We start from the raw sequence: 101,808 nt of genomic DNA on the forward strand, positions 1-101,808 counted from the left end.
AGAAAGTTACCTTTCATTTTGAAGTAATATTAAAGTATTCGGAACAAAAAAAAAAAAAAAGCAAAATCATGCACTTGCTTGCACAATTTTCCCTCCGTTACTTTTCCCTCCATTACTATGACCTTTCTTAATAAAAAATCTCATTACTCAAAAAGTAAGAGGTTTTTCAACCTAATCTTGTACCACATGGTAGAAAACTATATTAAGCAAATATTCAAACCAGTTTGTTAAGGATATGTAAGTGAGAACCGCTAGTTATCGCTGTTTGTATTTATTGCCCAAAAAGTGCTGCATATTTCATTCCCTCTGTGACCGACATGAGTTTTTAAATTTTTTGTCAACAACTTGAAAGAATATTGCAGGTTTAACTTTACCCTGTTGGAGTGTTAACTCTTTCCTACATTCTAATACCTTACTTATTTCAATAGTCCCTATAGTTTCTGAATAAGAGCTATTTGAATGTAAAAAATCTGCCCGTTTCCCTCTGTTACTGCTTGACTGGACCCACATGTGTGAATGAAACAAAACACAACTCCATGCGTGTTTTGATGACAAAAACCAGAGTAAAATGAACCCTTTAAGAGTAAAATAGACTAATTTATGCCACTGAAACAATAACCTAAGGGCAGATTTATATCACAAAAACTATTCTAGATATACATAAAGTTAAATAAAAGGTGAGCTGCAATAAATAAACTGTAGAATGAAATGCTTTGGTACTTAGTTTGCATTTGTAATGAGTCATAGAAGTTATTAATTCAGCCTTTTACAGCTCAAATCTTATCATATAGTCAATGAGCAAAGAAAATGTACACACGATAAATACTGACCCCAAAAATATAGATTTCAAATATTGAACAATAAGTCAATAAAGTCATTATCATGACAGGCCTATTTGCTGCATATGCTGCTAAAAAAAAAGTACTCTGTTTTTCAGAATGATAAGATGTTAGGACCATTGTCATAGCAACTAAACAAAATATTATATCTTATGAAAGGTCAATCGTCCCCCCTAATTCAGGTTCAGTGACAACACATTTAATAGCTACCTGGCTATAAACGGTACAAATAGTACATTGTGCGCTAGGAACTCTCCAACCAGGCATAATCCAACTGTTATAAACATTCAGTATTTTATTAGGTCTTGAACTGGGAGCCTTCTGATTCAGGGGCAAGTACTCTATAAGCAAAAATAACACTTCATCACAGTGTTTGATGTAAAAGTACGCAATAAACATGATGTCACTGAATACTTGAGCATGAAAGCCTTAAGTTAGACAAAACACAGAGTACAGAAGCACTCCAGAATACAATAATACATATTTCATGGTTTGGAACAGTGACTTTTAAGTGTCCAGGCCATTTTTCACCTTAATGTTGTTTACCACCATTCCCCTGATGTGGCTCTAAACAGGTTAGTTTGCCAGCACACTGACGCTAGAAGCTATGGCACAGCTAACACAAGACAACTTGCAACACTTCTCTTCAGATCCAACATGGAGGCTTGCCATGGTGTCCTTGGGAGCCAATCAAAACAAACACTATAAGACATCAGTCATATTAGGGCTCTGCGATTCTGGAAAAAAAAAAAGTATTATGATTTGATTTGTAATATGTTTAGAAAATAAGATTCTGTTCAGAGTGCACACAGTAAACAGCATTAATACATGAGAGAAGACTGAAATATGAGCTAATTCAAGATTCTAATTAATTTTAGAACCTAAACTCTGGGTACAACAAATGTTTCTATGATATTTTGGTTTTTGTAAACATAGATTGTATATATAAATGGAGACCCGCTAGCCACCATGTTCCAAATAGGAAGTGTTCATGGGGGTGCTTCTGGTTTCTTCGAATTTCTTCTTTCTTCTCTCTCGCTTTAACTGCTGCTGTGAGCCTTGTAATTCTGGCCTTAAAATGTTTGTATTAACCCGCTCTACATGATCCTGGTGTTTTGATTTCACAATTTTTTCCATCAATAAATTCCTATTCCTAATATGGACCTGGCTCCAAATTCGCTCCTCTAACGGCATTGTGAGCTTCATTTGAGTGGAGCCGAGCATCGTGGGTGACGTCACTCTCTCTTAGTCCACTTCTTTATACAGTCTATGTTTGTAAAGGACATTTTATAACTCAAAATAATTACACTGCAACTCATGTAACACAAAAGTACTTAGGCTACATGAAAAAAAACAATATAGCAAATACTGTCATGATTCAAACACATGACCTATTGATATGTGACAATCAATGAAGAGTCCATTTAGTTAAAAATGGTGAAACTGAATAAGTGCATACATATTTGAGTGTATATCCGGTGATCATATGTACAAAGCTCCGGTCGGGGTGACACAGAGCTGTGGTCCTCTTCCTGTGTGGTCCTAGGCTCTTTCTGCTGTCACTGCAGAAATACGGCACCTTCATTACCTCCCTGCGCTGTGATAAATTTAGAAAATGAGATCTTATTTCATGCTGGTCGATTATCCACACACATACACGGGGATGGGAGGAGCGGCTACAGGTTCATGTACTGTAATAATGGCCATGGTGACAGTTGTCGGTCAGGACAAGGGAGGACTATGTGAACAATGAGGTCAGGAATGGATGTTCAGGAATGTGTGTCTGGAAAACAACAAGTCATATCTAACAGTTAAGAGTGGGAACAGATAAGGAGGATTTTACTGTACAACAAAATGGTAATTTCTCATACACTGGAAATGCTAATTTCTACTCTCTACTGAACTAAAGATAAAAGGTAGCTGTTAACTTGAAAACACATCATGACATCACAAGGTGGATCAGCGCATTTTAAGCTTTGGAAATGTACACAGACTAATAATAAAGGATTACTAAAAATGTGTGAATGAAACAAAACACAACTCTGAGTGTTTTTGATTAGGTAACAACACTGCAGTATAACATGGTTCAAAACTCAGTAAATTTTGTGTAATACAGGACCTTTAAAGTGTCTTCCCAATGATGATGCAGGCTGTTTTATGTTATGCATATGTTTAAATATGATCTACAAATTGCTTTGTTTATTTACATGTAACATATGTTTATCTGGAAACCAAAAACTGGGTTATTATCTGATTCTGGAGTTATCAAATTACTGAAATACAATGTAAACAGTTCCATCTGATGTGTGTAATCTGATTTCTTTCTTATTGTTCACACCCACACCTGTTCACACCAAACAAAAAGAGTTATTACTAAATCCATTTTACTGTCTTACAAATACAACAGCTACTCTAAAAATCCATTATTGAACTGATATGTTACCAGAGAGGCATGTAAACACAATAAAAATCAGATCTAATTGTTGTGTAATCTGATTATTGTAGTTATTTGATTCTGAAGTAAATGACATGTACTCATCAAGAACAGAACACACATAAGACCACAGAACATGTCTCATAAATACAAAGAGCTGACAACACCATGAATATTCCAGTCTGACGTGACGTTATGGTTGGGGTCAAGATCAAAGTTCAGGCTCAGTTCAGAAGCAGTTTGCTGACACTACTGCAAGTGGAAGATGTCTAACTTCTGTCCAGGGTGTAAAGAGATAAACAGTGATCAATACTGGTAGAACAAGTGGTTTACTTATGATGTATTAAGAATAATTCAGGCTTAGTAACTACTTAATTTAGGAGTTAGGGTTGGATTGTACTTAATAAACTTGAATCATTCTTAATTCATAATGAACAAATTGTTTATTAAGTCATTAAATATCATGTTATATTTTATTTGTATTCAAAGTTTTAGCCACTTTCAAAAAATGTTTGTGCATGTGGCTAACAGAGGGATTTAATTTCAAGTTCTTCATCTCCGCTACTACTGCACCACTTCTTCACGTGTGAGAGGCAGTGGCACTAGAAAAAAAGTGTCCTAAACATTATAATTGTTTTTTTGTTACTCCCACCAAGAGCTGCAACTAAATCCATGCTCATTAAACCCCTAATCAATGATCATGTTTATTGATCTTGGGCCCTAAGGAACGTCAGGTCAGGAGGGACAGTCAATGTAACGCAGTGAGATCAATACACTCACACTAATTGGCATGCTGCTCTGGAAACCAACCAGCGAGACACGGAGTGGCCAGAGGTGACTATGGGGGCATCGAGATCAGGGATGAGAACCCAAGTCTTTACCTGTCCCCTTCACCTTTGACCCCTGCTGGATTTGCTGACTTCACACTGCACATATTTATGATGGAAAACAGCAATGTGCCAAATATGGACGTTGCTTCCTCTTCGTTCCACACTGGACAAAGTCCTGAGGCAAAAGCTGTGGCCATGTAAAAAGTGTGCATGTATAAATCAATGCGCTGACCAATCGCTTCACAGTTTATGGGCGGTGCATTCATGGGCAAAAGGAAAAGACATATGAATCACAGGACTAAAAGAGAGGCAGCTGTCAGTGAAGAGGAGAATGTGTGGTTATGAAAAATGATTGTAATAAAAATGTCAAGTCCGGCAACAAGCACATCAAAATGTCCGCCAGCACCAACAGCAGCAGCAGTCGTCTCCCTAACACAATCACTGTGCTGCACACGCTGTTGACACGGCGATAACAGAAGATTCATAATAGACGCTAATTGTTCAGAAATCTTGTCAAAGAAAGAACAGTCAGTTGATTCCCGAAGTTAGTTCCAGTTGGATTTGAAAATTGTTATTGCTTTACTGACACAAAAGAACTTGATAAGACATGGCATGTAGGACAGACAATGGAAGTTAAAATGCAGTTTGTTTTAAAAAGTGTACCATGTAACTTTTTCCTAATGCCGATCTGACAAATGTCTGGATGGAAATGTTATTGCTTTGTCTTGAATGTTCCACAGTATGGCATTAAACTTGAACAAGAAGGCCCCAATTACAGGTCAGATCTGTGGCTATGCAAAAACATCTCCATGGAGACAAGCAGGTAAAGGAAATCCAACACAAAAAGTTGCAGTGTGCCTTTAAAAGTAGCAGTTATAATGAATAAAACACTGGTCTCATTTACTGAGCGTGAACAGTATGGCTGTAATCACTGAAGAAATTTTTGGCTGACTAAAATCCTGCCAATCAGGATTAGTTGACTTAAAAGGTGGTGTGGTAAAAGGCCTCAAAACTAAAACATATCTCTATGTCTCTGAGCACTCACAAGACTACATCTGCACAGGACATGCAAAAAACACCTTTTTATGCAGAAAAAAAGTACTAGGAAACTATAATTTATATAAAGAAAAACTTGTCCCATATAAATCCTTATAATCTGAATGTAATAATTAATCAACTAATACAAAGTAAGACTACATCAACCGATTAATCAATTAAACGACTACATGACTACAACCTTATTGAACACTGTGCAGAATTATAATTGTTGGTGAACAACAATTACTGAAGCATCTTTAAATTTTAAGCAGCACTGTTTGCATCTTTATGGGGGCCATGACGGGAGCAAGTTGGTTCCAGATTATCCTAAAAGTTATAAAAGGTATTTTTAAAAAGATAACAGATGCTGTTAATAAGCCTTTCAAAATATGAGCCATCATATCTCCAGATTATGTGTATGTAGTGTCAGAAATGAAAGGTTTGTTTTCGCTCTCACAACAACATTGAACCAAAATTGCAATGCGGAGTGTGCTCTCCCCTCAGTCACACTTGGGAGGATTTGTCTTCCAACATGTTTCTGTCACACTGCAATGAACACTAAGTGATATAAAAGAGCCCAACAGACTGATATGAGGGCGTTCACCATTATTCACCATTATTCACTATTACTGTACACACTGCAGGCTTCTGACGGCTTCTGGAGGCCAAGGTACTGTAACAAAGACTAGTGACAACAATACTGACAGGTGGGTCTTCATTTCTTAGCCTGACGTGCTACAGATCAGTGGCTGCCTACAAAAACAAATACAAATCAAATCTCTTCATTTCATTCAAATAATAGCAGCTTTAGCAGAGATGATAAAATCGTGCATTTGTGTGTGCACGCCCGTACTGGCTCTAATCCTCTTATACCTGACTGGGGTTTGCATCGTGGATTACCTGCTTTTTGCTGTCTGCCGGCATGTTAAGTGATCAACAGCTTAGGAGTCAAATTAACCAGACAACCGAATTGCACTCAAATTAAAATATTCAAGTGATGTACAACAAATAGATTACATACACAGTATTCAAAGGCTTCTTGAACAGCTTGGATACCTCATTTAATATATTGTATTGCTATGAAATAATGTGCAACTTCTGATGGTATGATAAATGTATATAAAAATGACACTTTTTTTTTTACACATTCTTAAAATAAAAGGGTAAAGATACAATTTTACTCAAGTTATTGTACAGTTAATTCAAAATAATTCTTATCAAGTATAATTTAAACAGTAAGATGAAACAACCATCAAAAATATAGATTATTTTAATGGTCAAATTTTTATATAGCACTTTTCCACCTTCCAGGCACTCAAGGCACTTTATATCACTCACCCATTCACACACACTCATACACCAGTGTACACAGACACTGGGACACACAATGACATCATTCACCTGTGGGAGCTGGAATTGCACTGCTCAACCAATGGTGCTTATGTCGAGAGGGGGATTTGAACCGCCAACCTTTGGATCAGTAGACAAATGCTCGATCAACTGAGCTAGTGTTGCCTGTACGTTTAAAAAGTAGAAAATAGTGTATCTGACTAAATATAGCTCCTATCCATGTCTCAGATTAGTATGAGTGAAACAAACTTTAAAAGTGTATTACTAAAAAGATGAGTAGACAGATCTGAAGGATTTTGCGTAAAGCTGGTTGCTCTTGTGAGTTGAAGTGAGTGACAGAGTGACAGAATGATGCTTGAACATATCTCAGTGGACTCCAGATTGGTCAGTGATAGAACAGACGGTGTGTGGCGGACTGCGAGGAGTCAAGTAAGGAACCATTCAGCTGTTCATTCATGGTGTGTCAAAAACAGTACCTGATCACCACATGGCTCAGGTCTCTCTATACTGCTCCAACACACACACAGACAAGCTGCTTTAATAAGTTACACTTTTGTCTTATTTTTACTTTCATTTTCAGTCTTACAGATAAGTCCACCCATTGTTTTTTCTTTTCAGAGGCTGATGCCTATACTGATTATATAGCTCTGACAATATTCTTGGGCCAATATGTAGGGCAAATTTTGGTAATTTTACCCAATTTATCACATTTGAATTCAGAACAAACTACCATCTTGTTTTGCTACAAACTAGATAAGGGAGCAGTGTAGTCACATTTTTGCAGTACCCTCTTTGAACAAAAGTGTTCAAATAAAGCTTTATACATATATTCTTTATACTGGTTGGGCGATGCAAAAAGCAATTTTTTACTTAATCAAACATCTTTGTAAGTCCCTGTGATGGTTGAATATGCATTTTCATGGTGTTTGAAGCATTCGTCGTCTCTGTTGTCTGCTTGCGGAAAACCAGTCTAGCAATATGGCAGACATGACCTGAAGAGAGTTCTCCTGTGAAATCCTGGCTCTTTTTTGATACTTGACAACATTCTCATTCATTTTTTATATGAGTATACTGCCTTATTTAAAGAAAAGAGAAGAAAAGGAAAAAAAAAAGTTGATATGGTAAAAAGTGAAAAATGTTTTATCTCAAAGGGTGTTTTTTTTTGTCTAGAATGTGGTGTGGCAAAATATATAGATACATTGAATAGCACAAATTCTTACACTGGGCACGCTTGTCTCTTCACAGACCTGATCTCAAACTTTGCCAGGTGGTCATCTGTGTTTCTCCATGGGGTGTATACCATGTGGAACATTCCAGGTAAAGCAATAACATCTCCTTTGAAGTAATCAGGTGATGGGCCCTCCACCTGAAAAATAATATGTAGTGCACCTTTAGGGTTTGTACCATTCTGAAATTGCTTTAAATTAACTTTTATTCAAAGTTGTTGGTAAACATTTGATTTAAAGGACATTTCTACATGCTCAAAGATGCTTTTTATAGAATCACCCCGATAACAGGCTACTACTTTTGCCCAAGCTGCACAGGGATAGACTAGCTCCATTTTCCCCTCCAATCACCCACACTGACTCACTCAGTCAAAGACATCACATTCATATATAAGCAAGAAAGGTGAAGTGTCTGTCCAAGAACACAATAGTATGTACAGATTGGAGCTGGGATTGAACCACTGACTTCTGGGTTGGGTTGAGTATTTAATTTCTCAAAATATATATAACAAAGTTTCAGTTATATATTAGGTTTGATTTGAATGCAGACTAGTAATTATATTGACTTCTATGATTTTGTTTATTTATTAACACAACTTACATCACCAAAGGAAAGAAACATTTTGGTAAAGAGCTGTGCCTGGATGTGTAGGCTGTGCATTCAGCTCTTGTCAGGAAGAATCAGACCTTGGTGCTGTGCTTTGAAAAGCTTTTGTGTTGTAGTTCACAAAGAAAGGTTACAAAGGGGACAGAGGCACGAACAAAGGTTATGTATTTATAATCCCAGCTGCCGACTTTTCAGACTTTTGCTTCTTGTCTACCTCCAGCTCAACATAAAACCATTTTTAGCCACTTTTCTCCCTGTAAGCTCCAGATGTGTGGGGCAGTAACCTTATAGGCTTGAGCAAAAATGGGAGCACTAACCCGTATCTGTCTCTACAAGGCACCGCAAGCCTAGGTGAGAAAAGACTGTAACACTTCATTTTCACCTCACAGCAAGCGGTCAGCTCAGCCAATCGGAGCAGGTCTCTCTAGGAGTGTGCGGCATTCAATGTGAGACTTCATACGTGATCAAACATGTTGGAGATGAGGTCCCTCTGCTGATCCACCATTTTAGAATGACCATCAAATCCAGTCACTTAGTACACTGCACTGTCAGCCATTCTCTTCAAATGATTAAAGGTGCATTGTATAACTTTTCTGATTGCCAAATACTTTTCTCCATGGAGATGTTATCGCTTTGTCTGGAATGTTTCACAGTGTGGCATTCTACCTTTTAGAGACCAAACCAAACCAAGATACAGGCAAAATCTATATAGAGGCAATCTCGCTCACAGTCAAATTGCCTGTTTTTCTAGGTATATTTGTATAAAACCAAATGCAATTTAATAAATGTAAATTAAAACGATTTAAAGTCATACTGTGGAACATTCCAGGCAGAGCAATGACATATTCATAGAAACAAGCAGGTGACAGACCACCAACTGAACTCAATATTGCAGACCAAAGATGAAAATGTACATACAAAATAATAAAAAATGCTTGTTCATAAGTCCCTGTGCATATTGAATAATGAAAACATGACGCTTTGCACTTGACTCCAAGCAAAATGTGTGACCAGCTTTCTAGTGCAGTAAGTGAAGTGTGGAATACAATTAAAATTTGAACAAATCTAAAGCATGCTAAAAACTGAAAAATGGCTGAAAATGTCCACACACAGCCCCAAATCATCCTGGGTGTACAACTACATATTTTGTAATTTGTAGCCATTTTGGACCAAATAGCTTTGCAGGTTTGGTTGTGTTTAACTTTGGGTATGTGCTGTGGAGGTATACCTTTCCTTTTTCCTTGAATGGTCCTTTTCAGTAAATGTCCCTGATGTGTTCCAACATTTGTCTGATCTCCCCTGACTCTGTGCCTTTAACATTTGTGGAGCGGAGCCGTGTGCAGAGATACAGAGAAAGGCCATGTCACAGAGGACAGGCGGCTGCTGTTGTGCCTGTATTTAGAGACTGTCAGTGCATAGATCAGTACATCCCCATAGGCTTTCAAGTGCGCACCCGGACTACAGCTTTTGTACTTAACTTTGTGTATGTGACAAAGATAATCCACTTTGGTCATTTTTCTTGTTCTTTTTCTTCTTGGACTCTGTCTTGTATTCTATTACTAACTAACCAATGTAACTAAACATTTTTAATTGTCTCACTTATTAAGTCACAAAGGACAGGTGTAAGTCAGAGCAGACATAACCAAAACAGAGGTAAAGAAAGAGGAGAGATATTCATTAAACTGCCAGAGCTGAGAATGCTGTGTCTGCCTCAGAGTTGGGCCAAAAGTGCTACATGACTATGTACTACACTATGAACAGAAATTGCTTTACATATCATCAACTAATATACTCTGTTTGAAATTGTGACAAATTCTGAATCATCTGTTGTAATATCATCATCAATATCATGACCTTTAATGAGGTCTGCTGTCAGCTCCCACTCCTCCTGTCTGAAGACTCTCAGTGGCTCTTATGTGGCAAGTTCACAGAAGCCACAATTACAGGGTGAAATGCATTTGAAATAAATAAACAAAAACTATCTACTCAAAACCCTGCTGCAATCTGATCAGACAAGCCACAGAGACAACCCAGTTGAACATAGAAAATTGTCTTTGAAGGGCCAATTACAAGACAATTTATTGGTGCTTGAGAGAAAGAGGATTCATTTGCTCAAGCCTTGTACAGTATGAGCAGCACTTGAGCTGTCAGTGCATCCACACATGAGCAGACACCAAAACTCTCCTAATGAGGAAGTGAAGCGGCACTCACTTCGCCCACTAATCAAATAAGTATGCAAATATGGACAGCACAACAGTTCACAACAAACAGAGGCTGACATTTAGTCCAAGCTCTGCCCCAGAGGCTCCACTGTGAGGCACTTTTTACCTGTACTGGATCATTATACTGTTGACTGCCAGAAAATGTATGAGAGAATTATAGAGTTAGTTTTTGAAAAGTGTTGAAAACTGACTTCACGGGCAACTATGGACTTTTAGTAGAAGAGGTGGCCAATAAAAGCTTATAGATTATATAATAATTAGAAAAAATAAAAAATGCAATGCCATATTTGAAAATATACTTTTTAAAACTTTTATGTTTAATTTCATAGACCATTCATACCCACACACATACACGCACGTTTATTTCTTTTTAATTTGTATATACATATATGTGTGTCTAACTTTTAACAGTAAGTCTTAAGTTAGATACATCCTTAAAAACGCTAAGTAGAACAATTCATTTCTACAAGTAATACTGAAAGCTTATCTTGTTCACACAGACAACTGTCTTCTGCTGCAGGAGACAGCGAGAATGTCAGCAAACCTCCATTCTAAGAATCTGAAATCCTAATCAACAATGATCTTGCCATTTTTAACCAGATCTTATACATACTCAAAACCAACCATTATGACAAAAAGTTACAAATCTGGGGCATGTCATGAATAAAAATCAATTTACGAGCGGCTAGTCTGTAGTTACTCAACACAGCATCATCGTCAATAAGTTCTGTCCTCTCCCTGTTGTCAGGATGACAGCTAACCGCCACGCTTCATGATTCAACCCTGACCTTTTCCACATGCTAATAACTGCTACAGCCATAAGCTGTTTTACATATTCTAATAACACCAATTATAAAATGTCATAGAACACACTCATTGTCATAATCCACACTCTAATGTTCATCCAAACCAACTTTCGTGGATTCTTCTATTCAAGGGCAAAACTACAGCTACATATGGCATGGTGGCTGAGTGGCTGGTGCCCTTCACAGCAAGAAGGTACCGGATTTGATTATCAGGTCGCCTGGTCCTGTGGAGTTTGCATGTTTCTCCTTGTGTCTGGGTGGTTTCCTCTGGGCACTCTGGTTTCTTCCATCAACCCAAAACATGCACAACAGGTAAAATCCTCCAGTGAACGTAGCCCTAACCAAGTCTAGCAATAAGGTCATGGAGGTGGCTCAGCAAGCACTGCACTGCTCTTGAGGAGATGCCCATCAGCAGTAAAGCCTGCAAACCCCTGCAAAGGACAGACTTCCCTATGGGAACAATAAATTAATCCTAACCTTAAAAACCAATTGATGAGTGCATTTGGTACTGAGACAATCCACTTTTTCACAACATTTCTTAGATTTGTTGTGAAATACATTACAAAATGACTAAAATGTTGGATAGTTTCTTTGTTAATGGAAAAAACTGTAATCATGTGGCCAGGAAGTATACAGGAGCAGTAATGGCTGAAATTGCAGAAATATAACGATATAGCCAACACACTGATTAATGAGCAATTCCATCTACTTCATGATTGCATGCAAATTTATGCATACCCCCAACACATGGATTACTATGCATCCCCACATACATGGGGACAAGTTCCATTTATAAGAACAGTATCTACGTCATGTGTCACATACAATCTAATTAAAATACCATTCGAGAACATTATCCTAAATAGATGCAAATACTAAGATGGAGTGGCATATTTAGCTAGCGTTAGATCTTATTTTTCATTTTTTGTACAAGGGAATGATTTTGCCGCAAATGGGGACTCTGTCTTTCTATCAATAGTGGCTCCTCATCTAAACTCCCACCTCTTATTAGATTTCACCCATAAATAATTGATGACTTTGCATCATCCACCCCCCTCCCGTGTCTCTTCCTCTCCGTCACACCCTCTCAGTCAGCTGCATAGAGGACACTCAAGGTTGAACTATGTGCTTTTCCATATGGATTTCACATATGAATCAGATGCAGAATCAAGATCTAAAACAAGGGACAGATGTGAAGGATAAAAGGACAATCAAAAGACTATTCAGTAAAAAACAACTAACAGGTGAAGTTGAATGCTTATCTCTTCATCTTGTTCATAGGACATTTAGTGATTTTAATATGTTTTTAGTAATGATAGAAAATAATGCTTTGGATTTAGTGCTTTACAGTACATTATTCCCTCACTGCACTGCTGCCCTGGGCTTAGCTAACTGAAATAAGGCTGCCAATTTGTTCCATCAGCCCCATCAACCACAACCAATCACTCACACTCACCACATTCATACTAGACAATGTGGGTGAAGTGTCTTGCTTAAGGATACTACAACAGACACCACTGTTTCCGGTGGTTTCCAGTCCAAGTACAAACAAGATCAGGTACTGACAATTATGTACAGTCATGCAAAAATAGACTATTGTAAATTTTGAGTCTGACAAGGGGCAAATAGTTTTGATTTATTTCACAATACAATGTAGAAAGATTTTATAACACAAGCAAAATGCTAAGAGATTTAATGAAATAATTATACTATCAATAAAATATATACTTTTTAGTGTATTTAATATGTAAATATAAAATACCAAAAAAAATCTTTGGTTTAATTTAAATGCTATTAAGAGGCCATTATATTCTTTGTAAGTTCTAGTAAGAATTCATTACACAAAAACATCAAAATACCAACCCAAATACCACAGTGCCTTTCTATTACCAGTCCGCGCACTGTTGTTGTCTTGTTTGCCTTGATAGAGCTCCATTATTTCAGCGAAATGCTCTTTAGTATGGCAGTTGCACAAGCAGTGGGTCAAGGTCTGTGCCAGCTCTGTGCGTGTTGGGAGAATAAGAAAAGATTATTACTAAGCTGCCACTAGTACGCACATGAAATATAGAAGCACAGTGTGCTCTCTGAAGCATAGTGGAAAGCATAGTGGGATATTTAGAACAAAAGTTGTTTCTCATGTGGATAATTAGGCCTAAGTGTAACCTCTAAGGCTGCTTTTATCTGAAACTTTGTGAATATTTCCTTTAATAAGAACCGAGTGCTCAGATGTTGGAAAATGTGGAAAATGATAATGGCTTTAGCTTTGACCATGATCTGGACCCATGTGGGGTTTGGATTAAATGCCATCTTTTTCGTCCAATTATCTGTAGAATGTCAATTAAAGAGGCATGCTTTTTGCAGTAAGTGCAGTAATCTAATGATCAGTGTTGTTGTTGTTTTTCTGGTAAGGGGTTCGTCAGCTGCATGTTTCCATGGAGATGTTATAGCTTACACAGGAATGTTCCACAGTATGAAAGTAAACTTCATATATCTATCTGTCTATCATTTATTTTATCTGCTCAAAATTTGCTCAAAATTGCCTTAAAACACATGCATTGTTAGTGTGATCTGACCTGTAACAAGATACTAATACTTCTTGCTTATCTCCATGGAGATAGACGCGCTTAAAGCCATATGGCTGAACATTTCAGGCAAAACATTTCCATGGTCGTGGCATACCCGCAGCCAGAAAAAGTTACATAGTACACCTTAATCGATCTTGTCTGATTGATGCATGACTAATGTCGCCCCCTAGTGGCAACAAGTCACATCACAAAGTACTAGAACAGTGCTTGGGGAATATTTCCACACATTCTAAAAATATTTTTTCTTTGATGAAAATGTATTTTTTATAGAGCCTTAAGGCCAGAAGAGAATGAGTCAGCATAAATGAATGTCTATTTTGAGCCCAGAGTATATTTCCATAAACAATGAAAAAAAGAAAAGATTTATATAGAGTTCATAAGCCTATCCCAGCTGTGTATTTTGGATAATCTCGATTCAATCACAGTCTATTGCTCTGAGATATTTAGGCGAAGAAATCCTATTCACTGTGCACTTTGGGAAATTTGGTGGTCTCATTACATCAATGTAAGTTTGGCTGATGGGAAAAACAGAATATACATATCCCTCAGGGAAAACTCCACCTACTTACATTGAAACTTCAGCACTAACCACTCTGCCACTGGTGCATATACTGTATATGTTATTAAAGTAAACGCACATATAAATGCACGTACGTATGTATGATTATGAGCGCTCATTCCAGCTCCGTGCAGTCCCCTAGAGGCTAGCGTCTGAAATTACATGTTGGTAAAGCCTAATTTTGCAGCATACTGGTCCTGAATGATGATTGGATACTCCATTATATTCAGCGAGCATCCTATGCAGTAAGTTAGCTGCTGGATTCTAAAGTGCTGTGTTGGATTTCCTCAGGGGTTGGGATAAAGGCAAGGTGACTTATACCAAAATGAGAGTGTGTCTATAATAATCATGTGTGACCTGCAGCACTGTTTGCCACCGTTTCTCTAAATAGAGCGAGGTGCAGTCTACTGGCTGTGGCTGAGAAATCCATCTAACAGGATGCTGTAGAGGGAAAATATTTTACTTCAGACTCGTAGGCAACCCTAGTTTCAAGACAACAGTTCTTCCCTTCACACTAGGCTAAGCACTGACTTTAACACTTTACACTCTTAAACTCTTGTCAACTGACTTGGCAGGTAATGCTATGTTATCCCAAATAAAATGTTGTTTAAAGTATGAAGAGGTGTGAAGAGGAGTTACCTGTTCCATATAATAATGCATTTGTAAATAATACGCTAATAATAATAAACAAGTATCAACTTCTTAGATTTATAAATGTTGTAATTTAATGTAATGTAAAATAATGTAATGTTGTATCTTTGTATTTTTTAAACTTTGGAGATAGTGACTTTCATTTAAAGATAAGGGAACTTTTCTATGTCCTACAAAAGGGAAATTTCAACCACTAAGTACAAGAACAGCAGCAGAAGACTAAGAAATGTTGTGACATATACAAAATCATATGGGCCTATTAAACTCATGTACATGTAATTTACTTTCTTATAGGTACATTAGTTATGTCTGTGTAATCTAGTTAACGATTAGCAATTATTCTGGTATCAATCCAGCCCTAAATTTCAGGGGTGAACATTCTCTCCCATGTAATACAACCGTACATAAACCATGGATTCACTAGTGACTTTTTGTACTTTCTTTATGCCCTGCCCTGTCCTCTTTTCATCCTCTCCTTGCTCCATTTACCAGACTAACACCTCAGTACTTTTCCACCTTGTTTAACTTTGCTGTCCGATACACACCTGTTAGGGAGACCTGCACTGCCTTGTTCTTTTATGCACCTGCCTCCAAGCTGTTACCACCTTTCATCAATTCCTTAAACTAATGGACCCTGCCTCTCTGAGCCTGTATTTGGGCTGCATTTTCCCATTTGGCTGCTGTGGCTGTAATGGATCATGTAGTAAAAATATATTTATGTTACATTTAGACTTGTATTTTACTGCTCATTATTTTGAGGTGTTACTCTGAGATGCACAGGGATGAGATGAGTCACCTACACAGTATACAGGCACACAAGACTATCACATATGCTATTAATGTGCTTGACCTTCAGTAAAAGACACAGATAGAAAAACATTGCAGTGTGACTGACTGTGTGTAATGACTAAAGAAGGCCTTGAGCTGTATCTGTTGTTCATCATCAAAGAATGCTAATATTTATGGTAATATTTCTCAGCTATATAGGTCAATGATGCAAAAGTCAACACATTTCATAGCTATGTGAAGCTCTTCTATAAATCTGCACTATTGGCCCCTCCAACCCTCAGTGACTCACCCACAAACCACATTCATAGTAGACAACGTGGGTGAAGTCTCTCTCCTAACAATACAATACAGACAGTATCCCCATCCTAGTACTAACCAGGCCCATCACTGCTTAGCTTCTGAGATCAGACAAGATTGGCCATTCTCAAAGTATGACCAATGAATGAGAAATGAATACCGTATGAACCTATAATTTGCAGGTGTGGAAAAATGTCTCATTTTTACAGCTTGATAAGTTTTTGCCTGTGGAGAAGGTTAAATCATTTACATCAATCACTAATACTAACTACTTTATTGTAGTTCAAGTTTTATTTACAAAACAACATTATCATTCTAATCATATTTTCTGTCACAAAATAGCACACATCAACATTTGTTACTGTGACAAGCCAAGTCAATCATTTGTTAAATAATTTATGTGATTGTTAGAGTATAACCTGATTTAATGTAAAATGCAATCCACGTTCATACACATCTAAAAAGATATACTTCAACATAACTTATAGCTCCTACAACGTTTAAATCAAGGCTTTCTGCTGTACGTGTTGAAATTTAAAACAACATTTGTCTTTTTTATTGCTCTCTTATGAGTTTTTTTTTTTTTTTATCACAATGACTTTATCACTTTTGAGTTATACCTGGGCACTCCATAGCTTTGGGGAGTACACAATATAGATGCTAGCTCACCACACACACACAGATGAGGGCAGCAGCTCCACAGAGAGTAGACGGAGCACACATGTTTGGGCTAATGACCCATACATAAGTCCTTGCTCTGATAATGAGACTCCAATTAATTGAATTGAATGGCTTCTCTGATCCTTTAATAAACTTGTCTTATAAATACAGACTGTCAGATGAGTCGTGCATGATGAGTCTATGGCGCCCTCTACTGTAAGCCCCAGAAGAGGATGCTTTTGTACTGTTTGGTAGTGGATATTTTCCAGTTGCATTATAGAAGCCCAGAAGTTTGTAATTGTTATAGTAAGGAACACATTAATGGCTAGACGCTGAAAAAAAGACAACTGACTTGGCTTGAAAAAGAGCGAGATTGGCATGGGTACAGAGACAGGGCTCAGCCAAACCTGTATGTAATGTGTTTAATTGTAATTTTCACATTTACCAAAACATCACAAAAAAACAAAACAAAAAAACACACACTCACCTTTACAATCACACTGACAACCAGCATGGCTTTAATAAATCAGCATTTTACCTCCTACTTGTTATGACAGATAGAGGCCACATCACTACAAAATGACAGGGCTAGATGACAAGACAATCTGATCTCAGTCACAGTGACCTTTCTCTCAGCTCTCACAATTTACAATCACCACTGTTTGTGTTCTCAGCCTTATTGGACACCACACAACAAATGAAAAAGGAAAAAAGATGTAGGCTGCTTAAAGGACAGAGGGACCACTATAAGGGTACACATCATAAAATAGTAGCTATAAATAAAGCAGGCCAAAGCATCAGGGAGGAAACATATAGGAGGTAAATGTTACAGTAGCAGTGCCCCGTCCTACACATGACCCTGTCTCTAGAGGAGAAACACATGAAGTATGAGGCCAATTGAATTTGCCAACTTTCTGGGTATAGAGTTTTAGCTCTTTTGTCCTATAGAGATGTATACATACATCACATACATTTGGCAGAAATTGGATATATTACCATATGAAAGCTTTATTGTGGACTTGTAGGTTGTACAGTATATTGAAAGGTAAACTCTTCGTCCTAAAGTGCATTATGCTGTATGTATGACGCTAGTTTGTCACTGTCTTCAATACATGATGTTCTGTTTTTATTAAGTAAAAAATAATAATTCATCCAAATGATTTATTTTAGATCAATGTAATATAACTCAAGAAACAAAGGTGACATAATATATTTTTGTAAATAGGTTTAACATTTTATTTTTAGTGAAGTTCAAAGGTCCTTTTCTATTATTGCAATGATAATAGTTGGGTTACCAAGCTATAACAGTTACTAGTTGTCCTCATGTATAAATAGTCCATATGGTTTGATGTAAAAGCTCTGAAGAATGCAAAAGAAAGCTCATTACGTTGTTAGAAGATGGTGAGATTTTTTTTGGTAAGAGTTTTGTTCTTTGCACTCCTTTTTGGGCAAAAGTCATACCTATGACATACGCATTTATGTCAACATGGATGTTCTATTATGTTCCATTATAAAAGAAAGTCAAATGTTTTTTTTTTTAATAATTAAAAGTTTAACTTTTCACATTTTAGAACTGTTTCTTTTCTATGTGGACTCAGGTGTGCTCTATCCTGTACAATGGCAAATAAAGCAAACCTAAAACTGACAGATAAATATTCATCACTGCAGTTATAAAGATAGAAACACACCACTTGCTCCAGTTATGCTCTCAAGAGATCTACTACAGCATTCTACAAGTCTACAAGGACATATACACAGGCTTACATGGGTACATCAGTACCGTGAATTGGTCATAGTGGATCAACGAGCATGAAAGGTAACAAAAACATCCCATTAATCATTAGTCTGTTCACTTTTGGGGCTAGAGGGTTGGGAATAAATTCAGACTAATCAAAAGATTACAATAACAATACGAGCCAACCTCACACCCATACATAAAAAATGTAGTTGGATAGACTAAATGCAATCCAAAGTACACAAAAGTATGCAAAGTAATCAAAACTTTAATCCACAATGTCAGTCAAAACATGTACTTTCTACTAGTATTTAGTATGGTGTGAAAATTTCCTTCTCCCACAGCCAATGGCCTCGGGTCAAAGCCACCAATATTTGTCATTGTGTGAAGCTGGCACACCGCTGAATTATTAAAAGGCTTGTTTTTCATCAAGGTGAAATAACACACACAGCATCCCAGTGGCTATGGCAACTAATAACATGATGAAAACCTGGACAGAGGAAACACAGAATCCAGATAAGAAAGCATGTATTTCGTCCACATTTTTGATTGCCCTGTAATTACAGTCAATACAGAAGTGGTCCACTGATTGGTGTGGTGGTAATATGCTATTGTGAGAACCAATGAGCCTGCATGCTGCTGCTAATAGGGCCACAATTGTAAAGTAACTGTGGAATGTCAATATTAGTAATGGCTATTTAATGGGAAAGGGCTCGAGCAATTTATCAACAATTCAGTAGATAAAGCAGGCTTGAAAAGAACAGCCATGTACAGGGAATAATGGGAATGAGATAAGAGGGTGGGGAATCACTATGTAGAACTAAAGCTCAGTCCATCAAATACAAACACTAAGGGAAGAATGCTTTATGGTAGTTAAATAGTTAATATTTAATTGTTGCATGCAAGTTGTAGTTGTAGTAGTAGTGGCATCTTGCAGAGTAGTGGTAGCATTAGTACTGTATTTTTACTTCTAAATGTTCTGAAGGTAAGGTTTACTTAGATATGCCCTAAGCTACTTCTTTCTGGCGGAGTATCAGCCATTATAGCTTCTCCTTGAATGACTCACAGTATGGGATTAAACTATATCTATGTAGACAAGCAGGTGGTGCCTCCAGGCCAAGTCACAGGCCAGATCCGTTGAGAGGCGACCCTGCTCACGGTGAGAATTTACGTTTCTATATTTTTCTTTTCTATATTTTTTTTAAACACCTATAAAAGAAAGATTAGAAAGATAGGTTTAATGCCATACTGTGGAACATTCCAAAGCCATAATATGTTAATGGAGACATACAGAGAAGTTACACAGTGAACCTTTAATTTAAGTGGCATATCTGAACGTCACTGCATTTTAAAGGATTAAGCTAAAGTAAGTATGTCATCTCTTTTTAGTACTTCACCTTATGCGGGTGTTAATTTCAGAAGTCGTGTAAGTGGTGTGTGAACAGGAAGGAACTAGTCATCTTCGCAAAAGCACACCCAAAACTCTGTAGGAAGTGAAAACCTGTGAAAAACATCTATCTAGTGTTGAAAACTCCTCTATTTTAAGCATTGTTATGATATGAAGGTGAACCTGTGTAATGTTCACCAACAGAGGTAAATGGACATCAGCAGTACATGATACAAGAGTGACTCACACAGATCAGCTACAGTATATGGAAATGATTGGTGGGTATTGTCAAAACACACATTTGTGCACATTAGTATTCTGTGTCACTGTGACAGATACAGCTCTTTCTAGCTAATCTCATTTACATGGACAGTTAACTGCACATCTAGCAAACATCTGACCCTAAACACAAAGCTGCATCATTCAGACTAACATTTACATGCATTATCATTATTTCAACATGCATGCTCGCATACCATTAAAAAGTGGACAGAAATAAATCTGGGTTTTGATTAGTCAATAACTTGCAAATAATACATGGAAATAAGTACAGTATAATGGGAAAGGGGAACTGAATATGTAACTTAGATTAGATAGATGCTAAAAATCTCTTTCTCATGCAGACTGCTTTGGAAATAAATGGTGGACAAAACAGTGTCATCTACTGATTTATTACTATTGCCATAATTAAAGACAAACTAAAAGACATTTTCAATAATAACTCAGAGTTGAAAAACACTGGCTTTGAAAAACTGAATAGGCAACTTGAATCAGTGACATCTTATAAAATGTGACTGACTATGTTTTCTACAGTATAATAGCATCATTGGAATAAACAATCACAGGGCAAAAAAGTAACCTGCCCTATATATTAACATAATTTCAAACATTTAGAGGTACACTGTGTAACTTTTCTGTGTGTCTCCATGGAAATGTGGTTTTGCCTGGACTGCTCCACAGTATAGCCCTCAACTTATCTATCTCCATGGAAACAAGTCAAATCTGTGGAGAGTACAGTAAAAATGCAAGAAATGCAAGTTAGACTGTGTAACACTTCTGTCAAAGCAATAAAATCACTATGGAGACAAACGTGACAGTCCCTCCACCAAAAAGTTTACATACTGCACTGTCAAAAATAGAAGTATTAACATTGATGGGAAACACAGCCATATTAAGCCTGCGCTCCTCTTGGTGTTTGTGTTAACCTAAACATGGCACCCTGACTTCCTCTATAGTGAGAATTTGTTGAACACTGACAGCTCTTGTCGTCTCATCTTTTCATTTCCTGTTAGCGACGCTCATCTCATCAGTGACAGGAAGTGGCGTGGCCCAGCTGTAGCCCCTCTCCATCTCTCACTTCTGTCAAACTTCAGTGTACTAACTAGTGTGTGTCACTGCACCTCATGCTTTGTTTGCTACAGACAAAACATCTTCTCTGGTCTTATTTTAGCTCACACTGAAGTTACAACATGAGTCTGCGCAAGTTCAGTGAGTATTTATTGTGATTATGTTTGTATTATGTGTATGAAGTACCAGGGCAAACATGAGCTAGGATTTATTGCAGTGCTACCACCTCCGTTTACTGCTAATTTCAATGACTGTCAAAGACTAATGCTACTACTGCTAATTCACAACCATCTGCCACTCTTAAAGAGAATTAAGCATGGAAATACAAGTTTGCCAACAAATTTAAAAAGGACATATATTCTCTCCATGTTTTCAACAAGGCAGTAACAATGTGGTATTTTTTTCTTCAGTAAATTTTCCAAAAAATAAGGTACTACCTGCAGGAGCAAAAATGTTTTTCAATATTATTCAACAATTTCAAAGTGAAAAGTTACACATTTTTAGGTTCTTTAATATTAACGTGTTGGGAAAATACTTTGGAAATTTTAGTATTTCAGAGTTACTAAAGAGTTTAAGTTACATAGTACTAACATTATTAACATTATTAACAGCATTAGAATGTATTTTGTAACATATTTGTTTCGTGGTAAAATGTATTTATTTTGAATACTTAAACACATTGAGCTGCATCCTAATATAGAGTAAAAATACAAAAGAATTAAAAGAACATCATGTTTGTTTCACTGTTTGTTATGCATTTATTTATCACTATTTAACACTGTCCTTTGTCTTAAGCATTAAAATGGTTCGGGAGCCTCACCAACCTGTCATTCCGCCGCTCCACTGACAAGTCTGAGCCAGAGTCTGGAGGAGGCAGTGTGTCCTTTGATGGAGACAAAGCAGGACTGGACACAGTGCGGGAGTCCACGGCGGACGACCTGGAGGCCATGCGTCCTCGAACAGCCAGCTATGTGAGGTCCAGTGAGGGCTACAGTCATGTAGGCACACTGCCGCGACTGCTCAGGAAGAAGAGGGTCAAGAGCAATAAAGGTCAGAAAACACAGGCACCCAAACCCATTTAAACTTGTATGCAAGAACAATATATCCTATGAAAAAACTTTTCAACCATATTACATTTGCTTTTTATATTGCAAATACATGTACATTTCAGCAATAGAGATTTAGTCATGTCTAATTGTCCATGATATGGTTGGGGTTTTGGAATTGAGAGGTCTACAGCCAGTCCTCTGTCAGGATAAGCATGTGTTTTTGATCGGACTTCAAACTCTGGAGGGATTCTTTTATTATTTTTTGGGTTACACTACGCTAAAACTATGTATGGTTTATGTTCATGAGATCAGTACTAAAAGCCATTATAATGCTTGTTTTGGAGAAGATCAAATCGAAAATCAAGATAAAATATATATCCTGATATTTTTTTCCCCATATCATCCAATCCTACTTAAAATTTTTACCCTTGTCTAATCCCCAGAGTGCCCCAGCAGCAGTAAGAAGGCTAAAGACAAGTACAGCCTTGGCAGAAGTCAAAGCCAGCGCCATGATCAAGAGCACTGCCACGAAAAGATAAGGGACAGTCCCACCACAGAGACCACACCAGAGGAGGGGACACCTGGAGCTGACCCTGGAGCCAATTCTCCACCAGATCCAAGTCCAACCACTCCAAATGAAGATACAGGACAAAATAGTGCCACAGACCTCCAACAAGACTCCCCTGAATCTGTATCTGAGAAGTTGTCTCCCCCTAGTGGCTCCAGCGCTGACGTACAAACAGACACCTGCAAAACAACAAATCATGAAAAGCGAGAAGAAATAGATTTTGAAGAGAAAACATCACCTGGATCGTGTAGCTTAGTTGTATCTGTCATCAGTGAAGAAGACAAGGAGCACAAGCCCGACATCGTATGTGACCAAACGAAACAATCACCAGAAAGGGAAAAGGACGCGAGGTAGGCTATTCATAAAACGCTTAAAAGTTAATATTTAGGACAAAAGATATAAAGTAACTTAACACACGCGGTCACTCGGCATATGAAGCAATAGAACTAAACCACGCCACATCCTGTAGTCAAACCAGAAGCTGTACGCACTAGCCAGTCAAATGAAAGTGTTAGCCTACAGTGCAAATAGTTGGCTATAAAAATGCTTGTGGCACTTACATTTAAAAGTCATTCAAAACTCAATTTAACTTATTTCTGGACATCCTTGGATGACATGTGCAACTCAAATTCTCCGGAAGTGATCAAACCAGGGACAAAAGGTTAATGGGTCAATACCTTTAAGTACAAACAGGGGGGGCTCTTATGCGGCTTGTCGCGCTCAAAGGTTTTGAGTGTACCTAGTTTGTGCGGACTTCGGTCATCGTTTGGTTTTCTTTCGTAGGGACGCAAGGTGAGATGGTTTATTTAAATGATTTTCCATTATTTAGTGTTATTTATTAAGTGCTTTAGAGGATTTAAATTTCTTGAACAGTTTTTGTTGTCTTTTTAATGTTTTATATCGATTAGTGTGGTCGTGGGCATCTTACAGTCTTGGACGTATTTTATCCTTTTTTTTTAAGTGCCTTCAATTTCTGTTCTTTGTTGAATTTTTTTGTCATTTCCCACGACATGCCCAGCCTCATCACAGCGTAGCCATATCGCGTTACATTGGGATTTTCACCATGTGCGTAAAGCGCAGTTGAAAGCTGTAGAAAAGCTGGCACCAGGGGCGTGCGTGTTGGAGCGTGCATCCGCGCATTAGTTCAGCATAGGGACCGTGGGAATAGTGCTCTGTGGTGTACAGTCAGCCCGGTATGGGACATCAAAGAGACCCTTTCTTCCGTCTGTGCTGCCCTAAATCATGGACTCTGTCTAGGCATCTCTGTGACCAACTGTCCTTATCTAGCTCTGCTTTGTCCCAGCCAGAAGTGGAGCTTTTTGAGGAAAAAGTGTTAATGTATCCGTCCCCTGCTTGTCTCCATGAAGGTGTTATTGCTTTGCCTGGAGTGTTCAACAGTATGGCATTTAACTGGCGAGGTGACTCCTCTCATGTTACAATTAAAACAAGCTAGAAGTATCATACAGTTGAAATTTACAGGCAAGGTAACATTATCTTCATAGAGAAAGTAGGCACTGGAACCCCACTCCCACTAAGGCTACATTAGTGTCCCTTTATTAAAATAACCATGATTTAAACTGAAACATGCATGTAGAAATGTTTCTTTGTTCGTTCAAAAGTTGCCACAGATCATCATGATTCTTATCTTCAATCAGCTCAATCTTTTTACTAGTATGAAAAGAGCGATGTATGTCTTCTGTTTGATGTATGTCTTCTGTTTGCAATGTACAAAATGTGGGGCAAGATTCCAGTATTGTGGTCTGAGTTTGTGGTTTTAGGGAGTGCCACTGGTCTTACAGAATAATTGTTTATGTGGATCACACTCTGTCATTTGAAGATACCAGCGGCAGACCCTTGGGGCCTGTCAGTGCCACAATGCAACAACAGACATGTTGGACTTGGACAGAAACAAAGTAGCACAAATAACATTAAAACTATAATTTCTTATGTAGAGGCTTTATTTGCTTTTCACACTATCAGTTAGACTTTATCTTAACAATATGAATCATTTGAATATTTGCACCGCTGATATGATATGGTTACATTTTCTTGAAAATATGTTGCTTTGTCTGACAGATTACTAGGAATGAACATGATATTACTTGATATAATCTATAAACCAAAATTGTGATTTCTTTACTAGTAGTTCTTGATTTCAGTAAAACATGTGATCATAACATGAATCTTAATTCATTGATACATGAAGTATGCCAACAAAATACCATACTTTTCTTGTTATAGTAGTAGTAACTGTTTCAGTCCTGTGGGTTGAGCACTTGTTGGCACTTTGATCTGCCCTCTCTGTGCTCATGTGGGACACAGCTTTGCCCCTGGGCCACTGGGGCCTTCATACATTAGGGAGCTGTACGAAAGATGTTAAAACATTCTGCATAATTGCATGCGTCTTTCAGATGGTTCTCACTCTAGTCTGTAGTACAAAGTGAGCCCAGTAGTTGAGCCTGTTCACCTCCTAGGCTGGCCACAAGGGGGCTTTTTGACATGTGATTTGTATCCATCATGTGTGGAGTTATGGTACCCAGGAGATCTGAACTTAATGCTCAGTAGAGTATATCATATCAGGGGTGGAAAGAAGGCTGCTGGGAAGTGGGCCATGGGAAAACAAGCTCAAAGTAGTGGTGTAACATGCACTGCACCTGTTACAATAGGTTTCTGTTTGTGTTTTAGAATTTTATGATGTCATAATTTCAGATGGAGACTCTCTATGGAAGACATGTCCAAATTTATGATGCACAAACATTGAACTTTATCATTATTTGTTAGGGACTGGCTCCACAAACATGCCGTATTACTCATAGCACCATTTTCTGAAGCTATTGTTAAAAAGTATTTTACTTAGTTTATTTATGAGGATGTTGAACTGTGTCAGGCCTGTTTGTTTTATGTAGATGGGCTCAGTAATTACAGCGATCTTAACCATTCTGCGGGAGAATTTGGACCTGGCCTCCTGCTCAACTGGAGAGAAACTAGAGATTCTGTTGTTGATCATGTTGTGAACATGTGATGTCACATGAATGCAACCCATTTTTGATCTTGATGTTGCAATGTTAGACTACTATTGTGTCTGAATCCATTCATGTTTTTCTTTGTCTGTCTTTTAGCCACATGGAGTCCACTGAGTGTCAGCCTGAATATGTCCTGGTGAGTAGCATCCCGCTTTTTTACTTTTGTTTTATTTTGAACACTTTTCAAAAGTCACCACATAGATATGTGTAACAACAATTTGTTTTAGTGGTATAATTATTTTATTATCAGTCTGAATAGAGATTAATGAGTATGGGAGTTTTCATGACTGATTCCAATATTTTAGAAGCCATGTTGTTCTGATGTGACTGACTTTTATTTATCCTCTATAGGGGATAAATAACCAGAGAATGAAATTAGTGAAATGAGTTGAATTATGAGTTATAAATAAAATAGAATAGTAAAATGACAATAAATATACATTTTAAATTGGCTTCCTTTTAACTAAACTACCTAGTAAAAAAATTTAATTAAAAATGCAATAAAATTATTGTAAAGAAGAACATCTCTGAATGAATTATTTATGTTTTATATACTGTATCTTCCTGTTTCTACTTGTTTAGTCTTCCATGGTATAAAATTTATTTATTAGGCTGGATTTGCACCCATCTTTTCAGTTTTCTTCCATAATTATAGCCAGTTACCTTTTACATTCTGGGGACAATACACAGAGGCCATCTCTTCCATTACTCCTCCTGTATGTATATAAGGGATCCATTTTCTGCTTGAGATACCATTAAGTATGAGTTACAGCAGTCTGACCCTCCCTGATCTCCCTCTGAATGAGATGTTTAATGTGAGCTCTCAGAAATAATTGAGTTTGATTATCAGCCCTTGTCCACAACAGTTACCCTCTTTTCAGCAGGCTCATTCTGCATTTACTCTAATATGCTCTGCCATTTAGTTAATTGAATTTGAACTTAAGCAGCTCTCGAGGCAGCAGTGACCGTGAGGTGTTTCTGCATGTTCATCCCAGTAGGTGGCGCCACTGTCTCAAATTAGAATGTCGCTTGTGATCATCCAACTGCACTGTATTTCATTATCATAGAAGAGCTATGTAAACATTGTAATTTTATTATATTTTAATAGCTGTGATTGATATTGATATAAATAAATACATGTTTTGTATCCCAGTAACAACATTTAGACAATGTTATGCCAATCCAATATAAGCATGTCTTTAAAAGTATGTGGAGGTTAAGTATCAGACAAATGTAAAATTACTCATAAAGGTGCAGCAATATCACTTGCATTTTGAAACAGCCCTTTTTGCATTTTTTTTTTCATCAATGATGTATTCAGATATCTCATAAGTTCAAAACAAGATTCACAATATTTTATTTTTTGTAAATAGTTGACAGTCTCAAGTCAGGAACTGAGACAGTAGATCGTAAAGCTGGAAGTGAGTGGAGTGGACAGGAAGACCTCAAGTTCATCTGCTCTTAGGAACTGTTGAGCTATTGATTAGACATCAGAGGCAGGCAGTAAAAGGCTTCTCCTATGACCCTGACCCGCTATTCTTTTGTAAAACAAATACAACCATTTCCCATGGCCATAACAAATTGACTATAGTCAAATCCCTGTACGCCTCCCTTCACAACAGATTTACTAAGCCGCTGTGTGTAAACGCTCTCAACCTTTTCTGACATATGAAGTCCAATACAGCAGCTCTGCATGTATTAAAAGGAAATTCAGACTTGTACCAGACAATACTGCTTGTGAAATGAAATGTGCGTATATACCTTTCTTCTTTTGATATGGAGATCCGGTTGGTGTCACATCTTGTACAACTGTATCATATTATTAAACCAATGGAGATTGATGCTAACTGATGCGAACTTCTGGAATTAGTCTGGTAACTGTATTGACCAGTAGGCCTTGTGATCCAATAGTCAATGGGGTTGTCCCATGACTGTTTTGTTAATTTTTTTTAGTTTGTTTTCGCTATTCCATCAATATGATGCAATTCTCTTGCTTACACAAGATGGCAGATTTTGGTAATGATGTTTAATTTCTGACTTTGTTTAATTTCTGTAGCCAGTAAGTTGCAGAGGAAAAAACACCCAGCATACAACCTGACACTAAGAGAGAAAATCATCATCATTTTGTCTTTATATACCTAATAGAAGGAAGAATATATAGAGTTATATATTTAAAATCAATAAATCCTAATATCTTTATTTTTTTCAGTCTAATCTCAAAGCTATCTTTTTTTAGTTGTACATTTCTTTCCCACCCTGTTCTCTTCTTCTCCCTCAGTTGCAGCCAGCATTCTCTCCATCTCCCTCCATCTTTCTGAAACATTTATGACAGCTGATGTTTAAATCAGGAGTTGGCCTCAGTGTAGCGTTTCATAATGGGACAGACCACATCGCTGACCCCCTTCACCTTGTATCACTTGGCTTATGACATGTGCATGCAAACACACAAGCCCATTATTTTAAAGGTGCATTGTGTAACTTTTCTGGTGAAGGGTAGGCCATTTGCTTGTCTCGCTGGAGATGTTATTGCTTTGTCTGGAATTTTGCACAGTATGGCATTTAACTGATCTATCTTGCATTCATCTAATTACAAATATTTTAAGGCTAAAATGCCTTCGGTGAACAAGGTTGCCTCTCCACAGATCTGACCTGTAACTTGGTCTGGTGCCATTAGCTCCTTGTCTCCATGGTGATAGGTTTAATGCTGCACTGTGAAGCATGCTAATCAGTGCCCTCTCCATATAGACAAGCAGGAAATGGACCCTGTGTTACACAGTGCATCTTTAAATCTGAACAGACCAACAGATTAGACAAAAAATGCCACGAAGCAACTGCCTGTTTTGTGTCACATTATACTAATTTATTTTTAAAAGAAAAATTTTAGTTCAGGCTTATTTAAAAGTGGTATGTTTGGCTGTGCCTCTCTTCCATGATTGTACCTTTGATTTTTGCCTGCAGCTCAGCCTGGCTTTGTCTCCTGTCCTATTTAGTGTTAGATTAAGAGGAGGGGTCTTGGGGGGAGGTGAACCAGGTCTCAGACGCTCACAAAAAAAGACAAATCATCAGAGGGAAATCTCAGCTGTGGATCTATATGCATAACTGAGTTTTTGATTATATGCGAGGTTTTGAATTTCCAAAATCCAAAATTAAAGTGTCTTTGTTAGTGCCGCCTGATTAAATCTGGGCAGTGCCCTGTGGGAGCGTGCATGTGTGTGACTATTACAGTGCTCTGAATAATGTGGTGCCACAGTAGATGGGAGGGGAGGGGGCTGTTAACTGTCATGGCCGGGCCTCAAAAGCACCCCTGGAAGTCATCTTAACACTGCATGCAATGTTCAGTGTGCAGGGGGCAGGTTTCAGCCATAACAAAGGGAAATTTTATTACAGATGTCCTATTTACTGTTGGTGCACTGTCAGCAAAAGTAATATTTGTGTCTCAAGAATGTAATTGTATTGCAGTGTTAAGGTCACCAGATAAAAATATATGGAGCTTTAAAACATATTTCATGTAAAAAACAAAATGCACATATTTGTAAGTATGGGAAACCCATGATTACCCAGTACCTTTTCTATCCCACATCATAACATTTGTCTGTGTACTATAGCTCTTTTGACATTTTTCTGATTTCTAAGATGGTGATTATTGTCAGACCAAACATTTTTTCTAGAACTTTTAAGCAGCCTGAGCTGCATAACTTGCAGTTTTTATGGCTTAGGAAAAGTTGAAAAATAGACATTCAAATAATTGGCATTCTCAAATATAACCTTTATTCTCATATTACATTTGTCGGTGGCCTCTGTTGAATAAGAGTACCAGTAATTAGAGTTTTTAAATATAGGTGATACTTAGCTGCTGGTACGTGGTGCCTCAGCAGTTGGAGCAGCTGCTTTCTTGTCTCCTTATATCTGGGCCTCACTCTCATTTGTACTTAAATCATAATGCTGACTGTCAGCACAGTCATAATGCTTATGTAAATGGCATAGTTGCCCTTGTAATTAAGATGTGTAAAAGTCATACCCACGAGTGAGAGTATTTCTGCTATGGTAAAGTAAAATAGAATGTATGTGGGGCCAACTGTAAAGACTGAGTATAGTTTGATAACATTAGATTTTAGTGGGAGCTTGGTTCACATAGTGAAATGTTAAAATTAGAATAAAACAGAAATCTTGTACATACTTCCAGCAACATGTATGAGCTAATTATTACTTTGCTGGATATATAATGAATGCCTAAGCCCTAAGCCCTTTAACCAAATGGACATTGTCATTAGTATAACTGGGAAAGGAGCAGAGAATGAAGAAATACCATATCTTTGTACCAAGCAAGCTGTGAAGTTTTAAGTAATAAGCACCTTGAAGTAGAATTTGAAAATAGGCATTAACAAACTCCATTTTGCTGGCCTTAAGTCTTGCAGATATAGATGATTTGTGCTGTCATTCTTCTCAAGATGCCATTTGATGTTATACAGAAGCATCATTTGAACATCCAATATGCAGAGTCTCTTCTGCTCTCTGGCATCTCCATCTGTGTTTTATTGTGTTTTCACTGTGCAGAATTGCACTTGTTACCTGCCCATCGCTTTCCAAGGTCAGCCTCTGTTATCTGTGCACTGCCACGGAGAAGCACACCCAGGAGGTCCACAATAATGAGCAACACATTGATCTGCTACAATGGTCCTACGCTCCACTTTATTTGCACTAAAAATCAGTTTAGTTTCCACAGCAACAGTTTCATAAGCTTTAGTCATTTTAATAACAGTAAAGCAGGGCTGTCGATTTGTTATTTCACAAGGGCAGATGGTATAGGTGAAGAGAAATGATAACTTGTAGACATAATTGGTAATATTGAATTAAAGGTAGATGCTATAGAGCATTCAGATTCTGTAGAGCATTCAGTAAGTTCTTGGTTTGAACCTCCCTTGCCCACACCATATACTAATAATATTGTGTGATATTGTTTGTTGCATGAAGTTGTTCCTATTTTGTTGGGCCAGTTGTAGTTTCTATGTAATAAAAGGTGTACTATGGAACTTTTCTGGGGGGGAGTTGGATCTGTGGTGAGGTGACTTCACTCTCAATAAGAATGTAAGTTTTGACTGTATTTGGAGCATGTGTTATTGTATAACTGAAAAGTACCTAGCCAAGGAACAATCCAGGAAAAACATTAAATATCCCCATGGAGCCAAAGAGGTGGTGGAGCCCAATACAAGAAACATAATAATACCTGGTGCACCTTTCAGCTTTAAAAAGACAATAATGAGTTTTACATCATGATGAACGTGAACAAACTCCTCTGTAATGAAAAGACTTGGAAAGGAGCTTTCCTTTCCAAGGTTTAAAAAATGTTATGAAATAAAGTTCTAAAACATCAATTTTCATTACACTGTGCACTGCCCTCTCAAAATTTTAAAGTCCTTTTTTTGATTCAATCCTTTCTATTCAGTCTTTGTATCAAACAGCCTTTGAAACATATCTTTTGGTTTGATACGGATTAACCAGTTGTTGAAAGGGCCTCTTCTCTGCGATGGCAATCAGTCAGATCATTAGCTAGCTCCACCTAAACCTCCAGTGGAGGTCCTAGTCTTTGTTTTAGCCCCCATCATGTGCATATAACATTTGGACCAGCCCACAGCCTCTATCTATCTCCCTCTTATCCCTCGTCCTTCACACGCGCCTTTCATTAACTGCGATGCTCCCAGGCACATGCAGCGATCCTCCATTGTGTGCCCCTATCAGCCTACGGGATGGGGCTGGCTAATTAATATTTAACTAAAGACCGCCTCCCAGCCAGCAGGAGATGGGCAGATAGAAAGGAGGGGAAAGTGGACGGATGGTCATAGGAGAGAGGAGAGGAGAGAGAGAGGGGGGGCGTTTGAAAAAGGATGAAAGGTACAGCCATGAGAGCTGCTTGCTATGACGAAGGAGTGAGAGGAGCAGGTGATATGGGTCGCAGAAAGGTTGTGTTTGATGGAGCAAGGAGGAGAAGAAATTCAATACAGGAGAGATACAGGATGGAGAGAATACAGGTGAACTTATAGAAAGGACTGGAAGGAATGGTATAGTTGATACAAGGAAAGACACAAGAGACATGAAACAATGACAGGAAATCAAAGTACAGGAGGGTTTGGGAGGACTATGAGAGTGCTGACATTTTGTATTGAACTGCATGCCTATCTTGCAGTGATAAAAATGTAGAGATCAGACCAAGAGTTACACTGTTGAAGTGTTTGTTTGTGGTAGGAGGTGGTATGCTTGGGCCAGTGGTACTGTTGCCACCAAACTTGCCCTGTGCAAGGTCTGCTATGGCAGCCGTATGTGTGGGGCCTCAGACACATGTCTTTCACAAGAAGAGAAGAGAGAATACTACTAGTATATTGGCATACTTTTGACCATCCACAAATAGACACAGCAAATCCAGCATTAGACCACAGTAAAAGACTGTACATCTTCACATACCTGTTATTGGTATTGCCTCCCCTTCTATATGGGAGCTAATGGCAAGATAAGAGACATGTGGCACCACACAGTAGCAGTAGGAATAGTTTAAAACACATGACCAGAATGGCTCTATACCTCTGCACATTACATTTAGAACATGTTGGCCTGAATCATAAAAACTTGAGGACAATATTGTTTGTATAAATACAGCATATTTACTGTATAAATTTTCCTTTCATTCCAGACCCACAACCTAAGTAAGTGAAATTACATGTTCTGACCCCAGCCATCTTTGTCACCCTGCTGTATCTATGTCTTTATTTGGGAATCCATCATGTTGTCACATGTGTTTTCCAGAGCATAAGATTTGGGGGTGTAAACATGGGGGGCAGCTCCAGATGTAGCCCATGCTGTGCGGTGATAGTTTTGTCTTAAATTTAGCAAGGGTTAATGCTGGAGAAGCACAGAGCCCCTTTTATGAGATTATGTGTCTCAACTGTATAATCTGTCTAATCCCACAAAGGATGCTCCAAGATTAGACAAAGAAGAGATGCTGGGCCTAATGAGTCCCTCCTCGGTCTTGTTCCACCTTAGCAAACCACTTTCCTTCTGCTCTTGACCCAATAGCATACATTGGAGACAGCAAATTGAAGATGTAAAAATGGCATGGAAAATACAGTCAAAAGGATTTACTGATTGTTCTCTGGGCTAGTCCCAAAATCGAACAAAATGTTTTTGCCGTAAAAGCTAAACCACCAATAAGCATATATATTTGCACTTGAATGCAATTATGGAAACTGAAACAAAAGAATAATACACAATAGACTGTGTATTGTAAAATATGTGCCTTCATGTTTCATCTTGATATCATTTTAATCTCTACAAGTCAACCACAAATTACATTTACATTGTGCATGAGAGCATTTTTCAGTGCAGTGCCTAAAACAAGCTTTTTGTGTTTCCATAAAACAAATCAAATTGACCATGAGTCCATTTCCACAAACAGAGATGACATATTAGAAAGCAAGATATATATTGTTATTTTCTGGCATTTTCTAAAAGCACCCCATTGTGAATCAGTCTGTCTATCCAAACATAACATGGTATAATTCTGTCTGAACAGAACTTTTAAAAACAAGTACATTATCTTTTGTTTATTACATAATGGGACTGCAGTTAACCTCTCGGTAAAGGTTTGCTGCTGAGGTTTTGCTTAGTTGGCCTTTTTGTTAGTTATAATTATATATATGTTGTGTGCGTGTCTTTTTTTTTTAATTCACAGTATCCCTTAAACCGCAATTTCTTGTTTTAATCCATATTTTGCTCTTTTTATTATTATTTTTTAACCCACCAAATTGGTCTGACACATTGAAGCTACAACACAAACCATTTTTTTCATTTCTTGCCCTATTTTTCCTTTCTCTGCTGCAGTGGTGCGGACCCTCGCTATATGCCGTGTCAGATTTTTTTGGATACTATGTGTGCGGGGGGCTTAGCTGTGGTGTTGCCATGGTGAAGCGTCCTCTGTGATGTCACTGTCAGGCCCCTCTGGAGATAGCCCCCCTCTTTCTACACACACGCGCACACACACACACACACACACACACACACACACCCTTTCTCTCTCCTCCCCTCTCTCCCCTGTGCTGCCGGTCCCTGCTGGCATGTGTGTGTGTTTTGTGTGTGTGTGTGTCCGTATGGGAATGGCCACACAAATCCGGAGTGCGTTAGCTGTGAAGCACCTGCCTCTATAATGAGCTGTCTCGCTGCAGACCGCATGGCTTTTTCCGAAACGCATCATTATTTCTACTACACAAAAACACACACACAATAAAGAGCATGACTTCCCTGGAAATGCTTTATGAAATTTGTACCACCCCCAGCATTTCAACATTATAGTCATTGGAACGAAAGGTTGCAAGGTTGTAGGGGTGGCCCTTTTAAAAGTCCAAGCAATACCTCCCCCTTCCTCCTGCTCCCCTTTAATTATTTCATTTTTCAAAATCACATCCCCTTATTCCACTACATGCTTCACCCCCCCAGCCCAATATGTCAGCATTGTCTCAGCACAGAGTTGGCGTAGCGGGGGATTTTGGTGGGTGGGGTCTTCTTTTGGCTCCGCTCCCTCTCTCTCTCCCTCTCTGAATCTTTCTAGCATTCCCACCCCCCCTCCTCTCCTCTCATCCTCCACCCTCTCCCTCTCTCTCCCCTTTGGACCGCCCCCTCCCCCCACCCACCCACTCACTCTCCTCCTTTCATCAGCAGCAAGCAATGAGGTAATCCCTATAGCGGCCGCGTGAAGTGCAGCAAGTGCGGGCGGCGGTGAGAGAGAGCTCCACAGAAGCCGGTTGCGGGCTGAGGGAAGCAGGAGAGGAGATGTCAAGAGCCGGAAGATCACCACCAGCCCTTATCGGAAAGCACTGTTAGCACGCCAGGAGCTACGAGCTAATAGATGTTAGCGGCACAGCTTTAAGACTAGGTTGTGGTGCGCTGGTGGCAGTATGCGAGAGGGGTAGCCAGCCACACACGGAGTCAGGCAGGCACGGAAGGTAGGGCTGGGTCAAGCTTAGTCAAGGCAGAGAAGTGACTGGAGGAGTGAAGAGGATCATTAAAGAGGATATATTTGGCAGAAAGGTGCACCATGACGGAGAGGTGTAGTCTGTGGAGTGCCCTGTCGGCTGCGGCGTGCTGTTTTTACCGGGGGTCCTTCATGCAGGTGCAGGTGAGTGGAGATCATGGCTTGTTTGCATTACCGGATGCTGATTGATTGACATATGCTTGAGCTGTGGTAAATGAGTGATGTTTTGTACGTGGACAACTTGATGAGAGCTGTTAATGTAGAGACTGAAGTGAATTGCATCTTGTTCTTGAATATTACGGTGCGAATGAGGAAATTTCTCAAAGTTAGAAATATGTTAGTAACATTAAAAGTTTGTCATATTTTGTTTTATTTTGCTTTCAATTCAAATCATGATTGTATTTGATAACATTCTGGGCTGGATGTAAGTGATATGACATTATTCCTATGTGTCACATATTACAACCTGTAATATTGACAGTAATACTCTAACATCCACATCATAGTTTGACTTAATATTGTGTTCACTGTAGCATTTGCAACTCACAACATGAACATTTTCTCATATTGAATTTTTTTTTTTTTTTGTAAATGTAGTCTCTACTTATTAAAGTTACCCCAAATCTTTCACTAATGGGCTATTACCAGCAAATGCCTCCATGGATCTCACTATGTGCCCTTACTATCCTTACACTGGCCAATTTTAGATGCACCTTGTTCAACTTTTGCACTTTGAGAGTGACATTTTCACTATTGACTTTGCTCTTGTCCCCTTTGCTGTAATGTCAACTCATTTGCTCCACTTGTTCTTGGAGACTGATGATCTCATAGATGCAGTACAATACTTCAGATTCAGTGATCGCAGTGTATTGACAATATCTGGTGCATGCCTGAATCTAAAAGTGCGTATACTCTGACTACAGCGGTGCTTACAGTATCTTAGTATATCAGTTAACATGTCTAATTCTAGCCTGGCACTCGTAACCTAATATCTGACCTTATTCTATGAACGGCTTATTTTCTATGTATCAGATATGCCTTGTCGCACTCGATACTTGATGCTTGTTGTGTTGTGGGACTTTTCAGGAACCACATGAGGGGCAGGGGGTGGTATTTTAAAACTTCCATGCTGAAGGATTGCACATGCCTAAACTGTCAAGTGAGTGACAGGCGAGACAATGTGAAACAGAATACCCCAGGGAACAGAGGGATGGTACTGCTCGGGGTGGTGATACTGAGAAAGGGAGTTTGAGGTGTACAAAATCTTGTCTTGCTCCTGCCACATTGCCATAATTAGGGCTTAACTTTGTAAGATGTTGTGTTTCTTTGAGGTTTCAACAGAGCTTAAGGCTGGTAATCCTGATGTTAGCTGCTCCCATGTTTGGAGTACTTTTAAAGCAGGTATATTATTACGAAAGATAGGAAATCCCCACTCATCCATGCTGATTCTTTTTTTAAACTGGCAAAGAAGTAAAGCGAGTATTTTATTTTCAATTTCAAGCCTGTATTTAACAAGATTGTCCATCCATTGCTACTCAAAGTGCATACTGCCTTTGTGTCCTTAAGCAAGACATTTGACTATCGTGACAGGATAAGCATCTGGAAAAAAAAAAGATTTCCTATTGCAGTCTAACCTGAAGAAATAAACCATTACTATATTTTTTACTCCAAATGTACAAACTGTGTTGTTGCTTTGCTAATCCTGATCCTAGCTGCTCCCCCGACATCTTCACCTTTTTGAGGACTTTTTTCAAAACAGCTTCATTATTCTGTCCCATAATCTGCAAGTGAAATTCCCACTTTGTATTTTTGACATCTGCATTTGTTTAGCGTGAAGTACTTCTTAGCTCGGGGTAATCAAGTTATTTTAATGAAATCAGATTTGGGGTTGACGCTTTGCTGCAGGGGCGGTGGGTGTGTGACTGAGACCTTAATTAATTAGCCGATGCATGGCTTTCGTTAAGTGGGAGAATTTTTACTGTGAAAGAAAAATGGATCACCTAATTTTTAGCAACTTGGCTTTGTTTACAAACAGTCAGTTTTGATTGTAGACAATATTGATTTCCTAATCCATTCCAATTAAAGATAGACTGTCAGGCACTACTGCTCCACACACAACCCAAACACTATAGTCTGCCAGGACATAATTGTTCAAATATATCTTCATATTCGGCTATGCTCCTGTTGCCACAAGGGGGGAGTGATTTATTGAATGTGTGGTACTCAACGTAATAACTCCAAATTAACTAAAAAGTTGCACTTCACTGATCAATGTTCATACAGGACGGAGGGGGGACTTTTATTATCTGGGCTGCGTTCTAAGAACTAACAAGCCAAGTGTATTGAAAAAATGTTTAGGCTTTTGAAAGATGTATTGCAGTTCAGCTTTCAATAATTTTTAAAGCAACACAGCATAACTTCCTGGAGGTGGCACGTCACATGATTCCATGAAAATAGAAATGTTGTAGGACACTCTCTTGGATATAGATAAGTTTTAGGCCATACTCTGTCAAAATATAGTCAAAAGTACAATATTTCTATAGAGGCAAGGCCCCTTTCTACACTTTCAATGTGGTTAAAGTATCAAAAATGTATATTAATAAAAAAGGAAATTTAAAGTTATATAGTTTTATTTTAGTTTATTTTTTGGTGGTGTTTTATCAAATATTTATTTTAGTAATCTTTTTGATCAGTTTTCAGTAATGGCTTTGATCAAACTTTAAAAAATACCGTAAATACCTTTCCCATCATTGCATATTGTGTGTGTTTGTGTTGGTATGTTAAAGTCCATATGTTGGTATGTTAAAGTACTTACATGTAACCAGTACACAGGTCATATACAGTATCAGCCCTGTAGTATTTACAATGGCGGCCGTTGTTGCAGTGACAGTGGGGTGTGACCTCCTCTCATGAGCTGTATCAGTGAAGAGATTACACTTGATCCTCTGGTCTAGACTGTGCTAAGCTAACTACGAACACACACATCTGTTCATCTCAACATTGTGTAGGACAGTGGTATGTATTAAACTAGGACATTGTGGAGACCCCCATCCCCCTCTACACCCTCTGCATCACCCCTGCAGACAGACACAAATGCAGATCTCCTGTAGCTGTAGTTAGATTCAAATAAGCACATTCAGGGCATGGTCTTCTCTTGTGTCTTGGTCTCCTCCCGCTCAGGCCTCCCTGCTGACCTGAGCAGCATGGAGCAGGCCGGTGTGTCCCCCAGCAGCTGGTGCCTCTGTGCTGTAGTGTCCAGATAGAAGATCCCTGTACTGTAGTATGTGGAGCCCCCTGACCTCACAGTATGGTACGACAGCATGAGACTGTTTACCATGAGCTGCCCGTATCCATACACACATAACCCACGTGTTTAGGTTATACAGGATATTAATAGGTATAAGAAACAATGGAGGGCAGTGTCTGTGGTCAGGACTACAAGAGGAAGCGATGGCCTGTGGAGTTACTTGGGTTTACGGATGAAAAGTAAAATATAATATAGTAACACTATGCTTCTTTAATATACCCATTCCAAATGGTCAGAAACAGTGAGTAACTGTAGTGTCACTCTTAATTTCTTTACTTGTCCAGATCTTAATTCAGTCTTGGTCAAGAGGACCTTGATGGAGAAGTTGCCGTTTGTTCATATATAAATCTGATTGGGGAAATTGGTTCCTCCCTATCCAGGTGGGATTTCTTTAGGTGACGCTAACTCCATACAGAGCAGTTCCTCTATTGAGCCTGGGACTTACTTTTTGTGAGACAGGAGTTCTAACAAAAATGCCATCCACCACAGCATTAGTGCCTTTTTTCATTTTGAAGTGTCTGTGAAAGTGATCTAAGAAAAGTGTTTCATGCTTCTGAACTCTAAAAACCTTTCAAGGTTACTGAATGCCCCCAAAATAAAAGAGCTTCACTCACTCTTTCAGTGTCCATATCTTTGCCAAGTTGATAGCATCTCATTATAAAACATTAAAAGAGGAAAACAAGAAGCCTGTGCTAATCAGTTGCTGGTTCTGCTTCATAGATCATAAACAAGATGTGCACAGACCACCGGGTGTCTGCATTTCAATAAGTATTGTTCCAATTAAACTCAAAAGTAAAGCTGGGATTTCATCAAATGTTGCCTTTGCATTTTCACTGAAGAAAATAGCACTTTTAATAGACTTCTTGTGGAGATGTTAAGGCCCATGGTGCGAACACTGTATCTTCAAAGGACCACTCTTATTACAAGCTGCGCTTTATTTAAAGCCTCTCCACTAACAATGCACCATACATATTAAACTACAGCTTTATTGCTTTCGCTCAAGTCTGTGGCGTTCATAATGTCTTTGGTGTATGTCTACAATTGCCTTATTATTAACTTTACAGGCAGACAAGCCAGCCAATATAAGTGTTATTCTGTAGACTTTACTTTGTGCTTGCTTTTCCAGAACGACACTCCGATCCGCAACTAATAAGAAGCGCTTTGGTGTCTTTTAGCCCATTCAGTCAGTCACAGTAGGTTAACCAGCAATCAGCTTGTCAGTCTTCTCCCCAGGGGTCCCCCGACCAGCGCTCCAGTATTATAGCCCTAGCCATCACCCCTGACCATGTCTAGTCAGTGCTTAGCTAGCTGTGGAAGATACGACCACACTAATGCCATTATGTGTGCCGGAAAAAAGCAGAGTCCAGGCCAATGGCTGTATGTTTTTAAGCATTGAAATATTCACCATGTAATCCCCTCTTCTTCACTCTGGCTATCTCACGCACTCGGCTCCTCCGCCCCAGAGCTTTTGCTGCAAATCCTCTTTTGGCATGCCCGCCTGTCACACCCCGCGGGCTGGTGTAGTATGAAGGGCAGCTGGGCGTGTGTGGAAGATTGTAAATGTGTGTGGTTAAATTGCCTTGTTCCAGAGACCATATCCTCATTAGAGCGCTCTGATGTTTTTGGCAGTAACAAGGGAAGAGCCAGTGAGTAAGCAGGACAGTGGACCAATATGTGTGTGTGTGTGTGTGTGTCTGTGTGTGTGTGTGTCTGTGCGCATGTGCATGTGTGTGTATGTGTGTGTGTGTGTTTCTTCCATTGCAACTAATTGTGCTCCATTCACATTTGGTCCCTGCACACACTGCTGTCTCGGCAGAATGTGAATGCATAAATCAACATAACTTTATCAGGAGAGTTTGTTAAATGTCAGTGTACATACTTGCTTAAATACAGATCTGATTTTTTGTTTCAAACTTGAAGTGAATGTACATTCGGTACTGGTGTCTCTGCTCCACCTTGCGCTGAGAGATTGACATGTTGTTTTGCGTTTCTTTCACAACCTTTTCAAAGCTCAAATATTATTACCATATTTCCTCTGCCTCAGCAAAAGTAGCAACAACACTGCAGGGTATTCTGCCTATTATATGGAAGTTAATCTGTGTGATGGGGCAAGCAGTTTGTGAAAAATTGTTAATATTGACACAGGTATTTTGAAGATAGTTGCATTTACTTTGTGTGTCAACCTCCTCTACCATACTGTTTGTTTTAAGGTACACTTTATTATCCACATTGGGAAATCTGTTGTCTGCATTTGACCCATGCTTTAATGCTGCTAGAGCAACCTGTCAGGAGCAGCGGGTACCACAGTGCAGGGCCCAGGACCCATCTTTAGATGTTGATCTTCGATTGGTCAGGAATCAGGACCAACAGAGGATTTTACTTCACATGCATGTTTTGGGTTGATGGGGGAAACCGTAGTACCCAAAACCTTGATGTGAGGAAAGGGAGCTAACCACAAAATAATAGTGAATGATAGTGTGTGCAAAATCTCAGTAGCTGTTCACTGTATCCTGCTTAAGACCCATAGTTACTTGAATAAACTTAAACTACAAGCCACTGGAAAAGGAAAATGAAGAAAGCAATGGATGTTATGCCTTGATGGGGCATGGCAAGAAAGTTTTAAAGTTTGAAGCCTATATTTTCTGGTACCATACAGTCACACAAAACGTACAATTTCTCTTGACGATTTACCTATTTCTACCTCAGTGAAAATAGTTGGAAAATGGAATAAGCTTTCTGACAGAGACCTCAAGGTGAAATCATGAACTGAATTTGCACCGCTCTGCTCTTCTTTGATGAAAACTTTATTGAGCCAGCAACTAATCTTAAAGGCTAAGCAGGTACATTTCATCCTTCCACACAAAACGATCTGCACTTTTTCTATTAGCATAAACTAAAAAACAACTCCACTATCTCTGTCTGACATTAGCCAAAGAAGTACTCCACTAATTGAGCACTTTAACACTATAGGCTTGGTCGTGGAAACCATGGAGATCAGCATTTTACACAGCAGAATTTCTATTGCTTGGCTGAGAGCTGGTTGGCATGGGCCCAACTTGTGCTGTCTTCATCCTAACTTCCACAAAACTGAACTATTAAGAAATCGTGGGACCATGCTGCCTACGAATGCAACTTTGAACCTATAAAACATGAAGTGGCGGAAAGCATTAGGGGTTGCCGGTATAGGAAGTCGTTTTGTAGCTTTAACTGCGTCCTCCAGAGTCCACTACCCTCTCTATTCTCTGGCAGGCCTTTGTCTCCGTGATAGATTGTGCTCACTTGCATCTTGGCTCCTAAAAGTTGGAGAGAACAGCAGCGAAGTGGAGTGGTCCTTGAGCAGCAGGTCACTGTTAGGCAGCTCATTTTGGAGGAACAAATGGGGCTTGTCTTAGTAATGAGATATTAACAGATGTGTTGACATATGGCTGACTGAGTGCCTTTATAAAAATATGACATGTTTGCAAAATTAATTGTGTACAGGCTGCATGCGATGCAACTCAGAATTGGAGAGTTTCTAGCAGTTTTTGGGATGTTTGAATTAGTCCTTCAAGACTCAATTCACAAAGCTTTACTAGATATAAACACTTCAATTGTTTGATCCTCCCCCCCAAACATATTTTGGATAACTACTCGAAAGCACAAAAACAGTTTAAATTACATTGTACATTTAAAGGACCCATATTACGCTATTTTCTGATCTATAATGATTCCTCATCAAGAACATAGCCGGAGTTGTGTTTTGTTTCATTTACATGTGTTTAACATACAAATCTTATATATTATTATTTTCTCAAACAGAAAAAAACTCCACCTTGTGTCATGTCATGTGGTAATATAGGAAGTGCTCAACTGTGTTTTTAAACTCCATACACCTTCACGAGTTTAATTTTAATAATTTCAGCCCTGGAATTGCCCACCTCCACTGAACAAAAGATAAAAAGTAGCTATAAACTTGAAAACTATTGGTTCATGCCATTACATGGTGGAACAGAGCATTCTGGGCTTTGTAGACAGACGAACAATAAAAGATTGCTCAAACATGTGTGAATGAAACAAAAACAGGTATGTTTTTTGACAAGGTGCCAACATTCTAACATAGCTAGAAGCTCACAAGAATATGTGTATAATATAGGTCCTTTAAGTACAAAATTTGCTTTAAAGAGCTACATATGCTACTCATTCACAACTGTGTTGAAGTAAATTTTCTTGTGATTACATTAATGGGAATGTACCGTAAAGGACCACACTGAAATCTGCACTGCAGTTTTCAAACGGAAGTTGTTTCTTTTCTATGTTGTTTGAGATCAATATTGCAGTTTAAAATGCCATTCTATAGGAGATAAAAGCATAACATGTCTTCTTTAACAGGGATAAATATTTGATACATTCTTGTTGTGTATTGAAAGCACTGATTCAAGTGCACATAATTTCAGTATTGATAAAATCATGAATGGGTCCAGTTTAGCTTGGACACACCAAAAGCCATTTGGGTGGCAGCACTCACATACAAATGAACATTTAACATAATGCTGTTTGAGATAGATGAAAATACATTTGACAATTAAGAAGTGACAGTTGGTGCTGTCAGACTCCAGACTCTAAAACCATGTCTGGTGCCGACTGGTGTGTTTGACAGATCCATTTGGGCGCTGTTACAGAGTTGTGAATCTGCTGCATTAGTCACTCAGGCTGAACACTGAGAACACTTTGTTGTTTTGACACTTTTATGCCTGCCTTTATTTTAACCCCCCTGTTAGTAAATACTTATCTTACTTACCTTACACTATATCATATATTTTTGGCATATCTTAAAGGAGGGCCCTAGAAATGACGAGACCCCAACACAGATCATTAGGGCTGCACAGTATATTGACATTGCAATCCTGGTGGATGCAATATCAATACCATTTTAAATACATTGCAGTCTAACAGAAATGTACAGGATTTTTTTTTTTTTTTTTTATGAAAAAATCTCCTTTCAAATAAAAAAGGCAGATTTTACTATTTATGATTACTAAGTCCCAACCTTGATCTTTTTGTCTATGTGAAGTTTTTTTTTTCTTTTTCTGAAGAATAAATTAAATCATGCACATTTTAGTGTCAATATAACTGAAATGATTGTGTCATATTGCAGTACCTATCGCATACAGTCTGTTCCAATATAGTGCAGCTCTTCAGATCATATACAGTGCTTTCACAAGCACATTATCTCAGTCTTAATTTTAATATACTATAGTAGTATAATAGTATTTTTATTCTGTGAGCTTGAAAAATCATAAGTACATGATGTAAGTGAATGCAACCACCAGAGCCATATATTTGCACTGGTTCATTCTAAAGGTGAAAAGGCCAGTGAAGTCTGGAGGCGGTGCACGGCTGAGTGAACTGCAGCTCTTAACATGATCACCATTTAAACAAGTGAGGATGCACAGTCGCCTTGTGTCCATAGGTTTAGCTGCAAGTCAGGATCACAGGGCTTTCCAGATGAGTGCTCCGTGCAATCATCTGCTCTGTCTCCTGACGTAGACACATGCTTTCAGGAGCACACTAACCTATGGCTGCTGTGCTTTTACTCACAGTCTAGAGGAGATGGGGGAGACCCTGCCCCGAGGTCATGGAGAAAAAAAAAATCAAATTATGTTTAAATATGCAGAATTGAATAATTGTTTTAGTAATTATGATTTGCAGTCTTTTCCAAACGTATTATTGCAGTATTCATTAACACGATTTTTCTGATTTGTACAAAGTAGTAAAATAGACTAGCAAAAATAATGTGCTCGTCTAAATTTACAATTGTGCAGATTTGAGTGTAATTGTATTTCTGGCTGCATATGAAAATTAAACAACATAATTAAACTCAGAAACTAAAAAGGCCATGGGTTGGTACTTGGATGGGAGACTGCTGGGAATACCAAGTGTCACAATGGATCAGCAGTGGCTCGAGTGGAAACTGTTGTTGTATCCTAGGGCAAGACACTTCACCCACATTGTATAATGTGAATGTGAGTGTTGCTGGTGGTTGGAGGGGCTGATGGATTATTATTACTTATTAAAATCTTGTTCTCCTAACTTAGTCCCAAATGTGTCTAGTCTAACCTTAAACGATGAATAAGCAAACAGTATTAACTTCCTCACTTGAATTTTGATAGATTTCTAATCGGAGGATCCCCAAAGAACTCATGTTTTGGTGCTGTGTGCTCTTGTCTCTTGCCTTCTCCTTAAATCATTAACCACTTTTGCTGCTTTAAACACTTCAATTTTTATGACAGAATATTCACTTGTTTCTTAACCCATACACATTTGTCATTATGAAATGACCTGACTTTAATTTCTCAAGGCTGCACACGGTTCATATCATTACATAGGCCTATTACTCGCTTTATTCTAGGGTCTATTCTTAATATTTCAATGTCTCTTTTTGTCAGATTCACATAGTATTCGGTGCAACTTTTTACAGATAGATAAAAATTGCCGTTTTCAGCAGCTTCTCTGGTCTATTGCATTTATTCATAACTTCTTCAGATGAAAGTGTGCTTCGTGTCACCGTCTGTTAGTTTTATCGACAAACTTTGAGAATGGATCTAACTTTACATTTTGGGTGTGCTTGGTGTGTTCTCTGAATTCCTGCAGAATAAAGGGCTCATAAACATAGCTGGGATTTTCACAGCTGAGACCCAGTGTGGCATAGCGATGGGATTTAGAGCAGGAGGTACCCAATTGTTTCTCTGCTCATCTTTGACCCCTGTGATTTTAGAAAAGGCTGGCTTTAAAGGCTAAGTTCTGCTAAATGAAAGTCCAGGCTCGTCCAGCACGGAGAGAGAGGTGTGTTCTCATGGCTCAAATGCCTTTTGTCTCATACAAAAACACAGGCCTTCTGGCTAACACTCCACAATAGTACCAACAACAAAGTGGTGACACGGTGCGTTTAGGGACACTTACGGCCGTCCAGATGCTCATTACTCAGTCAGTCCACTCAAAATAATATGGTGCTATTTACTACAATCAGACTACATTCTGACTGAGATACAATTTATTTTTCCACAAAATTGACAGATAAATTAGTAGATATACTTAATAGAGTTGCATAATCATAGTAACAGAATAGTACTTACGGTGATAGTGCTTACAGTTGCATTAACACAAGTACTTGTAAAATATGGTAGTAATAAAGAACTGATCAAGTTGTTATAAAAGTTTGGGGTTGTTAATCTCTTGGCTATATTGTTTTCAAGAAACAATCCTCTCTTCTCTACTTTTTCCAAGTCATTGTAGACAATCTAAGAGTGCATGTTAAAATATATATTTGAGAAAAAGCAATTGCAATGTGCGTCAAAGCCGTTTTTTCATCCAGTGGAAATTAATGAAACAAGTGTAACAGCCTTTCCACTTCTGGTATGCTTCGTTAAATTGTAGAACAACTTACAAAGTGCTGAATGTCTGGGAGATGGAATACCGTAATCAAGCTGCCAGCAATATACATATAGCACATGTTGATATATGACCATGAATCTTTGATATGTATTTCATACATGTATGATAAATGCATAACCATTAAAGTACCATGGCTGTACTCGAAGACAGAAAGCTGGATCAAGTACGTAGTAAGTTCCCCATCTTGTAAGATTTGTATTTTTCTAATTTCGTACAAATCCCAGAGGGCATCGTCTTGTATTTGAGTTACAAAAGGCCCAGTACCTCTGCGCCGATCTAAATGCATCATCTTCCTTTATGAAAAGACCTAGGGCTGTTAAAGTGTCTCTGGGTGATAGAGCAGCTGAGAATTGCACATGCACTTTCTCTCTCCCTCTCTCTCATTCCTATAGCCTTCCTCTCACACATATGTTCATTCCACTGCAATGCTACACACGCTGCTTGATTAGCCACGACTTATAGAGGATTGTCTGTATGGTTCTGTATTAGCGTCATGCAATGGTACCGTGGAGTCTTGTGTTATTAAAATCCAAAGCCAAGTGGAACCTTAATTGGATATAGGCTTATTTACGTGTTTATTTTTCGAGTGGTAAATTGTTCGTGTCATATCATAGCTGCCTTTACCGTCACCATCTGTGCAGGTCTACCGCACACTGGCATATGGGGATACAGCAAGTGTTGTTGTGGAATTAATAGGAATAAGATAAGAGACACTTTCTTCTCCCCACAGCAGGGAAATTATTCAACTGCAATTGGTATAATTAAAATGGAAGTGAACAAGCAACACAGAAATAAAACAATAACAGCCAGGGTAGTCATTTTTAGAGCTGCAAAAATAAATAATATTGGCCACTGGAGTGTTATGCAGACATGAGAAAATGGTCAATTTGGGATATTGAAATAAATACTTGTTCGCATAGCCCTGAACCTCTTAGGGAAATTCCTCAAACAATTGTACCGTCTTGTGTCATGTTAGTGCCTCTTTGTCATTGTAGTTTAGCGATTAGAGTTCAAAGGTTGTTTCCCGCTTGTTCATCACCCTAGTATGGTTGAGGTGTGTGTGTGAGTGGTGGTTCAGATGGCACAGATTTGCTGCCCCTCTTCCATCAGTTTACACCAGAGCAGCTGGCAGCTCCAATAGTATCTTACCCACCACAGAGTTCAAAGTTTCCTCTATTAGCATAACCAAGATCGGATTATATTTTGTCAAAAGATGTGATAGTTGTTGTTGAAAGGAGATTTAGATGACAAGTTTGTGAAACCAATCCCAAACAAATTAATTCTACTCTTAACAATTTTGTTTGGATAGTTCAAAAACGTCAAATCTAAATCTAAATATTGAGCCAAAAATAGAGCCATCTGGCAGTTACACTTTCTCATTACCAGTAGTTACGCTTTCATTACCTATATCCATTAAGATTCATCATAGTAATGGTTACAAATCCAGCATTTTTTCTTCTTCCTTTGAATCATATCTTATAATCCCTAAGAATCCCTGTCTTCTCCTACACCTTGGCTCTTGGGACATATTACTGAAAGATGCCTTCAAAAAGTAACCCTAATTAATCCCTCTCCTTAGATTTGGCACATCAACATCAACCTAATGGGAACTATGATTCTAAAAAGAGTTGCTATGTGCTTTTAGTCAACAAACAACAGCACAATAGATTAGATAATTTGCATCATTGTAATCCTTATAGGAAATCTTAAGACGTTAATAACATTGACGCATTTAAATCAACCGTTTTGTCAACAGGGACAATAGATACTGAAGATTTACGCAACTCAAATTGGATATCTCTGTTCAACATAATTCATTTGTGTAGATTAATATTGTGCTAATGAGAGAGATTTCATGCAGCGTGGGCACACATATCATGCCTAACACATATACGTCATGAATATACATTATTGCCATGTTTTCTTTTAGCTAAGACACAGAGACAGAAGGAGATGGATGGGCAGCCTGTCTTCTGTGTAATATGCAGCCAATAGAAATGTCCACGTGAGGAAGACTAATGGACAGGGCGCACGCAATAAACATCATCTAGACAGTCAATAATTTGCTTATTGGGAAATCAAAGTACGCTACTGTGCTATGACAAAATGCCTTGTGTTGTTCGCTTCTACTTATAAACATGCAGCCACTGTCAGGATCAGAGCATGTTTTGCATCTTCTACAATTGGAATCTCAGGAGAAAGACCCAGCGCTATACAGGCAGGAAAATAAAGTGATGATGTGAGTCAAAATAAAAGAGAGGTGAGGAGAAAGAGAGAAGAGAGAGAGGTGCAGGTGGTAAAATCATGCAAGAGACAAGAGGGAGGGGAGTGAAGGTAGACTTTGTAACAGCCGATCAGTGGGTAATTTCCCCGGAGCATCACTGGAAGCTCAGGGGGTCTCATGGGAGTGTTTATGCTGACACCTTCAAACACTCATTCTAATACTCTCTTTGCTTTTTTTTTTGGTGAGGCAAGGGCAAAAATCTGGAAAATATGCACGTGTCTACTTCAATCCAAGGTTAAATTCAACTGGTTCAAAAGGCTAGTGGCTTTGTTTATAAGTGTCAGATCTGGTTTGGTTTTGGGGCCAGGGGGATTTTCAAGACGTTTTAAATGAAGCTGTTTGAAAGTGTAATGGTTTGAGAAGATACAGGTCTCAGGTTGAACTATTTCTCCCCTTGAAATAAGGTTTTATCTGAGATCTTATAGTCAAAATTGATTCTTGTTGTGTGCACTCCGTATCAGGATGTTTTACAGTTTGGCATATTGTACTATTTCATTTTTAAAGTGCACTGCGCAACTTTTGTGGTGGAGGGTCTTCTTGTTATACCATGGAACATTCTATTGCAAATCAATAACTCCTCCATGGTGACATTAAACATATCCATCTAGCATTTATTAATGAGGGGTGTTTCTGTTGCTCAAAAATACCGTAATTCCTTCTGTGAATAGGGGCGACTCTCCACAGATCTGAATTGTAATGTAGCATAGTGCTGTAACCTGCCTGTCTCCCTGGTGATAGATAGGTTTAATCTACTCAAATCTACATTTTTACTCTGGAACATTCTAGACAAAGCAACATTTCCATGGAGACAAGCAGGTGGCAGACCCTGAAATGTTATGCAGTACACTTTTAATATAGATGATAAGTGGTCAAAAAACCTGACTCAGAACATATGAAATTGGAAAATTCTGTTATATTCTGTTATATTTTGGCCCAAACATAGATAACAGCGCTTTTCATAATTTATGTGGAGCATGCCTCTGTTATAGGAGGTTAAATAGTAATGTATGGCTCCAAACACAAAGCCATTCATCCATGTTTGTGATCTATATATAGAGGGAAAATGCAAGGAATTATTTATGATATCAGATTTTTTCAATAGTTTTTATATAATAAACTGCAGATATGGATGAATAAATAACACAGAATCCAATGATACAGTATGTCCATCTTCTCATGAGTCTCAAACCATGAAACACAAAATCCAACAACTTCAACTCTTCAAGGGCTGCACTTGTTGCTGTTTCTCTGTACATGGATATCAAAAGAAAAATACTAGCTTTGCACTTACTCCATGTAAAACTTTTATATGATGTGAGGGAGTGTTACAGGCCATAATACTCCGAGCATATATTGCACCACAAACAGACCATTTCGCCTTGCAGTGTGAACATAAACGCTAATGGTAAAACTCCATCACCATGACAACAGGCCGGTAACAACATGGAAGGCACCACCCATCTCAGGCCTACCAACCCCCACCAGCAGTTAGCATTGGGATTCATGCTTGATTACTTGCATATTTGATAGTGTTCTTTTGTGCAGGCGTGAGTGAAATTCTAAAACGTGTGGATGTCCATTAGGGATGGTCCCAGCAGGTAGTGTCTGCCCTGAATGATGGGCATAACTGTAACAGCCCCTGGTCCTAAGGGGAGTGATCGCACGTGCACGCTCCCCCCCGCTGTGTGTGTATGAATGGAAGTCATACCTCAGCGCTGCTCTCTTACTGTCTGCTCATGCCAGCCAATAGCATTGTTCGGTTCTCAGCCTCCAGGAAGCGATGACATCATTTTTGGCCAATGGCGGTATAGCTGTAGGGTGTGCTTTTTTTCTACCAGTGTGCTGAACTGGGGTGATAGGGAAAAAAAACAGGCGGGTGAGGAGTGTGTATGCTTGTTAATAGGGCGATAAAACTGATTGATATGCAGCTGTGGTCCACTTAAAGCTCAGAATGGCTTTGGATTTCCATTTAATCATGACTGATCGCTCATTTTTCTCATCTTTCTCCTCCGAAAGCTAGTATTATTTGTTATGTATCATATTTTCCATATTTTCTCTGTCATCCTCAATATATTAATTATGGCTGAGCAGGCTTTGTGATAGTAATGAAAACAAAAAAAATTGCTTCAGATATCAATTCCCTGAACATAAACGATATTACTGACTTTTTTTTAAATCAGTACCCACACAAATAAAAATCAAATTTCTTTCTCCGTAGTCTAAATACACCTTCAAACCACAAGCTTTTTACTGGCAGAGTATGGGCTGTAGACCTCAACACCCAAGCATACCAAGGATGATAATTAGAATTAGAAATTTGATCAAAATGTTCTTAATTGCACAACCCTTTCATAAATTGAAGTTATTCAAATTTGTCCAAAAAAACCCCAAAACTATTTACTGCTTTACTAGATGTGAGATAAAACAGCTCAACTTCACATTTATGATCTCAAGTGAATCTTCTTTACAAAGTACCCCATATCCCAACTGATAAATATATTCATAATGCAAAGCCCACCTGAGGGTCATAGGTCCAATCCATCACCCCAGCACACATCCTGTCTACTGTATGTATGTATTGAGACAAAACCTATAAATATTACCCTTTGTATTCATGGTGTCCAGTCTTGATGCATTGTTGTCCAAGCCCACTACAGTGGCCTCTTCAGCAGCATCGTCATCATCATCATCATCATCACCACCACCATCTCCTCCTGTGTGAGTGTATGTGTGTCATGTTCCAAGGCCACTCGATAGGTCACTGTTTGTGCTGTGGTGACTGGGCAAAACTGTGGTGTGCATCGCGGTACAGTAGAGAGGATGATGTCAGCAGCAAGGACATAGCAAGGCCTGTTAAAATGATGATACAATGACTTGATAGAAAATGTGCTAACTTTTACTTTCTATGGGCTGCACAATATATTGTGTTATCGGGTATGTATCAGGTTGTGACAATTGTCAAATCGCAAAGGAAAAAAAAAACATTTAGATGATAGAATGTCATCTGCAAAGAACTATATATTTTGTCTTTTTATGAAAAATCTGTAGATCTGGATCTGTAGTTTAGACTTCTACAAACATGTTCTGAAATGTTTTGGGATACTTGTAGATGTTCATATTCCAATCCTCTTTCAAATGTTAATGATTCAGGAGTTGTTTACTATGTGCACTCCAACAGAATCATACTTTTCAAACATAAACTGCAAATCACAATCTCAATACTTGTCAAAATTGCAAATATATATTGTAAATACAGTAGATGCAGCCAGCTTTCAGATGGTATATATGCCTTATTCTGGTGCTCTCCAACCTAACTCAGATGCTATTGAGTTGTTATACCTCACATCCCCACCTAAACCATAGCTCCTCCTTTGTGTCAATTTTAAATTCTAATCAATCTGATGATATTGGTTGGTATTGATGGTTTGCTCAATTAAATTCCCAGTGGGTCTCATTGCTGTTCTTCCTGCCTTAGGCGATTCCTTCATGCATTTGACAGGAAGGTGCATTTATTTTACAAGGCTGTGGTGTGATCTTCTTTAAATAGAGTATATACAGTCCATTTAAACAGAACCTAAAGCACTACATACAAGGGCTACACAATATATTGCAATCAAATCAAAATTGGAGTAGGAGTTGACCCTATTATTAAACTGCAAAAAGCTGCATTTATTTAGATATGCAAGGAACAAAATATCTTGACTTTTTATAGAAAAATATTGCACCTGTAGTTTCTTCTACTAGCTTATCAGTTCACCTTTCAGTCTCTGTGCATTTGAACAGAATTCTAATTGCAATCACGGTACTTTTTCCTCAAATTGTGCTGCCTTATTACTTATACAACACATATTTTGTTTTTATTCACAAAAACTCTGATATCTCAACATCCAATTAAAGAACCCCCAGAACAAAGCGGGCATAACACAAGTTGAAAACTCATTAGAACCATAACTTTCCATCTTTTGTGCTTTTATCCTCTTTTTGTAGTGCGCAAAGCTGATTAATCCTCCTCTGTCACTTACTGATGAATTAATTACATGCTGTGTCACCATATGCCTGTCTCCATGGCAACTGACCCGGCCGCTTTCGAGTTAATTACTATTATGAAAGTAACATCGCTAATTGATAAAACATCTTAGGTGGCATTATTTGTGTTTACTCCCACACTTTCTTTTAATTTAAAACAAAGGATTTTGGTGGAGATTAATTGGTTACCTCATTAAAATCTCAGCATTATTTCACCTAATGCTATAGATTTTGTGTCTTTGCATCCCCTGGCCCAATGTAGCTCTTTACTGTCCTTCAGGCTTCCTTTTTTGTGGCTCCCTTCCTGTTTAACCGCTGAAGAAATGCATTGTGGGATTGTGGTTTCTCTCCCTCACACCTGTCACTGTAAAGATAGATGGCACTATATGGATGGTAATGGCACTGGGCTGGCGGTTATATGGCACTCCTGTAATGGATGTCCACATGTGCCCGCGTGTCTGATTGGTCTCTTTTAACTGTTAAAATTCATGAACGCTAGACTGCTTCAATGTGTCTATAATTGTGTATATGTGTGTTAAAAAGAGGGTTAGTATTGACAAGTCCTCAGACCTCCTATCCGTCAGCCCAATGACCTTTTACCCCAAAAAGCCAGCAAATTAGCCATTAACGTTCCAGGCAGGGGAAGGCAGGGTGACAGAGAATGGCAGGGCCCTTGGGGGAATTGGGTAATTTTGTGCGTGTGGCTGTTTTTGCCTTGTGTAAGGAAAAAAACTCCAAAAGGTGTTGCGTATTTTGAGGTGGCAGGGCTTAAACGTACCTTGATTAACATATTCGTCAAGTTGAGGTCATATACTAAAGCAGGTCTTTTCAAATGTGCTGACAGCAGTGCTACTCCCAGCCTCAGTCGCGCTAATCACATGGGCTCCGCTGGGCTGCCAGAATGAAGGGTTAGATTTGTGTTCCCAATGAAAAAAAAAAAAAAAAATACGTCATGCAGCGTTATTTAACTGTCCCACCTGAACCTAGTTGTAAATTATTAGTGCAAGACAAGGTAAAGAATTATGAAGGTGTATATATATTTTAAAAGCTGCTACCATAAACTGACAGGCATCTTTATTCATACTGATTTATAGTTAAGACTGTCGCTAAGGGATGCACAGTGGCAGAGTGGTTAGCTTCGGATCACTAGGGTTTGAGTTGGACTGGCCAATGATATATTTGTCCTTGTGTCCTTGTCCAAAATTTAGTTTGATTGTGTCAAGCTGAATTGAATTTGGGATCAATAAGTGTATAATTCAATCTCCCCTATAGCAAATAAAACCAATAACACCAGTGGTCTTTCATTGTACTTTTGTAAGGGTCACACAGGTGGGTCAACATGGGCTTTAGGCAGTGTACACCTTGAAGAATTACAGGTTTGTTGAGACATGTATTCGTTTACTTTGAGTATGGATCCACCAGTATTCTTGAGTTCTGTTTCCAACAACAAACCAAAATTTGTTCTTTCAGATTATGTACAGTCAGCATTTTCTGTTTGGTGCAACTCAGATAGATTCAAGCTGTTAGTTGAATTTATTTACACCATCAACTGTATGTAAAATGATACCTATATTAACATTACAAATTCACATAGAATCTTAGTTTACTTTAACGTTTGTTTTGAAGCCTCCCCATCTTATGTTTTATTCACAGTCTATTTTGATTGATATTTCAAAGCATTTTGCCCCATCCATTTCCCCTGCTGTTTTGCCTACCTTGCAGAGTATACTGTTGTCTATCTCCCATGTTAGCAGACACTGACATGCTCCTATACACACACGGACACAGCCAGCGCGCTACCCAGCTGATGGAAGAGATACCATCTGTGGTCCACGTACAGCGGCAGGAGGGAGATACGAGCCTGCAATGGGAAGATGGAAATAGCAATTTGGACGACTACTTAGGGAGCAGATAATAGCTGAGCGTGCTGAGTATGGGTATAAGGGAACAGGAGAGGAGAAAGGAGGGAGTGAGCGAGGGAGAAGGGCACATTAGGAGCAAAGTAAGTGGAGATGGACGCAGTCAAATGATGCTCAAGTAGCACTGTTGGCCTTCGATGTTTTCTCAGCACTGAATAGGGGATACAACAATGGAAGTGTGTGTGTTCAAATGGCGGTGATTTGCTGTTACTTATATATACTATGAAAGTATCTTAGAATAAAACAGAAAACAAATCTCAAAAAGTCAAAAACAACATCAGTTTTTATAGTGTCAGGAAAGCAAATGTATAGTTTCATTTCAGAAGTTTTATATGAGGAATGTGTGTTTTACAGTGTCCAGTGCACTATTGTGAACTGAGTTTGAAATCATGTAAAGTCATGAGAAAGTTGTCTATATTTTTATTTATCTCCCACAATATATGTAATGTATGTAAAGTTTATATACAGTGTTTAATGGTAAACAAGTTTATTGTTGTTAATATTTTGTAGTACTTTTTATGTTACAGATTTCTTTCAGGTATGACTTTAAATCTTTACATTTGTCGTAACTGGCAACACATTCACTTTCTATTTTAAACTATAAAAGTCATTATTGGAAACCGACAATGACTCGTTTATATAATCCATAACCACACTGCATTACGGTTTCTGTACAAAGGCAGAGTTGTAAAGTCCCTCCCCTCACCCTAACTTATTCATAAGACCATCCTGAGCTCATCTCCTATATAAAGCCTATGACAGAACACCATTTAATCCTCTGGGCTCTGAGGTGCTCTGTCACTGCTGTGCCTAAGTCCTTTTGTTATGGACTGCCTTCATGTTCCTGGTCCTGTTCCTGTGAAATGTGAAGTCAAAGTGAAAGAAGAAACCCCAGGGGCATGCTGACCACAGACACAGTACTTAGCCGTGCTGTAGTATGAGTCAGTGTGCAGAGACTGAGTGGGCTAAAGTGTTTGTTTACACCGCTACAGCTGTGACTAGCCTCCAATACGAGCATCAGGCGCCACTGTTGTTTGGTGTCATTCGCCAAAAACACCCTATTAACCTTTTAGCATATTGTTGTTCAGATTGAGAAAAGAATAGGGATAAAGAGAGCTGAAATGTTCCTGAACTTGAAAATCATGGCCAGCTTGCGAGGCTAACAGGTTTTTCACACTTAACGCTGTGTAGTGGTTGAAGGGTGCACTGGCTAATGCTGCTATACTGGTGCCAAGATATTACAGAGTGGTATAAGAGTTGTTTTCAATAAATTAACAAAAACTTAAAATGGTTATTGTGCTATGTGAATGCCAAATATCTTTTAATTTAATTAGGGTGGTAGCAGGGCTGTATTCAAATATTGACAGCAATGTATCTTGTCAGGCTTCTTGGCAATACGAGTAGGCTATTGTATATTAAGGCCATTGTGGACATGAAATTCCAATGCATTTTTATTCAATGTAAGGAAAACACCAATATAGTAAAAAATAAGTTTATTTTAGACAAATAGCAGAAGTCACCTTCCATCTCCAAAGAGCATGTGACCGTTTCATCTTTCACTGTACCTTCGCATAGCATAGCATAGCATAGCATAGCATAGATTCTTTTTAATCAATACACTAAACTTTTCAGATACTTTTTAGGGGCTAGCGTTAAGTTTTTGCCAATATTCAGCTCAAGATGGTATAACTGATAAATGCTAAAAACTTACAGAAAAAAAAAAAAACACTTGAAATTGCTTGTACACCATTTAATTTGAAACCCCTATTTTACAATATCCATGAGCATTGTCATTGTCAGACTACTGTAAGTTAGAGCTCCCTATCGGCTGTTATATTTCATTTGATTTGTTTTAGCAATTTTTCAGAACCAATCTAAGCAGCTAATTTATTTAACAACATTTAGTCTACTGTCTCAGGTGAGCTGTGCATTATCTCCCAAAACAACTCTATCTTTACTCCATCTTCTGTCCAAAGGATAAACCGCTGCTCTGTGGAAGAAGAAAACTGACAACTTGCAATATAAATCAGCTTACAAAGATAACACACAATCATATCAGGCAGACAATGGCGTTCTGATAACTGCCTGCGACCAGCCATGTTTTCCTCCTCAGTCCACTCGGTTGCACATGATGGAGCAGAGCACACATGGGGCACATTAACCTCCCTCACAGAGACGTACGCCCATACACTTCTCCTGAGGGACAAACCAGCTGGGGCAAGCCGACTATGTGGTTACCATGGAAACACCATCCATAGGTGTGGCATTGCTGAGTCGACATAAAAAGAGTGCCATGACATGATGCCCTTGTTATGTGGAGAAAGGTTAGATAGATGTGTACAATAGGTCTTCTGTGTGGGCTTATGTTTTAGGTGTGTGTGCAGAATGGGGCACAGAATGGTCCAGTTTCAGTTTATTTTTGTAAAGCCCAAAATCATACTAGGGCAGGGCTTAACAAAACTGGTGATTTAACCAACAGAAAGATAGAAAATCAAACTGTGAAACGTCATTGATCAAGAAAAGACAAACAAACTAACTAACATCAGGAAACAAGCAGATGGAGATGTCCCAGAGCATCTCCTGTCCTTGGACCCTCTTTCTCAACAAGGAAATTAAAATAAAAAAACTGACCAACCAGTTTATTAAAGTGTGACTTCAAAAAATGAATAATTTGCTGTCTCAAATCCACTCAGTTAGGCTGTTTCCTAGCTTGTGATTCAGAAAGTCATCAGAAAAATCTTTCATTTATATTTGTATTTGTTCTATCTTAACTAAAATGTTCATGGTTACAACTGGTTTATTCTATATTGACTTGGCACAGGTTGTAGTTAAACAAAGAAATAATTTTCAAAGAAATAATATTGTGATAATGTCATATTGTGAGCCATGTATCAAGTATCAAATCGTGAGGGACCCTACAATTCCCAGCCCTACTCTCATCAACAGTCGGAATCAGGCACTTTGCATAGGCCTGTATTTTTGTTCAGGTTTGAGTCAGTGAATTCGGTTTCATACCATATCAAATAGTTCCTGCTAGCAGGCTAATGCATCCATTAATTGAGGCCTCATTAGCTGAACAATAAGATTCCAACCTCACTGCAGAGCATAAACAAATAATTCAAAAACAGGAAGCGATTACTGTATTCGTAAAGAGGCGTTGTATGCCTGGTCACAAAGTCAGATTAAGCACCTGCAGTTTTAGCAGTGCATCTCAAGCCATTGGTGATCATAATGATTTATTGAACTATAAAAAGTCAATGTGTATCTCCGAAGACACAAGCACTTAGCGCAGCATTGTAACTAACATTTATGCTTACATATTTGTAATTTAAGCAGGCTTTCTCCATAGATTCATGACTGTGACTGCAGCGGTTGTGTGGTTAGTGCCAGCCTGAAACTGTTTTCTACAGCGTTGTTTGTCAGATGTCTCTTCCTGCAGAAGCTGTCAGCTCAGGCAGGCTCAGTCCCTGTCTCCTCCGCGTGTGAACAGATGTCGAGGAGGGAACTGTCACCAAAAAGCAACTTTATTACAGTGGAAAACGCAGTCAAAAGGAGGCACTGAGGAGAAAATCACCATATCTGCTAATTCTGAGCCTTGTCTTGACATATGGTATGATGTTATTGGGAAGAAATAAAACCAGTTATGGAGCATTACATCATTATAACTAAGGTGTACAAAATGCTTCTTTATAGTTCCTTGCAGTTTGTTTTGTCACCCATTGTTGCTGCTCCGATTTTATGCATGCGTATACAACTGTACTGAAATTATTTCTCCTTATTTTTTATATTTGGGATGTCCTCATGTTACCTGCAACAACCCATGTTTGATTCCTGGCTTAGTCTTGGTCTAGTGGTTTCCAATTTTTTCTTATTCACTTCTGGATAGTTGTAAAGCCAACAAAATATCTGGAAAATCCTGGATCCCTGGTAAATACTTGAAAGTATTAAAACAATGCTTTACTATTGCGAGACAGGGTCAAATCCTAAAATGCAAACCAGTATTAGTTACTAGAGGTCCATTAGCCATTAAAACACCTATTTTCATACTATCATTCACCACAAGCACCAAAATCACTAAATATAAATGGACAACAGTCAACCAGGCTGTTTGCACTGACCTCCATGCATCATTCTAACCAAACTTAATAACCACCATAATGACTGTGTTTCCCAGCATGCTCCAGGCGTAGCACCATCTGGTAAGCACCGGACAGGGGTGAAGGAACTGTCACATGGAGGTGTCCTATGGTAAAAATAACTTGACATTGTTTTTGACACATTTTTGCTCCTTCCCACCACTATTTTCTAATGCACCCTGCAAGTACCAACCCACAAATTACCACTTTTCAAAGAGCGCTGTCGGTGTGCGCAATTACTCCTAGCTCTGCAATTACATCTTAATGTGAGGGGCAACATTCCTCCCATTAGCACAATTATTAAAGTAATTTGATTTGAGTAGGTTCAACCAAGCTATCTGATTCCATCTCGAGGAAGGCCTAATTGAATGTGTGTAATCGGTAATCAGTGTCTGTATCGCGCCAGCTAGCATCAACACTCAATCTTGTTACATTAATTACTGGAATAGTTATCAGTAGCGTTCAGATCTCCTCCTTGCGTGGGTGTAAGGCTTGTTTTCAGGAGTCTAGTGTTGTGTGTTTGTTAAAGGGAATAAGAGGTTGTTTGCCTTCGTAAGCTGTGGGGAAAGCGTATTTGCTCCTATCCGAGAATGTGTGTGCTGAAGATAGGGACTGTGTGTAAACTATGGTGCATTTAGGAGAGCTTTTTGTCAACCATCACACTTGACATCTACTAAAATGTTTCATGCTTCATAGTACAAATTTGAATGAGAGAGAGCTCTGCTTTGTGCTTGTACTTTTAAATGAGTGGTATGACAACATGAGAACAGGATTATGGCCTCCAGCATTGATTAGCTTTTCCGTTTCCTTAATTGGAGACGCTATTAAATATGTAAGCCTCTCTCAAAGCATTAAATTGCAGTCATTGTTCATTCATTCCATACTCCAGCTTCTTCTGTAGCCACAACTTTCTGGGGTAGACTAATAGAAGTGAGGCTGCTAATCTACGCCATTGGCCCCTCTGACCATCATCTATCACACTTGCACACCACATTCATACTGGCAAAGTAGGTGAAATGTCTTGCTTAACGACACAATCACTGAATTAGGTAGAAGAGAGAATCAAACTTTCAACTTTTGCGTTAATGGATGAGTGTTATATATATTTAAGTAAATTTATTTCAGATAATTTTTGCAGTATAAATGTCAGTTATTGCCTCTGTTGATCAAAAGAATTAATACAGTAACTTTATTATGTTTCTAACAATACATAAACAAGACATAAAGTGTTCCTCTTTTAATGGGAAACACTGCCATTGTGAGCTAGCCAGGCTGGTGCCACCTAGTGCCTCTGCTCAATTTCATTTCTCTCCAGCAGCTAGGTCAGGAACTGGAAGACACGAGACTGTTTGCAAGAACCCCGGAAGTTGTAGACCACGCACCGGCCAATCAGCGAAGAGCTGTGAAGCCATGACGTCCAACTCAAGCGCCTGTTAGGGTCCCTTTTGTGGTACAGCACAACAGTAAACAAAGCGGTCGAGATGGATGTAGACGAAGACAGACATTCTGTGTTGGCAGCGATTCCCCAGATCGAGAATTTAAAGTCGGAAAAAAGAGAAAGTTTGGTGAATTTTATCAAGGGGAAAGCCGTTATTGTTCTTCCTACGAGATTTGGCCAAATAGCAGCAATTGGTTAAATAAAAAAGTACCCTCCTACTGTTGAGCGAATAAATCCTAATGCAAACGGTTTCCACAAAGTGAAACTGACTGATGAATCAGGCTAATTGTGAATCCCCACACTTGAGCAAGAAATTAAATAACTAGTCCATTGTAAAATTGACTTATATTACAATGTTAACTTGTCTCCATGCACCGAAATTGAACATCTCCCACCCTATTTGAACTTTTTGAACCTTTGTTTTTCTTTGCTGTGATGTTTAGTACACCAAATAAACGTTGGTAAATAAGCTCTTCTTTCACGACTCCTTCAATAACACACACGCGGAGAGGACCTTCAAGTCCATATATCTCCGTAATGTGCACCTCATCAAAGCGCTGATAGATGCTGTTCGCCAGGTTGATTAGAGAGAGCCAGACACAGGGAGGAAATGGATTCACTGGTGTTTGAGCCAGAGACAAAAGACATTTAAAAGAGGCTAGATCAGAGTGAATAGGACCATTAAAATATGAATGGTGCGCCAGTCACAGCAGGTTAATACCGGTCTATTGAGGAAGTATACCCAAGACTTTGAATCACTTTGTCATTGTCGCTATGAACAGAATCTCAATGTGTTTTAAGTGATATTGCAGGATTTATAGTGATGACAAGTGGAATGTCGTAAATGAGGCACAGTCTGGGTTCCAACAGCTAACATCTGAGGAACAATACAGTGACAGTTGGTGAAGTGTTTGCCGATTGAAAATGAAACCTGATTAAACAGAGCCCCTGCTGTGATAGTGATGTGCTGGGACAGTTTGGTGGTTTTGATTAAGCTTGATGAGGCTGTAATAAGTGACTGGGTAGAAATAGAATGAAAGGATTGTTTTGAATGAGTTTTTCTTTCATTCATAAAGTAACATGGAAGACCATTTGGGGTTTTGGGACTGTTCAAGATGCACTTTGTAGCTTTTCTGCTGTGGGGTCCACCATATGCTTGTCTCTGTCAAGATGTTATTTGCCTGGAATGTCCCACAGTATGTCTTCAACATTTCTTGCATTTATTGAAGTGTTTTATTGCTTAAAAAACCTTGAAAATCTTGCATTCTTCCTGAGATATTGGTTGCCTCTCCACAAATCTGACCTGCAACTTAGACTAGTCACCTTCTTGTCTTCATAAAAATTTGTTTTAATTCCAGCCAATGCACAAATATCTCCATGGAGACAAACAAGGTGACAGACACCTCTTTAAGAAAATGTACATCGTGGCCCTTTTAATTTCACATTTTTCTTTCCTATTTAAAATGGAGAAAAAACTGCCAATATGCCTACTGTATTTATAATAACTTTTCTATATCGAACTATCTTCTCTTATTTGGCTTCTACCCACAGGGAAAAGATAATCTGCCTCCTGGTGTGAAATGATTTGCATATTGATTTAGCATAGACTGGTGACCCCCTATGGCTGTATATAGGCCAATGCATAATTTATTGTGCTAAAATACACAAACTTCTCCTCTATCCATGAAGTTAGCAGCCAATTGGAGATTCCCTTATTGGATTAATCTCTCCAAGTTTGGCCTTTTCAAACTTAATAAACAACCTTTATAAAGTGAAATTAATTTTAGAATTTGACAGTTTTCATGAAAATTAAATATTTGTTTAAATATTTGTTACTTAAAGGTGCACTGTGTAACTTTTGGTAGAGGGTCCGTCACCAGCTTCTCTCCAGGAAGATGTTGCGTGTTCCACAGTATGGCATTATTATATGGCACATTCATGTACATATTTATACATATATCTCTACAGAGCCAGCAGGTTACGCCATAGGGCCAAGTTACATGTCAGATCTGTGGACAGGCGAGCCCACTCACAGTAAAAATCATTAAAAACCCATATTTTTTAGGAAATGCAAAATGGACAAGTTTAATGCCACACCAGGAATTCCAGACAAAAGCAACTTTCAGACAAGCAGATGGCGAATCCTTCACCAGAAAAGTTACACAGTGTACCCTTAATGATATAAGACTAAGCACTCAAGTTTACTCTAAGTCCTATATTGCAGTCTGTTCTTCGGGGAGGCCAGTACAGTGTCACATCCTGTCCACCTCCTGTCACGCAGTATGTGGTCTTATCTATGACTGACAGCTCATACCACATAGTGTACATTTACTATGACTACTACCACTACTGCTACTACTGCTGTTGGGAGCATGCACGCTGCAGTTAGATATATAGCCTCAGCGCAGGGTCGACCTCCAGGGATGGATGGATGCCCTGTTTGTATTTGTGTGTTTGGATGAGACAGTGATTTCTAATGACAGGAGAAGGTCACCACTATCAGTCTCACAGCTCTCTCTCTCTCTCCCTCTCTGTCTTCTACCTCTTTTCTCTGGTTCTGTCGGAGGAGACCTGTCTAAGATGTGCTTTGATCATGTAGGAAAACAGTGCTAGTGTTTTTACGGTTGCTCTTTTGAGTTTTCAACCAAGGGTATATCCCATCATCCCCTAACACAGTGTATAAATAATGAAGTGAAGGAGGTTTATTAAACATGTTTTGAGGCTCTTTATTTTTTCTGTGTTTTTTATATATATATATATATATATATATATATATATATATATATATATATATATATATATATATATATATATATATATATATATATAGTGATAATGAGGGATGTTTTCATGTATTTGGGAAGATCCAATATAGAAACTTCCCCAAACATTTAAAACTGATATTTTTATAAGTAGTCTCCTGTGCGCTTTGTGTATTATTCTCATTTAGTCCAGAGATGTTAAACAGACATTAAAATGGAAATGGAAGCAGAAGAGCTATGATAACAGCAAATATTGGTGTTGACTATAATAACAAAAGAGTTTGGACCATACTTGTAAATGCTGTTTGCAACCTCGAGCCAAAACACTTTTCTATTCATAGGTCCAGAACGATCAAAACAAAATATGATATCTTTTGAATGGTCAACTGTCTTCAAAACAGTACCATATAAAGAAGCTGAAACCTATGAATATGTCATCTAAAACTGTCTACCACCTTCTATTTTCATTTCGTACCAGCCCTCCTCTATTTTGCATAGATCATTTTTCAGTTATTAATATTGCACTTCTTATCAAGTCAAGATTCTCACATGAGGCTCATTAAAGTGCTCATCAATGCATTCTTTACACTATGCGCACGTTTTACTAAATGCCCTGATGCTGGAAGACTTTCAAATGAAGAAAAGCTGTGCAGATTCCACGCATAGATCCATGCTTAACAAGATACGGTCATTTCAAAGGGTTTTAATTGGCTCAGTCCTCATTAGATACTACAGCTTCGTGGGCTTATGCTGGGTCAGATTTAGCTCTGTGTAGGTCAAGTCTGCATAGGATTTAAAAGTAATTTGCCTTAAAGTTGGGAGAGTAACTTTAATTTATTTCTTTTAATGAATGTTATCATTTGGATGCAGGGGATCATTTCAAAAAGTTACACTGAAAGCCAATGTATCGTCTCAGCATTTCTTTGATTAAAGGTTTTGACTAATAATGTGTAGTTATTTGAAAAGCTAATCAGTATGCAGACTTGAAGATGTATAAATAGCAGATAAGCAGATAAGATATGTATACCAAGCTATAATCATTCTTGGTGCATATTATCCTATTGTTAGCCTAAATGAGAAGATGGATGGTATGTACATAATGGATCCTATTTAAGTTCACACAGTTATGAGCTTTTGTTGTGTCATTTAGAATTTCTAGTTTCAAATAATGTCTTTTTCAATACAAGATATACTGAGACTGTATTATTGTACATGATAAACAAAGTAAAGTAAAATAAACAATATGTTCTGATATGGATGTTATGAAGGTCCCTACACTGATATTGGACAGAGTAGCATCTAGGGCTGTTGCGGTTAAGGAATTTCTCCTGTGGTGCAGTATAGTGGCTCAACAGCGCGGTATGCGGTGATATTGCACTCCCTCCTCCAACCCCCATCCCCCGGAATTACAATATTTCCAGTGGCACTGAAAACTCTCCGATGATGCCCTTGTTGCGTAGATGCAGATGCAGATGTACCTTGGTTGTTGTGTGGATATAACATGTGTAGCGTGGGAGAAGTAACATTTGGCTTTGGAGCAAGTGCAGCTGCATCTCTCCAGCTCTCACTGTGGCAGCTCAGGTCAGAGTCCTGCACCAGGTCAGGTACCCACAAACTTAAGAGAGAGAGAACCCAGAGCCCACGGAGCAGGTGTCCACAAAGCACGATCGGGTGATGGCTGCGTTTATCTCCGTGCAGCGTGGAGCTGCTGCAGTGCTTTCGCCTGCGGTCACCCGACGGTCTTCACGGGTCCACCTTAGTCCTGGGTTAGTCTTGGGTTATCATGAGTGTTATCATATCTGGCGGGTGTGGGTCTCTAAAAATGGACCCCTTGCAGGACTCTGGGTCGGGTCATGTTGGTCACGTGGGGTGATCGCGGTGGCCCACCATGCACCATGATGGACTTGTTAGTACCGTGGTCTTTCATTTTTGCATTTATTGCGACAGCCCTAGTAGCCTCTTAAAAAGAGTCTTAAAAGTAGAATGAACAAGTCATTGTAAATTGAATATATCGAGGTATGTCAAACAATGTATCGGATTTAATACTACTTTTTACACTTTTTTTTTTTTTACAGAAATTTTGTTATGATAATGTGGATTATTTTCTATAGGTAAAAGGAGAAATGATCAATAGGGTGTAATACATGCACAATTCTAGTCTCAGATATTCATACAAATATAGCATTTATTTAGCTTATTTATTTATTTATTAAGTGCTGATGCCATCACAACCTAATCCACCAAAAATAAAAATAGTATATCATAGTAAAAACTATATAACCAACAAAAACAATGATATTTGACAATTCTTTGGCTACTTTATTGCCTTTCCACTTAGAGGACATAAGACATAAGAGGTGTAACATTACTGTCACTCCTAATGCGCCTATCACTTTACGTGTGTGTAAAAGGCACTCAGACTCGTGTGAACCTGCGAGGCTCCATGACAATGAGAATCACACGCTGGAGGGCAGGCAGGGATTACCTCAGCCTGAAGAGGACTGATACGGGCCCCCGCTTCCGCCATCGGCCCCTAGTACCCCCATGTCCGTGTGTGGGGTGTGTAATAAGAGATAGCAGGATCCACTCACCCGTATGCTATAATCCTGCTCTCTATCTGTCCAAAAGGAGAGGACATGGAGTCAGAGGGTAGTGAGAAAAAGAGACACCAGATCAATGGATAGGAGTCTTCTTTAAGGATTCGACCTTTGTCCTTTGAGTGTGTGTGTATGTGAGTAGAAGGTGAGAGAAATGAGATACACACTCACATACACACATACACACACAAACTTGGCCCCTCCCTCTTTCTGCTGCCACCACTTAGGACGTTACCATGGTGATGAGGTTAGAGGCTAGCCCCGCAGCTGGAGAAGAAAGAAGGTGCATTCTGACACAAGCTCAAAGTGCTGCTCAAATGCATTCCTCTCTTTTGTGGACTCTCTTTCACAACTGGGAATGGACTACTTTTTTCTCAAAGTTGCATCTGTGCTGCAAAAATGTCCTGCCTGTAGTTTTTGAACTCATCCACAGTTAGGGCTGCACAAGTAATCACAATGAAATCAAAATGGCAGTTTTAATTATTTTTATTTTTATTTTTTTTCACCAGGAAATTCCAATGGAGATTACAAATTTCTTTTTCAAGTCCTATCAAGTAAAGTTTTCGAGCTCTAAGCAGCACAGATCAAACAGTAGATCAACATACTCAAGAATCTTTTACTTTATCAGTTATAAATACAAACATTTTATAATTAATTTAAACTGATTTATTGTATTATTATTTTTTTTCTTTCTTTTCTTATTCTTTCTTCTTATTATTATTCTTAGTTAGTTTGTAAATTGCAAATTATGTAAATTATTCCAGGAGTTCTGGAAAAGCTGGCTAAGGCTCCCATGGTTTAGATAAGAACAAAATATTCTGTCATATCCTTTCAGTTTATAGAAGAATCTTGTTGTACCAGTAGTTTAGACCCCTGCAAACATGAAATTCTCAGTATTCTTGTTGTTTATTTGTTCATATTTCAGTCTTCTCTCAGAAACACTCCTGGAGTTGTTTACAATGTTCACTCTGAAGAGAATCCTGTTTATTTATTTATTTTTTACTTATAACAAATCAAATAGCAATTCTTGTCAGAAAAATTGCAATTTGATTTTTTTCCCCCCAAAATCTTACTGCCCTATCTTCATTTTCCAATCCACTTCACATTCCTCCCTTGTTTCCTCGCCTCTTGGATATGTTTGTTTGTATGTACTAACGTGGCTTAAGGTGCAGATAGGCAGAGCTGTAGCCGAAACAACAACATGCTGATTCATGCCAGAGTTAAGGCTCTCCCGGCTGTTCCACTTGGACTGTGTGGTGTTTCTGGTTAAGAGCTCAGTACGCAGTGTGCTACAATAAATAAACTATTAGTTGCTCCATAGATGTGCTGTGCGGTAACTGTAAAAACGGGAGCTGGTTTTGTGTCATGCCAACTCTTTTTCGAATTTGATTATACAAAATGCCTTGGGCCATTTCTGAAGCACACAAGTTTTGTCCTGTCTCACAGTAATTGCATTTTGAGCTCTTTGTTTGGCAGTGCAATAGACTTATAAATATGATTAGAAAACTTGGATACCTGATGTCCATTGTCCAAAGTGACTTCAGGGCTTGGGTCAAGTTTAATTTAATAGCAAAATCATATCACATACACATTGAGTCTCTAAAGGCTTGCATCAGAAGAAATATAGGTGCAGTAATTGTAAGCAGTTTTTTGACACTTACTTCAGGTTCACTAATACAGTCTATTTCAACTCCATCACACAACAGCCTGTGTGACCAGCCACACTTATGTCATTAGTATTCAGTGAGGTCTGTTAAAAGCCCAATTTGATTTAGCTTTGTTTCACAGTCACATTAACAATTCATTTATCATTATCATTAGTCAGTGTGAATGGTGAAGCAAAGTAAGTAATGGCATTTTCAGACAGACACTGAACACAATGCACCATAATTTTAAGAGAATTAAAACATACACATTTTGAGACATCCAAACAATTCAGGCAATGGCATGAAAAATGTGTATGCTCAGCAGTCAGTCACTCAATGTGGTGCTTACTTATTGAGTTGTGAATGTGTTCTTTATAACATATTTTAGATTTAAAGGTCCTGCATTACGCAAAATGGATTCTTGTGACCTTTCAGCCGTGTTATGATGTTACCTAACCAAAAACATACCTGGGACTGTGTTTTGTTTAATTCGCACATGTTTGAGTAATTCTTTATTATTAATCTGTCTGCATCTCCAAAGCTCAGAATGCTCTGTTCCACTTTGTGATGCCATGAAGCGGAAGTTTTCAAGTGACAATTTACCTTTAGTTTAGTAGAGACTGGCAAATGATTCTAGTGAACATATGAAAACACACTGGAGAACTGCCTGTTCATCACCACTTGCCGTCACAAGGTGGAAGAGTGTTTTCTGTTTGAGAGAAGAACTCAGCCTCAATACCCAAACAAACACAACTCCAGGTATGTTTTTGATGAGGGAACAACATTATAACATACATCACAAAATAGTGTCATATGGGCCCTTTAATAATTGGATGCCTCGCAGATGCATAACACTGAAACACTGGTTAAGGATATTGTGGAATATGTAAGAAAAGAAAAAACAAAACATTTCTATTTCACAAACACTTTAAATACTGTATTAATTTATTTGCAGAATTTTATGGTTGTCAGCTATGGGCACTGTGTTTCAATTAGAATTTCGTTTCTTGAAATAACAGTACATTTCCAATATTCAAATTGATGTTGTACTATCTATCAGAACAAAGGAACCAGCATCAAAGTCGGACTACAAACACTTTCTTTCGATGTGTGCCTAACCCAGATATGTGCATACATTTGCTTTCTTCATCCTTTTCATATATTTTTATACTTCATATACTTTTTCTGATGTCCGCTCTGTTCTGTGGGGACCGCTGATGTCACAGTATGGGAGTGTCTAATTGGTTTTGTGCAAGCTAACAGGATCAGATGCATGTTAGTGTGAATTAGGTGAGGAATCATGCTGAGGTGGTATCTATAACAGGTTTTCTCACATGCTATCCCCACCATCATTCTCCATATCTCTCCTATGCCCATATTTTGACCCCTCTCTTCAGTCTGTCTGGCTTTGCTATCATCAAAATAGAACCCAATCCAATTACAAGTCCAACATACGCTCACAGGGATGCATACAGCTCGCCTCTCCTAACCTCCCTGGGGAACCAAGTCCGGCCTCAGCTGCTAAATTGCCTAAACTCCCTCATCGGCTAATGGGCTACCTGTCTTCCAGCATGGCGGCTTCACTCTTGACTTTAACGAGTTCCTGTTGTTTGCCTGTGATGTCAGCTGTCCACTGTTAGATATATGTTTGGCTCAAACTACTCCGAGGCTGCTTTTTCATGTCTGTCCATCTGGCCGGAGTGCTCTGTGATTCCCAAATTGCTTGCACGCTCTTTATTCATGAGCAGTTTTCAGTGAATTTATGGAATATTGCATCATAAAATATTAACAGTGACTTTGCACGACCATATTGTGGAGTCTGCTTGCCCTTGTGTTTGTTATTGTGGCTTGCCTCCAGGTCCTTGGTTGCATTGCATATTAAGGTGAATTGGGAAAAAAGTTAAAATCTCACAGCTATTGGGCGGCCTGCACAATATTGCAATCTAATCTAATAAAATCACTATTATTAAATTCCAAAGGCTGTAATTATTTAAATAATAGAATAGCCACTGAAAAATCTTGTACCTATAGTTTGGACTTTTATTAACATGTTCTGAAATTTTAAGATAAGATGCTGTATTAGTTTCGTTCTTAAGACTTCTCTCATATCGAATTTCCTGGAGTTGTTTACAATGTACTCTCTGAACAAATTCCTATTTTATTTCTTTTTTTTTTTTTTTTTTTTTACAAAATCATGTTGCTCTACACAGCTAAACCTCTACGTCCTTGCTTACTGTATTTGGCATAGGCTATTGGCAGATGCCCTACCTTATTCAGCTGTTAGGTCATTCATGATTGGAGTATCCTTGATTTGAAACGTCTAGTGGATGATTATGTGTACCATTGCCTATAATTGTTTCCACTGACCTCATAGCCTACTGCTATTGTCCAGAAGTGGCCCCTATTCCAACTGAAGAATAGCAAGGTTAACCTCTCACCTTAACTGACCCAGAAATGACAACTGGTAATGAATGAATATAATTAATTCTGTTTTTGTTTTTTTGTTTTTTAAATATATATAACCGCAGTTCATACACTGATAAGCTTGAAAAATACCCACGAGAAGCCCAAGACCTAAAACATCCCCCTATATTGATGTTAAAGTTACTGATGCACAAATAGCATATTAAGATTAACCGTGCAGCCCTTTTTCCAGTTGAGTTGATTCTCTTCACCAAATGCCCATTTCGATGATAAATACAACCAATTACAGAAAACCTCCAAGTAGTTAGTCAAACCAGCTGGGGCCAATACCAAGATATCAGTAGGAGGTATAGATATAGTTAATGTATGGCTAGAGGAAATGCTATTGCTGTATTGATATTTTTTGCTCTGATCCTTAATAGCCCTATGGTATATTGTGGATAAAAGGGAAGTCATTATTTAGCTTACAGACACATGCAATTGCTCTTCGACCCTTTGTATTAATATGTTTGTATATGCCTCCTCATTGCTCATGGTTTTATGTTATAGACACTAAAATGTTGTCATAGCAACCAAGACCTTGACACTAACAATACAGCTATTTTTCCATCTATCCTAGGTTAGTGTGTTATGAAGGAATCCCCTTTATAACCATTTCTATTGTAAGATTCTGCCTTTGTATTACTCTGAATAGGCCTAGGTGCTGTTTAATCCACTTCTTATTTCACACAATGTCTGCCTTTGCATTGACTTTTGAATTATATCAAGAAGCGCAGATATATCGTATTGGTTTTGATGTGGTTTGTTGTGCTCTGTTTGACAAATGATATAATTATCCCCCCCTTTTTTTCCTTTCCTTTTCATTATTTCTGTATTGTCTGTCAGTGTCAGCCCATTCTGTGCAGTGTATCATAAATAGAGACCCTGCTGACATTTCAATTTGCCCTGTAACCCTTCATATATATATAAAAATACACACACGCGCCAAGTTCATTGTTGGGGATCAGGGATAGGTCTTTGCTTGGTTTCCATAGCGACAGGGTAGAAAGCAATAACGGCACACTTGACCCCGGTGCTCTTTTGGCGGCCTCTTCGCACACTCGCACCTCAAATCTAATCTGGGAGAGTAGGCCGCCAAGTGATATCTACCCATCTGCCCCAGAGGATTCAGCAAAACAGGATAAAAAAAGGCAAGGCAGGAGATGTCGGGAGGGGTAGGAGTCAATAATTTCATCTGGCAGTGTCCTGGCAAGATTATTAGATCAATTGTTTTAGCTGCCATTGGGAAAAAGTGGGATACCATGGAGTTGGGAGTAAAAACAGGGTGCATTGATTGGCATTTTTATTCAATCTTAGCTTATACTGAAGTAAGTGTGTTTAAAAGATGAAAAGTGGATCACTATTTCATGAAAACAATAATTGCAGCAATACAGTGAATGTAAAAGGAGTTAGAGGAGAGAAACAAACCTATGGCAATGCTGGCTCATTACTGGTAAAACATGCGTCAGAAATTTAAAAACATTTTTGAGTGAACATAGCATCTTGATCTTCATTGGTTCACTATTATATTAAGCCAACTTGGAATTTTGTTAATACTTGGAATGAAGCAACAAAAAGTGAGAAAAAATGTTGACAGAATTATCAAACTGGCAGAAGAGTCGGCCACCTGCTTATCGTCATGGAAACAACAGGCCATATTACAGGTCACATTTGATTTGTAGAAAGACAACCCCACTCACAGTCAGAAGGAATGTTTTTCAAGGTACGATAGAGTTAATGCCATTCTGTGGAACATTCCAACACCTTCTAGCAAATAGTGAGCCCCTATAAGAAGTTACATTGTGCATTTATAAGTTTTTGTACCTACAGTATAAGGCTTACAGCTTATATGCACTTTTTAAGGTCATGCAATGAAAAGGCACAAATGACTGCTCTGTTTTTTCATACACTAGACACCTACCATCTTTTACCTGAGCTGAGGATGCCATCTTACAGGGCATTCAGCAGCTGTCACGAACCCGAGTGGATTGATGGATGGAAATGTGAAAATATTGATGATTGTCTGACACAACGGGAGCCTGGATGAGTACAAGTGTGAGAGTCCAGGATGAGATGAAGAGGCCGTGTTAGCAGCACTGACAGGCCAGCCTTAGCGACACCACTGTTAGCTGTTTATTCCAGTCTCCAGTCTCATTAATCTTCATATTGGCAGAGCAGGAGATGATTCCCTTTCTCTGTTTATTCCGTGTTGATATTTCTGCTGAGCTTTGTGTGTGAGTGCCGTAGTGAAAATGTGTGTATGTGTGACCTGTTATTATCATGGTGGTGCAGCTGAACTCACGCTCTCTACAATCAACGCTCATCTTTCAGTGCTGTCTTAGAGGGATTCCCTGTTGTAATAATGAAATGGACACATAAGACTTGTATTTACTTAAGCAGTACAATGTATTATAAAGTATATTTTAACTCTTAAATTGCCTAATTCTATATAACACCTGTTGCACTGTTTAACTAAGATGTAAAATCTATGCTTGTTGCAATATGTGTTCTATTTTTATAAATTAGTAAGAAATGTTTTTAATACTTCTTACTTATACACACAATTTCCATGATTCTGTTTTTTCATTGGACGATCAGTATAATCAGAAATAGTCCATTCTAAATCTGCCAGTGTGTGGCTTGTTTAAGAGCCTATGATTGTAAACATGTTGAGTGGCCGCTCTCAGGGCACGAGTCCAGTCTCCAGTGCAGTTGGGCACAATAAAAGATTGCTCACAGTGATTTCTGGCTCTTAGTAATCAGGTCAGGGTCGATTGGATTGCTTCATCTCTCTGAGAGTATGCAGTACTTGTGTATGTGTACTTCATGTGAACATGCAGTGTTTGTGTGTCAGCACGTCCTGCAGGGCTGCCTTCTGTAGCACAGGTGTGTTACTTTGTGTAGTTCTACACAAAATACATCATATATTTCAGAATCATGTTTCTATTACACAGTTTTTCATGAAATGTGGTAATACCTTTTATGTCGTCAGATGTGCTTTGAAAATTAAATTCAAATCTCTTGGGATTTACTGTATTTGAATGAGTCAAAGTTATATTTAGTCTTTTGTAAAGTAGGTTTCCAGGTGTATTTGCTGTGCTTACATCTTTTTAATCCCTTTTTTCCTATTCCTGTTTGTTCTCTCCAGTTCTCAAAGGAGAAGTACCTGCTAGAGTCTCCCCCTGAGAAACTGCGCAAAGAGCTGGAGGAAGAACTGAAGCTGAGTCCTGCTGACATCCGGAGCCATGGCTGGTACCATGGACACATACCCAGAGAGGTGCGTATGCCACAGAACAGAGAACAGTGTGGAACATTACTCTGCATGAGGTATGAGCTGTGTTAGAGTACTTGTAAACATTAACATAAAATATACATGCCTTATTGGTTGTACAAACAGTCTTCATGTAAGCCTGTATTTTGATCATATTTTAGATTTAACTTCCCATCAATTGTAGCTCATTACTGGTCAATATACTGCAAAGTGGTACATCTGCAATGGACTGTAATCTGCTGCTACTAGAGCTGACCCTGTAAAAGTCATCATTTATTTTAGAGCCTATTGAACATGCACAAATCCTTACACATCTAAAATAGTATCATAGTCTACAACAGATGCTAGTATAAAAAGATAATTGGTGATATGTACTTCATCTATCAGTTATCATAATGTTAAGTTATGCATGTCTGCTCACATAATAGAATTCATTGTTTTGCTAGAGGGAGTTAATTCCTAATTCTACCTTCATAAAAGTCTAAGCATATTTCATTGCCCTCATAAAGAAGTCATGTGATATTAAATTATTAGGAAGATTCAGTTGCAATGAAGCTATCCCTAACCTTGAAAAAACACCTATACATATTTATTACATCCCCTAAATGCATGCATGTCCTCCTGTCATTAGATAGCACCCACACCAACTTCCTGGGTTACAGTGAACACTACATTGTAAAAATGATTTGCAATGTAACTTGAAAGCGTCATCTTGCTGCAATGAATGATTTATAAGGACATAAGCTGAAGTATATGAAGTCTGAGATTACTACTTATGGTAATATACAGTAACTTTAAGAAATGAAATGACATCACTCATTGAGCCAGGCAGGTTTTTATAGTGTAGTAGAGCATGGGTCAAGGTCAAACAATATAAATTTCCATGTAATAGGAGAAGAATTAAGAGTTTAGATTGAACATTTTAAGGGCCTTACTCCTTAGATTTGGTTACATGGAAAAAGAATGGAGGTAATGTATTTAATAACAATATTCCTTTTTTTTTTATATGAGACATACTATCACTAAACTGAAGTATCAATTATGCCAATATTTATTTTATTTTCCAACATTGAATCTACTACTTAATTGTGTACTATGTAGCTTTTCTTATGGAGTGTCCACCACTTGTTTGTCTCCATGGAGATGTTATAACTTAGACTTTAGCATTTATTCAGTTACAGGGGTTTTTATTGCTTTAGAAAAACATTTTAAACATGCATTCTTACTATGAGTGGGTGTGTCACTCTACAGATCTGATATGTAATTCTGCCTGGTAGAGGCACCTGCCGCACTTTTGAACATTCCAGGCTAAGCAATAACATCTCCATAGATAGAGGCAAGCCGATAACTTGCTCTCCACCAAAAAAAACAACAACAAAAAACATGACATACTACACCTTTAAAACACACACACACTGTATATTTAACCATTGCATCGACTTCAAATCTTTTTTTTCTTCCTTCAGTTCTGGTTGATGTGATTGTCACCCAGCCATTGCGACTTGTGCCAAGATGTGTGGATTCTGCGAGCAACATTTAAATACTTTACACACAGAATGACACTGATTAATGAATCCCATCATCTGTCACAGCTCAGTAGAAATTGCTTTAGCGTTGTGGAGGTGGGAGAGCGTGCCAAACAGACAGCTGCGTGTGTTGCCCCCTGTGTGCAATTGGATTTCACAGCTGGTGACTAAAACACAGATACACACCAGAGGGATTGGGGGGGGGGGGGCAGACCTGAGCCCCTCCCTTCTCTAGGTGCACATGTGGAGGGCCCTTGTTCCCCCAAAACACAGCCAGCCCCCCAACACTTGATCAGGCTCTGTGTTCTCTCCCACTCACAACAAAAACCATCTGGGAGGCTTTCCTCATTTAATTTACATAAAATATTCATGTATTCGTCCGTGTGCTCCAGTGTAAACTTTGGGGGAACCCACAGCCCCTCAGCTACCATAACAATGATTATGGACTCCTTCGTACACTTATTAAAAAGTATATTAGATTTGTTCCTTTTATCTTTTGCATATCATTTTGGACAAGGTTTTACAAATGTCCTTCCTGATGCAACACTGATGAATGGATGTTTGAGTGCACCTGTTACCCCCTGTAGCTGTTGTGTGTGCTAATTTGTAATGACTTTATGTAAACATGTTTATTTCCTAAAATAATGATCGCAGAGAATATCAAATATACTCAAGGCACCAAGTAATGTTTTTGATCCTTAATTAACAAAATTGCAAACATTTTTGTTGCACAATGTACAAGTCGTCATGGTGACATGTGACAGACAGGGCAATGTGCTTTAACATTTACCATTAGAACACGCTCACAGAGCTTTGAAATGTGCAAGTGCTGCCACCTGCTGGTGAATGGCATAATGCAGCACTGTAAAACACAGTATATTTGCACTGCATGGTAAAAGCCAATGTTTTCTGAATGTTTCTTTTGTTTTAAACTCCACTAGTATGTCTTATAGGATATCACTCTTGTGTGAAGCTTCTTTGTAGCAATCGATATTTGTGATCTCTTCTCATAGAGAAACTAGAGACAGCGCAGTGGTTGGTATCAGCAGGATGCACAGCCTCAGGCGGATCTATTGACCATGAACGGGAGATTGTTTTCTGCATTGCTCATTTTGTCAATACATTTAAAATAACTTTCATATTTGCTGTAGTCATGCAATCATGCCAGTGGCACTGTAATTGTATTCGTTATTGCCCCCAAGGCTCTATAAATTTACTGTAAATAATATCTAATTCGTGCACTGTGGCATCAAAATGAAAGGTTTTGTAGAAAGGAAATAGTAGTGAGGTGTAATAAAATGACTGAACCTGTTTAATATTTGTTTTTGTTTTTTTCTGTTGCAGGTATCGGAGACACTAGTTGTGAGGAATGGGGACTTCCTTGTGCGAGACTCTCTGACCAGTGTGGGAGACTATGTTCTGACATGTAGATGGGACAACGAGGTTCTTCACTTCAAAATCAGCAAAGTCTTAGTCAAATCTACTGAAACAAAGGTAGCAATTAGGCAACAGATATTGTAGTATTATCACAGAAAAGTGCATGACTGACAAATTTACATAATCATTACATGTTTGTCAGTTTTTGGTATATACAGAACTATTGTTTGCTTCTAAAAACATATGATGATTGCTTCATTAATCAAAAGACTTCAATATCAAATGAATGCCTCTGTGTAGTCTTTTTCCTTCTGTATGTGTAATTAGTATTCTTTGTCAAAGAAGTTGTTTAAAAAGTATGTGGCACTGCCTTTTGAGAATTGTGGTTGAAATGGTAATTGTACTTTTAGACAAACTTTATTGATAAGCAAAAGATGTTCATTTTGTCTTCTTATATACTTTAACTTCTTGGGTTCTTTTTAAAGACAATGCAGTAAAGTGTATTTACCTTGTTGACATGTTTCGGCTGCTAGCTGCAAGCCATGTTCAGAACTGTCCAGTTCTGAACATGGGGAATTACTTGGACACAATAGCTTACACATTACATTTTAATGAAATATAAATTCATTTGAGTTGATCCTGAGCTATATAAAGCAAATCTGTAAATGAAATCTATGAGAATAACACATTGTTCTTCTGTAGGTGCAGTATGTGTTGGAGTCAGACAGTTTTGACTCAGTCCAAGAGCTGGTCAGGTATTACATTGGGCAGCGTAAAGTGGTTTCCCAATCTAGCGGGGCCCACATCTACTGTCCTGTCAGTCGGACACTCCCTCTGAGGTATCTGGAGGCCACCTTCGCCCTGTCCAATAAGCAGGGCTCCGCCTACTCCCCCACCAGCCAGAGAGGCTCTTACATCAAGAGAAGGAGTGTGACTATGACTGACGGTCTGACCACAGAAAAGATGATACCTCACAGGTAAGATGGGTTTAATCTGCTCAATTCTTATGTTGTATTTAGATGTTTGTGCTACTAATTAAATGAGTAAAATACAGTTTTTGGACATTTAAAAGTATTTCACCAACCAAATTATTAAATACAATTTGTTCATTTCAAACCATATTTTAAACTACTGCAACTAACTCTTATAGGTATAAATGGCACACATCTATTTCAATATTCTATAGATCAATCATATTTATTCCATAGTGGTCAGCCAAATTCAATATTGTTCAAATGCAGATTTGTGTTGTAAAATACAGTGAGTTCTTGGGTCTAGTCACTAATAGTCAATAGTGGGGTGACTCAGTCTGCCCCAGGACAGCTGTGGCTAGAATAGAAATTTACCACCACCAAATGTGGAGTGAATGAATAATGAACTGTAATGTGCTTTGGGTATCTTGAAAGGTGCTATATATGCAATGATTAATGAATTAATAGAAATGATCAGGTTCAGAGTTTGTGCATTTACCTTTTGAATGTTTCATGGTAAATTACAATGAAATCAAAAGGAAAAACTGGCTCTTGCCCCGCCCATCTGGGAGTATGACATCATCACACTATAAAATCTGAAAACCACCTATGAAATGGTCTACACTTGGAAGATATTTTTTGGTCAATTGTTTTTTCTTCTCAGTTTTATACGCTGTCAGGGTTTTATAGTGACTTAGGCAAGCAATCTTGACAAACCTAACCAACTCATCTTACATTTATTATTTACAGCTTATATTTTTTGATTTCTTGTATTTACTTTAATTTGAAAATAGAGAAAATGCTATCATTTTTGTCATTTCCAACTTAATTTTTTTCAGATTCCTTTTAGCAATTTTAATTTCTGTTTCTTATTATAAAATCAGTGACAGCTCCACTACTCCCAGCCCAATTGAGATTCCAGTGGCCTTTCCATTGGCCCCTCCTGTGGCCCCTGCAGTGGACCCCGAACCAGAGCCTGTGCCCAGCTGCAGGTGGTGTTGTGGTAGTGTTGTTGTTAAGGCCCTATCAAGTACACTGGCGACCCCTCACTCTGCAGCCCCATCAGCACTTCCTCTAGTGTAGTGAACATCAATCCCCTCACAGTCCCCTCACAGCAGCGCTTCACACTGACTCTCCCACTTGTGCACTTAATCCATCATTCTCTTAGAAGGTACCGTCCAGATCAGAGGAGCAGACAAAGTGTAAATCCTACCAAACTCACAGATAGACAATGTAAGAGTAACTTTAGAAGGTTTAGTTGCATGTATGATAAAATGTGCCCATAAATCATTATCAAAGTTATGATTCATTTTACATCAGTAATACCAGTGTGTTAAGGCTTCATAAAATGACTTTATACTACTAATGTATATTATACAGGATTTATTCTTTCTCTGACATTTTGTCTCCTTAGGCAAGACATTTTACCCACCTTGCATAGTATGAATGTGAGAGTGAGTGGTTGTCTGCCCCTGGGCAGCTGTGGCTACAGTAGTACCTGACTATTACTGTGGAGTATGGAGAGAATGAAAATTGATTACAGTGTTATATATAAATGTACAGCAATAACTCTACTTGACATTATTATAGCGGAAACTGGAGTAATACATTATCATACACAATAACATTAAAACAAATATTGATATAGTACAGATGAGGGATATATTGCTCAAATCATACAAAGTTTTGAGTCTTGACAATATGTTGAATCTAGTTGTGTCAGTGATCATTTGGCTGTTTGTTGTACTTTTTTCTGCTCCTTCCTCATTAGCTTTTAAACTGTTTGTGCATAAATAACACAATCTAATGTGTTACTTATGATGCTTAACAACTCCCTCAAAACCTGTAAAACCACACAGTAATTAGCATTCATACCCTTAACCTCCTGTTCCTCCCATGGTGTGCCACCCTGTGAGCTCTGTGAGGTTCACTGCACTGTACTGACAGCTGGTTACATTTTGAATACATTTTAACATTCTTACTATGTTGTTTGCAGCCCGTCCACTATCCACCACCATAAAGATGCAATGCGCAACTGTGCCATGAGCATGGACCAGATCCAAGAGTACCGCTGCCCACTTTCCCCAGTTGGAGAAACACCCATGTCTCCAGCATACACAGCCAGTATGTTATAGACCAGTTAAAGTAGACTTAATCATATATTCCTTGATACTTAAGTGAGTTTGGTTCTCTTTCTTCTAGTAACCAGGCAAAGATGTCATTCAGGGGGGCGTGCCCTGGCAGTAGTCCCGCCCTCTCCTGTACTGCGCCGTTCCAGCGATCCACAGCTCAGTCCTACTGCCTGTAACAACCCACCTGAACACCCCGCCCACACCTCTCACTCTACTCACTCCTCGCCCGCCCACCACCCCAACTACCAAACACATTCCTCCGAGACAGCTGGCAGCTACTGTGACCTCAGACCGTGTGCCCCACCCAAACCTCCCACCAAGAGCTACGTAGAGAGGCTACGAGTGGAGGAAGGGAGAGAGGAGGGGGTGAGGGCAGATGGAGAGGGGCTGTTCAGTGCACCGCAGGTGGAGAAAGCGTCTTCATTCAGGCCATCCAGGTATGTCAAACAAGCACATACACTATTAGAACTAAATGTGGGCACTTTCTGATTGAATTTGTCTATAGTGTGAAACCCAGTAGTTTATCTCCTCAAAATGACCTGCCCCTGCAGGCCTTAAAATCAAAGCAAACACAAATTTCAAGTGTTGAGGCAACAGTAATAAAACAGAGTGCAGTCAGCAGTCCAGTGTCACTATTTATAACATTGTGAAGATCTTTTCACATGTGGTCACCAGCCAAAATCCCTTTATAAATGTTGACATCATATCACAGATTTCTGCTTTGGTTTCACATTGCTTGGTGATACCTTCCCTCTGACTGACTGTACCTGACAGTTGCTTATGTATCACATTAATAATAATAATACAGTTTTTTTTTTCAAAGGTCACTGCTCCACGTGACATTCTGTGGTCACAGGGGTGAGGAAGCTTAGACCAATGCTTTTACACTACAAATGTAGCCCAGACTGTCAAATAGAGTGAAGCATACAGTTTGCCGTCCTGGGAGGAGGCCTAAGGGCAGGAGTTCTGTACTGATGGGAGTGTGATAGGACTTACTGACTCATGGCTGGACAGAGGCCAAGTTTGTACCAAAACAGAAAAAAAAATGATATGATGCAGATTTGAGCCACTTGTGCACAAAGTCCTGTTCTGTAAAGTAATGTGTTTAATTTATGTTTTAGAGCCACTTAGTTAATTTAAGTTAATTCAGATCAAATACTTGGTAGTTTGTTGCTTTGTTAGACAAAATAATAAACTATTTTAACCATGATTTATAGTTTGGAAAAGAGAAGACACTGCAACCATGGGAAACCAGAACTGAAAACACATAAAACAATATTGTTATTTTTATAAAGATCGTAAGATAGAGATGATGATCGACTTTATTAACAAAATGCCATTTCTTTATGTAGAATGTAGTAAACTACATAAGTTACTATTATCAGCTAAAACCTCTGCTTGTTTATAGGTTTGAGTCATGCCTTTTACCACTGGAGAACAAACCTCTGGAGATGACAGTGCTGAAGAAGGTCAAAGAGCTTCTGGCTGAGGTGGACGCTCGGACTACAGCTAAACACATCACTATGGTGGACTGCAAGGTATTTTTGCCTCTACAATTAATCTATGTATCAAACATCATTCAATTTATGGACAGACAAAACTAACTACTTCTTTTATTATAGGTTGCAAGAATATTAGGAGTCACTGCAGAGCAGCAAAGGATGATGGGAGTGTCCTCTGGGCTGGAGTTACTGACCCTGCCTCATGGACACCAGCTCCGACTGGACTTGTTGGAGAGGTACACAGTCTATCTAGCAGCCCCTTGTAATGCATCATTCAGGAGCTGGTTCATTAATGCAGCTATTGATCCTCCCTTTAGTCTTCTCAGTAAGCCTCTGTCCTCTTTTGCTCTCTCTTCCTCCTTTCTTCTCTTGTATCTCCTGCTGCTTTTTACATTATCACTGGCCAGATTTGGGTAGTAATGAGTTGTGTATACTTAGTTATATTTACTTGAATAACCATTTGCAGGAATACCTCTAGTATTTGTATGACCCCAGACTTTTACGTCTACTTAAATAATATTAGTATAAATTCAAGTAACAGTAGGCCTTCAGTTACTCTACAGGATGGCATAAGTAGTATCGATCTCAATGGAGAATGTCCCAAAATATAGCTTTAACTTTCTATTTCTATGTAATCTCGCATGTGACATGCTACCTCCAAGTTTTGGCAAGCCTTTAGGTTGACACACACCCCTCCTAACTCTAGAAATTCTTGGATGAGAATGTATTATTTCTTCTCTTCTTTTACTGTCATCTAGTCTTGGTAATGCCTGAAAACTATCTGCGTGTACAAGTAAAAAAAAAAAAAGATTACTACTTTTTCTTTTCGCAGCAGTATTTTTCTATTTACAATCTTCAATTCTCATCATAGATTCTACACCATGTCCATAATGATGGCGGTGGATCTGCTGGGCTGTACGGGAAGCACAGAAGAACGGGCTGCACTGCTCCATAAAACCATCCAATTAGCAGCGGAGCTCAAGAGCAACATGGGGAACATGTTTGGGTTTGCAGCTGTAATGAGAGCCCTGGAGCTTCCACAGGTAACACTACAGCAATACTCTTACAAATCATCATTTTACAGCTACAGATTCACTGAGATATGCTGTCTTTTGTTTTCTCATTTCAGATTTCACGTTTAGAGCAGACATGGATGACGTTACGGCAGAGACACACAGAAGGAGCCATTTTGTATGAGAAGAAACTCAAGCCTTTCCTAAAGAACATCAACGATGGCAAAGGTTGGTGAAGATGCTTCATTTCATAAAGACAACAAACCCAAACTGTTTTAATACAGTATACATATGTGGAAGATTTTATATTACTTTGTACTTATTACCTTGAAACTTTCATGTAGTCTTGAGGAATGTTTTTTTTTTTTTTTTTATGTTTTGAAGAGGCAAATTTGTCTTTTATTTCAAGTCAGTCAAATTGTATATCTGTATGGCACACAAAAAACAACTTTGATCAAAGAGTTTCACTAGATTAAATACAGATTAAAGACCTCATGAAAAAAACAGCAAATCTGTAGATTAAAGGCCCATTCACACACTTGTCTGTGCCTGGTCCTAGGACTTAGTTTGGACCGGTTCTAGACCATACTTCGTCCTGGTCTTGTTCAGGTTTACTTTAGTGTGGTGTGTGGACATCAAAATTAAACAAAAACCCATGCAGATCATGAATATTGTTTGCAGATGTAAAAAAATATACAAAATATACTAAATGTAAATAGGTGCCTGTCTGTTATATCAGAGCTACATTAATATATTCCATTGTTGCTGAAGAATACTGATACTAATCCACTTTTTTTTGCCTCCAGAGTCCAGTGTCCTGTCCAACACGACATTCCCGCACATCATTCCTGTCCTGTCTTTACTGGAGAGGGGTGTGGCTCTGGGGGAGGGGCTGGAGGCCTGGGAGAGTGCGGAGGTGGGGGTCGACGTGGTCATGCATCACCTGGAAGCAGCAAGGACCATTGCTCATCATGGAGGCATCTACACAAGCAATGTTGACACCAAACTGCAAGGTATCAACCATCACTGTGCACTTTAAAAAAAATTTAATTCAACCTTAACGCTTTCTTGACCAGTGTGATATATGTAATAACACCGGACGTGATTAGCATCAGGGTTGTGTAAGGATCATGTTTTCCTGTAGCTACTCTGTTTACTGTATTGATCCCTAGCCTTCCCCGATCGGTTCTCAGTTTGTGCCCATTACTGCTTTATTGAACAGCCTGTCAATATCTATCAGTTCACATCTTTATATTTAGTTTACATTGAACACGGCTGACCTGAGATCACTCCCTTTGCCTTGTTTAAAACATGCTCAGATGTGTTCAGCTTCATATTTTGTGTTTTATTATTAAGATTAGATTAGATATGAGATTTGGATTATTTAAATGACTGTAGGGAACAATATTATTAAAGTCCTCATGAATATTTCTCTGTAGTTCCTGTACTTCGTATAGAACTGTAATATTAATGTTTACAGATGAATGCACATTACCTGGAGGGTAGCAGACTGTGTAACTCAAAATGATTTTTACTTCTGACAATTTTTACAAAGCTGTAGCTATGCCTTAACACATTCTTTACTCGTAACATTTGGACTGGGTGAAGTACAGAGATATGGCTCAGATACATATGTGTTTTATATTACTAACATATTGGTAATAATGATTTTTTTTATTTTCCCATTTCCATCTCCACAGAGTTCCAGGAGAAAGCAGAAATTGGTGAAATCTTTCAAACCGAGTTTCAAATGCGTCTTCTGTGGGGAAGTCGTGGCTCTGAGGGCAGTCAGTCAGAGCGCTATGAGAAGTTTGACAAAGTCCTGACCGCGCTGTCACACAAGCTGGAGCCTCCTGTCCGTCACAGCGAGCTATAGCACCTGCCCTTCCCTTTCATACTGTCACCACTGCGCCCTGTGTGATCCCTATGGACACTCAACACTGGACTGGTTTCTGCTCTGCATCTGCAAAGAGTGGACACCTGCAGAGACGTTTAGAGAGGAGTAAGTTAAGAGGCAGCTAGAGCTTGTGATATGAGCAATAGACCCTGAGGAGATGGACTTGTAATAATCGTGTTGCACTCACTGTGCACTCCTTTAAGGCACAGATCTGTTTCTCTCTGTGGACTTCTTTCACTTAGTGCAAAATAATGAAAAGCAGCAGGGATGATGGACAGAGTGAGAGGGAGAAACAGTCTTTTGTGCTTGGTACAAACTGTTACATGTGTCTGAGTGATGCTCCAAAGCAGCACAGAACGCTGTTGTTTGAACCCACTGCTGTCACGCACTGTAGCAGATAAGACAATAACGTACATAGCTCATAAGAGGTGTTTTGTGAGTGTGAATGTGTGTGGATGTGTTTTTTATGTATGTTTACATTCCTACTTTTTCTCCCATCAATTCTGTCTGTGCTTTTTAGTCTTATTTATATATTTTTTTTGTTTTTTTTTTAAATGAAATTACCAATTTGGACATTTACACAGCTGCCTCATCTGTCAGTGCTCATTCAGAGTGAATCGACTTCATAAAACTCCATTAAATATGTATCAGACAGTCCCATTGAATATCATCAAAAATGTATTAGGCATGCATTAATAAATGTATCAGAAATGAAGCATTTATACTACTAATGCAGCAACATGGTTGTGGGGGCTTTGCAAGTTGTTAAAAATATTAAGACAAAGAAATTTTTCTTTGTTGTATTTCTTACTAACAACACATTGCATTTTCTTGCTTGTGGCTAAAGCAATATTTCAGTGTACAACCTTGTATTCACAGAATGTGAAATAAAAGAAAATGTACTTGTATGATCCCACACAACTTGCAAACTATAATATGAAACATGCTTGTCTCAAGACAAGGTTATGGTTACCTTGAGGACTATGGTTTGTATTCAGGTGGAATGTTGCTTTAAACTACTTCTTTGTGTGTTCGTTTTGAACAGCTCTTGCCTTTTGGCTTTTAAGTGAAGGCTTTCCAAAATGATCAATAATTTTATTTATAGTTGATTCTGATCTGATCTCACTCATTTATCATCGTTTGACTGCATTGTTCTGTTTCAGCATTTGTTTGAAAATAGCCAACACTGTACAATCACTTTAACCAAAGGGCTCTGATCCCTGAAGACCACATGCAATCCTCATTAGTTTAGGAAATTATTGTGTTTTATATACTCCCCCCCCCCCCCCAAATTTATTTATGATAAACCAGTCAATTGTTAAAAGGCCCAATTTGTATAGTTATAAATTGCAAGTCTACTGCTATCATCACTATCACTTGATATGGTAGTTTGCCATTCACTTAACCTATTGAATTCGGATTCTGCAGAAGGCAAGTAGAAATGGTGTCATTTCCATTTCTCCCCAGTAGAGGGCGCCCTGTAGTTAGAAAAGAGTAAGCCCACGATTGTAATTGAGTGGTGGCTGCACAATGCGTTCTTTTTTAGATGGGGAAGGTTTGAACTTTGTTATGACAATGGTAATAATGTATTTGATGCTGAAATGTTTGTTTTGATCTATCCTTTGAATGCTGTTTGCTCAAAAGTGCTCAGACAGGACTGAATGATAGAAACCTGAAAAGCAAAAAAGACAAATGATAAAATACTGTATGTCATGTTTTTTATGTACTGTAAATAGCAATTCACTTTTTAAAATAAAATGAATGCCAAAATGATTGTTTACTTCTCTGTGTTTAAAGAAAATTGAAAAAAGCATTGTAATTGTATTTATTAGAACAATACAGAAATCTGAAAGCCTTTCCACTATATATATATATATATATATATATATATATATATATATATATATATATATATATATGTATATATATATAACACAAAAAAATTAATTTTGCTTAAATAATAATAACATGATCAACTTTGTTTATCATAGTACACAGTTATACATTAAAATCTATAACTCTTGTGTATTATACATTAAAATGTATAACTGGTTTCTAATACTGCTTTTTACTACTAACCATGAAAGTAATGAGATATTACAACAGCTTTTTGCCAAATAGTCATACAATGTCCAGTGTATCACATTAACCACCAGGGGCAGCATTAAACCCAAGCCCCTGTATAGATCCTGAGCATCAGGCATAGGGATTCTGGTCCAGTGTATATGTGTATGTGCATGTGTGTATAGGTGTCTGCAGTCTACTCTTGGCTTCTCTTGCACTGTTCCACAGCCCTTTGTTCCTCTTTTATCATCTCCTCCAGCAGCACTCTTTCTTGACAGTGTTTTATGCCTCCAATAGGTGACAGTTTACGAGTGCTACCTTGTGAAGAAGTACCCGGCGTGAGGTGCACCAGGCATGCGTGCTAGTGCAAAAAGCATCTGACATTGTTGTGCAGACAGGTCTATGGCGATGGCAGCGGGAGGCAGACAGAGACAGATGGAGTGTGTTCCTGTGCCTTTGTCACCGTGTGTGTATATGAGAGCCACTACACAGATGTTGGAGTGCTGCTGTTGCTTAGACCCTCTTCATGCAGTAGTTAGTATTGCGGCCTGGCAGCTGTTACACTGTGTTTTCCAGGTGATACCTAAAATAGAAAGTAAAAGAATATGAAAAGGCTTTGATACAGAACAGAGAGAGGCAACCAAAGCGCATCAGCGGACAATGGACAAAGAGGAAAGAATAGGATGGGGCTACAATGGTAAATTATCATCCCCACTGCTCTTTGTCTCCTCACTCCATACAGTTCCATAGGCGTAACATGTAATGGATGTAATCTCTAAGGGGATTCTCTCTGCTTGGTATCATGGTACATGTTAATTTCAGTGCTTTATGTTCGTTATTGAAGCAGACCCAAAAACCTCTCAGGCCTGCGAGCCTGCCAAGCAGCCATCCAAGCCTCATCATTCAACCCTAATCCATCCTCATGCTAGCTTATCCCTAGTTTGCACGGGTCATTGTCACCTGTCATGTGTGACCCTGAACTCTGGTGTCACTGACTGGCAAAGCAGTTACTGTACTTCATACTTTCAATACAAGTGAGGTACTGTGCTGATAGGGACAACAAGAAAAATGTGTGAACATCATTCATTAAACTAAATGTGTCATAATTGTATTAAACACAATTTGTAAATGATAAATCATAGGCATACATGCATCAATAATGCTCACACTTTTCTATTCACAAACACAAATAAAATATTTCATGAGAACATATGCTCTGTGCATATTCTTCATATGAGTTCACCAAATAACAGCTGACACCCAGTCCAGATACAGTTATCCTTAATATGTCTCAGCAAACATGAGAAGTGCAGCTCTTCACATTCTCCAATAAATTTGCATTTTAAAATTTTCTGCTCATGTCTTTTTCTACTTGAGACACTCCAAATGAACATGTCAGCATGTCTTTATTATGGTTCAAACTTTCGTCAGTGTGCACCTTTGTGAGACTTGAGATTTTCCCGCCTGTCTCACTCACCCACGCATCATACGGGCCCCTGCCAGGCCCCTGGTCGATCTGTCTATGTGCCCCTGCACTGACTCCTCATTACCACATGAATACAGACAGGCAAAGGCCTGCTATGGCTTGGACGCCAACAGAAGGCAGGAGATTTGCAATTCAAACCTCTGACCGACCCCCTTTTTACCCCCACCCATATCCTCCCAGCCATGTATACTGGGACCGGACCTGTCACTGCTATGATTGAGGATCTATACATGTGGAGAAAAGGGAGAGAGACAGACAGATGTGCATTCACACACTTCATGACATGCTCCCTGTATTTCCATGCTCTTAAAGAGATAAAATGTGAGAGAGAAATAACTGATCAACTAAAGTTATTGTTTCTGCACACATTTAACTGTAAGCAAAGTAAAGTGCCCCCAAGGCTTCAAGGCTATTTTAATGTTCGTGACTTTGATTATTTACAGCTGCCTAGAAATAACATACCCACTCTAATATATAAAGTATATATATATATATAGTATATATAATATATAAATATAAATAAATAAATAAATAAATATATATATATATGTATATTTTTATTTTTTTTATATTTATTTATTTTTTATATTTATTTAATGCATGACTTTACTATATTTTAAAAGTGTAAATATATAAATAACAGTAACACTGGAAACCTCACCTTCATCTTCAGCAGCAGTATAGATACATGAGTGTACTGTAGTGCATCTTTTATACACTATGAGCGCATCCATGCTGTAGTGTGAAAAGTTCACCCCTGACGTCACTTCCTGTTCCGTCTCCTCTCACATGTGCCAACAACATGGCAGCGTCCGTGTCCATAAACTTGGAGTTTGGGTAGGCTTAATTAGATTTTTAAGCGGTTTGTTACCTTACTTTCATTGTAGACTTAAAACGGATTTACGGCGGCAACTTTAACAATACATATGCATATTTAAAATATATTTGTCGAGTCTCTGCGTCCTAAAATACGAGATTATTTGTCAGAAAGGCTAGCTTTTAGCGTAGCCCAGTGTAAATTCATATATTTTTATGCATTTAAGTTTATTTTTTTAACAATGAATTGCGACATTTTCATCGAAGACAGACGGTCCATGTGAGAATTCATTAATTCTAACCTGGTGAAAGAAGAATCATAAAAAAAAAAAAATCTTTAATATGAATCACTTTTTAATTATTTCTGTCATTATGTTGCATACACGTTTTTAAGATCTGTAATGTTATAAAACTACTGCTTTAACCAGTGTCTGATTCTGTCAGGGGAGGCGCAGAACTGCTTTTCGATGGAGTAAAGAAACATAATGTGACTCTTCCAAGCCAATCAGAACCATGTGAGTATCTTATACTTCCATAGTGAGTAGACTGTTGAAGGGTGTAATGAAGTAATTAAGATGAGCATTGAATAGAGCTTGAACTGTTAAAATTCATTTTTTACATTCTCCTTTACTATCTTGTTCTTAATTCTCTGTTTAATATTTCCGATAAATAATCCTGCTCTTGCACAGTTTATTTTCTTTCTTGCAATCAAGTAACCAGAGACTAGAATATGATTTGATGAAATGATTGTCAAAGATTTGTTTCCAAAATTAGCAGTAAAATGTAGCTTTTTTGTTTAATTAAACAACAAGAGTTTTCTGGACCAGCCAAACCATTTAGCATTTTTAGAAAATGACTCTACATTGGCAGAAATATTTAGAAATAATTAATAATAATAATAATAATAATAATAATAATAATAATAATAATAATAATAATAATTCAATTATGCAAAGCTACCTTACTCTAGTCCTTAGGAGAAGGAGGGTTGGGTTAGTATAATTCCTCTTATTTACTTGATCAGAGATATTTACATTACATTTGACTCTTCCCTCAACCATTGCATCAAGGCAACCAGTAAGGATATTGCTGTTAATCTGAAGTATTTAGCAGCAGGATTAGCTGCTGCATGTTTAGGGCTTTGATGGATGCCTGTCCTGCCCATAAACAGGGAGCAAAAGCAACTCTAGCCTCTTGTAGCCCAGGAACTGAATCGGGGGCATACTTGTCAGGAATCTTTCTTGAAGGAATGTATGAGGAGTTGAGAAAGCATTTTCTTGTGGGACTAAAGCTGAAAGTAAATGTAGCAATATATCTTCACAGAATTTCCACGGGATGATACTAGTGATGCTGGATTTTTAGAGGGGAGAGAGATGCCTATGAAAAAAAAAATATATATATATGTGAAACTTTAATGTTCCTTTTGAGAGAAGCCAAATGCTTGTCCAGGACTTTTCCAGCTCACTTCCTGCATGACGTCTGCTTACTCGTCAATACATAAAACTTCTTCACCCCTGGATCCATATTGATTGGATTTTATGTGACTGTGAGGCCCAGGCTTCTTCTATCACGGGTCACTAACAAGTCATAGCGGTGCCAAGGGAGACCTGCCTGCAGCTCTTTTCATCTCCTAACCTCAGCAAACGACTGGGTCGAAAATTGGTAGTTTGATAGTTGTTTGTTTGCCGATATTTGTAGATGCTATACATTTAAAAAGTTAGAATTGCCTCAGGCTAAGGTGTTTTAGCAGTGTTGCTTATCCCTGCAAAAAAGGAAAATATGTGTCTTTGGTATTTGAACAAACAAAGGGGTTTCATCCATGATCCTATGCTATGTTACTAAGACAACAAAAAGACAAAAGTTAGCCGAAAATGGAATGTAAGACACAAATGACCTTGCTGCACCAGCCTCAGTTAAATATATGGCCACTTATGGGGAGTCGAACTGGATCTGTTCAACTGTAGCAGCTCCTATTCAACTGTAGCAGCTAATTTTGAACAATAAAAAGATGCCTATTTAGCTGAGCTGTGTCAATCATTTGCCATACTTGATTATTATTAAAGGCTCAGTGGTGTTATTCTTTTTTTTGTTTGTTTTTAGCTTTTTTGTTTATTACTACCTTAACTCCTGTTTATTCTTATGTAAAATGTTTAAATAAATAAATAATAAATATATATATATATATATATATATATATAAATTATTATTATTATTATTATATTTTTTTGTGTCCTGTAGGTGCGTAATTGTCTGACCATAGCGATCAGCGGGTGCAGAGCGGGCAGATATAATTGGTTCTCAATCCTTCGCATTTCGCTTTGACCCCAGCCCGGTGATTGATGACCCTCGACTGAAAGCCCCCACCCCCACACAGACACTCATATCCACAACAAAACCCCCTGGTCTGTACGCCACGCACACTGTTCGCCCCACGCATCACCAGCAAGATGGATCGCTCACCCCAGTCTCTTCTCCCATCTCAAAAGCAACCGTCATAATTATGCACAGACTCCAAATCCAAAAGGAGAAACTAGCCAATCGTTTTTTTATTTTTTTAACCACAATGCAAAGCGGCTAGGGTTTTAAATTGCGTCAAAATGGCGCCTTTTCTCTCCCTTCGTTGATTTCTCCTTTCCCACCCACGCATCGCAGGCTTTCCCAGAATGCACTTGGAGCTTGTGACGCATTTTCACTCTTTCTTCTATACACCCTCATCCTTTTGCCCCTCCATCTGTACCTTATCGTGATCAACCCTGTATTTTCATCCAACGTCACTCCCCTGAGCCATACACTATTTAATCTGTCAATTTGCACTGGGATTGAATATTTCACTTAAAACATTAGCAGTTGTGTATGTATACCATTACACAGGGAATGCCCCCAGTGGTTTACTTGCTCTATTTGCCAAAGTTGGAATTAATCGTCAAGTTAAGGCTACCAGTTTATTTTAACCATGCAACTTTTTACATGCTTGACAGCTGAGCGCATTGGAAGAAGGATATAAAATTATGAGGGCAAAAGGTAGAAGCATAGAGAGAGAAAAAGGGAGGGGGGTCTCGTTTTATGAGTGTGTGTGAAAGGAAGAGAGCCCGAGCAAATGAAAAAGTAAATGGGCAGCGGGATGAAAGAGCGAATAAGGGGTAATGGTGGAGAAAAATACCAATAGTCCGAGGCAGAAAGGAGTCTCCGCAAAGAAGGAGTTATGACTGCACTAGTGATTAGTTCTGTTTTTAGCCCTGCAGAGGGACGGGTCAATATTCACAGCTTTGTCGTTTTTTTTGTGTGTGTGTCTTTTAAAGCAAATTGTTCATCTTTTTTGTATATGTTTTTTCTTTCATTCACAAGCCCTCAAGAAACCCGGTGCTATCATTATACTACAAAACCGCAGACAGCCGTGCAATTAACCTGGCCATGATGCAGCGAGGCATGCCTCAGCGCACGTGTATTACGTACAAAGTCAAATGTATTTATATATATATATATATATATATATATATATATATATATATATATATATATATATATATATATGTGTGTGTGTGTGTATATAGATACACATCCTCTGGTATGTTTCCCACAATGACAAAGCAGATGTCTCCAGAGGTTTATTTGCCATCCAGAGACACGCAGAGTTGGAATGATGAAAGTGCAGGCATCTTAACCAGCACTTTAAGCTTGTCTGTTTTTTTCTTTATAACCTTACCTAGCCTATGTAGATTTTTAAAATGGGTGTGCAGCTTACTCCATTTGAAGTGCATGTTCTGCAGTTTTAAAATAACACCTTAATCCTGGTTAAGAAATTGCTATGATCAAAACATAAATGAATAATCATCTCGTGACAATACAATGGGTTTGAAGATGTGACTTGTATTACAGGCACTCAGACAGTAGTGATAATTTTATACATTGCATCACAATGGATATCCCAAGTCATCCATAGTGAATATGTTTTAAAATTGTGAATTGTAATGTCTAGCATGCCTGCGGCTTTATCAAGAGGGTCAAACGGCAGCACGCTCAGCTAATGTGATATTAGCTTTTCGTTTGATACAGCTGAACTCTTGAGTGTATGTGATGTAGTACGCCCACAGACTCCTGCTCTCTCCATACACCTGATTCGGATGGCTCCCCTCTAATCTCTTCCATCTGCTGCTGCGGTTCTGTTTGACTTTAAATGTTAGTCATTTTTTGTTATGGCATCTTGTTCGGTTATTCATAGGTATATGTATGTTCCAAGTTGCCGTGCTGAAGTCACGATTTCAAGTCATCCTTCCTCTATATATTTCACACCTGTGATCGCACACATGTACTGCACACGTGAACGCAGATAGCAATGACCGAGGGAAAATGCTTCACCTATATACCCCACTAAGTCTATACATAGCTTTCTGCTCTGTGTCAGAATGAAAAGTCCATAAGGCCACACACACGCCCGTACACCACCAAGTTGAATCTTTAGCGATTATGTGCACCATAACTTTAATATATTCATTGTTAGATGTTTAGTGGGGATTTATCCGTAAAACCTCTCATTGTCATTGCCTTTGTGGCTGTCAGTCTGATGTGGCGAGGCTCAAGCCATTGTTGAGACAGGGTCAATCTGATTGTTCAAGGGTCAGACTCATAGAAAATTCAAGCATCACTGATATCCACAAGCAGGCTGGACACATTAGGGTTTGACTTGGACTAAGGATATTATTCTTGGACTTTTCATTTCGCTTCTTATTGGGATGGGGCGAAGCGGAATAATTTCACCACCGGCCCTATGTGTGTGTTAATGAAGAATGCTGCGTCGTAGGTTTTAAAAGTCATCTATCGGTTTCAGAATGATGAAACCCATAGAGAGATGCCATATTTAATTTAATAATTAAAAAAAAGAAAAAAAAGAAAATGAAATATATCTTTTGAATGGCAATAATGCTCAAAAATACTGCATGCAACAAGAATCGAAAGCCCATAAATAGGATAAATTATAAACTATAATAAAGGACGAAATTAATTTTTCTATGTCATTGGACTGGTCTCTCCATCCAAGGTGAACGTTGGCGGTCTTGGCTGTGACCGGTCGACCCTCCCCCATTCTTTTCAGTGTCCCCCCAAACGTACACTCATCCATATACATGCGCCTCCCCACGCACACACAGTATAGATGCATGTATAGCCAGCTTCATCCCGCCTGGCGCTTCTGTCGCGTCACATCGACCAGGAGGCTGGAACTGCGCACCTTGACCCCTGACCTCTCACCTTTGCCCTCTGTTGTCTGCCCCGGCTTTGTGCCTGTGTGTGTGCAGGGGACGTGAAGCAGCTGCTGGTGTGGATCCAACAGAACCTGCTGAAGGAACGACCTGAGCTCTTTGTCCAGGGCGACTCTGTGTAAGTGAGGAGCCTGCACTTGACACACACTTGATCTGTTATACTAATATATTACATGTATGTCATCCCTAAAGGAAAGTTTGACAGATATTCAAGATTTGAACTTGGTATTGCTATAAAAATGCAATGACTTGCATTTTACACTGAAAAAAATTGTATTTTAACTGGAAGATGGCAAATAGTCTAAAATGAGAAACTGAAGTTAGGTTGCTTTTGATTAATTGGTTAATTAATGGCCATTATGGGCTTAATCTTTAATACTGAAACGCGTTATGCTGTATAGAGGAGGGGCAAAAACATCTGAGGACACCCAAAAGGCCTGCTGTTTCCTTAAATGTGCAGGTCTGTAATAGTTTATAATCCCTGCTTGGGTGACTATTATTTATTTCAGAAAAAATTGAGATAAATGTTAAACAGCTTGTTTATCTGAAATGTAATGTACAATATCAAACCAGTGCTCAGTAATGAATTGATAAAAATTGATAATGTGACCAGTTAATTGATAAAAGAAATAGAACAGAATTGCAACATGTATAATTTCATACTGTATAATAATGAAAAAAAAAAATCATTATTTTTAACTGGAATTTTAAAGTTTTAATACACAAGCATATTTTGGACACAATAGTCAACCCAACCCTTTATCACAGTCAAATATTTTCATCCAAAGTAAAGGCTTGTATATATTAAGTAAAAAATCAAATTTATGTATTTATGATGCTGTAGATGTATTAAATTTATTAAAATGATTATTGGGCAAATTTTGATTTGATTATGTTTGAAAAGGCTATAAAAGTACTGCCTATGGTAATAATTTGAAAGACGCCAACACTAATCTCACAAAAACTAGTAACAATGTAAAAAATAATTGTACTTTTTATCAGCGGTGTAGGCTATAGGTCAGGGTTCATTTCTTCTACCTTCTCTTTCTCCACTTCTCTGGGCATGCTGAAAAACGGCTAACCTTCAGCTGATAGCTTTGAGTGCAATGATTACCCGTGTGCTTGTGTGCGTTCGTCCTCACATGTGTGTTTGTGTGCGTCCGGGGCACACAGCAGCCTTATAGGACTGGCTGACTTTTACAGCTGCCTTTGTGCTCGACTATTTATAGCACCACCCCACCAATGAATGGAGAAAAAGCAGGGCTACCTATAAACCCTATAGATTAGATGCGCGTTTGGTGTGCTGCACTGAGAGTCAGCACTGTCTTTAAAATACAATAGAATCAACACTATCACGAACAACTGCTTTTTGAATATTATTTGGTATCCTTTGCTCTTTTTTGTCATCATGGCTGTCTGCAGATGCTCATTTTCACTCACATCATATACAAGGTGTAGTTGCAGACAATTGTTCAAACTACATTTTTACCAAATCTGCTATGTATGTTCATGTATAGTTGGTCTAATGCTGTTTCACATATAGATTTTCTTGTTTTTATTTTTCCTCAAGACAATCATAACAATTTTTTAAAAGTGTGCACTGGTAGGGGCCATGCTCTCACCCTCCCCCATTATCCCATCATGCTTTTAGATGACTTTTTTCTTTCCCTTTTTTTTTTTTTCCCAAACGAGAGATATTTTTGGACCCTCATTAATTTCCACTGACAGTTTTACCTTATTATACCTTATTGCTAGTTTATTACAAAATTATCTTCATCTCTAGTTTTGGGCTATATAAAAGAATTATGCACACTAAATGCAACAGCAATGATAAATGTGCCCTATGAAAAGATGCTGTTTCTATACACACATTAAGCCTTTTTTTCATTAGTTTTGCAGTGTTTCTCTTTCTTGCATAATGTATCAAAAAGTACTGATAATTAATAATGCTTAATTGATTTTATTATCATTGTATTATTTTTGTGAAGTCACCATAGCCTGTGCAGTTTCTTGTAATAAATGTTAATATTTTTGTTACATAGAAATTTCTCTTTTTCTACATTTAAGTTTATTATTCTTTGAAAATACAAAATATTTATTTAATTATGTTATGTATGTATGTATCCAATTTTTAATAAATGTCTAAAAAAATAAATAAAAAATGTCTGAAAAAACAAACAAACATGTTAAAACATAGTCTGCTATTTAAAAAAAAAAAAAAAAGGTTCAGGTTATACAACTTTTTTCAGAGACACTTTTATTTATTTTTTTATTATTTTTTTTTTTTTTTTTTTGGTGAATTTCATTTTAACAGTATCAATGATGCTGTTGTCTTTTCCCATAGGAGGCCAGGGATACTGGTGCTTATCAATGATGCAGACTGGGAGCTAATGGTGAGCATCAACGCAATGTTTACTGTCATCTATACCATGCCATGAGAAAACATTTTTTTTTTTTTGTTCAGCCATCAACAAGTCAGAAATGTGATGTGTTTTATCCCACAGTATGCAAAAGAGCTTCATTCTACATAAATCTCATCTCTTGACTTCTATGAAGTAAAGGAATGTGATTCTTGTGGTGATTATTTAGTTCTTATGCCTGCTATGTTCCTCAGAGTAACGTGTCCTTAGGGTTCGATCACTGAATACACACTCCGAGCTTCACATCCCCCGGATTACTATATACCACAGATTCATATGAATTAAATTAAATGCTTGTCATTGATTAGATCCCCTTTCTGTTCTTATGAGTTCTGCACATTTTCTCAGTGTTTGTAAAAATATATACATTTTCTATAATCTAAATGTATAATATTTTGTTCTTAGGGAGAGTTAAAGTACCAGCTGCAAGATCAGGACAACATCGTGTTCATTTCAACACTTCACGGAGGATAGATGGACAATAAATTAGTGCATTAACATTTATAATATAGACTCGGGTCTTTGTTCACTTCCTCTTTGTGACATCTCAACAATGTGCCTCCTGATTGGACGCGGTGCAGTGCCAGGCCTCACTGTGGCCACTGAGCTAATAGATGTTTGTCTACAGGAATGACTTCAGCCGCAGTTACCATGAAAGGCATGCACTCTGTGAGACATGCTGATTATGTTGGACTAAAGAGCTTTTTTCCTCAAGAGTGACCTGACTGCAGAGCCACGGCTTTATTTCTGTTTTTGTCAAGTACTATATTATGGCAAAAGAGATTGGGTTATTGATTAGCCTTGTTTAATCATTTTATTTTAAGTAGTATAGGTGAAATATTAGACAATATTGTAGTAGACCATTAATTATTATGTACACAGTGGCTACAAGCATGCATACAGTATACAACCCTTTTTTGCTCCACCTTGAGCCTTTTATGATGTACAATATGTTTATGTAATAATAATAATAAAATAAATCACTTTTTGTTTTTTTGTATGTTTGGTTGTTTTTTTACTTTGTAATCATGCTTGGTAGACTGATGCTACTTTACTTTTATATCTCAATGATAAACTAAACAAAAAACAAAATAACTGTAATCACATGTCTTCAATTACAGGACGTTTTAATTAGCAAAGGATCTCCCCATATTAAAGTAGGCGGCCCACTGAGAGGCTGCAGTGTCTAACCAGAACAGCTGTAGCTCAGTTTGGGCTGCAACACTGAGAGGGCCACAGCCAAACGTTTGACTCAATTAGGATTTGACATGACGCCGGGATAATTCACGGTGATGGCCGAGGCTCTATCTGATCGATGTGCGCCGGCTCTGTGATCACATCGCAGTTTTAGGCTGATTAGAGCGGACTAAAGGGAGATTTTACCAAGCTCGAATATTCATAAGAGGGGGATGGAGTGTGTTTCCGCGTGTATGGGCTGGGTGGAGTGTGTGTTACAGCACCGCTGCGGGAGGTCGAGGTCTTGCCTCCAGGCTGCCCTCCCCTGAACGCCTGGGGCGACCTAAAACCTTTTTTCGGTTGTGAAGTCCGATTTGCAACGGGAAACCGAACCATAATGGCGCTAGAAAAGAAATGCTAATGAGTGTGTGAGGGAGAGAGAGAATACACAGGGTGAGTCAGCTGGTGCAGGCCAAGCGTGCACATCCTACTGTAGGCCTCTCCATCTGAGGGCGAGGTCAGAACTCAACCTCATCATTCTGCTCTCCATACAGACAGTACAATTTCAACTTTTGTTGGGAGCTTTGAATGATGTCCAACTGTTGCTATTATATCTTTGATGCCCAGCCATTAAGTGCAGCATGGGTAACCGCATTTAGACAGTCCTAACATTTATTTGTGATAGAAACAAACACGTGCAGTGCGTGCCCATCCAGAGCCTGAACATGATGTGTCCATATAACGAGCGCTGAGGAGGTGCTGATGACAGAGGTGATTAAAGGGAGCGTCTCTCATAATGAGCTCCTACATTAGGCCTGCGGTGTCTTAGGACGCTCCAAAGTTGCTGCATAAAATAAACATTCACTGACATGTGCTTGAGAGACACAGAGGGGCCAGTAAGGAACCTTTGGAAGAAATGGAGGGTTTCCTTATTTACACGGATATCAAATATTTCTTGTCAAATGGTTGTTTTAATGCAATAATTTATAAACATAAATAGTATCATAATTTATAAAAAGGGAAAGGGAAAAAAAGAAAAAATACAGCACGTGATGGCTATAGGGCACGGTTTATGGAATGCTAGCTAAATAGCTTTATTGCTTAACCTTTGCAGCAAGGCACCCACCTGCTGCTATGTGCTGCATACTGCTTGGAAATTAAAAACAAAACAAAACAAAAATAGACATTTCACCTCTTATATCATGCAAAAGGTGTAGATAATTTACAAAATAATAAAAAAAATAAATAAAATCACATTCGATTTCCAAAATCCATCTTTCAAACACCCTATTAATGACTGTACTCCCCTTTAAGCCATACTCCTCTGACTTTTAATGCTTTAAAGATCCACACAACTTTTTGACTCTGTAATCAATAAACGAAATTATTTTGGCCTTACAGTTACTCATTTTGCCTATATGTTATTTTAATAGCCCTGCATTTACATTGTAGCTAAAGCAAATCTGACTCAGAGTAAAACATGGCGTACCAATAGGCCCACACTCAGTTCTGAGACATTTAACACATGTAGTCTTTTATAATATCCCTCACTGTTGAGTTTGCATATGTCCGATTCACAGGTTTTAATGTTTACGCACAGAAATACACGGACATGGCTGTAATTTTACGCACGTGTTTGACGCTAAACTTGGATTTAAATCTATATCTGGTTAGTAAATGTTTGTATAACAATTGTTTCATTGTTATTTCGGGCATTTAACGAATATATTATTATTTTAACAGCTGAATTCGTTACTTTAGATTAATTCTATTATATGGCATAGTAACGGTTTAATCAAATAGGTCATGTTGTTTTGTTGTTTATTTTCATTTGTCTGACAACATTAGTTTATTCTAGCTTTAGCTTAATTTAACATATGTATGCTATATTGTCCTCCACGTTTTTTCACAGCATGTTTTACTGTGTTTGTGGAACGGGCAGTCTTGATTTGAGCTTGCTTTAAATATCAACTTTACTCGTTAAGAACTATTTATTTATTTATTTTCATAAAGCACATGTGCTTTCTTTTATTTTATTTGCTGAATGTTCTTATATTATATAATAAATGCCTAAATGTTTAGCTCTAGATCTAGCCCTATTTTCCTCATGGACTCCTCTGTGCTCGTGAGTGTGCTGTGCGTTTACGCAGGCCTCACTCTGGGACCACTCAACTTGCTGCTTCTACTATTTGCCAAAGACAGTCGATCCATCGATGCTTTAAGTCGATATTTGCCATTTAGAACAAACAGTCTTGATTAGATCTTCGACAAAGTGTAAATACCAATCGGGCCAACCACAACGCTCGGCTTGAAAAACACATACATGAAGCAGGATCAGGTTGACTTGACTTTATTGGCCCTTGCCTTCGGGATTCTGTCCACAACATGCAAACATGGCTTATGCTGGGTCTTACCTGAGTGCAACAGTTACAGAGCCATGCACAGACTGTCTCTTTTGTGCGTGGAGGCCCTCGTTGTTGCTGTGGCGCTTGGCCAAAGCCACAGTGGTGAATGGGAGCCTGCAGCAACAGATGTCCATACACAATTCTTGGGGATTACTTTGAGTTTACACAAGAATTGCGTTTGGACAATCAGTAGCTAAAGACTCGTGCATAGTGCGCGCTGGTTTAAGAAGAAATTAAGTGTTTAAAGACCCACAGGGACCGTGTAGGCCTACTGTGCACCTGCTGAGACTATGAATGCCCTTAGCGTTGGCCTGGAGCACCTGACGTCTTCTTGCGTTTTCTATTGCAGAACTGTGCGTTATTTTTGACACCTTGCTCAGCATTGGCTTGCCCTTTCATTACAAAAAAATTGCTTCACCATACAAACTAAAACCAAGATAAAGCAGCTACATCTAGGCTCCAAGTAGGCCTATAATAAATCTCAACGACTTATTTAAATAGGATACTTCCAACACAATAAACGCACAAAAAGTCTACATTTGTTATATCATGAAAACTAACAGCGAATAACTGACTCTCGCGTCCCCTGCGGCCTTTGTTGTCCCAGTGCCCGTAGTTGTAAAGTTAAAGCCTTTCAAGTGGGAGTCTCTTCACAACTCTGGGCCCTTAAGATGGCCACTGCATTTTCAATGAAATGTCATCTCCTCTTTCGCTCAAGAGCGTTTACTTTTCAAGTGTCTGGAAAGGAGTGAAAGCCATGGCACCAAACAGCGCAACTACTTTGGTATATTTCAAAGTCCTTGATGCCAGAGAAGCCATTTCTGCACCTGTGTGTAGTGACATCGATCTTGAAAGCAGTGTTCACTTGTGATGCCTCGGGTTACACACAATGGCTTTCCACGCGCGTAAATACGAGACCGGTGATTAAAAAAACATTGATATTCTTTCCCGTAGTAATGGAAAAGGAGGATAGACATTAGTTCCGTTGGTGCGTCCTTGGTTCGGTTCCATCGCCGGTCTTGAGCCGATGCTCGGTCCGAAACCCCAGCACCACCAGTGAGCAATGGAACGAGTAAAAAGGCTGAGGACAGAGAGAGCAGTTGAGCTATAACCCTCCGAACCGATGCTCCGTCCATTCACGTTGGTCCTCTTCCTCTGCTGCCATCCTCGCTCCGTGGCGCTCTCTGACAGACTGGCTGCTAACTGGACGCACATCTCTCTGCGCTCTGCTTTTCTTGCGTCGCTCCACAAAAAGGCGAGAGGAGTGGAGCCGCTCCTCGCTTGGTACTGAATTTGAATAACACCACGGGGTGATAAATGTCCATTGTACTGCTTAAGTAATGAATCTGCGCTGTCCTCTGTGTCACACAGCCTCGTGCGCGCGCACATACACACGCGCCAGCAGCTGCGATTGGGGACCAGCAGCGCCTCTTAAAGACACAACAGCCCCATTTTCTCCCCAAAAAGAGATTACAATCCCCACACTGTTTACTCTCTGTGCGCGCTGCATGACGCGCAGTGTTGCTCTGTGGCGTGAGTAAACTCTGGTGCAACGCCGTGACAGCACTCGGCATAAAGTGGTGCTATTCGCGCCGTGTGCCGCTCTGCAGAGGGCTACTGTAGGCCTCTGACTGTGCTCCAATGTAACATATGACACGAGGCACAGTGCAGTGGGGCCCGGGGACCTTTGACAAGCACACAGTGCCTCACTGTGAGACCTTTTCAATCCTGCAACACTGTTATAATGTTATATCAACAAATAACCTCTGACCTATTGAAATATTTATTGGATGTATTCACAAAACAAAACCAAGCTTTTACTGGAGAGAACTGTTCCACGAAATAAAAAAAAATAAAAATCTAAGCTGTCCACTGTAAAAAATTAATTATGCACTGATAAAAGTAAAACAAAAGTAAAAACATATCAGTGTTACAAATCAGTTGAGACTAGAAGCATCATTTGTTCACAGTCATTCTTTTATTTCAAGTTCAAGTATTCTTTTATTTTAACAGAATATCATTTTTACATCGTTCAGTGCCCCCAGAATAAACTGATTGCATCAAACTTTTCTTTTCCAACTCGAACAACAACACTCACTGTAAGTTCTCCAGCAATTTATTTTGTTGGATACTTATTCATTTCTATTTCAAATTCTAAAATAGCTACGAGTCGTTCCCCCACCCCCATCCCTGTCTATTGCTGCCTCTGCCTCACTCTCTGATTTTTCCCTCTCTCTCTCTCTCTCTCTCTCTCTCTCTGCCTCTCTATCCCTCTCTGCCCCTGATTCTCTGATTCTCTGCTTCTCTCATTCTCTCCTCTTTCTCCTACTCTCTCACTCTCAGTCTCTCTCTCTCTCTCTGCTTTTCTCAGCCTCTCTGTGGATCTCTGAGTGTTTCTCTAATAAATCATCCTGACTGGTCCCGCCCCAGGCACAGGGGGTCCTCCTCTTTAAAGCTCAATCCGTTTTTCCCCCCTTTCATCGATGTGAAGAAGCCGAGTTAACCTCTGCTGGAGCGGGGGCCGGTGCCCTCTCAGCGTGGCCCGCCTCTCATTCACTCCACTCTCACTCATTCACTGCTCTTTTTGTGATAGCTCAGGACCAGGCTCTCCGTCTTGGTGCTCCTCCTGGTTTGCTCAAAGGCGGGAAACACAAGTCAAGAGGAGTCACTCTCACCTGATTTTGTTGTCACTACACTGCACAACACCAGCAGAGAAAGGTAAAAAAGAGTGTAAGTGAAGGTAGTTCATACAACAGCCTACAACAATTCTTACTTCATAATATCATTTTTACTATTATTGGTTTGCCTGAAAATTGCCACAGTATGGCATTAAACATATCTATCTCCACAGGTAACAAACAACAGGTGACCCTACACAGCAAAAAGTGGAGTGTTAAAACTGACTCTCACAGAATCAATTGTGAACATTTTTTCAGGGTTTATGTGAGTCCAACCTTTTCTAGAATTAATTTAACATTTTTGGAAAGTTCCTGTTTAACCCCAAAATCAAGAGTTATATAAACGGATAACACTTTGTAGGGTTATCCTGATTTAGCTAAACAACACAAAGGTGATTTATTTTAATAATTTATTTTAGTTAATTTAAGATGAAATTATGTATAAAACTGATTCAAACTGGTCTTCTCTTTTGGGAGTTTGGAGTGGTGGGTGGTAGGTGCCAGTTTAACACTAAGGGAAGTTGAATTAACTTCAACCATATCAACTCTGGCAAACAGCCCCCATTTAACTTTCAAATAGTTTAAATAACAGTTTTTGTGTTAGAAACAACTCTGAATTATTCACCTAGAAATATTAACCCTCCAGTTTTTGCTGTGCACCAGGCTAAGTTGCAGGTCAAATCTGTGAAGAGGCAACCCTGCTCATGGTAAAAATGTATGTTTTTCTATGTATTTTTAAGAAATAAAAATGCATGCAGGATGGTTAAGTTTTAATTTACTTCCAGGAATGCT

At 38.6% G+C, this 101,808-nt stretch overlaps 2 protein-coding genes and 1 long non-coding RNA gene across 3 annotated transcripts; 2 read left to right on the forward strand and 1 right to left on the reverse strand.

Moving 5' to 3' along the window:
- Positions 1-7,653: 7,653 nt before the first annotated feature.
- On the reverse strand, positions 7,654-23,621 carry LOC129408935 (uncharacterized). Its single transcript, XR_008632185.1, has 4 exons — positions 23,540-23,621; positions 23,079-23,158; positions 22,187-22,378; positions 7,654-7,857 (listed from the first exon to the last, which is right to left on the reverse strand). It is a non-coding gene; the product is annotated as an uncharacterized LOC129408935 (long non-coding RNA).
- On the forward strand, positions 21,364-84,486 carry sh2d3ca (SH2 domain containing 3Ca). The gene is made up of 15 exons (XM_020940222.2): positions 21,364-21,503; positions 22,158-22,412; positions 22,855-23,329; positions 26,099-26,138; positions 72,176-72,304; positions 75,169-75,318; positions 75,904-76,178; positions 78,169-78,296; positions 78,375-78,741; positions 79,713-79,842; positions 79,927-80,042; positions 80,678-80,849; positions 80,936-81,047; positions 81,626-81,832; positions 82,520-84,486. Exons 1-15 carry the CDS (start codon positions 21,485-21,487, stop codon positions 82,693-82,695), a joined length of 2,751 nt encoding a protein of 916 aa, XP_020795881.1. The 5' UTR covers positions 21,364-21,484; the 3' UTR covers positions 82,696-84,486.
- Positions 84,487-87,025: 2,539 nt separating this feature from the next.
- On the forward strand, positions 87,026-95,757 carry urm1 (ubiquitin related modifier 1). The gene is made up of 5 exons (XM_020940241.2): positions 87,026-87,103; positions 87,527-87,597; positions 92,374-92,455; positions 94,682-94,730; positions 95,163-95,757. The coding sequence occupies exons 1-5, from the start codon at positions 87,069-87,071 to the stop codon at positions 95,229-95,231; spliced, it is 306 nt and encodes a 101-aa protein (XP_020795900.1). The 5' UTR covers positions 87,026-87,068; the 3' UTR covers positions 95,232-95,757.
- Positions 95,758-101,808: the final 6,051 nt, after the last annotated feature.

This window comes from Boleophthalmus pectinirostris, unplaced genomic scaffold (assembly GCF_026225935.1).
Source record: "Boleophthalmus pectinirostris isolate CB_2022bp ecotype Guang Dong unplaced genomic scaffold, ASM2622593v1 HiC_scaffold_18, whole genome shotgun sequence".
Classification (NCBI taxonomy): Eukaryota; Metazoa; Chordata; class Actinopteri; order Gobiiformes; family Gobiidae; genus Boleophthalmus; species Boleophthalmus pectinirostris.

Excerpts from the sequence above, each read along its gene's own strand:
- urm1 (XM_020940241.2), top strand. The coding sequence starts at position 87,069 with ATGGCAGCGTCCGTGTCCATAAACTTGGAGTTTGG. Across the intron at positions 87,104-87,526 it reads TCCATAAACTTGGAGTTTGG|GGGAGGCGCAGAACTGCTTT; the intron begins GTAGGCTTAATT and ends TGATTCTGTCAG. Across the intron at positions 92,456-94,681 it reads TTTGTCCAGGGCGACTCTGT|GAGGCCAGGGATACTGGTGC; the intron begins GTAAGTGAGGAG and ends CTTTTCCCATAG.
- sh2d3ca (XM_020940222.2), top strand. Across the intron at positions 78,297-78,374 it reads GTCTCCAGCATACACAGCCA|TAACCAGGCAAAGATGTCAT; the intron begins GTATGTTATAGA and ends TCTTTCTTCTAG. Across the intron at positions 81,833-82,519 it reads TGTTGACACCAAACTGCAAG|AGTTCCAGGAGAAAGCAGAA; the intron begins GTATCAACCATC and ends CCATCTCCACAG.